The following is a 144179-nucleotide window of genomic DNA, read 5'->3' as shown; positions in this document are numbered from 1 at the left end:
TGTGTGTGTGTGTGTGTGTGTGTGTGTGTGTGTGTGTGTGTGTGTGTGTGTGTGTGTGTGTGTGTGTAAACAATCACTGATTTTTATCTGTACACAAACACAATACTACTGGGCAGATACATAACTCTTGGTTGTGGTATAAAATATAGTTACCAAGAAATTATCTTCCAAAAATAAGGTATAAAATCAATCACAAAGCATTCAAACTTTTGTAGCTTCTAGGGGTCTAGTGCCCCCCTCATACCAGCCTGTTTCTTTTTCCCTTTCTCGCAGACCTCAAAGGTGTGCGAAAAAGGTTACTATAGTTTGTGTAAGGGGAAGGTAGGTGTCTAGGAACAAGTTGAAACACATTACTCTGATCATTATTTTTTTTTTCACATTCCTCACAATTATATATCAATACTGCGGTGGTGGTGCTGCGGTTGCGTTGTCGCCTCCCAGTAAGACATTGTCCTGTTCGATTCTCAGCTAAAGCATCTTCTGTGTGGAGACATGCATGAATGGGCATACCTTCATTGAAGGTTGTGCATCAGGCCTGGCAAATCGGTACGTAAAAATCTACTGCCAATCATTAGTGGACCGGAGTTCCGCTGTGGCGACCCCTAACCAGGAAAAACCAAAAGATACAACAACTCACAATTATATATCAGACTATCTTCTCTGTGAAACAACGAAAGAACACAGAGGAAATGCAGTGCAGGCTCCAGATAATACGTTTATTACAATACAAACTCGCCGTAGTCAAACATTAAAAGTTCCAAGTGTTAAAAACAATGCAACATGTAAAAACTGGTTAAGCGCTTTCACCAACAGTATGTTGGCTTCTTCTGAAGAAGCCAGCATACTGTTGGTGAAGGAGCTTAACCAGTTTTTACATGTTGCAAGTTTTTACATTGTTTTTAACACTTGGAACTTTTAATGTTTGACTACGGCAAATTTGTATTGTAATAAACGTATTATCTGGAGCCTGTACTGCGTTTCCTCTGTGTTCTTTCATTGTTTCACAGAGAAGATAGCGTAGTTGTTGGACTCACCAAATTAATTATTCAATTATATATCAGACACATATATGTCTGCCTTTGGGATGGAGGAGTGAAGCACGTGGAGGCATGCTATGCATATGTATGACAGTAAAGACTGCAAAAACAAATCAGTCCGACTATCACTATCCAGGACATAAACTTTAATAGAACTAAAAGAAAGTTTATGTCCTGGAGCATGGTAGTCAGACTGATTTGTTTTTTTGTCTTCTACATTATACTCAATTTCAATTTTTGGTAGCTGTGGGTGCTATTCTTCTCATATGTATGACAGTAGTCACTTGAAATACATGAGTGTGGTCATTTGAATCTATGCTTTCACCCAATTCAACATGAGATGGATGTACAGACAATGACTGTCTTATTTTTTGTGGTGGAAATAGGGAGACATTATTCCCAGATAGAATTTATGTATCCTTTCAAGCATTCGCCTTGTTAGTATATTGTGAGGTACAATTTTGTCAGCTTTGAACATTACACCTTGAGCACAACTTATGCCTTCCTAGAAAGGAAACAAAATAAGACTAAAATTATTTTCTTATGATTTTTGATCAGACCACCACTGGATGAAAATGTTTGGAAAATGCTGTAAAATGCACCTCAGTGGATCTCTAACCTTATGGCTTTTGGGGGCCCTGGTGATCCCCAGACCCCTCCACCTCAATTAATTTATTTTACACAATTATTACTGTTATCTTGTCCAGGAAAGGTCTATTGAAAGGAGATAAGGAAAAGCAAAGCTGAACAGCACCACTGAATTTCTTTCCTTAATCATCATTCTTGTTCAAGCTATCATTGGATGAAAAGGCTGTAAAATACTTTAAAAGTACTTTAGAATATATATAAAGCTATAGCTTTTTGAAGAAGCTGAAGAGTAAGGCAAGATGTGAGAAAAGGAAGAAAGCTGTAATGTTCATGGTGTGGGGAGCCTCATATGGGAAGAAAACTGGGGAGAACACTGGAAAATACATGCAGGAGGATGTGAAACAGTAGGCTAGGTGTTCTGGGGGAATTATGGAGCCCATTTCACCTAAGGTCAGCTCTGTTCATAAGGATGCTGTAATGTATTATCATTGCAACTAAATGCTAGTCACTGTCAATGCCTTCTGTGAAATAAGTCAACATAGTATAGTACAGACCTGTCGAAATGTAAGAGAATTGTAGATGTTCTTCATGTTTCACTGGTGCAGTCATCACATTTGGGTTATCCGTGCTGGGCTAGCCCTCAGCCGGCCTGAATACCAGAGACTTAGTATTTCTGCATCGGTTGCTGTCACTTGAAGACTGACATCAGGTCATCAGGGGTATAAAGGAAGGCAGTCGATGCCATTACACCAGTCTTTCTTGCTGCGGAGCCTAAAGCTGAAGCAGTTCGCATATGTGCCGAATGGCCACTACCTAAGGTTCATTTCCGAATTGAAGTTGAAGTCTTCAAAAGCTAAGTACCCCGTTGGGGATCCTTTTTTCTTGCACTAACCAATATCAGAAAAAGTTAATAATTGTCTCACCTGTAGAAAGCAGATACCACACTAGGACTTCCATTCCTACTGCGTCACTTGTCTATGCCCAGACCACGACATCCCTTGTTGTCATTTCTGTGCTTTGTTTAATGCCAGAACTATTCATCGTCGGGCCCTTATTGTAGCCAGATATTTCTGTTTACAGTCCTCAAATTCTGATATGGCTTCCGTAAGCCATCCGACAGCAGATCTTCCAAAAAAGTGAAGATAAAGACAGAGACAGACTGCACAGGACTAAACCTTCCGACTACACTACCGCCAAGCTGGTCATCAGTTCTCCAGAATTCAGTGATGTGCTTTTGCAGCCCACTTCAGTTAATTCAAAGGCCTCTACTGAGACCATTTCAGAGTCCAGTATGCCGCAGAACTCTTCTTCATTTAAGGATCCTGTGGTCATCTTTATCTTGAATGGGTCCAGAGCTGCTGTGCAGGCACTGGCTTCTGAGGAAGTCCTTCTCAACACCGAATCCAGACATAAACTGACGTCTTCTTTCACGGCTACTGTTTTTTCTAAACCAACCGAGTTCCTTAGGCCCAGGGGTAGAACCACCCTCAAGAAACCACCTTACAGCCATTCTTTGGCACCTGCTCCCTTGCCTCAGTCACAAATGCTTAGAATGACAGAGAACCTCATGCTGATTAAGGGAAGCCAAGCCACTCCCTCAAAAAGAAAAAGAGATCTGTCTCCAGAAGTTTTGTCTGAACAAGAGTCAGATGAATCTAATGCATCTGACTATGAAGACATGGAGCCCCTCTCTACATATGAGGATTCTGATGCAGAGGAATCTATTCCTTCAGCTTCTCCCCCAGAGAATTTTTCCTTCGGGGAAACCCAGCATACTCTAAGGGAGCATTTCAAATGGGAGCATCAAGACTACCCACAGTCTAAAAAGAGACTCAGAGAGTTCCTGGACCTTCCACAGCACAGGCCCTTAGCCATCCCCTCAGTCCTAGATGTGGCAGATGATGTCGTCCTTAAATCCAGCTTGACCCCAGACGCCCTCCCTCCTACTCCCAGAAAGCCAGACTCTCACAAATATCTCTTTAAAAACCCAACAGCAAACCCTGAGGTCATTACTCAAGGCCAAAAAGGGGTTAAAGCTACTTCAGCTAAGAATCCCCCCCCCCCTCCAGACAGAGATTCCAGAGCATTGGACAGATGTGGTAAAAAAGCATACACCTCGGCTACTCTTGGTATCAGGGCACTCAGTTGTCAGTTCCATATGCTTAAATATCAGCAACATACCCTGGGACTCTTTAAACAAAAAATTACCTCCTTTCCTGCATGGGCAGAATCTAAAGATTTACAGGACTTAATGCACTCTGCTGGTCAAGTAACTAAACACACTTTGCACTGCGGTTTTGATACCCTAGAAGCTTCTTGCAGGGCAGCAGTCACTGGATCTGTCATTAGAAGACATGCATGGCTTAAGGAACAACCCCTGCCAGACCATGTCAAATCAGAATTGTTGGATGCACCCTTGCACAAGGATAACTTATTTGGTACTAAAGCAGAAGAGGTGTTAAAAAAGATGGAAGAAAAGGCAAAATCTATGCAGACTGTTAAAGATTTCTTGTAGGTACAACCCCCTAGGTTCAGCAGGCATTTTCCTTCCAAGCACATGTCCTTTCCTGCACCTAGTAAACAGGACCAGCCTAGACCCTGTGGAAACAGACCTCCAAGACAGCAGTCCCATGGGTTGCAGAGATCTAAGCCTCCACATCAAAACCAGGGAGTTCTAAGCCACCACCTTATGGCAAAAACTCACAATGACTCCCTACCTCGCCTCTGTCCACCATCACATACCCCTAGGAGCAAGACTCTCCTTTCACTCAAGCACCTGGGCCACCATTACCAAGGACCAATAGGTTCTGAACATTGTATCTCATTGGTAAGAATTCTCCTTCCACACCCTTCCAACCCCCAAAGGGTTCCCAGATCTACCACCAAATCAGTGGGCAGAGGCTCAAAAGCAAATCCATACCCTGCTCTCCTTGGGAGCAGCAGAACACATTCCTGCAGAGCAGATAGGCCAAGGCTTCTACGCCAGACTTTTTCTGGTACCCAGAAAAGAAGGCACCCCATCCTTGATCTGTCCATTCTAAATACCTTCCTGGTGATCCCAAAATTCAAACTACTCATCCTCCAGCAACTGCTACCCATGCTGTTCAGGGACACTTGACTAGTCACCCTAGATCTAAAAGAGGCCTACCTTCACATTCCCATCAGGGAGTCCTGCAGAAAATATCTTCACTTCAGGGCAGGATCTCAGCACTTTCAGTTCTCTGCACTTCTGTTTGGCTTATCTACTGCTCCCAGAGTTTTCACAAAATGCCTGGCTCCAGCCATTGCTTTTTGCAGACAAAGAAATATTCAAATTTATCCCTACTTAGACAACTGCCTCATTCAGGCAGACAGCCAGGAAAAGCTGCTCAAAGACCTGGCCTTTGTAAAGGACCTATTAACCTCCTTAGGGTACACAATCAGTGAAATGAAACCCAAACAGGTACCCACCAAGAGGATAATCTTCCTGGGAGCAAGTCTGGACACAGCATCCCAGATGGCATTCCTAACACCAGAGAAAGAAAGTTTCCTACCAGCTTACTTCTTTCAACTGGCCACCAAGCCCCAGCTTTCTGCAAGAGAACTCCTGCAAGCCCTGGGGTTCATGGCATCTTGCATACTCCTTATTCATATGCCAGACTGCATATAAGGAAACTTCAATGGCACCTAAAGAGCCTTTGGTGTCAACACTCTCAAGATCTGGAAACTCTTTTACCTATTATTCCTTGCCTGAGGGAGGAATTTCTTTGGTGGGCAACAGCCTGCTCCCACAACAAGGGACTGCCCTTCTCTCCACACCCCACCACCCAGACCCACACCACAGATGCATCAGACTATGCTTAGGGTGCACACCTAGATGTCAGGTATATACAGGGCCAATGGAACCCCCAGCAATTCCCCCTGCACATCAATCTAAAAGAGATGATGGCTGTGCAGCAGGCCTTGATATCTTTCAAACCCCTTCTCTCTCCAGGGGTTCTCCTAATTAAAACAGACATCACCACAGTGATGTGGTACATCAACAAGCAGGGAAGGACTCACTCCTACCCACTGTGCAGGCTGGCCATGACCCTTTGGTTCACAGCCTCTTCCATGCATCTACACCTGTTAGCACAATACCTGTCAGGCTCTCTCAACTCCCTGGCAGACCAATTAAGCAGACAACTGTTGGACTCCCATGAGTGGCAGCTCAACAGAAACACCTTCTTACTAATAACTCAGAAATAGGGAATCCCAGAGGTCGACCTCTTTGCCTCCCACACCAGCCATCAGCTCAACAAATTCTGCACCAGGGAGCATGACTGCATGGCATGGAAAGTAGATGCGCTGTGCTTCCCCTGGGTAAACCTCTTGGTCTATGCCTTTCCTCCCCTACCTCTCATTCCCAAGGTACTGATCAAAATAAGGGAGAAAAAAACAAGGACCATTCTCATAGCTCCAGACTGGCCCAGACAACATTGGTACCCATTGCTGCACAGCCTGTCCCCAGTGCCCCCATGGAATCTTCTATAGGTTCTCAACCTCCTAACCCAAAGGGCAAGGGAATTCATGCACCCCCAATTGCAGGCACTCAGTTTGGCATTTTGGCCTATAATCTGACCCCTGATCAATCTGCCCTCCTCAGTAAGCAGGTTCTGGATGTTATCTGAGAGGCCAGACTCCCCAGCACCAGAAAATCTTATGCAGATAAATGGAAAAGGTTCTGCACCTGGATCCACGCTAAGGGAGCCAATACGGCACAGCCCTCCATCCCTCTCATCCTGGACTACTTAGTTGACCTACTACACAGTGGTGTCTCTTTCTTCTTTATAAAAATTCACGCCTCTGCTATTCCCACTCATCTTCCCACTGAGCAGCCTCTTTTTCACATCGTCTGATCAAGTAGTTCCTCAGAGGGCCTAACAACTTGAGGACCCCCCAGAAGGGCACCAACACTGGATTGGGACCTTAACTTTGTCTTTGAAAAGCTCACCCTGCCTCCATTCAAACCAGCTTCTTCTGCACAGCTAAAATTTCTCTACTGGAAGACAGCCTTCCTCCTTGCCATCACTTCAGTCAGAAGAGTATCTGAGCTGCAAGCACTCATGGCAGTAAAACCCTTCATCATCTTCCATGCAGACAGGGTATCCCTCAGAACTAATCCATCCTTCATGCCCAAGGTGGTATCCAGTGTGGCTCTCAACCAATCCATCCATTTGCCCACCTTCTTTCCTAACCCTCTAAACAAGGGGGAAAGGATTCTGCACTCTCTAGATGTGCACAGACAGCTCAGATACTATCTGGACAGGACTAAACCCTTCAGAAAATCTGATCAACTGCTGGTTAGCTTTGCTTCAGGGGCAGAGGGCAAAGCCATCTCCAAGCAAACCATTTCCAAATGAATAGCACACTGCATCCATTTCTGCTACAAGCAGCATGGCAAGCCTCCCCCAAAGGGGGGTTAGGATCCACTCTACCAGAGCAGCCTCCACCTCTGCAGCATTCCTCAGAGGGGTCCCCACAAGGGACATCCTGGAGGCTACCACCTGGACATCTGTTCACACCTTTACTAAACTCTCTTCTCTAAATCCAGGGCAGGGTTTGCCTCTGCAGACTTGCCTCCACCCATTTCCTCAGCTTTGGGAATCTACCCAAATGTGATGACTGCAACAGTATAACACGGAGAACATATTACAGTTGTGTACACTTACTATAAAGGTAGATGTTCGAATGTCTTCACTGTTTCAGTCCTGGTTTCCCTCCCTCCTTCCCCATTTTTCTTTTTACCATTCTTCCTTGTTGTTCTCCTTTCCTTAGAAGATACATATTGCTATTTTTTTCCACTGGTGGGGTCCTGCCACCAGAGCCTGGCCTCCTACTTTGGGGGCTCCTGACTGGTTAGAGCAAGAAAAACTGATGTAATGGCATCAGCTGCCTTCCTTTATACCACTGACGACCTGACGTCAGTCTTCAAGCGACAGCAACCGATGCAGAAATACTAAGTCTCTGGTATTCAGGCTGGCCAAGGGCTTCCCCAGCAGGAATAACCCAAATGTGATGACTGCTACAGTGAAGACACTCGCACATCTACATTTATGGTAAGTGTACACAACTGTACTTTACAATTTAGTCTGTGCATAATACCCCTAAAACTCTTCAGTGTGAACTAAAATGCTTCTTAGGATGGGTGGCAGTAACAGGGTGATACTTAGACTGAAAGTGTCCAGGGGCCCCTGAGTTAACACTTGCTGGGAGCCCCCAAAATGTTAACACTGGTCCTGCCTGATCTTCCCCATTCTTATACTGAAGAGGTCCATCACCCTGCTGTAGTACTTCTTTCTTGTTAAGTGTATCAGCCTAACACACAGTGTCTATGATTATGTTCTGTGACATTTTCCATGATGCTTTAAAATGAGGAAATCTTTTCTTATAATACATCATAAGCCAAATTAAGGAATTTAGCCACAGTATGTAATAGCTCTCATAAAAGTAAAATAAATGCACTCCGGACTAGGAAGTTATATAATTAATTATTTAATGAGAAAGTGCTTTTGTTCAGAGAAATGTATAAGAACTTCATCAGACTCAATATTCACTTTTTATTTATTTACAGTATTTAATATTTATTGGCATTTAGACTGCTGTGGTGGTGCTGCGGTAGTGTTATTGCCTCACAGTAAGATGTTGTCCTGTTCGACTCTCAATTAGAGCATCTTCTGTGTGGAGACATGCGTGAATGGGTGTACCTTCATTGAAGGTTGTGCGTCAGGGCCGGCAAATCGGCACGTAAAAATCTACTGCCAATCATTAGCGGACCGGAGTTCCACTGTGGCGACCCCTAACCGTGAAAAGCCGAAAGACACAACAACAAAATATTTATTGTCATTTTTTAATTGGGAAATTCTGATTGAACAGTGGCCCTTTTCAGTAGGGGCTCAGGGCGAAAAGCTCTGTCATACAGACATCAGGAGTATCATTTGCATTGTTTCATTTGCAGTCAGCTTCATTCATGAGCAATAGTTTACATTATACAGACATCGTTGACATCAGTTACATCATTTGCAAACAGTTTTGATTAAAAATAACAGTGCCATGGGTTGTATATGAAAATATGTTTTTCTTTAATACAGAGAGATATATGCAGTGCAATAACATCTGTATGCACAGATTGTTAGGTTTTATGTAGGAATATTTTACTATAAAGACTTGCTCAAAATGTAGGACATAAGAAGATAAGCTAAAGAGTTAGAGCAGCCCAAAGAAAGGAAGGAAGGGAGGAAGTGCAAGGAAGATAAAGGAGATGAGGTGATAGAATTGGATATAGGTGTGATAACATTAAATTAAATTTTGTGTAGCAGAGAGTTATAGCACAAATTCATATAGCTATATTAGCATCAGTTTAAGCAAGGGTGGTGCAGGTGCAGAGCCATTTATCTGTCAGGTGTGGCTTCAGCTGGCATTTAAAGTCTTTCAGGTTGCAGACTATTAAGTGGGATGGTATTCCAGCTATAAGCACTGCATTTCTGTTAGGTTTAGTTATGGAGAGTAAAGATTTGACAGTGGACGGTAGAGTTCTTTTAGTAGTGTAAGATTGAATGATTGGGTGAGTAGATGGCAATTTTTTAAAGTTGTTCAGTAGTCTGAAGGTTGTAAGAAACTGTGAGTACTATAGAAAATTATGTAAAAATCATAAATCATGACATTGATTGTCAAGTATATAAGAGACGAAAATTAAACCAAAAACAACACTCAAAAGTATGACTGTCCAATATGGCTTTTAATTAAGTTTTGCGCTTTTATTCATAAACACTGTTTTCTTAAATCACTTCCAGCTAGGAAATAAACAAGAATATGTTTTTAGAAATCAATATTTGATGAAGTTTGGGGATTGCTATGATAAGCTTTTTGTCCTGTTTAATGTATTGTTTGCTATGTTTTCTTACAGGACTATATTATTGATGGCATTTTTGAGACTTAGATTGTAGCTTTGACTTCCAGGCTTTATCTCTAAGTTGTATGAATTGCTTTGTTTTCTTAGTCAACCAAGGGGCTGGTTTGTTTTTAACTCTTTTTGGTTCTTAATGTTGCTTTCTCTGCCAGGATATTTAGAAATATTGTATTAAATGTGTACCTTGGTAGGGCTAACCACCCATCGGTATAAACCTTGCCTCTAGATGATTGTCACTGTTGATGCGACACCCTGACCCCCATGCGCAAAAACAGGAAAAAGGGGTTGTGGATGGATGGATGGATGTATTAAATGTATCTACTGCTTCATCAAAGGGAAGAGTTTTAACTGGAGCCCGGCTGAGCTGGAAAAGATCAGAAGTAAATGTTTCATTACTGAAGTTACTGAGGTTTCTGACAGTGTTATAGTGATGCACTTTTGGGGCTGTTTGAGATGCCTGATTATGCAGATTAGCTGGTGGTTGCTTAGGCTATTGGGTAGGGTACCACTTGTAGCAACACTGATTGGGGTAAATGTTAGAACCCAGTCTAGGATGGATTCTTAGATGTGACTTTGTTAATTCTAGCTGGAGTCTTGATCAATTGAGAGAAGCCATATAGCCGAATTAAGTTTGTTGGGTTTTATAGAGCTATCTTTTGCCAATCTATATTAACATTTCCTGGCAAGATGGTTTCCAGTCTTATGTTGACAGAGATCCAAGGGAGGATCTCTTCCAGGATGGGAGTGTTATTACTAGGTGGTATGTATAGACCTATGATGGCCAGAGATTTGTGAGCATTCAGTATGAAGAGTGAGACAAGAAGTTCAGCATTGTTCAACGTGGGTACTGTATCATGAAAAGTGGAGAGATCTAAAACATTTCAGTTAAGGAACAGCAACTCCACTTTCATTTTTGTTGGTTCTGTCTGTAGTATAGTATATTATAATCTGGTGGGAGTATTTCTATATCTTTGGTAATTGGCTTTAACCAGGTTTCTGTGGCTATTAAGAGATCAAGGGAGTAGTGGGGTATACAGGCACGATCTTCTGTGATTTTGCTATAGAGGCTTCTTAGGTTACTGTGCAGTATTTTAAGTCCTAGGTGGTTGGACAGGTAGACAGCTGCTGTTTCAGGATGTGTGGTGGCTGGTTTGGTAGAGTGTGGAGTTAGAAGAGTGGGTCTGAGATTGTTATGTATATACTCCCTCAGTATTATAGTCCAGTTAGCAATGTGGCTATTGAAGAGCCACTTATATTTGTGCTTGAGTTTATAGATGATTTTGGATAAAGGTGAGTGCTGCTTGCTTGTATTTCACGGTACTAATGTAATTAACTCTTTCACATCTAACCTGAGTGGAATTTCACACCTTCTGACATCTGAAAAGTTCTGCCTGGACAGTCTTCACTTCAACTAAAATTCTGAGAGTGTACTTTTTTTGCCTAGCTGTAAACAAATGTATATATCTCAAAAATAACAAAGATTACAAAAAAAGTTAAAAGTATGGAAGTTATTCTGTATACACTCTTCTTCACAATGGTGCCAGTTAGGCAAAATAATAATTTTATATTAAACAAGAACTTAGATAATATATAGATTTACTTATTATAATTATGCAAACAAGTATTAATATCTCTGTAATCATAGTAGACAGACCACAACCATTAGTGTGACTTTTGTTTACTCAGATGTGATTTCAATTTTTCTGCAAAATTGTTTTGTAGATAGATGCCCATTCACTTTTGAGATATTTGCATAATTATGAAAGGTATGCATACTTGCATATATAATGGACAAATAAATGTAAATATCTGCTACACAGTGAGAGTTAGACACCAACTATCAGTGCAAAGATCTTTCAGCATTGTGTATAATTTCTTATGATACCACGGAGTACTGTGTAAACACCACCTGGTTCAAGTTATTAATATAATTATGAACATATGTCATGCATTCATAATATTTTCAGAAAAACAAATCATAATTTTTGTAGTACCAACTACCCCACTGGTGTAAGGAGCCATTCATGACTTCACTGGTGACTGGGCATATGAAATATTGAATCACAGTCTGTCCACGTGCACAATGCCAGAGATATGTACAAAAATGTGATAACTATGCTGCTATACATCTTTTATTACTGAACGAGTATAAATATCTGTTGACTGGTAGTACATAGGCAGTTAGTATCAGTGACAACTTTTGCAGTATTATGTAAACTATCATTTGATACCATAAAGTCCCACATAATCACCTTATTGTTGGAGTTATTGATATCATTATTAACATGTGCCATACATTCATAATATTTCCAGCAAAAAATTAACTTTTCTTCTGATACTAAACCCCTATTCATCTGAAGAGACATTCTTGACCTCTCAGGTGACTGGTCATGTGAAATACTAAATCACAATCTGCCCAACTGACTGGTAATATGCAGACAGCTGGCATCAGTGATAACTTGTGTAGTATTATGTAAGCTTTCATCTGATAACATGAAGTAGCAAGTAATCACCTTCTGGTTGGAGTTATCAATATAATTATTAACATATGCCACACAGTTATAATATTTCTAATACAAGCATTGATATATAGTATGCTTTAAGCATACCTAAAAGGCCTGTGCCCAACATGTCTAGACAAAGCAAAGAAATAATCAGAATTACAGTGAGCAAAACACATGAGCATTGTGTCAGTATTACTCAAAGTAAGTGAAAAAGATGAAACAGCACATTCAGAACAGCCACGCACTTTGCTAACAGTATGGAAAAGAAGCTCAATAGTCCAACAATACTGACAGTAAGCATAGTTAAGTGACCAGGTCATTTTCAATGCAAACTTTGACATACAGTAAATGTATGCTGCAAGCATACTTAAAAGACCTATGCCCCACACACCTAGATGAAGTAACAAATTAATTGGATGTACAGCTGGCAAAACATCACTGATAAATAATGCTGCTAATTCATCAAAACATTGTTCATTTATAAAGTGATACATGTTCACCATTCTGAGAGTTTGCTAGTTGGAGCTCTAAGTAAGCTGTTAGTATGTCTTACACATGTTGCCCATTTGTTCCACATTATCAGAGGTATTGTTGCACGATTTGGAGATGGAAGATTGAGAGATATGAGGACAACTACTGCTCACAAACATTGTGGTGAAAAATCTATAGAACTAAAACCTTTAGGAATGTTGAAAGCACTTCTGCCTAAGCTAGGCTGGAAATTAATACATTGTTTTCATGCTATACTCTAAGGTGTAAGGCTTAAAGTAGATGCATAGTAGCAAAGGCTAGACAAGAATGGAATATAGTATAAAGTAGATTATTTCTAAATAGTTAGCTTTACTTGGTCTTAAAAATGCAGATATTCTCTGCTGATTTCCATTTCCTTGTCATGAGGTATCTCAGCATAAAGAGGCCATTCAATTCTCTGCCTGACTATTGCTGATATCTGTCTGCATTTGACTATTGTTAATCTCTGCATTTGATTCTGGGTTGAGGTTATTTGTTTAAGGTTTGGTTACTTCCATTTTCTATCTTTATTCTTATATGCATTTTGTTTTGTTTTATTTTTTTCTCCTTTTTGGAATTTTAAGAGGTCTTGGCTAGGGTCAGTTAGAAAATAATTATTTTGCAGACAGTCAATAAAATCAGGTTATTAGTGGGAGGAGCTGAGAAATAGCACTCCTCAGTTAACTATAAGTATTTAGTAGCATATTTATATAGCCGTACTGCTGTGTGGCTTGCTGTTCTCTGCCTGACTATTGCTGATCTCTGTCTGCATTTGATTGGGATAGGAGTTATTTATTTAAGGTGTAGTTACTAGCATTTGTTATCTTTACTCTTATATTGCAGTTTGTTTTGCTTGAGTTTTGTTTCTTTTTGGAGATTAGGTCTTGGCTAGGTTCAGTTAGGAAAACATTGTTTACAGACAGTGAATAAAATCCAGCTAATTAATGAGAGGATCTGAGTGATAGCATTTCTCAATTAAAAAAAAAAAAATGTATCTGCTTTTACTGTATTTGTGTTTTTTCCTACTTTATTTTGCTTTTGCGTCATCTTAAAATTGTATTTATTACTGCTTGGTGTAACTCATTCTAAGCCTTTTAGTTTAAGCACCTGGGCTTCAGACCAGTTTTACATTAGGAAGGTTTGTGGTCTGCACTGTAGTGCCAGAACAGGTAGCTTACATCCTTCTAAGTTGGGAACTGCTGATTGAGGGCTCAGTGTCTGTTATTCTAAAAGTGTATTAATTCTGGTTTAAGCACTTGGGCTTGAGGCCAGTTATTTTACATTAAGAGGGTTCGTGTTCTGCACTCTTGTGGGAGGAGTGGCTGGACTCTGTCCTTCTGAGCTGGGAATTTCTGGTTAAAGCTTATAGTGCCTGCATATTTGAACTGCTTCTTACTAAAATTGGTACACCTCGTTTGCTGTAGCATAGACTAGATCCAGGCCTGCCGAATCTAGCTTTGTTTGTATAACTTGAGCACTAATCCAGGCATTCTTTAAAGTATTCAGTTGTATTTATTACTGCTGGTAGTAACTTGATTAAAGTGTAGCTATCATTTCTAAGTCTTTTGGATTAAGCACTTGGGCTTCAGACCAGTTGTTTTACATTAGGAAGGTTTGTGGCCTGCACTGTGGTGGCAGGACAGGTAGCTTACATCCTTCTAAGTTGGGAACTGCTGATTGAGAGCTCAGTGTCTGTTATTCTAAAAGTGTATTAATTCTGGTTTAAGCACTTGGGCTTCAGGCCAGTTATTTTACGTTAAGAAGGATTGCGGTCTGCACACTTGTGGGAGTAGAGGCTGGACTCTGCCCTTCTGAGCAGGGAATTTCTGGTTAAAGGCTTATAGTGCCTGCATATTCTAACTGTTTCTTACTGAAATTGGTACACCTTGTTTGCTGTAGCATAGACTAGATCCAGGCCTGCTGAATCTAGCTTTATTTGTATGCTTGTTGTTTGTTTATTTCCCTGAAATGCTAATTCCACCTAAAACGCGGCCTTTTAGCACTTCTGTGGATCCCTAGTGATATCTGCATTGCTTACTGTACTTATTTCCTTGTTTCACTTGAAAGAAAGTTACTGTTTGTCGTTTTTGCATTTAAGTTACCTGTAACACATTGCATTTAAGTTACCTGGCACTTGCTCACTAAAGCAATTATATAAGTCAGCTCTAAAAAATTAAAAGCACTACACCCTCACAAACTCCCCTTGAGTACCTTGTTCCCCATTGGCCCTTTTTTCAATTATAAAGGAATTCCCAATACTATTCTAGCATGTCCAAAGGTCAGTTGTCAATCTCCTCTCTGGTCCAGCTGGTGAATCTGGGAATCTTGAGGCAATGTTACAACTGCCTCATGTACACAGACAACCCTCTCCTCCTCCCAACAAATTCCAACACATGTGAGAGATGCAACCATATAGCCAAACTGGAGGCTAAGCTCTCTCAACTCAGTACTGGCGTAACCAGTCAGGAGGAGAAGGAAACCACACTCACTACAATTCCAGTCTCACATAGACCTACCACGACAACAAACCAAACACATAAACACACAAAAACATACTCAGAGACTCTAAATAAAAATCTGCCTAAGCAGCAGAGACCTCCAAAGCAGACACCCAAGCAATCGATACCCCAAAACAAAACACATGCAACACATAGCTCACAAAGCCAGTGTGCCGAACAGTCACAGCCCTTAAGGCTAAACAACACACCTGATACCCTTGTAATAGGTGACTCTATCGTCAGGCACACTGACGTCCCGCTCACCAGGCTGAACAAGGAGAAGGTCACGGTGAGCTGTCTGTCAGGCGCTAGGATCCGCCACATAACACAAGCACTCAGGTCACTCCAAGGCAAGTACAAATATGACTCAGTCATTGTCCATGCTGGTGTGAATGACCTGAGACGTACCTCCCTGGACTACATGAAAAGAGACATAGAGGAGCTCTCTGAGCATGTAGCCCAGGCCGGTATGACCCTGACCTTGAGTAGCATCTTACCCTCACCAAGAATGATGCCACACTATGAAGACAAGATGATCAATTTCAACAATTGGCTTAAGTGTTGGTGTCATTCAAAGGGGATCCAATGCCTGTCAGCCTGGGATGATATGCTCGACAAGCCACGATGCTTCGCTAGGGATGGCTTGCACCTGTCACCCTGGGCTTTCGGATATTGGCAAAGGCTCTTGCTACCCCCATAGTGCCTTTTTTAGGCAAGGCTCAAAAACAAACCCACCTCCATAGGTATCACAAGGGATAAGAAACTAAGAGTAATGCTACTCAACGCCAGAAGTCTAAACCTCAAGATGCATGCACTCGAAACTCTCCTTAGCATGGAGAACATCGATATCTGTGCAGTAACAGAAACCTGGTTCAAGGCTCCCGAGAGCACCCCAGCACTACCAGGTTATACCTCATACCATGCTTTTCGGCCCCAAAACCTGGACCGAACCACAAAAGGAGGGGGAGTATCAATATTCGTCAAAGATACCCACACCTCCAGGTTGGTGGCACAGCACGAAGCATCAGAGACTATCCATGTGCAACTAACTGTGGGTAAAACTGCCTTCCAGTTTATAGCATGCTACAGACCACCCTCCCAAACACAGGAAGCCCACTTGGCCTTCCTGAGAATACTGGAAAATATGAAGGTCTCTCCAAACACCATTATATTGGGTGACTTCAACTACCCAAACATAGACTGGGAGCATTACTCTAGCTCCAACACCCTAGCCCAAAGGTTCCTAGAATTTATAAACTCAAATGCTATGGAACAACTTGTTACCACTCCCACAAGAGGGGAAAACATACTGGACCTGATCATCACCAACATAGGGACACTATGCTCCAGACCAGAAGTGTATCCCTCACTGGTAAGATCAGACCATAAACTAATCTCACTGGATATTCACATCCCGACCCCACCCCCTGCCCAGAAAACCACAGTGAAAAACTTCTCTAAAGCAATTTTCACATGCCTCAAAACCGAGGCGAAATCCTTCAAAGCCACCAGGCCTGTGGAAAATACGGCCCAGACTGCAGAATCCTTTATAAATGCATTCTATGAACACCTTCAGGAATGCATGGATCATGCAATCCCAAATAAAACCAAGACCCAATCCTCCAAAGGCAGACGTCCTGTCTGGTGGACCCCAGCCATAAACAAACTATACAATAGAAGGAGGAAGCTACTACATGATAGAGCAAAATCCCAAAAGGGAAGGCATCTCTGATCAGTATTAGCAAAAAGCTACGGGCACTCATAAAATCGTCTAAGGCCAGCTTCGAGAGAAAAATTGCACAGGACACTAAGGATAATCACAAGGCTTTCTTTAGTTATGTTAGGAACCTGGGTGGGAATTCCCAGATATGCTCAGAATTAGTCCAAAATGACAAAAAATACACCGAGCCCACAGACATTGCCAACATCCTAGCTGACAGGTTCAGTGCAAACTTCTCCCCCCTCTCCCCACCAAAAGGGCAAATATCTATCCCAACAGAGTGCTGCCCTCCTGACAGCTCAGATGCTCAGGTAAGAGCCACCCTCTCCAAAGCAAAAAACACAGCATCAATGGGACCAGATGGTGTCCCAGGCTGCATCCTACATGAACTTCAAGAAGAGCTAAACCCAAACATAAAACTACTGTTCAATCTTAGCCTTACTAAAGGATATGTACCCAAAGAGTGGCGTACAGCAACAGTGGTCCCTCTCCACAAAGGTGGTGCCTCAATGGATCCTGGAAACTATCGCCTCATAAGCCTGACTAGATTGCTCTGCAAAGCTATGGAAAGGATCATCATGGACCTCATAAATAAAGATATTGGGGACCTACAGACACTGGATCCTACCCAGTTTGGCTTTGTTAAGGGCAGATCCTGCCTCTTAATCCTGGTCGATTTCTTTGAAACAATCACCAAGGCCATTGGCGAGGGGAAGGTGGTCTACACAGCCTACCTGGACCTCGCAAAAGCCTTTGATACAATACCCCACTCGGGCATTATAGATAAGCTCACCAGCTTAAATATAAACCCCTATGTCACTAGATGGGTTGCAAACTGGCTCAAGTACAGAACTCACATGGTTAGAATTGCTGGAGCCATGTCAGACTCCAAACCAGTTACAAGTGGCGTCCCACAAGGCTCAGTCCTGGGACCTCTCTTGTTCGCTATATATTTCTCGGTGGTACAGGCCAACATGGAAGGACTGTGGCTGACCAAGTTCGCAGATGACTGCAAACTGGGTGCCATAATCAACTCTCCAGCCGACACAAGCATCCTCCAAAAGGGCCTCATAGAAACAGACAACTGGTGCCAGAGCCATGGCCTCAAGCTAAATGCCAGAAAGTGTATTATGATGCCCTTTGGCAAAAACAAAGTGCCCACAAATTACCACATAGGTGGTAATCCATTAAGTACAGAAGAAGTCATTAGGGACCTGGGGACCCAAGTTGATAGCAATCTCTCATTTGACAACCACGTGGCCAAAGTGGTTAGAAAAACATTTTATATAGCCCACCTAATCATGAAGGGATTCACATCTAGATCAGGGGAGGTCATCGTACCTCTTTACTCATCCCTCATCAGGCCCATAATTGAGTACAATGCCCCTTTTGGGATGTACCTTACCAGACACCTGCAGCAACTGGAAAGACCCCAAAAGTACCTCACCAAGAGGATCAAAGGGCTCAAACAGATGCCATATGCTGCCCGGTTAAAGAAACTCCAGCTCTACTCAGTGGCATACCACCTGCTCAGAGGCAATCTGTGCCTGATGTATAAAGCCATGTCCAACCCAGAATTAATGGACATGCTGCACCTCAGAAAATCCAAATCCCATCGAGCTACGTGCTCGAGAGACTTGAACCTCAGCACTGAAATAAATAGGACATGCGGGAGGGACAGATTCATAACCAAGAGGCTCCCTTCACTCTGGAATAAAATCCCAGTCCAGGTTATGCAGAGTCCCACATTGACTCTCTTCAAGAGGAATCTTGATGAGTGGATGAGAGATTGTAGGTTTACCCCGGCTATCACTTCTGTGTCACTGTTAGACAGAGGCACAGTATACTAACCTCAAAAAAAGGCATAGCAAAATTAATTTAAAATGGGTGGCGAAAGCCAAACACACTCTGGCTCGGCTTATAAATGCCCTAGGGCAGATAGCCTAGTATGAACCTATGAACCTAATTACAAGTATTTAGTGGCATCTTTATTTAGCAGTAGTGCTGTGTGACTTGCTGTTCTCTGCTTGACAATTGCTAGTCTCTGCATTTGATTATTGCTGATCTCTGTCTGCATTTAATTTTGTTATTCATTTAACATTTTACTTCTATTTTTTTATCTTTACTCTTATATTGCATTTTTGTTTAGTTTTAGTTTTTTGTTCTTTTTGGAGTTTTAAGAAGTCTTGGCTAAGGTCGGTTAGAAAAGAATTCCTTTCCAGTAAATAAAATCCACCTAATTAGTGGGAGGAGCTGAGAAATACCATTCCTCATTTAACTACAAGTATTTAGTGGCACTTTTATTTCACCATAGTGTTGTGTGACTTGCAGTTATCTGCCTGACTATTGCTGAGCTCTGTCTGCATTTGATTTGGATTGGAGTTACATATTTAAGGTCTGGTTACTTCGATTTTTTATCTTTACTCTTATATTGTATTGTGTTTTGTTGTAGTTTTTTGTTCTTTTTGGAGTTGTAATAGATCTTTGCTAGGTTCAAGTAGAAAATAATTCATTTGCAGATAGTGAATAAAATCCAGTTAATTAGTGGAAGTAACTGAGAAACAGCATTACTCATTTAAGTACGAGTATATAGTAACATTTTTATTACGGCACAGTGCTGTGTGACTTGCAGTTCTATGCCTGGCTATTGCTGATCTCTGTCTGCATTTGAAAATTGTTGATTCCTGTCTGCATTTGATTTTAGATTGGAGCTATTGATTTATGGTTTGGTTACTTCCATTTTTTATCTTTACACGTATATTGCATTTTGTTTTGATTAGTTTTGTGTTCTTTTTGAAGTTTTAAGAGGTCTTGTCTAGTGTCAGTTAGAAAAGATTATTTTGCAGAAAGTGAGTAAAATTGAGATAGGTAGAGGGAGGAGCTGAGAAATTGCATTCCTCATTTAACTACAGCTATTTAGTAGCATCTTTATTGAGCCATAATTAAAACCCGTGGTGGTGGTGCTGCGGTAGCATTGTCGCCTCATAGCAAGACGTTGTCCCGTTCAATTCTCAGCTAGAGTGTCTTCTGCATGGAGACATGCATGAATGGGCATACCTTCGTTGAAGGTTGTGCATCAGGGCTGGTAACTCGGCATGTAAAAATCAACCACCAATCATTAGCGGACCGGAGTTCCGCTGTGGCGACCCCTAACCGGGAAAAGCCGAAAGACACAACAACTTTATTGAGCCATAATACTGAGTGAGTTGCTGTTCTCTGATTATTGCTGATCTCTGTCTGCATTTGATTTTGGATTGGAGTTATTAATTTAAGGTTTGGTTACCTCCATTTTTATCTTTACTCTTACATTGCATTTTGTTTTGTCTTTGGGGGGTTTTGTTCATTTTGTTGATTTAAGAGGTCTTGGCTAGTTGGAAAATAATTATTTTGCACAAAGTGAATAAAATCCAGCTAATTAGTAGGAAGAGCTAAGAAATGGCATTCCTCATTGAACTACAAGTATTTAGTGGTATCTTTATGGTGCTTTGAGACTTGGTATTGTATACCTGACAATTGTTAGTCTCTGTCTGCATTTGATTATTGCTGATCTTTGTGATTTTTAAGCTGCCCACCCCTACTACAAATCTGGATTTGGACACTCCTGTCTTATCTCATCGGCTTGTTCTACTGAGCACTAACAAATCAACTAGGAAGCCCCCCCCCCCAAATCTCTTAAACTTGAATTATCTTCTGTTTCCTATCTTCCCACTTACTACAAAACTGCACTGTATTTGCACTTATTACTACTTTATGTAGCTTTTTGATGCATGTTCTTAATGTGTTCAGTTGTATTTAATCTGCTGCGTTTATTACTGCTTATTAGTAGACTGGTTACATTGTAACTGTTATTCTAAGCATCTTAGTTCTGATTTAAGCACTTGGGCTCCAAACTAGTTATCTTACATTAGGAAGGATTGTGGTCTACACTCTTGTGGCTGGGGGGGGGGTGTACACCCTACTCAATTTGGAATTGCTGGCTGAAGGCTTATTGTGTCTGTTACTGTAAAAGTGTCTTTGCTCTGGTTTATACACTTGGGCTGCAAACCACTTATTTTACACTAGAAAGGTTTGTGGTCTACACCTTTGTGGCAGAAGAGGATAGCCTATACCTTTTTGAGCTTGAAACTGCTGGTCAAGTCCTACTGTGCCTTTATTTGATTAGCTAGAGGGCTAGTTTGTTTAAAATTTGAATCTCTGTTCTGGAAGGATTTGGAGACATTTGGCGATCATGTTACTTTAGAAGAATAGTGTTGCTGGTCTCTGCTAAACTCCACAAAAAATAAGACTTACATTGTACTACCATACCCACCATGTCAGCACTTGTTTTTTCTGCATAAATTGAGTATGCCTGTGTTGAATTTATGTACTTTTAACCTTGTTTTTACAGTCTTTAGTTAGAACTGCATTGGTTCTGCTTTGGTAAGAGTAGAGGGGATCCACACCATTTTCTGGCTCAGGATTGAGTAAAGGAAAGAAGAGTGTGCTGTTTTTGATTGGCCATAAGGCCTTGTTTGTATTTTTGTAATCAAATCTCCACTGCTATTTAAGTGCCACAGTTGCACAATGCTTGGCTTACAACCTATGAGCTCTGAGGCATTTGGTGACATTTGTCTATGATGCTACTTGAGAAGAAGAGTGTGCTTCTGGTTTCTGCTAAACACTACAAAAGCTAAGACTTACATCACCAGCTCCACTGTTTTGGCACTTATTTTTCACATTGTTTTTTTCACAACTGCATTAATTGTTTGTCTGTACTTTCTGACCTTTTTTACAGTCATTAATTAGAACTACCTTAGTTCCACTGTAGTAAGAGTAGAGCAGACCCGCATCATTTTCTGGCCAGGGATTGTGTAAAGGAAAGAAAAGTGTTTTGTTTTTGATTGGCCTTTTTATCGAATCTCTTCTGCTGTTTAAGCGTTGCAGCTGCACAAAGCATGGCTCATAACCCATGAGCAAGCTAAGACTTACATTATCATATCCACTGTTTTGGCAGTTGTTTTCACATTGTTTTAGTCACAGCTGCATGAATTGGGTATTTCTGTGTTGAATATCTCCACCTTTTGACCTTTTTTACAGTCTTTAGTTAGAACTGCTGTTCTCCACACAGCAGCATCTAGTGAGCTGTATAAACACTGATATTTTGCAGCATAATTTCCCCCTTATAATCTGTATCTTCTACAATCTCTTGCAGTGTAAGTTTCCCTTCAAATATCCTTACTGTCTAGACAGATTTTTTTTTACTACTACAGAATCTAGTTTATGCATAGCTGAGTGTTGGTCATCAAGTTCCTTGTATTATTGACTTATTCAATATTTAAATGTCCCTCACTCCTCCCTAGTAGATTAGTAGCCATGGATATGAACGTCTCAAACCTCTCTCTGGCCAGTCTGGTTGAGATGGGTATTGTGAAGCATTGTAGCAATTGCCTAATGAACACTGACAACCCACTTATTCTTAATAAAACAAAGTATGTGAGAGGTGTAAATACGCTTTACTGTTGGGGGTAGAACTCTCATACAGCCAAAGCTAATCCTATAGAATTTGTCAGTGACACTTGCACCATGCCTACTGCACAGGGTAAAGACCCTAAACATAAAACTACTTATACTGAGGTGCTGAGGTGTTTACAGGTAACCATCTTAAAACACTAAGACCTCCTGCACAGCACAATTAAAAAAAACAGTATTTTAAGAGGAGGAGGAGAACCAACATCCTGGAAGAAAGCAGTGATAGCTGTGATACCTAAAATGGGTAAAGATTCATCAGGTCCAGCTTCATACATGTCCATTTCAATACTAAACCATGATTACTGAGTGTTTATGTATATAATGGCTAAAAGAATGGCAAAAGTGTTGCCAAAACTGATAGATATGGATCAGTGTGGTTTTGTGGAGGGGGAGGCAAGCATTTGACAATATTAACAGAACACTGATCATCCAGAAGGAAGTAGAAAATAAGAAAATATGACTGTTGGTGGGTATGGAGGCAGAGAAGGCATTTGACAGAGTAAGCTGGGACTTTATGAGCAGAGCAATGGAAGAATTTGCATTCCCTGATAAAATTATAAGGTTGATTAGGAGGATATATGAGGGATCTGAGGCAGTGGTGTGGTGGGTGCAGGTGCAAGCATTGCCGCCCTCTTGCCCTCAGAGCTAGAGTGCCTTCTGTCGTGCTGCTGAGTTGTCATGTCCTCCCTGTGGTGTCTGGGTTTGGTGGCTCCTCCGGTTTCCTCCCTCCCACATCCCCCCAGCACATGTGGATTGTGCAGGTGGATTGTGTGTGCCTATTAGCGTGTGGTGTGTGTGTGTGTGGTGTGGTTGCTGCGGGCTGGCAACCACACTGTAAAAAAACTCAACTGCCATTGCCAGCGGACAAGGTTATTATCTACAGCGCTGCCCCCTCCCCTACCGAAAAAAGAAAAGAAGAAGAAGAAGATGAGGGATCTGAGGTAAAAATGAAAGTGAGTGGGGTCTTCTCTGATAATCTCTGCTTGTGCAGAGGAACCAGGAAGGGGTGTCCTCTCGCCCCTTTGTTATTTGCATTATAGTTAGAACTACTGGCTAAGAAAATAAGGGACTTAGAAATTCAATGATATAATTGGTATGGTAGTCAAGAAAAGCTGGCTCTATTTGCAGATGAAATTATTTTATATCTGACAAAATCAGAAAGGGACATTACAGTGCTATGGAATATATTGAGATCTTTTCGGGGTATAAAATTAATGAATCTAAAACAAAGGCAATAGCGGTAAATTATGTACCCACATACAAATTGGTTCAGCAATGTTGATACTTATGGGGACATGATAAAATTAAATATTTAAGAGTATGGATTAAAACTGATTCTGGTGTGACAACTAAGGATACGTGGGAAGAGACTAAACAAAAGATAATAAAAAAACTGAGAAAATGGAATATCTCTTATATGGATACAGGTAGTAACATACAAGTAGTTAAAATTTTTTAGTCCCTTTAATCTTATACACAGGTCAGGCATATTGTTATCTATCAGAGGAGAAGTTGTGGATAACAAGAGTGGAAGGATTTTATCTGAGAGGGGAAGAATGAAATTTACTGGAAAAAATGGCAAAGAAACCAAGGTACTAGGAACAAATAATTAGAGAGGGAAAGGGAACAGAATGGGAAGAGGCCAATAACTTATTTGGACGTCAGGCTAGAAATTGCCTTCTCTATCAAGGACTGATATCAGAGTATAGGCAAAGAGAAAGAAACAAAGGATCCTAAGCAAAAGACCAGTGCTGGTAGAGTTTTCAATAGAATCTAGAACAGAAGCTGCCATTAAAAAAGGAATAATTAGCAGAGCATACACAATATTGCACAATAACTGTAAGAATCAATCAGAGGAGGTTATAAAGGATTGGGAAGTGAGATTGGATAAGCATTTCACAAAGAAACAATGAGGGAGATATTCATGTATGTATCCCAAATATACAACAAAGATGAAAGAAGATTTCAGATTTTTGTTTGGAAGTGTTTACATAGGTATTTTTATACCCAAAGTGGACTTCAAATAATTTTTTTCTCAGGAGATAGCAAATGTTGGAGGTGTGATGGGGAAGAAAGACATAATTGAGAACATATTTTTTGGGAGTATAATGAGTTGGCAGACTTTAAAAAATCCCTTAAGACTACTCTATCAGAAATACTGGGTGAGCAAGTTGGTATAATTAAGGAAATGATTTTTGAGCTATGATACAGAATTGGAATTACCTAGACATAGTAAGGCCTTGCTGAGTCTAATTATGGTGGCTGCCAAAAAGAAGTTACTATAAAATAGAAATCAGCCTAGAACAACTGTTATAGAAGTAGTGAATATAGCAACAGAGATAAAACAACTGGAAATGGGATCTTCAGAAAAAGGCTAGGAGCAAATTACATAGAAAAAATGAGAATTGTGGGAACAATACATTTTGGAAGATAAATGAGATTTAAAAGAAGGCAGGATTTAAATGAGTTATGGAATAATTGACTCACAATGTCTGGATAGATTATAACTGATGTATAATGTTTGCAACTAAAAATATATTAGTATGGTTTGTTTTCATTTATATAAATGCCTGATTGCCTATGTCAAAACTGATAATTTAATAAAGATCTTTCTTAAAAAAAAAATATATATATATATATATATATATATATATATATCAATACACACACACACACACACACATATGCATTCTCCAATATCTCAGTAATCAGAAACTATGCAAAGGCTACTCTACTAAAACTGATTCAAAAGCCAGTTTCGCCTTGATGGTCCCACTACCAGTGTGAAATCCTTAATTGCTAGATTGTATGAACACACACACACACACACACACACACACACACACACACACACACACACACACACACACACACACACACACACACACACATATATATATATATATATATATATATATATATATATATATATATATATTAGTTCCATGGATGCATTTGTCCTTATCAAAAACAAATACAAGTCTAATTCAAAAATAAACTCCTATGGTGGAACCCTATTATAAACAGGATTTATAATAAAAGAAAAAAAATCATTGCATACAAAAATAAATGTAACTCAGAAGAAGCAAAAAATGATCTTTCTAAATTAAACAAAGAACTCTCCATTTTGATCAAATCAACCAAATCCAGATCTGAGATAAAAATAGCCTCCCATATTAAAGATAATCACAATGCCTTCTTTAACTATCTTAGAAATCTCAGAAACAACATGCAGCACTGAACAGGGATATTAAATGCTATTGCATACTGGGACCCTAAGGGCATAGCAAATCTACTTGCAGACAAATGCAGCTCTTACTTCAATCCCACTCCCCCACAATATTCTCAGAGCAAATATCCACATCTACCCCCCCCAAAATTTCTAAAACCAAGTTCTCAAGAGAATATCAAAGGGCAAGAACGCTATGGCTATGGGGATGGATAACATACCAGGCTACCTAATGGTTAACCTGAAGCATAATTTGTCAGACCTCCTACAGAGGCTATTCAGTATTAACCTCAAAGCAGGCTTTGTGTCAGAAGAATGGAAGACAATAACAGTCATTCCTCTGCACAAAAGTGGGAAAAAAAACAGGTAATTATAGGTCTATAAGCCTGACTAGTCTGATATGTAAGGCTATGTAAAGGATCATCATGGAGCTAATAAATAGAGACATAGGTAGTATACAGATTCTCAACCTAAACCAGTACAGATTCATCAAGGGATAGTACTGCCTACCTAATCTGGTCAACATCTACAAAAAAATTGATTGAGGCAATAGATGAGGGCAATTAGTGCACACTGCATATCTAGACCTCAAAAAGGTGTTTGACACCAATACACACGCAAATATCATAGATAAACTGTCCCAGCTAAATGTTCCTGTGTAACTCATTGGATAGCAAATTGACTGACAAATAGAACTCAAGAAGTAAGTGTGGGTGGTTTTACCTCCTCTAAAAGACTTGTCACTAATGGAGTGGTCCAGGGGTCAATCCTTGGGCCACTCCGCTTTGCCATTTACTTCTCAAAGGTCAAAGCTAATGTTACAGGATTGTGGCTGACCAAGTTTATACATGCCATATTAAACTCCCAGAAGACACCAGGATCCTACAAAAGGTTGTGTGCCAAACAAACAGTTAGTGTCAAAGCCATGGACTAAAACTAAATGCCAAGATATATATAGTTCTATCTTTCAGCTAGCATGACTCCCATTGTAACTATCACATTGACAACACACCCTGAAAATTGATCCTGTAGTTATAGATGTGGGAAACTATGTTGACAATGAACTGCCCTTTAATCACCACATATACACTATCGTAATGAAATCCTTTTTCATCGCTCAGCTTAAATTTAAGGATATGGAGTCCAGATCTAGGGATGTTATTATTCCACTGTACTCAGCACTGAGATTGATCATTCAGTATAATTATCCTTTCAGTAATTACTGTCCAATAATTTGTCACGACAGGAATTACCACAATGCTTTCCCACTAAAGCAGTCAAGGGCCTAAATCATTAAAACTAGGCCGACTGCTTCAAAGCTTTGTCTAGCCTCTCAGTATCATACAGACTGTTGAACGCTGACCTCGGCTTTGTGCATAGATCTTCAACAGTTCGTATTCTGTCAGATCTGTTACACATTCACAAGTCCAGTGGTATCATAAACATCCACTGAAGAGATCTCAATCTCTTTTTCAAAATTAAAAGAACATGCTGAAGGGAAAGGTGTGTGTGTGTGTGTGTGTGTGTGTGTGTGTGTGTGTGTGTGTATATATATCTATATATATATATATATATATATATATATATATATATCATAGAGAATACTGCTTCTATGGAAATGTCTTCCACTCAGCATAAAGCAGATTATTTCATTAATTCTATTCAAATATAATTTGGATGAATGGATGGGTAACCAAAATTCTCCTGTGGTTTTGTACCAATGGCCACATGGATAGGGGAAACATATAATTACTCTGTCCATCCCTAGAAAATTCCCAATGCAAACTATAAGGGCTAATAATTATCATGGAAATGTGAGGCTAGGCATCTTAACATCTTCCCAGATCAATAGTCTAGTAAGTAACTTTGAACCTAAGAAGGGAGAGTGCACGGAATTTGCTGTTACTGCAGAGATTGCAAAATACTCGAGGAAGGTACTTTTCCCTTTTCACTGGTATTATACAATCTCAGAGTAAGTAAATTTATGTTAGCAGGGGTGCGGGTAATGCAGTCCCTACGCAGGGGTGGAAGGAGGCTTGTCCGCTACAAAAAAAAGGAGATTCATGCCTTTTGATTTATTTTCTTCTGAAAAGATGGTTTGTTTTAATTGCATTTTGATAGGTTTTCTACAAATCTACACACGCGCGCGCGCACACACACACACACACACACACACACACACACACACACACACACACACACACACACACACACACACATATCTATGGAAGTAATGACATCCATTGAATCATTAGGTAAACATGCTTAGCACATGCTTAACATTGACCTAATGTTGAAATGTGAATGTTGACACCCTTCTGCCCATGTGCGGAGGTTACCCCTTGGAACATGCAAAATTAAAACAAAGTGTTTTGTGCAGGGGACAAGCCCCCCACATCCCCTGCTAATTAAAATTGCATGACCCCCAGGGAAGGGACATTGTCCCCTTCCACGGTGACCATTCTGTATTGCACAATGGGTCCACTATATATATATATATATATATATATATATATATATATATATATATATATATATACATACATATGGGTCTATTTCTAAATTTCGAATTGTCAAAACCTTGAATTTATTATGGTCAAGGCCATAAGATCAAAGTTTTGAAATTTCAAAACTTAAATAAAAAAAAAAATAAATAAGAAAATCTTTTTTTTTTTTTATATTTTTGCAAGTGGGGCACACACCCCTGTATCCTTACACCCCTACACCCCATGCTAATTAAATATACCAACTCCAAGATCACACTACAGAGAGGAAAATGGAAAACATACCGTTCTGCAGTGTACAGTGATTTCCATTTAAAAGGTTTGAAATTTCAAAACTTCAATCTTATGGTCTCAACCATAAGAAATTCAAAGTTTTGAAACTTCAAAATTTAGAAGTAGACCCATATATACATATATATAGTTCTCAATATCTAAACATATAAATATTGACAGCCTAAATAGTGATACAAAAAATATCTAAACTCCTTAGTACCAACAATTAAAAATATCTAAACACTAAATATGAACAAAATTGAAATTATAGGTTCATAGGTTGGTACTAGGCTATCGGCCCTAGGGCCTATACAAGCCTAGTCATAACAATTCCCTGGCTATTTCTTCGCACAATATTTACTTCCCTGGACTGCTGTCTAGCAGAGCGACTGATGTGATCCCCGGGTTGAATTTCCTATCTCCCATCCAATCGTCAAGGTTCGTTTTGAAGAGGGCCAAAGAGACACTCTGCCTGACATGTATGGGCAGTCTATACCAGAGTCTGGGGAGTCTCTGGGTCAGGAACCTATCCCTCCAGCATGTTTTGTTCATTGTGATGACAAGGTTTAGATCCCTGGAGAGTGTGGCTCTGAGGGATTGGGATTTCTATAAGTGTAGCATGTCCAACAACTCTGGGTTTGACATGGCCTTATATGTTAAGCAGAGATCACCTCTGAGTAGTATGCGACAGAGTATAGCTGGAGTTTTTTTAGATGGTCAGCATATGGCGTCTGCTTTATGCCTGTGATTCTAGGGAAGGGTTTATCCTCCACTGTTGCGCAACCTTGGACGTTGGCATACATAAATAGCATGGGGGGTGTGAGTGTAGAGTTGGCTTGTCTCCCTGCAAAAACATTGGTTTTGAAAGTGGTTAGGTACTGTTATTTAAATTGCTACAATACAAAAAGCAAACAGAAATTCCAGTGTATGTTTTTACCTGGCTGCGCTAGCACATATTTTTTAAATATATGTAAAAATGTGGCTAATCATGCAATACACAAATTTTATATAAATATATATATATATATATATATATATATATATATATATATATATATATATATATGGGTCCACAACATCTGTTTAATTGACCACATTTGGTCAACTATACAGAAAGTTGACATGCATGCCAGATCGACAATTCCCAGGTAAGGGTCTATTGCTTTTCCCCAGGAATTATGTGATCTTGGAGTTAGTATATATAATTATCAGGGTTTATGGGGGGGGTGCAGCCCCCACATGGGAGAATGCTGTTTATGTTTTTTTAAGGAATATTTGCATGCACAGAGAAGCAATCTTGGCACATGTGTACTAGGAAGTGGACATTTCTGTTTTTGATGTAGATATTTTTACCTTCATGACGTCAACATTCATGTTAGTCATCCAAATGAAGATAATTTATATATAGGTAGATAGACAGATAGATATATGGATCTATATCATATGATCAACATTTTGGAATGTTTAACCACATAAGACTGAGACCAAATAGATTATGTTCTGAAATTTCGAAATGAAAAAGAAAAAAAAAAAACAATATATTTTTGTTAGGGAGCAAGCTTCCCCTGCAACTTGCAGACCCACTGCTTAAATATAAAAACAAACAACAGTAAGGCTAGTTAAAAATGAAACGCAAAGTTGCACACGATATAAAAATTTAATATCAAACAAATACTCTAGCGTCTGGGCAAACACAGCCTTCTTAGAGTTAATACAAAAAGAAAATAACTGCCATTAAATAGAAAACTCTAAAACCAATCATAAATTAGTCAATTAAAACATTCCAGTTGTAGGCACTTCCATTACAAAAGGGCTTTCCAATCACATTTTTTGTTCAAGCCTTGTGGCAACAATGTGCTACATTTTAATATAAAGACTGTTTCTTTATAAAGCAGCATATTTTTTAACACAACTGTATCCTTCACACAAATTTGTTCTAAAATACAAACATTTAGATCAGTATACACTCCTTCATGTGTCTGATGGAAATGTAGCCACTGGGTTATCCAAATTCTTATTTTTAATGTCTCTTATATGTTCCTGCAGTCTTTTGGTTTCCCCTATATAAAAGAGACCACAGGAACAAGACAAAGCATATATCACTCCCTTCGTAGTACAAGAGTAAACTGCTACAGGATTATATTTTACCCTATTTATCCTATCAAAGGATCTAACTACATATTTACACACTGAACATTTACCACAAGCAAATGTTCCCAAAGTAGCCAAAGACCTTTCAACAGTTTCCACGGGCAGAACAAATAAATTATGAACAACCACATCCCTGACATTTCTGCCTCTTTTATAGGAAATTAGGGGAGATTTACACACGTTTTTAACCTCATTCCAACCTTTAGAAAGAAAAGGCCAGTAATATTGAACAATATTATCTATCTTCTCACTATAAACATTATAGAAAGTAACAAAATATACTTTTTTATCTCCCTCAAATGCTAAATTCTTACGATTACTCCTACCTAAATTTTCACTGCTTAAATATACTCTGAGACTGCACTACGGTGGGGAAAAGGGCAAATTCCCTGATCTCCACTGTACCGCAATCTCATTAAAAGCTGTAATATCCAGTCGTCAATGTTTCAGACCATCCACCATTTGAACTTGATCTTGTGTGGTCCGATGTTTTGAAATGTCAATCAGATGAATTAAACACACACATACATATGTGTATATGATTATATGTTGAGTTATTGAAATACAAATGCATAGACACTTATGCAATCGATAGTGACATTTCAAAAGTCAAGATAATGAAAAAAAAAGATTGCAAAAGGAAACAAACAATTTCTCTTTGTGATCTGATCACCAAACCCACCACACATTCAGGCACAATTTCTTTAAATAGAGGTAGTGTTAAGAAAAAGGGTTTTCTAAGTTAAGATGCAGGTTTAGAGTTAATGGCAGGGGCTTTTTACCCCACTACTCCACCTTGTTAATGCCTTGCTTAATATAACCCTAACCCTGCCCCTGCACTTAATCCTAAGCCTAAACCTTGCTTTAGAAAACCCCTTTCCATAACATTACCAACACACACACACACACACACACACACACACACACACACACACACACACACACACAAACATTCACACAACACTAAATCTATCTCCTTACATAGCCTTTACCCTAAACTTAACCCCCTTACACATGAAAACTTCCACACCCCTAGTGTTGAAACATTCAGAATATCTGAAATTTTCATTTTTAGCTTCCCAAACCATCAATTGCATTGCAAGTCTGCATTTCGTGATCTATTTATCTGAAAATTTCAACTTTCAGTCAACAGAATACTCAGTGGCATTTCATAGTCATTCATTGATGTGTAGCAGATTTGTTGAAGTGATTATGTGTGTGTGTGTGTGTGTGTGTGTGTGTGTGTGTGTGTGTGTGTGTGTGTGTGTGTGTGTCTCAACAAACTGTAAATGCTTATATGTTCATAGGTTCATAGGTAGGTACTAGGCTATCTGCCCGAGGGTATTTATAACCCTAGCCAGAGTGTGTCGGCTTTTGCCGCCCCATTGATTAATTAACTGATCCTCTGTCAAGCAGAGCCAATGAAGTGATCCCAGGGATGTATTTTCTGTTACCCATCCACTCATCAAGGTTTCTCTTGAAGAGTGTTAGTGAGGGGCTCTGCCTAATGTAGTTTGAAATTTTGTTCCAAAGCATGGGGAGTCTCTGTGACAGGAATCTATCCCTCCAGCATGTTCTATTTATTGTTGTGGCAAGGTTTAACTCACTAGAACACGTGGCTCACAGTGACTTGGATTTCTTTAGGTGAAGCATGTTCATCTATTCTGAGTTGGACATGGCTTTGTAAGTCAGGCAGAGATCACCTCTGAGTAAGTGATATGCCACTGAGTACAGCTGGAGTTTTTTCAGTCGGGCTGCATAGGACATATGTTTGAGGCCAGTAATCCTCTTGGTAAGGTACTTTTGTGATCTCTCCAGCTGTTGGAAGTGTTTTGTGATATACATCCCAAATGGGGCATTGTACTCTATGATGGGTCTGATGAGTGATAAGTAGAGGGGCACTATAACCTCTTTATTTCTAGATGTGAACCCTTTAGTAATTAGATGGGTGACATAGAAGGATTTCCTAGCTACTTTGGCAATATGATTGTCAAAGGAGAGATTACTATCTACCTGGGTCCTCAGATCTCTTATTACCTCTTCTGTATTAAGGGGGCTGCCACCTATGTGGTAATTCGTGGGTGTTTTGTTTTTCCCAAACGGGATGACTATGCATTTTTTGGCATTTAGCTTGAGGCCATGACTTTGACACCAGGTGTCCGTCTCAGTAAGGCCCTTTTGGAGGATGTCCATGTCAGCCAGAGAGTCAGTTATGGCTCCCAGTTTGCAGTCATCAGTGAACTTGGTTAGCCATAGTCCTCCTGTGTTTGCCTGTACTTCTGAGAAGTATATGCCAAACAGTAGGGGTCCCAGGACCGAGCCTTGCGGGACACTACTTGTGCCTGGTTTAGAGTCGGACCTGGAGCCCACTATTCTTACTGTGCGAGTTCTGTCTGTAAGCCACTTGGCAACCCATCTCGTGACGTAGGGGTTTATGTTCAGGCTAGTGAGTTTTTCTGTAATACCCGAGTGGGGAATGGTGTCAAAAGCCTTGGTGAGGTCAAGGTAGGCTGTGTGAACAACCTTTCCCCTCGTCTATGGCCTTACTGTCTGCCTTGAAGAGGTCAACCAGGTTTAGTAGGCATGATCTGCTCTTAACAAAGCCGAACTGGGTCGGGTCAAATGTTTTTGTTAATGAGTTCCATAATGATGCGCTCCATAGCCTTGCAGACCAGGCTAGTCAGGCTTATGGGGCGATAGTTACCAGGGTCAGTTGTGGCCCCTCCTTTGTGGAGTGGAATAACCGTTGCTGTGCACCATTCTATGGGCACATAGCCTGTGGAGAGGCTGAGGCTGAACAGCATGTTTAGGTGGGGGGGTTAGTTCATTCTGTAGTTCATGCAAGATGCAGCCTGGGACACTATTGACCCCCATTGACACTGTGTTTTTTGCTTTTGAAAGGGCTATTTTCACCTGTGCATCTGTGATTTCTGGGACACTACACTTTTCTGGTATTGTTGTGGGCCCTTTTGGGGGTGAGAGGGGGGTGAAGTTTGCACTGAATCTATCTGCCAGGATGTTGGCAATATCAGTAGGTTCAGTATATTTTGTGCTATTTTGCACTAGTTCAGTGCATATCTGCAAGTTGCCACTTAGATTCTTAACATAACTAAAGAAGGCTTTGTGGTTATCTTTTGAATCCTTGGCTATTTTTCTATTGAAGTTAGCCTTGGATGATTTTATGAGGGACCTTAGTTTCTTACTGATACTGATCATGGATGTCTTTCCTTTTTGGGATTTGCTTTTTTCTGAACTAGTTTCCTCCTATTGTATAGCCTGTTTATGGCAGGAGTCCACCAGACTGGTTTCCTTCTCTTAGAGGAGTGAGTCTTGGTTTTGCTAAGGATGGCACGATCCATGCATCCTTGTAGGTGCTCATAGTGTGCATTTGTAAAGGTTTCTGCATCTTGGGCAGCATTATCCTTTAGCATGGGGGTTGTGAAACTTACTGCCTCTGTCTTAAGTAAGGTGAAGTTTGCTTTAGAAACGTTTTTTACTGTGATTTCCTTAGTTGGGGGTGGTGGTGGTTTGTGGACATCCAGAATGATTAGTTTATGGTCTGATCTAACCAGTGACGGGTTGACTTCCAGTGTGGAACACCTGTCGCCCATGTTTGTGATGACCAGGTCCAATATGTTTTCACCTCTGGTAGGGACGTTTACCAGCTGATCCAGGGCATTTGAGTTGATGAATTCCAGGAAGCGCTGGTCCTGGGAGTTTGTACTCGAGTAGTTTTCCCAGTTAATGGTAGGGTAATTGAAATCACATAATATCAGGGTGTTCTGTAGGACCTTCATATTTTCCAGTGTCTCCAGAAAGGTGGAGTGGTGGTCCTGGGTCATGGAGGGTGATCTGTAGCAGGCCACAATTTGCACTGCAGATTTACCTGATGTTAGTTGCACATGGATGATCTCAGAGGTATCATGCTGCACCACTAACCTGGAGGTGTAGGTATCCTTGATGAATATGGATACACCCCCTCCTTTTGTGTTTTGATCTGTGTTACAAGAGTGAACACAGAGAAAGTGATCATTTTACATTAAACAGTAAACTGATTAAACTCAAAAAAATGAAAACCATTTTTTTGTAGGGGAGCAAGCCCTTGATTACACTCCCTGTAACTGATATATACCAACTCCGAGACTGCACAGCAATGATGTGAGGGCAAATTCCTTTACCCAGCTACATCACAATCTCACAGAAAAGGCTGCCATCAGAAACTCCACAAAGAAAAATGTATGCTCAGAAAACCCTTCACTCATGATCATATATATATATATATATATATATATATATAGGTTCACTACATAATCTCAAAATTTTGAAATATCGAATTTCAAAATCTCAAAACTAGGCAACTGAAACCCCTAAATACTGAAAGACCAGAAGTGCGAAATTCAAAATACCGAACGTACAACACATATACAGCACACACATACACACACAACTTCCCCCCACAATCAAACATATCATCCTACACTACAGATAAGCAGGGGGCAAGCACCCCTGTGCCCCCCCACTTAAATATACTAACTCCGAGATCGCACAAACAGACACACAAGGAAAACTCACACCCATACATTATACAGTCCCTCACACACACATCACAGTCACAACACACACTGACACACACTAAAGCCCCTAACCAACACACTTACACATAGATACTTACCTGAACTTCCACCTATCCAGCAACAAACCGCAACACCAGAAGCACTACTTCAATATCTCTGAACATCGGGATGTTGAATTTCACGCTTCTAGTCTGGTATTTAAGGGTTTCGGCTACATAGTCTCGAGATTTTGAAATCCGATATTTCCAAATTTCGATATTATGATATATATATATATATATATATATATATATATATATATATGTGTGTGTGTGTGTGTGTGTGTGTGTGTGTAGCACCAGATTAGGTTTTACAGTTGGAAATTGCAAATCCATGGTTCCAAGTGCTTACTAATATGGATTAAAGGGGCAGTAGCGGGTTTGGAGTTGATTACTCAATGTGCTGGATGTCTGTTATGGAGATAGTGCTGATAGTGCTGGTATCAAAACAACTGCATAGAGCTAGGAATCAGTGATGCTTTGCTCTTCCTTCACCAGAACCAAAGAGTAGTACTAGTGCCAAGCTGCTTCTTTAGTAGTAGTAGTATTAACCCAGATGTAAATGGTTTCAGTACACTTACTATATTCTTCGTTTGGTGGACAGAGCCTAAAGTTGCTGGATGCAACAGAAAGTCAAGATGCACAAAGGCCCTGAATATATACTCACCAAAACTGTAACAGATCACCCAGTGAATTCAGTGCACATCTGCTAAATGCACACCCAGCAGATACCTTCAGAAACTCAATAGCTTCAGTACTAAACCAAAGTACTTTTGGGTTGGCCACCTACAATTTTTTAATGATCTGTTAAGAGCTGTGGCTTTTCCACATTTCCAGCCCCCAAGCTGCTAAATTCTTCTCACTTGGGCTGCTCAGCAAGATCCATCCAGCACTCTGTCAATTAGCATATCTGAAATGTATTAGCAAAGGTAAAAATTATAATAACATTTCTGTTTCTCACCTGGGAAGACACTCTGTTTTCTGAAGAGTGTACATTATGAAATCTGAAACCCAGAGTGATATTTGGCAATACATAAAGCTTTTCATTTTATTACTCATCACCGTCCCTTACTCTAATTATCAGGCATATTTTTTGCACGTGGGCACCAGGAGTGAACGGGATGCTAAAGGTGTAAACCACCCAGAGACAGATGCAGCATTGCCTCTCAGCTTCTAAACCAATCTTCAAAGCATCACTTTGGGACTCCTCAGCAGTAATGTTCTTCAGCTGTGTTATTATGTTATCCAGGTACTTTAGCTCCACAATACTTCTTATTGTGTGCTCAGTTCTGTAGTTCCTAAATCATGATACCATCAACCCCCCCAACTTTATCTTGTAGTATGAGACAGCAGGCACTATCTACAGTCTTAATGTTTTTTGCACTTTTTCTGGAGAATTCTTACAGCCCTTTTTGCCTTCTGTTACTGAGTGTCACACAACAATACCTCCATTTTGGTGCCATCTTCATGTTTGTCCAATCTCATTGACTGTAGCTACAGTACCATTCACCAATTTACCTTGTTTATCATTGCTCACAGGGCTGAAAGTTTTAATCCCATTACCACCATTTAAAAAAAAAAGTATTTGTTTCCTACCTGGGGGAACTGGAAAACACCAAGCATTCTTGCTAGGGGAAGGGAAGTAGATGATCCAATCTCTCCAATAATTGCAGGAAGTAAGACATTGAACTGGCAGCAGTAATTTGGAATGGCCTTCTGTCCCCCTGACAGCAGTGATATGGCACTTTCAATTGCTCTGTTTTCTGAAGAGCATGGGTCATGAAGTCTGATACCCAGAGTGAAATTTGGCAATATATAAAGATTCTCACTAATCTCCTTTATAGCAAAAACTATCCCCAACAAATTCCTGTAATATCGAATGCTGAATCTGGATAATAAATAGTAATAAAATGTTTCAGGAAACTGTTAACATCATTTTATAAAATACATATTACAACTGATGTACAGGTACAGTAGTATATCACCAAAATGTGTTTAGAATCATTAATGTGCAACATTACAATTGTGGCTTCTAACTAACATAAACGTTTAACCAAAAATTATAATTTTGCTGATAATAACTTCCATTAAGCTGCAGTTTTTATATCCTATACTAAAACAGTGCACTGAAAATGAACCCCCCAATGGCATACCTAGAGCCAATGACAGGGTCATTCCCTGTAGTATGATATCTGATATCATTGTATCTTTCCTACACAGAATGCCTGCTGCTGTTCATGTTTTTAATGGCCCTGCTTTGACTATGCCACCTCTTTTATTTTTGCAGCTATCACACTCATATATATGGCATAAGTAGGTCATCATACAACCATAATGGCATACTTGTGAAGAAATCTAGGAACTTTTCATTACATCCAGTGCAGACCAATTTTGCCCTATATAATGACTCTTGGAAAATTTTAAAAAAGTATCCGAGAAGGACTCATATATTTGTGTATTCAGTCATGAAGCTTATTGTGATCTACTAGCCTTTAAGAAGTTTGATTGGTGTAACCCTAAGTTAATGTTTTATACACATACGCACACACACACACACACATGCGTGTGTGTGTGTGTGTGTGTGTGTGTGTGTGTGTGTGTGTGTGTGTATATATATATATATATATATATATATATATATATATATATATATATATATATATATATATATATATATATATATATATATATATACACATTTTTATATACATTTGTATCTGTGTGTGTGTGGGTGTGCATACACACACACACACACACACATGTGCATATGTGTATGCATATGTGTATATACATGTGAGTATATCAGTACAGGGCAACTTGTCAGAAGCCCAGTTTTCTCAATTCAAACTGAACAACAATGTCATTATGGAATGAAATAAAAGAAAAAAAACAGAAAACGAGATTTTTGCAGGGGGAGTTAAGTCCCTCTGCACCCTGCACACTCCTGCGTTTGCATTATATGAATCCAAGGTCGCACAGTAACAGCTAAGGCAAAACGTCCTCACTCCAGCATTCCATGATCTTGCTGTCTCCAGTGCTCTCTCAGTTGATTAATGTGTCAGTTGATGAATTCAATTGACTAACGTGTGTACAATGAAAAGGAGTTGATGACTCTCTCTTTGTGTGTGTGTGTGTGTGTGTGTGTGTGTGTGTGTGTGTGTGTGTGTGTGTGTTAATATATAGATAGAGAGAGATGGGGGTCCCTATTATTACATTGAATGATCACATCATCGAACAACATGTTGAAAGACATTGCATTGAAAATGCCATTCGTCAAGCCATTTTGACTGAGATCGCATTACAGCAGGGATCACAAAATTTGCCCTTTCCCTACTGTAGTGCGATCTTGGAGTTGGCATATATAATTAGCAGGGGGAGTGAAGGGGGTTTGATGAATGACATTTTCAATAAAATGCCGTCCAATGATGTGATCATTCAATGATATAGTATAGACCTGAGAGATAGATACACACATACACACACATGTATAGCTTTCAGAGTTAATGACAGACTGATTCTATTTCTAAAAGGACACTTATTCCATAATCTTGAAGGCATTCTGTAATGTATCTTGTCACTTTTTATCATTGATATATACTTTTAATATTGGGTTCACTGTTCTGATGCTAGTTCTCTTAGAGGTATGTCCAAGGCATAGACTTTCTTATATAACTGCAACAAACATTTCTTTACAGATCAGGTAGCATAATGTAAGTAACCTGTTTGTTCTTCTTTTGGCTTTTCCCGGTTAGGGGTTGCCACAGCAGAACTTCAGTCAGCTAATGATTGGCAGTAGATTTTTTATGGGTGCCGAGGTGCCAACTTGACGCCTAATCTTCAGCGAAGGCACACCCATTCTACGCATGTTTTTCGAATGCTACTCGACCACGGGGAGGACATGCACACTCCACACAGAAGGCACTCCAGCCGAGAATCGAATGGGAGAACCTCTTGCTGTGAGGCAACAATGCTACCGCTGCACCACCGTGGCTTCATCAGCATAATGTAAGTAAGAAACAGAATGTAATGACAATTCCAAAAGCTTCCATCCCTATGATTTTTCTAGTCAATCATCATTGTAATTTTTTCACGTTCTTTCAGAAAGCTTCTCAGGAGGCTACAGAATGCAACAGTGTATACAGTGGTTCACATTAGTGAGTTATAAAGTAGTACACCCATCTGACAACATATCAGAAGAATACAATGTTCTTGGAATATTTAGACATGCCTTTTAAAATTAGATGGACTACATGCTATTCTTTCTTGACTTCAGTAGCTACATCTTTTGCTCAAGTTTAAACTGCTATCTACCATACCCGCTAGAGGTATAATGAATGTGGTATTTGTATGATCGTTCCATCTATTTCATAATCATGATGCAGGCCTTTTCACTGAGTCCTGAAATGCTATGTGTATTCACATTAAAGGTGAGGTCATTAATAGTGGACCAACTACATATTTTCTGTAGACTAACTTGCAGAACTTCAGCATCCTTTAAGGAAGTAATTAGGTTACCCAGTTTGTAATAATTTCCACATGCATACCTGGTTATCCACAGTCCATTTGCCACTTCTTTATCTGAGGAGACTGGTTAAAAACGTGGCCTCGGTACAGAGCCCTATGGGACACAACTGGCAAGCTCCTTTGAAACAGAAAGGTAAATGATAGCCAGCTTGGCTTGTGCCCTGTTGCTGAACTAGTATTTTACTCATTGAAATGTGCACGGATTGACAATTATTACTTTTAATTTATTAATTATTGCCTTATGTGATATAGTATCAAATATCTCCTCCCTGGTTAGATCCGACCACAAACTAATCACCTTGGAAATCCACCCCCCCCCCCCAAAGGTAACCACCATGAAAAACTTCTCCAAAGCTAACTTTGGGATCCAAAAGACAGAGGTGGATAACTTCATGGCACCCATGCAAATGGAGAATAGTTGCATGACTGCTAAATCATACACCAATGCACTGTACGAACACGTACACAAATGCGTGGATCTCGCCATACCCAATAGAACCAAGATGCTCTCTTCCAAAAAATGGAAGCCAATCTGGTGGTCCCCTACCATAAACAAACTCTACAACAGAAGGAGGAAACTGATGTGGAATAAGGTAAAGTCTCAAGACTGGCAAAACTCCCTTATCAGCCTCAACAAAAAGTTGAGATCCCTCATCAAATTCTCTAAAGCTAGCTATGAGAACAGAATTGCAGCAGATAGTAAAGACAACCACAAGGCCTTCTATAGTTATGTAAAGAATCTCCATGGCAATACCCAGATTTGCTCTGAGCTATTGCACAATGGTACCTCCTATACCAAGCCAACAGATATTGCCAATATACTGGCCGACAGATTCAGTGCCAACTTTACCCCTCTCTCCCCCACCAAAGGACCAATCACAATGCCAGTAGATTGTCAGGCACCCAGTATTACTGCTACACAGGTTAAAACAGCACTGTTCAGGGCCAAGAATACAGCTTCTATGGGACCTAACAATATCCCTGGCTGTGTTTTACATGAACTGCAGAGTGAACTGGCACCTCACTTGTGTGCCTTGTTCAATCACAGCCTCACCTCAGACTTTGTCCCTACCGAATGGCGCACTGCTATAGTCATCCCTCTCCACAAAGGGGGAGTGATTACAGACCCTGGGAACTATTGCCCCATTAGCATGATGAGTCTGATATGCAAAGCTATGGAACGCATCATCATGGACCTAATAAACAAGGATACAGGGAATCTACAAACTCTGGATCCCACACAGTTTGATTTTCTGAAGGGTAGATCATGCCTGCTCAACCTGGTCGACTTCTTTGAGTCAGTCACCAGATCTGTGGATGAAGGCAAGGTGGTTCATACAACCTACCTTGATCTGGCCAAGGCCTTTGATATCATTCCCCACTCAGGAATCATAGAAAAACTCACTAAGCTAGGCATCAACCCCTAGATCACTAGGTGGGTTGCAAACTGGCTAACTGATAGAACCCACAGTGTGAAAGTAGCTGACTCCGTCAGACTGCTGACCTGTCACGAGTGGAGTCCCACAGGGTTCGGTTCTGGGTCCTCTCCTGTTTGGTATCTACTTCTCTGAAGTCCAGGCCAACACGAAGGGACTCTGGGTGACAAAGCTCACAGACAATTGCAAGTTGGGAGCTATTATTAACTCCCCAAGTGATGTTGACATCCTACAGAAAGGCCTCACTGAGACCAATGACTGGTGTCAGAACCATGACCTTAAGCTCAATGTCAAAAAATGTGTCATCATCCCCTTTGGGAAAAACTGGTTACCATGAATTACCACATCAATGGCAGTCCACTGACCACAGAAGGAGTTATAAGAGATCTGGAACACAGGTTGACAGCAACCTCTCTTTTGACCACCACATTGCCACTGTGGTCAGAAAGTCCTTCTATGTGGCAAATCTCATTACTAAGGGTTTTGCATCCAGGAAGAAAGAGGTCATTGTCTCCCTCTACTCTTCCCTCATTAAGCCAATCATCAAATACAATGCCCCATTTGGCATGTACCTCACTAGACACCTGCAACAACTGGAGAGGCCGCAAAAGTGCCTCACAAAGAGGATCCTAGGCCTTAAACACTTGTCCTATATGGACAGACTCAAAACACTCCAACTATTCTGTGTCTCATATTGCCTACTTAGAGGTGATCACTGCTTGACTTACAAATCCATGTCTAACCCAGCTCTGTTAGAAATGCTACATCTAATGAGATCCCAATCCCTCCGCACCACACGCTCCAGAGACCTCAACCTCATTACCACAATCAACAGAACAAGCTGGAGGGACAGGTTCATAACCCAGAGACTGCCCGTGCAATGGAACAGACTTCCCATACATGTCAAAAAGAACACCTCACTGGCCCTCTTCAAGAGAAATCTTGATGTGTGGATGGGAAATAGAAAATTCACCCCGGGGATCACTCCAGTGGCTCTACTCGACAGAGGCACTGGGAACTAAGGTCGGGTGGCACAATGCCAGGGTAATCCTATGGGCTAGGCTTGTAAAGGCTCCAGGGCCATTAGCCTAGCACACACATATGAACCTATGAATGTAAATATGTTAACAAGGTCAAAAGAAACAGCATGCACTGCTAGTTCTTCTTCAAATTGTGCTGTTAGATCTTCAGAAAATGTACCAAGGATCAAAATGCAAGATCTCCTCTTAACAAACTCCTACATATCTAATGGGAGGCAGCTCCTTGTGGCATTCTGGGTAAGTTCCACTATGATTCTCTTCATGATTTCACGTAGAATACTGGTCATGGGTCTAAAACTGTTTTGGTCTGATGTGAGAACCTCACCCCTTGTGAACTGTTATCACTGTAGCTTGTCACCACTACTAAACCAAGCATTAATGTGGTTCTGTCAGTAATAAGAATGGACAGGAACTCACTGAAAAGAATACAAATGTTGCCAAATATGTTAAAGAAAAGCAGAAAGCAGATTATTTCATGTTTATGAGGTAGAAACATAGCAAATATGCAGATGCCGGATGCTTACAGTGTGGATCTTGATCAATAATAAAGATGAAGAATGAATCAGAAAAATAAATCATAACCTGGTGAAATTTTAAATTAGATTTGTTTACTGCTGAATGTCCAGGTATTCCAGGAAACATACTTGCGCAGCAATATAGTACAAGGAAGACCTAATGAAGTAGCTTTCCTTGCACACATAAGGCAAGTCCACAATCATGGTGGTTTTCATTATGAATTTTAATGTGTTGTTCTTATGGTCATGAGTCATAATATCAAAAACAAAATGTTTGACTCAGAGAAAAAAAAAAACATTTTTGTCTTGATTTGGCAAATGACTGTTGTTATATTCACAAGGTGGTATAGAGAAATGGCCAAGTTGCATGTCTATAGGGAAAACAAAAAAACCTGCCAAAAGCATAAATGTCTGTTCATGGAAGAGATGTATGACTGAACATTTTCAACATTCTAACAAAATATATATTTAAGCTTCTGATACAGTGAGGGTTGCTTTCTGCTGTTTAGGAAAAACATTTTATGGAAGGCCGCAGTGGTTAGCGTTGTTGGTTTGATTCTCAGCTGGAGCACCTTCTGTGTGGAGTCTGCATGACCACCCCGCGGTCGAGTGACGTTTAAAGACATGCAGGTAGGTGTGCCTTCTTTGAAAGTTGGGCATCAGGCTGGCACCTCAGTACCGTAAAAATCTACTGCCAATCATTAGCCGACCGGAGTTCCGCTGTGGCAACCCCTAACCAGGAAAAGCCGAAAGACATTAGTTTAGGAAAAACATTTTCTATCATTGTAATTATAACTCAATGACATATAAATAAAGTAATAAATGTACAAATCTTGTAAATTATCTTTATTTGGCAGCTTGAGAGTACAAAATTCACAACTAACAGATATACATGCAGTAATTTGATCCTCTCTTCCCTCATCTTAATTCTCTAATTTCAAATAATTGTATTATGGAGGAAGAGGAAACCCATAGTTGGGCACATTTTTTTAAATGCCATTTTACTTAGGACAGTAGGTGGCATTGTTGCCTGAAAATTGACTATGATTTATTACAAGTCTAATTTTTGTTAATATGTGATTTTAAATAAATAGAAATAAAGATGAAATTAATAAGAAATAGTTCTTAATATGGTTGTATTAAATTATTACCTTAAATACACCAGTACAATCCATTAAAAGGATACAGGTGGCATGGCCTTAGAGCTGCCTGATTCTATGTTAGACATTTCAATGCAATATATTAAATTAGTTAAGAAATGTCTTGAGATGGAGCCCTCTATGCCTCCTACATGTCTGCCCCTAAATCCATGGATGCTGAAGCATGATGCCACAGATGTGTTTGTTTTTTCAATTGAATTGTACAGGTTATAGGTCACATTAAAGGTGGGAAAAGTTTTGAAATTATTTATTATGGTCTCATTTTTATATCACAAAAACCTGGCATTTTAACAGGGGTGTGTATACTTTTTATATCCACTGTACATTTTTATTTATGTTGTATGCTTTGAGGAGAAGCATTAAACAAGAAAGACAGTTGATACAGCATTTAGGCAGTGTAGTATATTAGACATTCAGTCACTGACAGAATGTTTATTTATTTATTTACTTACTTATATTTGTTAACCAGGGTAGAGCACTCATCCAAAAGGACCTATTTCAAGCTCAATCTGTAATATGTTTGTAGATCTGGGATTAGGTCAAGTAATTCTCATTTCCAAGATGAGCTTACTATAGTCATATTTGCCTCAAGACTAGTAAATGTGGAAATTTAAGCATTCACAACCTAATTCTCATTATTTTACATTTTAATAAGTATATAATCTGTAATATATATACATATATATATATATATATATATATATATATATATATATATATATTTATATATGTGTGTGTGTGTGTGTGTGTGTGTGTGTGTGTGTGTGTTCATAGGTTGATACTAGGCTATTGGCCCTAGGGCCTATACAAGCCTAGCCATAACAATTCCCTGGCTATTTCTTCCCAGAATATTTACTTCCCTGGTCCCTTGTCTAGCAGAGCGACTGTCGTGATCCCTGGGGTGAATTTCCTATTTCCCATCCAATTATCAAGGTTCCTTTTGAAGAGGGCCAGAGAGGTGCTCAGCTTGATATGTATGGGCAGTCTATTCCAGAGTATGGGGAGTCCCTGGGTCAGGAACCTATCCCTCCAGCATGTTTTCTTCATTGTGATGACCAGGTTTAGATCCCTGTAGCATGTAGTTCTGAGGGATTGGGATTTCTTTAAATGTAGCATGTCCAATAGCACTGGGTTTGATATGGCCTTCTATGTTAAGCAGAGATAGCTTCTGAGTAGGCGATATGCGACAGAGTATAGCTGGAGGTTTTTCAGACGGTCAGCATAAGGCATCTGCTTTAGGCCTGTGATTCTTTTAGTGAAGTATTTCTGTGGCCTTTCCAGTTGTTGCAGATGTCTTGTGAGGTACATACCAAATGGGGCATTGTACTCTATAATGGTTCTAATGAGGGATGAGTACAGTGGGACAATGACCTCCTTTTTTCTGGATGAAAAGCCCTTAGTGATGAGGTGTGCCACATAGGATTCCTGACTGTTGTGGCTATGTGGTTATCGAAGGTGAGACCACTGTCCACCTGTGTCCCTAAGTCTCTTATCACACTTTCGGTGTTTAGTGCACTGCCGCTTATGTGATAATTCATGGGTACATGTTTTTTCCCAGAGGGGATAACTATACATTTCTTGGCAGTGAGCTTGAGCCCATGGCTCTGGCACCAAGCATCTGTTTCTGTAAAGCCCTTTTGTAGAATATCCACATCATTTGGGGATTCAATAATGGCTCCCAGTTTGTAGTCATCTGTAAACTTTGTTAGCCAGACTCCCTTAGTGCTAACCTGTACTTCGGAGAAGTAGATGCCAAACAAGAGTGGTCCCAGGACTGAACCCTGAGATACTCCGCTTGTCACTTGTCTGTAGCTGGATTTGGAGTCGGCTACTTTTACAGTGTGGGTTCTGTCAGTAAGCCAGTTGGCAACCCATCGAGTGACGTAGGGATTAATGCCCAGTTTAGTAAGTTCATTTATGATTCCAGAGTGGGGGATGGTGTCAAAGGCCTTGGCAAGGTCCAGATGGGCTGTGTGGACTACCTTACCCTCATTTACAGCTCTGGAGACTGATTTGAAGAAGTCAGTTGAGTTGAGGAGACAAGATCGGCCCTTTACAAAACCTAACTGGTTGGGCTCCAGTGTTTGAAGGTTGCCAATGTCTTTGTTTATAAATGCCATGATAATGCGTTCCATGGCTTTGCAGATCAGGCTCGTCAGACTGATGGGACGATAGTTCCCGATATATATATATATATATATATATATATATATATATATGTGTGTGTGTGTGTGTGTGTGTGTGTGTGTGTGTGTGTGTATATATATATATATATATATATATATATATATATATATATATAGCTTATTGATATAAATATGGGGAATTGTAATAAGAGGGCTTGGGTTAATTCATGCTAAAGAAATCCATTCCATGGGATTCACTAAAATCCTCACTGCTCCTATTAATTGGCCAACAGAATTGGTCAATTAGCATGGCAGCAAGAAAATGTGATTCAAAGACAGATATAGCCTCATTAAGAAAGACCTCATTATCAACTCATGACTGTGCTTCCAGATCTGACCACATCAGTGTTCTTCCTAGCAGCTCATGTATCACATTAGCAAAGGTAGTCCCCAAACACACAACCCTCCTACTCATTCTTACCCAAACACACCCACATCCTACAAGCACCCCAACACTCAGTCCCTCTCATTCATTCACTGGCATGCATGCTCCAACACACGCACACACACACACACATGCATGCATGCATACATACAAAACCAGACTTGAGCTTCCCTACCTAACCTCCTTACTGTAATAACCCAGGCAGATGCAATCTCAAACACAACACATTCATGCAGCCTCATTTATACACATTCAGACATGCACACATATGTCCTTGCGTACAAATACACACTAATACCGTCCACCCAAATATTGTGGCTGAACTTACCTCCATTGTGAGTACTCTCACAGGTATGATTGGGTGACTAATATGTTTTGATGGTGGTCTCTTTTTTCCTCCTAGAACAAAGCTTTACTCTGCAAAGTGATTCTCTGGATTACTTGGCCAAGCAATTTATTAGCTGTGGACATTTCTGGGGAAGAGCATGTGGCTAATTAGCATTGACCACTTTTCCATTCACCTGTGAGACCAATCTCTATGCTGAATCCCCCTAAGGAGTAAATTTCAGTGACAGAGTGGTTGATAGTCAAAAGACTTAATGTAATGTGGAAACCTTTTTAATTAAGGCTTCAGCATCACTCTAAGCCTTTCTGAATCCCAGGGATTGTGATTTGTGACTTTATATGAGCAGAGCTGTAATAAACAGGTTCAGAATAAAACTGTTTATAATTTTATTGTCCACATTGTTGTTTATGTTATTTTATGCTTTACTGAGAAGGTTAATTATCATATTTTAAGTATTCTTTCACTGAGCCTTCAATATACTTATAACATTCAAATATTTTATGATGTTTGGTGCTTAGGAAGACTGTGTATGATTAAATTGACAGATTTTCTAAAGATGCAGCAAGTATAATTAATGTTGAGACTGGTTTGTTTCTAAGAAGGTGGTGGTGCAGTGCAGGTTGTGGAGAAACTATACGGAGTTGGGCTGGTGAGAAATGGTAGATTAGCAAACTTTTAGGGGCTGGTTAGTCTAATGCAGGGGCTTTAAACTCAAACCACAAATGGTACAAATACAGCCATAATCCTCTGCCTGCACTTATGAGCCCCATCTCCCTTTTACCCGTTCACAGTAGGGGAATGTAAATTTGCTTCCATGAGAGGAGGAGCAACGGCTAAATTTACACTGTCGGAGAAACAGCAGTATAAGAATGTTAGACATGGTAATATCCCTCTTATATTGTCATTAGGTATACCTTGTATGTTTAAAGTTTGTTTGCATTGGTCAAATAAAATACTGTCTACTGCTGATGCATGTGCCATTCTTTCTGTATAGCAATGCCTTGAACTTATAGCCATTCAATTACAATATTAAATTGGTGCTCTTGTTTTGTTTCATTTTGCTTATATTACATAGACTGGCAATTTAGCTCAGATGATTAAGGCTATGAGCTGGCAGTGAGGTTTATTTTCTAGTTTTGAGTCTGATTCCTCCAATTTTCACTTGAAAACTTTGTGACTCCAAGCACATCACCTAACCACACAGTCTGTCTGTGTTGCCCCTGAAAAAGGACTCTCATTTCCAGACAGGTTGGACAGTTTATTGAAAGTACTAATACAACAAAGATCGCAGTACATTTGCTACTTTGCATGAGTGAATTCAGCTTTTGTTTTCTTACTCCTGGTATGCTGTATCAGCTTTCTTCATTTTTGGCTATTTAGCCTTTTCCACTTTAATTTAAAATACTTTTGTATGAGGTTCTACCACCTGGCCATGAAGTTCTACCTCTGGTACATGCTTAAAGGACCCTCCTCAAAGTAACGTTATGTAACATTAAGATTTCATTTACTACTTGTAATATTTAGTTTTATGTGTTATCTTTTCAATATTTGTCTTGTAAATTTAAAACACTGATCCTTTTTTCAAGGAAATCATAGTTAAACTTATTATTTTCATACTAGTTTTGATCAAGATGAATGTGTCAGACCACTCTAACTGCAACATGGCCATGAAGCCATTGGGCATATTCTTAGATGCAATTTTCCTCCTAAATTAGTATTACAACTGTGTCATCATGCTGCAAATACAATGAGTAACCCTAACACATAAAAACTGTGCAAAAGTCATATGAAATGTTCAATGTCAGCTAGTCACTCATGAGGTGGAGAAGAGTGCAGCAGATATTGAAAGAGAAGTAGGAGAAAATATAATGACTGAAGGAGAATGAGAAGAAACAGTAGTTACACAGCAGGAAACTGGAGGCTGGGAGACACTATTATGGGTAGGCCTTGAAGGATGATAGAGCAATATAGTAGACTGATTATTACAGGACGAAGCAGTGGAGGAGTTGGAGACAGAAGTAGTAGCTGACAAAAGAAAAGATCAGAGATATTCCCAGCAGGTGGAGTAATTGGTTTTAAAGATTTACCTGTCCAACACATTTTTTGTCAAAAGAAAAAAGGACATATAGATACAGGAGTGTAAGGAAGAATAGAAGAGGAGAGATGACAGAAGTTCGAAGGATTTCAGCAACCATAAAAAACTGCCCGTTATAAAAATAAAAAGTAAAAATAATGATAGCAAATAGTTGGCATGACATTATTGACAATGTTATACCACCATTTGAATGTGACATTAGAGACATAAGGGCAATAGGGCATTCATACATTTGGGATCTGAAAATTTCTGTGATGTAATTTTTGAAAGCTTTAATTTGTTGGAAAAGTTCATGACTAAAACTGAAAATAAAAGTTGCGCCACAGAAGGACTCTATTTCATTGTTTTGCACTACAATTAAAGAAAAAAATATTCAGTTTAGGAATTCATACATAGAAGACTTTTTTTCTTTCTACATGTAGCAAATTACATAACATTAGAAGAATATATGATGAAAGAAATATGTGAACTTGGAGATCGGAAGAGTGGATACCAATGGATGTTAATTAATGGAAATGTCAACATATTTCAAATACAATAATTATGAATGGTAAGACAGGATTTGTGTTTTTTATTGGGGTTAATAGAATCATGTTATTTTTGTGGTGAGGAAAATCATTAAGAACAGGGTCATAATAAAAGAAGGTATGCACAGTGTACAAAAAATTGTATCCATTTGACAGAAAATGTAAACAACTGAGCACTTCTGGTTTGATTGTCCTTCACTGGAAAAGGAAAGAGCAGATGAAGAGGAAAGTTCACAAGAAAGGTAAAAAAAAGAAGCATTAAAGTAGAAGATGCTGGAAGAGAAAATGTCATGGGAGAAGACAATAATGAAAAATGTTTGAAAATTAAGAGGTAATTAGAGAAGAAATAACAGTTCAGGGCAGTGAGTTTAATATACAATATGAAAACAGATGTACGCTACTAGAGACTGAAGAGGAGGAAGAGTGGGATGTGAAAACAGAGGAAGAACAAGGAAAAAACTCAGTGAGACTTAGGAGAAGTAAAATAACATTTGGAAGTAAGAAAATTACAAAAAGGAAAAGGATGACATATTAGTCTTAGAATTAAATGTTAATAGTGTTAGAAATGATGTAAGAGGTTTGTTTGTGGTGGAATACTATAAAATAAAGATAGATGTGTTCTGTTTACTGGATACCAGATGCAAGAAAAAAGAAAAAAAAGAAGGAGAATTGTGGCAATAAGGGGGGGGGGGTAAATTTATTTAGTCAGTAGGAAATGAGACATGTTTGGGAATAGGATTTTTTATAAAAAAATGAGGAAGTAAGGATAGTAGATATAGCAATAGTAATACCAGAAGGGTAAAGGTATGTGATATGAGAATGAGACAAAAATGTTGTTGTGTCTTTCGGCTTTTCCCGGTTAGGGGTCGCCACAGCAGAACTCCGGTCCGCTAATGATTGGTAGCTGATTTTTATATGCTGAGTTACCAGCTCTGATGCACAATCTTCAACGAAGGTACGCCCATTCACGCATGTCTCCACGGAGAAGACGCTCTAGCTGAGAATCAAACTGGACAGCGTCTTACTGTGAGGCGACAACGCTACCGCAGCACCACCACTGCGGGTGTGTGTGTGTGTGTGTGTGTGTGTGTGTGTGTGTGTGTTGGAGCATGCATGCCGGTGAATGAATGAGTGGGACTGAGTGTTGGGGTGCTTGTAGGATGTGGGTGTGTTTGGGTAAGAATGAGTAGGAGGTTGTGTGTTTGGGGACTACCTTTGCTAATGTGATACATGAGCTGCTAGTAAGATCACTGATGTGGTCAGATCGGAAAGCACTGTCATGAGTTGATAATGAGGTCTTTCTTAATGAGGCTATATCTGTCTTTGAATCACATTTTCTTGCTGTCATGCTAATTGACCAATTCTGTTGGCCAATTAATATGAGCACTGAGGATTTTAGTGAATCCCATGGAATGGATTTCTTTAGCATGAATTAATAACTGCATCACATCAACCCAAGCCCTCATATTACAATTCCCCAAGTTCAGCCACAACATTTGGGTGGACGGTATTAGTGTTCATTTGTATGTGAAGACATGTGTGTGCATGTCTGTATGTGTATAAATGAGGCTGCATGAATGTGTTGTGTTTGAGATTGCATCTGCCTTGGTTATTACACTAAGGAGGTTAGGTAGGGAAGCTCAAGTCTGTTTTTGTATGTATGCATGTGTGTGTGTGTGTGTGTGTGTGTGTGTGTGTGTGTGTGTGTGTGTGTGTGTTAGAGCATGCATGCCGGTGAATGAATGAGTGGGACTGAGTGTTGCGGTGCTTGTAGGATGTGGGTGTGTTTGGGTAAGAATGAGTGGGAGGTTGTGTGTTTGGGGACTACCTTTGCTAATGTGATACATGAGCTGCTAGGAAGAACACTGATGTGGTCAGATCAGAAAGCATGGTCATGAGTTGATAATGAGGTCTTTCTTAATGAGGCTATATCTGTCTTTGAATCACATTTTCTTGCTGTCATGCTAATTGACCAATTCTGTTGGCCAATTAATATGAGCAGTGAGGATTTTAGTGAATCCCATGGAATGGATTTCTTTAGCATGAATTAATAACTGCATCACATCAACCCAAGCCCTCATATTACAATTCCCCATATTTATATTGATAAGCTATATATATATATATATATATATATATATATATATATATATATATATATATATATATATATATATATATATCCCAGGAACTATCATCCCATCAGTCTGACGAGCCTGATCTGCAAAGCCGTGGAACGCACTATCATGGCACTTATAAACAAAGACATTGGCAACCTTCAAACACTAGACCCCAACCAGTTAGGTTTTGTAAAGGGCCAATCTTGTCTCCTCAACCCGATTGACTTCTTCAAATCAGTCTCCAGAGCTGTAGATGAGGGTAAGGTGGTCCACACAGCCCATCTGGACCTTGCCAAGGCCTTCGACACCATCCCCCACTCTGGGATCATAGATAAACTTACTAAACTGGGCATTAATCCCTACGTCACTCGATGGGTTGACAACTGGCTTACTGACAGAACCCACACTGTAAAAGTAGCCGACTCCAAATCCAGCTACAGACAAGTGACAAGTGGAGTATCTCAGGGTTCAGTCCTGGGACCGCTCTTGTTTGGCATCTACATCTCTGAAGTACAGGCTAGCACTAAGGATCTCTGGCTAACAAAGTTTGCAGATGACTACAAACTGGGAGCCATTATTGAATCCCCAAATGATGTGGATATTCTACAAAAGGGCCTTAGATGCTTGGTGCCAGAGCCATGGGCTCAAGCTCACTGCCAAGAAATGTATAGTTATCCCCTTTGGGAAAAAACATGTACCCATGAATTACCACATAGGTGGCAGTACACTAAACACCGAAAGTGTGATAAGAGACTTAGGGACACAGGTGGACAGTTGTCTCACCTTCGATAACCACATAGCCACAACAGTCAGGAATCCTTCTATGTGGCACACCTCATCACTAAGGGCTTTTCATCCAGAAAAAAGAAGGTCATTGTCCCACTGTACTCATCCCTCAATAGACCCATTATAGAGTACAATGCCCCATTTGGTATGTACCTCACAAGGCATTTGCAACAACTGGAAAGGCCACAGAAATACTTCACTAAAAGAATCACAGACCTAAAGCAGATGCCTTATGCTGACCATCTGAAAAAACTCCAGCTATACTCTGTCGCATATCACCTACTCAGAGGCTATCTCTGCTTAACATAGAAGGCCATATCAAACCCAGTGCTGTTGGACATGCTACATTTAAAGAAATCCCAATCCCTCAGAAGTACATGCTCTAGGGATCTAAACCTGGTCATCACAATGAAGAAAACATGCTGGAGGGATAGGTTCCTGACCCAGAGACTCCCCATACTCTGGAATAGACTGCCCATACATGTCAAGCTGAGCACCTCTCTGGCCCTCTTCAAAAGGAACCTTGATAATTGGATGGGAAATAGGAAATTCGCCCCGGGGCCAATAGCCTAGTATCAACCAATGAACACATATGTATGTATGTATATATATATATATATATATATATATATATATATATATATATATTACAGATTATATACTTATTAAAATGTAAAATAATGAGAATTAGGTTGTGAATGCTTAAATTTCCACATTTACTAGTCTTGAGGCAAATATGACTATAGTAAGCTCATCTTGGAAATGAGAATTACTTGACCTAATCCCAGATCTACAAACATATTACATACAGATTGAGCTTGAAATAGGTCCTTTTGGATGAGTACTCTACCCTGGTTAACAAATATAAGTAAGTAAATAAATAAATAAACATTCTGTCAGTGAATGAATGTCTAATATACTACACTGCCTAAATGCTCTATCGACTGTCTTTCTTGTTTAATGCTTCTCCTCAAAGCATACAACATAAATAAAAATGTACAGTGGATATAAAAAATGTACACACCCGTTAAAATGCCAGGTTTTTGTGATATAAAAAATGAGACCATAATAAATAATTTCAAAACTTTTCCCACCTTTAATGTGACCTATAACCTGTACAATTCAATTGAAAAAACAAACAAATCTGTGGCATCATGCTTCAGCATCCATGGATTTAGGGGCAGACATGTAGGAGGCATAGAGGGCTCCATCTCAAGACATTTCTTAACTAATTTAATATATTGCATTGAAATGTCTAACATAGAATCAGGCAGCTCTAAGGCCATACCGCCTGTATCCTTTTAATGGACTGCACTGTTGTATTTAAGGTAATAATTTAATACAACCATATTAAGAACTATGTCTTATTAATTTCATCTTTATTTCTATTTATTTAAAATCACATATTAACAAAAATTAGACTTGTAATAAATCATAGTCAATTTTCAGGCAACAATGCCACCTACTGTCCTAAGTAAAATGGCATTTAAAAAAATGTGCCCAACTATGGGTTTCTTCTTCCTCCATAATACAATTATTTGAAATTAAAGAATTCAATTATGATAAGATGAGGGAAGAGAGGATCAAATTACTGCATGTATATCTGTTAGTTGTGAATTTTGTACTCTCAAACTCCCAAATAAAGATAATTTACAAGATTTGTACATTTATTACTTTATTTATATGTCATTGAGTTGTAATTGCAATGATATAAAATGTTTTTCCTAAACTAATGTCTTTTGGCTTTTCCTGGTTAGGGGTTGCCACCCTTACTTCCTCATTTTTTATAAAAAATCCTATTCCCAAACATGTCTCATTTTCTACTGACTAAATAATTTTACCCCCCCCCCCCCGTATTGCCACAATTCTCCTTTTTTTTTTTTTCTTGCATCTGGTATCCAGTAAACAGAACACATCTATCTTTATTTTATACTATTCCACCACAAACAAACTTCTTACATCATTCCTAACACTATTAACATTTAATTCTAAGACTAATATGTCATCCTTTTCCTTTTTGTAATTTTCTTACTTCCAAATGATATTTTACTTCTCCTAAGTCTCACTTTGAGTTTTTTCCTTGTTCTTCCTCTGTTTTCACATCCCACTCTTCCTCCTCTTCAGTCTCTAGTAGCGTACATCTGTTTTCATATTGTATATTAAACTCACTGTCCTGAAATGTTATTTCTTCTCTAATTACCTCTTAATTTTCAAACATTTTTCATTATTGTCTTCTCCCATGCCATTTTCTCTTCCAGCATCTTCTACTTTAATGCTTCTTTTGTTTACCTTTCTTGTGAACTTTCCTCTTCATCTGCTCTTTCCTTTTCCAGTGAAGGACAATCAAACCAGAAGTGCCCAGTTGTTTACATTTTCTGTCAAATGGATACAATTTTTTATACACTGGGCATACTTTCTTTTATTATGACCCTGTTCTTAATGATTTTCCTCACCACAAAAATAACATGATTCTATTTAGCCCCAATAAAAAACACAAATCCTGTCTTACCATTCATAATTATTGTATTTGAAATATGTCGACTTTTCCATTCATTAACATCCATTGTTATCCACTCTTCTGATCTCCAAGTTCACGCATTTCTTTCATCATATATTCTTCTAATGTTATGTAATTTGCTACATGTAGAAAGAAAAAAGTCTTCTATGTATGAATTCTTAAACTGAATATTTTTTCTTTAATTGTAGTGCAAAACAATGAAATAAATAGTCCTTCTGTGGTGCAACTTTTATTTTAAGTTTTAGTCATGACCTTTTCCAACAAATTAAAGCTTTCAAAAATTACATCACAGAAATTTTCAGATCCCAAATGTATGAATGTCCTATTGCCCTTACGTCTCTAATGTCACATTCAAATGGTGGTATAACATTGTCAATAATGTCATGCCAACTATTTGCTATCATTATTTTTACTTTTTATTTTTATAATGGGCAGTTTTTTATGGTTGCTGAAATCCTTCGAACTTCTGTCATCTCTCCTCTTCTATTCTTCCTTACACTCCTGTATCTATATGTCCTTTTTTCTTATGACAAAAAATGTGTTGGACAGGTAAATCTTTAAAACCAATTACTCCACCTGCTGGGAATATCTCTGATCTTTTCTTTTGTCAGCTACTACTTCTGTCTCCAACTCCTCCACTGCTTCATCCTGTAATAATCAGTCTACTATATTGCTCTATCATCCTTCAAGGCCTACCCATAATAGTGTCTCCCAGCCTCCAGTTTCCTGCTGTGTAACTACTGTTTCTTCTCATTCTCCTTCAGTCATTATATTTTCTCCTACTTATCTTTCAATATCTGCTGCACTCTTCTCCATCTCATGAGTGACTAGCTGACATTCAACATTTCATATGACTTTTGCACAGTTTTTATGTGTTAGGGTTACTCATTGTATTTGCAGCATGATGACACAGTTGTAATACTAATTTAGGAGGAAAATTGCATCTAAGAATATGCCCAATGGCTTCATGGCCATGTTGCAGTTGAGTGGTCTGACACATTCATCTTGATCAAAACTAATATGAAAATAATAAGTTTAACTATGATTTCCTTGAAAAAAAGGATCAGTGTTTTAAATTTACAAGACAAATATTGAAAAGATAACACATAAAACTAAATATTACAAGTAGTAAATGAAATCTTAATGTTACATAAAGTTACTTTGAGGAGGGTCCTTTAAGCATGTACCAGAGGTAGAACTTCATGGCCAGGTGGTAGGACCTCATGCAAAAGTATTTTAAATTAAAGTGGAAAAGGCTAAATAGCCAAAAATGAAGAAAGCTGATACAGCATACCAGGAGTAAGAAAACAAAAGCTGAATTCACCCATGCAAAGTAGCAAGTGTACTGCGATCTTTATTGTATTAGTACTTTCAATAAACTGTCCAACCTGTCTGGAAATGAGAGTCCTTTTTCAAGGGCAACACATACAGACTGTGTGGTTAGGTGATGTCCTTGGAGTCACAAAGTTTTCAAGTGAAAATTGGAGGAATCAGACTCAAAACTAGAAAATAAACCTCACTGCCAGCTCATAGCCTTAATCATCTGAGCTAAATTGCTAGCCTATGTAATATAAGCAAAATGAAACAAAACAAGAGCACCAATTTAATATTGTAATTGAATGGCTATAAGCTCAAGGCATTGCTATACAAAAAGAATGGCACATGCATCAACAGTAAACAGTATTTTATTTGACCAATGCAAACAAACTTTAAACATACAAGGTATACCTAATGACAATATAAGAGGGATATTACCATGTCTAACATTCTTATACTGTTGTTTCTCTGACGGTGTAAATTTAGCTCTGCTCATATAAAGTCACAAATCACAATCCCTGGGATTCAGAAAGGCTTTAGAGCTGTAATAAACAGGTTCAGAATAAAACTGTTTATAATTTTTATTGTCCACATTGTTGTTTATGTTATTTTATGCTTTACTGAGAAGGTTAATTATCATATTTTAAGTAGTCTTTCACTGAGCCTTCAGTATATGTATAACATTCAAATGTTTTATGATGTTTGGTGCTTAGGAAGACTGTGTATGATTAAATTGACAGATTTTCTAAAGATGCAGCAAGTATAATTAATGTTGAGACTGGTTTGTTTCTAAGAAGGTGGTGGTGCAGTGCAGGTTGTGGAGAAACTATACGGAGTTGGGCTGGTGAGAAATGGTAGATTAACAAACTTTTAGGGGCTGGTTAGTCTAATGCAGGGGCTTTAAACTCAAACCACAAATGGTACAAACACAGCCATAATCCTCTGCCTGCAGTTATGAGCCCCATTTCCCTTTTACCCGTTCACAGTAGGGGAATGTAAATTTGCTTCCATGAGAGGAGGAGCAACAGCTAAATTTACACTGTCGGAGAAACAGCAGTAGAAGAATGTTAGACATGGTAATATCCCTCTTATATTGTCATTAGGTATACCTTGTATGTTTAAAGTTTGTTTGCATTGGTCATACTAGTTTTGATCAAGATGAATGTGTCAGACCACTCTAACTGCAACATGGCCATGAAGCCATTGGGCATATTCTTAGATGCAATTTTCCTCCTAAATTAGTATTACAACTGTGTCATCATGCTGCAAATACAATGAGTAACCCTAACACATAAAAACTGTGCAAAAGTCATATGAAATGTTGAATGTCAGCTAGTCACTCATGAGATGGAGAAGAGTGCAGCAGATATTGAAAGAGAAGTAGGAGAAAATATAATGACTGAAGGAGAATGAGAAGAAACAGTAGTTACACAGCAGGAAACTGGAGGCTGGGAGACACTATTATGGGTAGGCCTTGAAGGATGATGGAGCAATATAGTAGACTGATTATTACAGGATGAAGCAGTGGAGGAGTTGGAGACAGAAGTAGTAGCTGACAAAAGAAAAGATCAGAGATATTCCCAGCAGGTGGAGTAATTGGTTTTAAAGATTTACCTGTCCAACACATTTTTGTCAAAAGAAAAAAGGACATATAGATACAGGAGTGTAAGGAAGAATAGAAGAGGAGAGATGACAGAAGTTCGAAGGATTTCAACAACCATAAAAACCTGCCCATTATAAAAATAAAAAGTAAAAATAATGATAGCAAATAGTTGGCATGACATTATTGACAATGTTATACCACCATTTGAATGTGACATTAGAGACGTAAGGGTAATAGGGCATTCATACATTTGGGATCTGAAAATTTCTGTGATGTAATTTTTGAAAGCTTTAATTTGTTGGAAAAGGTCATGACTAATACTGGAAAAAAAAGTTGCGCCACAGAAGGACTATTTATTTCATTGTTTTGCACTACAATTAAAGAAAAAAATATTCAGTTTAGGAATTCATACATAGAAGACTTTTTTCTTTCTACATGTAGCAAATTACATAACATTAGAAGAATATATGATGAAAGAAATATGTGAACATGGAGATCGGAAGAGTGGGTAACAATGGATGTTAATGAATGAAAAAGTCAACATATTTCAAATACAATAATTATGAATTGGGACTAAATAGAATCATGTTATTTTTGTGGTGAGGAAAATCATTCAGAACAGGGTCATAATAAAAGAAGGTATGCACAGTGTACAAAAAATTGTATCCATTTGACAGAAAATGTAAACAACTGGGCACTTCTGGTTTGATGGTCCTTCACTGGAAAAGGAAAGAGCAGATGAAGAGGAAAGTTCACAAGAAAGGTAAACAAAAGAAGCATTAAAGTAGAAGATGCTGGAAGAGAAAATGGCATGGGAGAAGACAATAATGAAAAATGTTTGAAAATTAAGAGGTAATTAGAGAAGAAATAACAGTTCAGGGCAGTGAGTTTAATATACAATATGAAAACAGATGTATGCTACTAGAGACTGAAGAGGAGGAAGAGTGGGATGTGAAAACAGAGGAAGAACAAGGAAAAAACTCAAAGTGAGACTTAGGAGAAGTAAAATAACATTTGGAAGTAAGAAAATTACAAAAAGGAAAAGGATGACATATTAGTCTTAGAATTAAATGTTAATAGTGTTAGAAATGATGTAAGAGGTTTGTTTGTGGTGGAATACTATAAAATAAAGATAGATGTGTTCTGTTTACTGGATACTAGATGCAAGAAAAAAAAATGAAGGAGAATTGTGGCAATGGGGGGGGGGTAAATTTATTTAGTCAGTAGGAAATGAGACATGTTTGGGAATAGGATTTTTTATAACAAATGAGGAAGTAAGGATAGTAGATATAGCAATAGTAATACCAGAAGGGTAAAGATATGTGATATGAGAATGAGACAAAAATGTACAAGGATAATAGTGATTTATGCATATACTAATATGGCAGTGACAAAAACAATTATTTGAAGAAATTTTAAAAAAAATGTACTAGTGAATATGTCATTAGTTATGGCAGTTGGCTGTAATTTAAGAAAGGAAAAAGGAAAAATAACACTGGATATTATAAGATTAAGAGTCATTAAGGTATAGACATCTGAAAGTAGGAAAGAATAGAGAATGGACATATTAAGGGGGATTTTTTAGGACTAAAATTCATTATAGGGTGCATTTTTTAGGGTATGATGGAAATAACAGGATGTGTAGAGATGACCAAGTTTTTAAATCATAGATGGAGTGGACAAGGTTAGAAAAAGATAAAGAAATAAAGGAGGGAAATGGATAAAAAGATTAACCTGAGATTTTAGAAAATAAGAAGAAACAGAGAAAGAAACATTATGGAAAGATAATTTATTTGACAATAAGACTGTATTATTAAAATTAGAAATATTGGTGGGCAGCATATAAGCAGAATTATAAAAAATATATTAGGAAATAGAGAGAAAAGTAAAAAAAACAGAATATAAAACTATAAAGATACACAAGAAAGAAATAGAACAAGAAAGTGGAAAATAAAGGAGATAGATGTATGAAAAAAACAGGGAACAAGTGAAAGTGAAGTTACATAGCTAAATAGTTTTTGAAAGCAAAAAGAGGTTGTTTCACTTTTGTAGTAAAAGAGGTAAAATAAGAGAAGGAAGGATGGAAGCAATATTAAATGGCAAAGCTGAGATAGAATATAAACAAGAAGAGATTATAGAAGTGGCAGAAAGGATTGTAGAAACATATGAAAATGAAAAAAATGGAAAGGGAAGAAAGCAAATGAAGACAACATAGAAATAAATGAAGTAGAGATAAGATAAGGAAAGGTGAATCAACATAACATTATGGTTTAAGTACATATTATTGAGGAAATGAATGGAAATGAAAAGAAATATTAAAAAAAAATATTAAATGAGTGGATGAAGGATGGTATATTACAAGAAGAGATACATAGTGGAGTAATACAATTTATATGAAAAAAAAAGAAAACGTAAAAATTGGATTCTTGTAACAGTACAGAATTCTGATTATAAGATATTTATGAAAATAATACAAAAAATGTAGAAAAGTATTTGATGAGGTAGAAGGAGATGGGTTATATGAAATAAAAGGAAGAGGATGGAAGAAAGGTTAATATCAATGAGGTAAATAGTGGGGAGATGGCATTATTCTGAAATAAAATAAGAAAGTAAGACTGTTAGCATGTGATGTAGCTAATGGTTTTGCTAGAGTGAGACATGAAGCAATGTGTAAGATTTTAGAGGATTATCATACAGGAAAAAATGTTAAAATACTAAAAATATGTCATGAAACATCATGGGAGCATGATGGATGGATGGGTAAACAAAATAAATATTAAGAGAGAAAAAACAAGCCTTCCAAGATGGCTGCACATTGAGTAACAGTTTAATTCTAGCTCTCCCAGTGTAAAAACAGAAACTTAGCAGAGAAAGCAAGTGGACCTAAACGTCTAGGTAAATTTCAGTAACTGGCTAGTAAGTACACTGCCTGATGCCAGGAAAAAGAAATACAGAGGACCTGAAGGAAAATCAGCTACAAAAGGTAACAAGGAAACACTGACTGGGAAAAGTAGTGCAACTGTTCATGAAAAAGCAGTGCAAACTCCAAACATGACTTCCAGTAACCTGGAGAAAACTATAAGGCAACTGCACACAGACCTGATTAAAAAAATGAAACACTGATAAAGTATATCAACACAAACAATAAAAGTCTGAAAAAATGAAAGAAGCTTTAAACAGATATTTGGATAAGATGAGAACTGCAAAACTCAGAGGTCAAAATGAAGAAAAGGCTGGCCGAATATGAGACTGCACTAAGAGATGTTTCAAAACAAATAATAGAATTAGAGGACAGAGCACATAGGGAAAACCTAAGGTTATCTGCTGTATCAGAGAAGCTGAAAATAATAGATTGTATTAATTTTATGAAAGCATAAATAAGCAACTGGACTGGTATTCCAAAACCTGAAAAGTTAATTGAAAGGGTACATCATGTGTATGCTCCAAACCTGGCTATGAGAAAGCAACCTAGACCTTTAATAGTAAAGATGCAATCCTACCAGCAGAAGGAGTTGATTATGACAAAACTGTGGCAGAAGGATAAAGTAATCAAAGTGGAAGACAGCAGAGTGTTTCTAGAGAATGTCTACTCATTGTACACCAGGCAGATGAGGAGTAAATTTTTTCCATTATTTAGGGAATGTCGAGAAGCAGGCATGATATTAAAACTGCTGTACCGAGCTATCTTTTAAAATATTTTCTCCTGGAGGGACAAAATCATTTTTTGATGAAGTACATGCTAAGAAAATAATAGAAAAGTCTGTCCAACAAAAACTGAGCTGTGAAACAGAAGGAGATTCTGGTTCTTATTCTTCCTGTAATAAAGACCAAGATAGACTGTGTCAGTGAAACCTTTTCTAATGTTTCAACAGAAAATGCTTGTGAGGAGGAAAAAAAAACAAGAGTTAACTAGAAGAATCAAGAGTACATTACAAATGAAGCAGAGACTGGATTTGGGAGATGGAGAGGAACAGGAATGAAGCCAATAACTTGAAAATTGACAAATGTGAGATTACAAAGCAATAATTATATTTGTGAAACTATCTTGCTGTTTTAAAAATAGTGACTCTCCACTGAAACTTAACTTTTTAGACAGGTAAAACTTAAGTTACCTACTTTCACATCTAACTTCTCTAGTGCACACTGCAGTGTTTAGGATAAACCATTTTTTTCATCTTGCCTTTAAGCATCCCTGTGACTAGCACTTGCTTTAAAACCTGCTGAAAAGCACTAGGAAGTCTTAAACTGATACAAGCACTCAACTCTCCTTGTTAATAAGGAGAAATTAATCATAGGCATTAAATAGCCTATAATTGCAAAGTACTTTGCTAAGGTAAGGGAAAACAGCTCTTGTACTTTACAAAAAAAAAAAAAAAAACACCAAACCAGGCATGTCCAAGGGTCAGCTTCCGGTGATTTCTCCTGTCCACCTGGTGAATCTGGGCATACTGGGGCAATGCAGCAATTGCCTCATGTACACAGACACTCTCTCCTCCTACCACCCAACATTACAACCTGCAAGAGATGCAATTACATAACCAAACTGGAAGCAAAGCACTCTCCACCCAAGATTGTGCTAGACAGTCAAAAGGAGAAGGTTAACCCCCACACTACACCTCAAGCAACGCATAGCCCTTCTAAACACACATCACCAACACCCACACATAGCAACACTAAACCCACATATGTAGAGGCCCTTAACATTAACCTGCCCAAACAACAAGAACCTCTGAAGCTGAAACGCAAACAAAGACCAATCACAACCAAAGTGTCACATAGCTCACAACACCACTGTGCCACCCAACAGTCCCTAAGGCAAGACAACGTACCCAACACTTTAGTCATAGGGGACTCTATAGTCGAGCACACTGATGTCCCACTCACCAGGCTGAACAAGGGGAAAATTACAGTCAGCTGACTGTCGGGTGCCAGGATCTGCCACGTAATGCATGCACTCAAGTCACTCCACAACAAGTACAAATATGACTCTGTCATTGTCCATGTTTGAGTGAATGACTTGAGATGTACCTCCCTGGACTACATGGAAAGAAACATGGAAGAGCTCTCGGATCATGTGGCCCAAGCAGGTATGACCCAAGCCCTGAGTAGCATCCTGCCTTCACCCAGAATGATACCACAGTATAAGGACAAAATGATTGACTTCAACAATTGGCTAAGCTTCTGATGTCATTCAAAGGGGATCCATTATCTGTCAGCCTGGGACGACATGATCGACAGACCATGATGCTTTGACAGAGATGGTCTGCACCTGTCACCCCTGGGATTCAGGTTACTGGCTAAGGCTCTTGCCACCCCTATAGTGCCTTTTTTAGGCAATGTTCAAAGGACAAAACCACCACCGTAACAGGTGCAAGCATGCAAAATCTGAAGGTAATGCTACTTAATGCTAGAAGTCTAAACCTCAAAATGCACTCTCTCGAGGCACTCCTAAAAATGGAGAACATCGATATCTGTGCAGTAACTGAGACCTGGTTCAAGGCTCCAGAGAGCACCCCTGCAATACCAGGCTACAACTCTTATCACACTTTTCGGCCACCAAACCAGGACCGAAACACTAAAGGTGGAGGAGTGTCCATATTCACCAAGGATATGCACAACACCAGGCTAGTTGCCCAACACAATGCATCTGAAATTCTCCATGTGCAACTAACACTAGGTAAGACTACAATCCAAATTGTAGCTTGCTACAGATCCCCCACCATGCCCCAAGATTCTCACTACACCTTTCTAAACATACTGGAAAATATTAAGATACAACCAAACACCCTAATACTGGGTGATTTCAACTACCCTGTCATTAACTGGGAAAACTGCTCATGTACCAACATAATCCCAATGCCCTGGACACTTATTTATTTATTTATTTATTTATTTATTTCAGTTTGATTACCGGGGAAGTCCACTGGGCTTGGGGGCCCGTTTTCAGTGGAGGCCCAGGGAGAAAAGCTCCACATAAACAACAATTTTTTAATTAAGAAAGAGTTAAGACACAGAAGAACATTACAAGTTAACAGGTGGCTAGAAAGTAGTCTACAAAAACAATATCAGATTGCTAAATTAGCAAAGTTAGCAAAAATTATTGACAATTTCAATTTGGCAAAATTGGCTTATTAAATAAAGAGACAGAGAAAAGGCAAAAAGAAGGAAGGACATTCAGAACTTTAATGTTAGAAGCTTATGCAATTAGTATTTTAGAAGAGGTGAAGGAGGGTAGGAGGTATGCCTAGGTAGCTTAAGCATAAAGAGTAAAAATGCTTTAGTTGGTAATAGTTTGGTATTTTAGGAAAGGTTAGAGAAGGATCAGAGAGATTATAGAGGTTAGCCTGGAGAGAAGGGGAAGGATAGTTGGACTGGTGTAGGTTGGAGAGTACAGTTGCAAATCCTATTTAGATAAAGGTGAGAATGGAGTTGGGTTTTGAAGTTGTCTAGGTTGTTACAGGTTCTTAGGGAGGAGGGTAGCGCATTCCATTTCATAGCAAGGGTAAAGGATAAGAGAAGTTGACCTGCAGGGCATTTAGGTTTTTGTACTGAGATCAGGTTTTGATGAGAAGATCTAAGTGATCTGAGGGGGGTATAGGGTTGCAGAATATTGGAAAGTGCAGGACAGTTAGTAGGATGGAATAGTAATTTGTGGGCTGTGGTGAGTTGCAGAAAATTGAGATGATTTGGGAGTTCAAGCCAGTTTAGAGAGTGGAGAGAGGTGCAGTGATGAGAGGAGGATTTGGATTTGGTGGCAAATTTAGAGATTTTATTGTAGCATTGTTCCAATTTGGAGGTAAGGGTAGAAGATAGGTTAGTGAGCAGTGGAGTGCCATAAAGTAGAGATGGAAGGAGGTAAGTAGAGGCAAGGGTTTGCCTAGTGGAAGGGGACAGAAAGTGGATGTTTCTATATAATAGGCCAAGTTTTATATGTGTTTTTTTGATGTTTAGCTGAATATGAGTATTGAATTTGAACTGGTCATCAATTGTAACACCCAGAAGTTTAGTGGAGTTTACTATTTCAGTCACAGAGTTGTTGAGGCTGGTTATTTGGAAAGAGTTTTTATCAAGAGATGAGGATTTGGAGGGGGAGAAGAGCAGGATTTTGGTTTTGTTTGCATTAAGGGAGAGGTGATTTTGGAACATCCAGTTTTCAGTAGTAGAAAATGCTGTTTGGGTTAGTGCTTGGAGCTGTGTTTGGTTAGGGGTGTTGCAGATCAGAGTGGAATCATCGGCGTATTGCACAATTGTCATGTTGGGGATGGCTTTATGAATGTTGTTAATAAAGATATTGAATAGTAAAGGGCCAAGAATAGAGCCTTGAGGTACACCGGTGGGGGTAGGAAGGAAGGAAGTTGAAGCTTGGCCCCATTTCACAGCTTGGGACCTATTTGAAAGGTAGCTAGAGAACCAGCGGACAGCTTTTTGGCTCAGGTTGAGGTCAGAGAGGTGGTTTAGAAGGAGGGAGTGGGAGATGGTGTCAAAAGCTTTAGATAGGTCTAGTAGAATGGATGATACTAAGTTACCAGAATCACGTGCAGAGTTCACAGAAAGAAGAAAGGAGAGTAGGGCGGTGTTAGTGCTGTGTCCAGGCTGGAAGCCATGCTGGGTAGGGGAGAGTAGTTGGTGTTCCGTAAGCAAAAGGCAGGAGCTGTAGGTGGATACATTTTTCTAGGATTTTGGATATAGGGGAGAGGATAGCAATGGGACAGAAATTGGAGACATTACAGTTTTTGCCTCCTTTGTGGAGTTGAAGAATGAAAGCAGATCGCCAGATTTTGGGTGCATAGGATTCGAATAGAGATCTATTTATTAGGATGCTGATGGGAAAAGCTATGGAGTCAGAAGCTATCTTAAGGAAGGTGGATGGAATGTTATCAGGGGCATTGGAGCAAGGCTTTAGTTTATAGAGTAGTTTCTTTATTAGGTTGGTGGGTACTGGTTTGAGATTGAAAGAGGGTAGTGGTGAAGAAGGAGAGGAAGATTGATTTGGGGGGAGGGTTGTTATCAGTGAAAGTCTTGATTAGTTCGGCGATAGAGGAGGTGAAGAAGGAATTGAATAGTGAGGCAATTTCTGGATCAGATTTGCAGGTATCAGGACAGGGATTGATTTTTGTACCAGGTCTGAGGAGATAGTTAATGGAGCTCCAGTACTGTTTTGGATTATTTGTGTGATTTTCTTGTAGTTTGATGTAGTAGGACTTTTTATCTGTAATGACTAGTTTTTTGGCTAGATTTCTTAGTTGTTTAAACTTAAGGAACATATCAGGTATTAGAGAATACTAAACAGAAGATAAGGGATTACCTCAATAATTTCTATGAGTTTAGGAAGATTATAGGTTCATAGGTTGGTACTAGGCTATCGGCCCTAGGGCCTATACAAGCCTAGCCATAACAATTCACTGGCTATTTCTTCCCACAGTATTTACGTCCCTGGACCCCTGTCTAGCAGGGCAACTGATATGATCCCCGGGTTGAATTTTCTATCTCCCATCCAATTGTCAAGGTTCCTTTTGAAGAGGGCCAAAGAGGCGCTCTGCTTGACATGTATGGGCAGTCTGTTCCAGAGTCTGGGGAGTCTCTAGGTCAGGAACCTATCCCTCCAGCATGTTTTGTTCATTGTGATGGCAAGGTTTAGATCCCTGGAGCGTGTGTCTCTGAGGGATCGGGATTTCTTTGAGTGTAGCATGTCCAACAGGTCTGGGTTTGCCATGGCCTTGCATGTTAAGCAGAGATTTCCTCTGAGTAGACGATATGCGACAGAGTATAGGTGGAATTTTTTTAGATGGTCAGCATAGAGCATCTGCTTTAGGCCTGTGATTCTTTTAGTGAGGTATTTTTGTGGCCTTTCCAGTTGTTGCAGATGTCTTGAGAGGTACATACCAAATGGGGCATTGTATTCTATAATGGGTCTAATGCGGGATGAGTACAGTGGGACAATGACCTCTTTTTTTCTGGATGAAAAGCCCTTAGTGATGGGGTGTGCCAAATAGAAGGATTTCCTGACTGTTGTGGCAATGTGGTTATCAAAGGTGAGACCACTGTCCACCTGTGTCCCTAAGTCTCTTATCACACTTTCGGTGTTTAGTGTACTGCCACCTATGTGGTAATTCACGGGTACATGTTTTTTCCCAAACGGGATAACTATACATTTCTTGCCATTGAGCTTGAGCCCATGGCTCTGGCACCAAGCATCTGTTTCTGTAAGGCCCTTTTGTAGAATATCCACATCATTTGGGGATTCTGTAATGGCTCCCAGTTTGCAGTCATCTGCAAACTTTGTTAGCCAGAGTCCCTTAGTGTTAGCCTGTACTTCAGAGACATAGATGCCAAACAAGAGCGGTCCCAGGACTGAACCCTTTGGTACTCCACTTGTCACTTGTCTGGAGCTGGATTTGGAGTCGGCTACTTTTACAGTGTGGGTTCTGTCAGTAAGCCAGTTGGCAACCCATCGAGTGATGTAGGGATTAATGCCCGGCTTAGTAGGTTTATCTATGATTCCAGAGTGGGGGATGGTGTTGAAGGCCTTGGTGAGGTCCAGATAGGCTGTGTGGACCACCTTACCCTTATCCACGGCTCTGGAGACTGATTCGAAGAAGTCAGTCAGGTTCAGCAGACAAGATCGGTCCTTCACGAACCCAACCTGTATGAGGTCCAGTGTTTGAAGGTTGCCAATGTCTTGGTCTATAAGTTCCAGGATAATACAGTCCATGGCCTTGCAGATCAGGCTCATCAGACTGATGGGGCGGTAGTTGCCAGGATCCAAGGTGGATCCCCCCTTGTGGAGTGGGATAACTGTAGCTGTGCATCACTCAGTGGGCATGAAACCTGAGGTGAGGCTATGATTAAACATGACACTTAGGTGAGGTGCCAGTTCATTTTGTAGTTCATGTAGTACACAGCCTGGGATGTCGTCTGGACCCATGGATGCTGTATTCTTTGCTTTGGAGAGTGTGTCTTTTACCTGTGTGGCCGTTATTGCTGGAATTTGGCAATCTTTCAGTATTGAGATGGGCCCTTTAGGGGGTGAGAGGGGGGTGACGTTTGCACTGAATCAATATGCCAGGATATTGGCAATATCCTTGGGATCAGTATATTTAATGCCATTCTGTTGTAGCTCAGAGCAGATCTGAGCATTGCCATTTAGATTCTTGACATAGCTATAAAATGCCTTGTGGTTGTCTTTGGAATCTTTGTCAATTTTATTTTCATAACTTATGAGGAATCTCAGCTTCTTTACTGAGGCTGGTAAGGGAGTTTTTTGCATCCTGGGATTTTCCTCTTTTCTGCAACAGTTTCTTTCTTTTCTTGTAAAGTTTGTTTATGGCAAGATTGGCTTCCTTTTTTTGGAGGAGAGCATCTTGGTTCTATTGGGGATGGCACACTTCATGCATGAGTGGACATGCTCATATAGTGCCTTAGTGTAGGATTCAGCAGTCGAACTTTCAGTTCCCATCTGCATGGGTGTCATGAAGTTTGTCACTTCTGACCTGAGTAGCATGAAGTTGGCTTTGGAGAAGTTTTTTATGGAGGTTTCCTTACTGGGAGGTGGGGGTGAGATGTGGCTGTCAAGGGTAGTTAGCTTATGGTCAGACCTTACCAACAAGGGGTGACCATAGGTGTGGAGCATCGATTTCCCATGTTGGTAATGACCAGGTTTAGGTTATTGGATCCCCTGGTGGCACTAAGGATTAGTTGATCCAGTGCATTGGAATTTATGAATTCCAAAAAACGTTGGGCAAAGTTGTTGGTACACGAGTAGTTTCCCAGTTAATGGCAGGGTAGTTGAAATCACCCAGTATTAGGGTGTTTGGTTGTATCTTAATATTTACTGTTAAGCAACTGTTTTTGATAATAATGCTAGAGTACAAAAACTTTTATCACAACTTAGACAACAGAAAGTAGAAAGGGCTGTCACCAAGCTTAGGGAGCCTATAAGAAGGAAGATAACCAAAGATTCTGTAGAAGTATTAGAAATATTTTGCTAATTGTATGAAAGTCTGTATAAAGCAGAGAAATGTGGAAATCAAGAAAAGGTACAAATGGAAAATTTTATGGAAGAATTAAATATGCCATGGTTAGAAGTAGATTAGGCTCAATTACTAACAGAATAGGAGGAGATGAGATAAAAATGGTGATGTATAACCAATCTACAGGAAAATCACCAGGAATAGATGATATTCCTCTAGAAGTTTGGAAGCTAAGAGGGAAAGAACTGATAAAGATCTGGAAGGTTTTGTTTTACAGTATTTTAAGAGTAGAAGTACCAACATCCTGGAAGAAAGCAGTGGTAGCTGTAATACCTAAAGAGGGTAAAGATCCATCAGATCCAGCTTCATACAGGCCCATTTTAATAATAAACCATGATTATAAAGTGTTTATGTTTATAATGGCTAAAAGAATGGCAAAAGTGATACCAGAACTGAAAGTTATGGATCAATGTGGTTTTGTGGCTGGCAGGCAAACATTCGACAACATTAACAGAACATTTACGATCTAGAGGGAAGCAGAATGTAAGAAAATACAGATGTTGTTGGTGGGTCTTGATGCAGAGAAAGCATTTGACAAAGTAAGCTGGGACCTTACCAAAAGGGCAATGGAAGCATTTGCATTCCCTGATAAAATTATAAGGCTGATTAGGGGGATATACGAGGGAATGGAGATGAAAATTAAAGTGAGTGGGGTCCTCTGATAATTTCTGCTTGAGCAGAGGAACCAGACAGGGGTGTCCCCTCTCCCATTTGTTATTTGCAATTAATAAAGAGCTGAAGGATTTTATCTGGGAGGAGAAAATGACAAGAGTCAAGTGGGATAAGCTGATTCTTCCAATGGAACAGGGCAGATTGGGATTACCCAACTTGGAGGGGTATTTTAGAGTAACACAGTTAAGGCTCTTTACATAGCACAAACAGAAAATTATAAGTCAAAGTGGAAAGGGATGATGATGAAACAGGGGGAAGCTCAAGAAACAAGAAGAGACTTGGATTTTGGATGCAGACCTTTGAGGCAAATAACAATAATCATACAGAATATTGCATTCATAAAGAAGCAGAAAGTATTCTAAGAACTAAGCCAACACAGGAATGTAGAAAGAAGATTCTGTTCATAGGGATGACTGCAATTAGGGATCCAGAAAATAGGCAAGAGGGGACTGGAATTTATTGGAGAAACTAGCAAAGGAATCAATGTATTGGGAGCAAATAACCACAGAGAGAAAGGTAATAAAATGGGAAGACGCCAATAATTTATTTGGATGTCAGGTTAGAGATTGCCTTCCATAGCCAGGAATGATATCAGAGTATAGGAAAAGAGAAAGAAATAGGGGGGGTTCTAAATGAAAGGGTCTATATTAGAAGACTGAAGATGCATTCTTTCGAATGTGTCTTGGTCAAACTTAAAAGGCAGAAAACGGAAAATATCGAAGTGGCTGTTAAACAAATTATTTCCCTGGGAAAGGATTCACTTGTCCGCTTCACTACTTTGCCATGTTTGGCACTGTAGTGTGGTCTCGGAGTTGGTATATTTAAGTAGGGGGGTGTGGGGGTGAAGCCCCCCCACTTAATGTAATGTTTGAAGTTCATTTTTATTTTTATTTTTTTTGTTGGAACAGCAACTTTTTTCTCTTGGAAAAAAATCGCTGTTCTGACACTTCGACATTGTAAACTTTCGCTTACATAGGGTCGATCAATCACTGTTCGCTTTTTTAAGTGTTTGGTGATTTAATATAGACCCTAAATGAAATACCAGCACTGGTAAAGTTTTTAAAAGAAACTAAAACAGAAGCTGCCATTAAAAAGGAATAAGAGTAGAGCATATAAAATATTGCATGATAACTATAAGAAACAATCAGAGAAGATTAGAAAGGATTGGGAAGAGAGATTTGATAAGCAGTTCACAAAGAAATAATGGGAGGATATATGTATATCTCCCAAATATGCAACAAACTCTAGAAAATTTAGGATCTTTGCTTGGAAGTGTTTATATAGGTATTTTTAAACCCCAAGTAGACTCCAATGAATTTTTCCACAGGTAGTCAGCAAATGTTGCAGATATGATAGGGAAGAAAGAGGTAACTGGGAACACATTTTCTGGTAATATGAGTTGGTAGACTTTAAAGATTCCCTCCAGACTGCTTTCTCAGAGATACTGAGTGAGAAAATTGGTATAACTAAGAAAATTATATTTGAGCTATGATACTGAATCAGAATTGCCTAGACATAGTAAGACCTTGCTGAGTCTAATTATGGTGGCTGCCAAAAAAAAGCAGTTACTAGAAAATGGAAATCAAGGTCTAAACCTGTACTAGAAGTAATGAATATAGTAACAGAGATAAAACAGCTGGAGCTGGGAACTTAAGAAAAGGGTAGGTGCAAATCATATAAGAGAAAATGTGAATTGTGGGAAGAATACATGCAGAGGAGGAACGAGGTTTAAAAGAAAGAAGGATTTGAATGAGCTATGTCATCTTTGACCGACTATTACTGGATAGATTATAAGTAATATATAATTTTTGCAACTGCAGTTGTGTCAGTGTGGCTTGTAATGTATAATGTTTTCAACTGAAATTATACCAGGATGGTTTGTTTTCATTTATATAAATGTCTGTCAGAAATGTCACAGGATACCTTCTCCTTGAAATGAACCAGACACCAGGCAGAGTAAGGTTATAAGCGCTTTTGTTCCCTTTATTCACACTCAAGAAAAACGGAACTTCATCAGATACAAAATCCTTACCCACTTCCCCATTTTTATATACAATTCAATTAATTAATTTACACCAATCATCATGTATTAATAATCAATTAATTAAATAAATTAAATTAAATATGCCCCCCTGCACCCCCCATGTGGGGGGCTGCATCCCCCCACCCCCTGCTACTTAAATATATCAACTCCAAGACTGCGCTTCACTACATTATCATGAGTTATGTTGTAGTATAACAAGTTAAAAGGGAATGTTACTAAGGTTACAACAGGCAGTCATGAACACATGTCATGGTATGTTTGCCATTTTTTTCTGTGGTGCGCAATCTTGGAGTTTATATATTTAATTAGCAGGGGGTGTGGGGAAGTGCAGCCCTCCACATAGGGGGTGCAGGGGGGCTTGCCCATACTTGGTGAAAAGTGCTAGCCTTTATCTTGTATGTGTTTCTCTGTGTCCTTGTACTGGAATATTGCCATTCTTTGTGTCCTGTATATTTTCAGTATTTTGTGATTCAGGATTTTGAGTTTTCAGGATTATGAAGTTAAGGATTGTGATATTTCAGGATTCTGAAATGAAACTCTCTCTCTCTCTCTCTCTCTCTCTATATATATATATATATATATATATATATATATGGGTCTACCTGACAAAACCGACACGCTAAAACACCGACAACAAAATCACCGACACCACAAAACCGAAAGTTCAGAAACACGAAACGTCACATACCCGAAAAACCACAATCCCGACACTCAACAAACAAAACAAATCCCTTGTCCAAAAAGCACACACAGAACACAAGCACAACCTTACATACACAACTGTCTATGCACTAACCTTAACGCAAACCCTAACCCTAAGGTCCATCACTATCGCACACTCACCTAACCTGCGCCCTAACCCTAACTCACTTAACCTGCCCCTATCCCTAATGTCTGTCACTATCGCACACTCACCTGACCCGCACCCTAACCCTAACTCACTTAACCAGCCCCTAACCCTACAGACCATCACTATTGCACACTTACCTTACCCACATCCTGACCCTAACGTCCATCCCTATCGCACACTTACCTTTACATGTCGATGTTCTCAGCGTCGAGATTCTCAACTGTCGGTCTTCTCCGTTGTCGATCTTCCGGTGTCGGTGTTCTCGTCATCGACGTTTTGAGATTTCGGCATTTTCAGGTAGACCTATATATATATATATATATATATATATATATATATATATATATATATATTTATATTTTTTTTTCTTATTCAAATGGAAGAAGATTTATTAGAGATGTTTTTGTTTAATTTTGAAATCAGGGTTGAATCCAATGAAAACAGGGATAATAGTAAGGTAGATTGAATAAAAACAGTGGTTCATTTAGCATCTATTAATTTATTTTGGATGATTAATAATGCAAAGGAAAGAGAAACAACAATGATATGTTAGATGTTAGATGAATGTTTAAAGACATATGGAAATGAGAAAAACTGAAAAGAAAAAAACAGAACTGAAGAGAAAAATATGAAATTAACATCAAATTCTGAAAGTTAAAAAGTGAATTTGTTGGGAAAAGAAAACAATTATATAAGATGATTTTGGAGAACTTTTAGTTGGTGTACTAATGGGATGAGTTAAGAGAAGATGAAAAAAGGCAGTAAAATATTAAAAAAAAGGGTTTTAAAATCTTATAAGTTAACAGTGAAATGGAGTACAAAATATAAGGCTATAGAGGAAAGAAAGTGTGTTGACTGAAATGAAGAAGAAACAACAAATCATCGTTTTTCAAACTGTAAAAAGAATAAAATGTTTGGATAAATTTTTGAAATGAAAATAAATTGGATTTATTTAGATGTGTGTGTGTGTGTGTGTGTATATATATATATATATATATATATATATATATATATATATATATATAGATATGATATTATATGGGAAGTACAGCAAAGGAATGTGATAGTAAAAACTAGGATAAAGTACTATTTGTGGCAATATTGGTAATGTGGAAAAGAAGGTGTGATTACTTGTTATATAACAAAAGAATATGTAGACGTTTTAGCAGAAATAAGATGGTTGTAGAAAAAATATGGGGGATAGAGGAAAAATGTTAAAGGTGAAAAAATGAAAAAGTAAATTGTTTGTTAATACTGTTAAATTTAAATAGTTTAACATGGATGTAGAAAAAAATGAAAGGTAAGATATTTGAGTTAAATGTTTAATAAGTTGTGGTGTGAGATAAATGGACATGAAGAAACCTCTACTTTTTTCTTACTTTTTTTTAAAAAGTGCCATGAGATTTTTTTACTTTTCACTTGAGCTATCACAACCCAGGTAGAGGCTCTTGGTTTAACATCTCATCAGAAGGACTGCACATTCAGAAGTGCAGCACCCCCTTATGCTACACTGCAGTGTCAGTATTAGGAAATTAATCTAAGTACCTGCTGAGGAAATAGAACCCACACTTTAGGTCTTCCAGCACCAAAGGCAAGTGTGCTTCCTGCTGAGCCACTGACACTGCACTACATTGTTACAGTATAAACCCCAGAATAATTACAGTAAAAATTACTTTCATACTTTAGCATTTCTGGCATTAACAGCAGTTATTGACAAAAATCACCTACCTCACATTTAAAGTACCTCTGTATAGAGAGTAGCATACAGTTCACTTCAATACATTTATACTACGCATATTACTAAGCAGAAACTAACATTTAAAAAAAGTAAAAAAAGAAAATAGCATTTTATTTATAGTTACATCTTCATTTCTTCCATCATCCTTCTAAAAATTAATGACAAATTGAGAATTATACTTTACAGTTCTCTCACTAGTTTAACAGTCCACAGTCATCCAATCTTCTTGTTTTTGTCCACTGCTTGCAGAAGCATAGTTCTCATGGCCAAACTGTATCTTTTAGAAATGAAACTTTTCAGTTCATCCATTTGTTTCCTTCTTTCATATTCTTGCTGCTTCTTCATCATTCCCTTGAACATTCAACACACTGATCTGGTTCCATTCCAAGGTATTCCTTTTTTCTAGTCCTGAGCTTTTTTCTTTGACTCAGTCATTATCCTTTGGAACACTGGAAAAGGTTTTACTGGCAAGTTGTGTCTATGGGCTATACTATTGACAGAGGAGTGAAAAGCAAAATATCTTTTAGCTTGCTGGTTCACTTTTTGGTGGATATTTTTTATTTCATCTTCTGCATCCAGAAATGCCTTTACAACATCAGAAAAAATATTCTGAAGATAGCTAGATATACCAACTTGAATCTCATGCCTACCTCTTGATATCCTCCTGTTGCTGGCATAAACTTGCTTCTCTTCTGCCTCATGTACAGTGAATAATTCTTTTCCCTGAACAGTCAGGAATCCTCAGTTAATAATATATTGCCCTTCTGTTACAGTTTTGTTAGAAGCATCTCCTTCTGCTGATATGACTACATCTTTAATGCTATAGGTCTTGGCTTCTTTCCCGTGGCAAAAATTGGGGCATAAACATGATGTGCCTTAATAAACTAACAAGTCCTGTTGTAGAGTACCAGTCCAGTAGTTTATTTGTAGTTTCATGAAATGACAGCAATCTTTTCCTTACAGATTCTTTGGCGTAATGAAAATCTTATGTTTCTCTGCTTGCTCTGTTTTCTAGTGCTGCTATTTTCATAAACAGTTCTTCTTGAAAAGTAGCATATTTAGCCAGTCTTTCTTTCATTTCAACCTCTGATTTCTGCAGTTTTATCAGCTCATCTTATCATTTACTTAACGTTTCTTCTATTCCTTCCAGCCTTTTGTCATTTGACTGCATGTATTTCTCTAGTGTCTCACTTATTTTAAATAATACTGAATGCACTTGATTTGTTTCTTTTTCCTCTAAGGTACTGGAAGTCATTTCCTGTACTGAGGCTGAAACCTGAACTACTCTTTGCTGAACAGCTGCAAGGCTGTTCTCCCATCAGTGTTTTTCTTCTCCTTTTCTAATTGATTTTCTCTTACTTTCTCCAGATTTCTTCTTCTTTGCTGACATCCAGAAAGAGCAGTGACTATCAAGTAACTGAATTTTAAACAAATAAATGGATTTTGGTGGCTGCTGTCTAAAGTTTTTATTTTTACACTGGGTGAGCTCTAATCAATTTATTGATCAGTTTACAGCCATCTTGGAAGGTCCCCATGTGGAACAACATTTTGAGTTAGCTGCAATCTGTCAAGTATACAGTCTGGAATTGCCAGATACAGGGAGTTGGAGCAGTTAAGGCTGAAGGAAACTAGGGGCTTCACAGTCACTTCCATGCCTCTGAGTGGGAGAAGATGTATGTTCTAATTTATATTCCTTATATGAAAGTATATAATGATTTGGCATTGCTAAGAGGAAAAGGTTGAAGTGAACTTTCATGCGTGTGTATTAAAATATGGTGATCCTCCCTAGTATTATACAGATTGGTAGAAGTGTTCACTAAAAATCATGTGAGATGACAGTTTTCCAGCACCTGAGATGAGGTATGTCATGAAACTGCAAGACCATTCACTGCTCATTTTTTATCTATCAGCAGAGCTTTGCAGTTACAGTTTGTCTGTAGGCACAGGGAATTAATCAGGAAATGATTGAACCATGAACTCTGAGGCATCTGTATGGGGAAACATTAAAACTAATACTTATAGAGGAAGTGGCAAGCAGCTCAGTGAAAAGAAACCAAGTCTGATACAGTGAAAGGGATGCAAGCAAATGAATGCCTAGTAACATCAATATCTTCAGTATAAATCACAACAATGCAGAAACTATTCATTTATTGACAGCAATGGCACTTTTTATAAAGGCTATAAATCAGTTAACTGATAATATGCAAGTTGTTTTTCACATCTGGGAAGGAATCTGAGATGGGACAAGAATGGATGGTGTGGGCGCAGGATAAAACATAGGCTGTAACATGCATTCTTTGAATGATTAAACCTAACTTTAGTATAGGTAAAGCTTGTGGATGCTGCTTTTGATCTGGGACATCTGCCCATATATGAAGAGGTAATCTTCCCTTCTGGGAATTGTATATTACTGTGTGTACTTGATATGAGTTAAAATGGATTAATGGGTTAAAAATAAAAAGGTTCATAGTTTTTATTGTTTATTTTGTGTTTTTGAATGTATTTATTGAAACAAAAAGTCTGGAAATGTGACTTGGGTCCAAACAGACAAGAAGCAGCAAAAGCATATAAGATCATCCTGCCAAACATTAATGTGTGCATGTAAGTTGCAAGTAAGAAACATATATTAAAAATGTTATGCAGAATATGTGAAAGCAATAACACCAGAATGGCTGCCTTATCAATATTTTCATGGAATGTGAGTGGAATGCAGGTATAGAGATGAGGCAAAGATTATTTAATTATATTAAGAAATGTAGAGTAGAAATAGCAATGTTACACAAGACATAATTAAATAGAAATGGGCATGTACATTTGGCAAAGAAAGGATTTCAGAATGGTTATTCAGCAGAGTATCACAGACATAGGAAAAGGAGTGGTAATATTATTGATTGTGAGAAAGTCTCCAATAATGATAGAGGAAGAGAAGAAAGACAACAATGGTAGAGTTGGGATAATAAGAGTTATTGGGAGGGAAGGACATGTATTTATAGTCCACATTAAGGAACTCAAGAGAATTATGGGAAAGGTAATTACCTTCCAGCGGGGAATATTATTCATGAGTGGGCTCTGGAACTTCATATACAATAGTAAAGATGTATCAGGAGACATGGAAGGGGAAATATACAAAATGAGAGTAGATTTCTAAAGAAATATATGAAAATAGTTGGGATGGAAGAAGTGAAATTATTAACCAGAACTCAGATAAAATGTATATATTTTCCCCAAGGTACAATGACTGAGTTAGACCACACAGAAATCATATTTCACAGGCACATGGGTATTTGATTGAAAATTCTGAAATACACACAATAACTATTTCAGATCATGTGTCAGTGAAGACTAAAATAAAGATTCAGGGTAGTTAAGTAAAAATGAGATACTGATGCTTTCCTACTTACCTGTTAAAAAGAGTAGAATTTAAGTAATGGGTAGTGAAAACAAGTCAAGAGTTGTTATGGAAAATGCACATTTCTTCAGAAGGGATTGTTGAGCTGCAAGGAAAAAATTAAATTTAAAAAAGGTAGAGATGTGGAGAAGAAAGTGATATGGGAAGAAGTAATATGAATTATGTGGGGGATTATCAAAGGAATAAGTATCGGAGATGAAGGGGAATTTTACATAACCAAACAGCAGCAATTGCTGAGTGTTAAAGGGAAAATAAGGGAGTATTTGAATAATATGCATAACTTCTGAAAGGTTGCTGTCAAGCAATTATTTTCTGATAACAGCCCCAAAGCACAAAAACATAGGAAACTAAAAATAGAAAGGGGTGTTGCCAAACTTAGGGAGCCAATGACTAGAAAAATAATCAGAGATGCTGTGGAGGTATTAGAAATGTTTTGGAAATTCTGTGAAGATCTGTATAAAGCAGTGGACTTGGGTAACCAAGAAAAGACACAGCTAGGGGAATGGCTAAGGTGTTGCCAATTTTGTGAAGGGGAGGCTAACATTTGATGATATTAACAGAATAATGATGATTCAAAGGGAGTACAAGAGCACATTGTTATTGGCAGTTCTAGATGCAGAGAAAGCAATTAACAGAGGTATCTGAGATTTTATGAGGGCAATGGCAGCATCTGCATTTCCTGATAGAATAACAGGGGTTAAATAGGAGGATATATGAAGGGTCAGATGCAAGAATCAAGGTAGGAGAGTTCCTTCCTGATAAACTGTGTTTGAACAGAGGAAGCAGGCAGGGGTGATGTCTTTCTCTTTTGTTATTCATAGGTTCATAGGAGATTACTAGGCTAACGCCTCAAGAGCCCTTACAAGCCTAGCCAATATAACCTAATTTTACCCAAGATATGACCCCTAGGGGCAAGAGGATGGCATGTGTCTGTGCCTATGCCTTGAATATCTTATGGATTGCCCCTGTCCATAAGGGTTCCACTTCATATGATCGAAAGCTCATGACATCTAAATTCAAAACAACGAGACCAAATGATCGAAAATCCAAAACAACTAAAACTCATAACATCGAATCTCAAAACAACGAAAACTACAAAGCAACTATAAATAATTTCCCACAGTAGTGTGACCTCGGAGTTGGTATATTTAATTTACGGAGGGTGCGGGGGCAGAGCCCCCCACTTGTGGGTTGTCCCCCTGCATAAACATAGAAAAACCTCTGTGGGATGTTATTTATAGTTGCTTTGTAGTTTTCAATGTTTTGAGATTCGATGTTATGAATTTTAGATGTTTTGGGTTTTAGATGTTGTGGTTTAGATGTTATGAATTTAGATATTATGGGTTTTCGATGTTTTCAAGTGGAACCCCATAAGAGATATAGGTGCTTTCCCAGGTGTGTGTTTGAAGAGGGCCAGGGAAGGGCTGTGCTTAATGTGAAGAGGAAGCCTGTTCCAAAGAAGGGACAATCTCTGAAACACATATCTGTCTTTCCAGCATGTTTTATTTGAGTTGCTGACTAAGTTTATATCCGTAGAACAGGTGACCCTTGTGCTGTTTGACTTGTGGATGTGTGGAAGCTCCATCAGGACTAGATTTGTGAGTGCCTTGTAGGTCAGGCATAGGTCACCCATTAATAGTGGTGGGAGATAGAGTAAAGGGATAGGTCTTTTAGTTCATCTGCATAGAACATGTTGTTTACACCCTGTATTTTCTTTGTAAGGAACCTCTGTGGTTGCTTCAGCTGCTGTAAGTGCTTAGTCAAGTACAAGCCAAATGCCACATTGTACTCAATTATTGGTCTAATGAGGGCCGAGTACAGTTGGACTATAATTTCTTTGGATCTGGATGCCATACCTTTACTTATAAGTTGTATCACATAAACGGACTTCCTCACCACTGCCTTATACTTAGAGTTATTGGCAAAAAAAAAAAAAAAAGGATTCTCAAATTCAATAGTATAACTGGTATGATACTTGAGAAAAATTAGCCTAATCTGCAGCTGATATTATTTTGGATTTGATAAATCCAGACAAGGATATTTCTACGTTGTTGTACATTTTGAGACAGTTGCACATTTTTTTGGGAGGGGGGTATAAAATGAATAAGGATAAAACAAAGGCTATAGCAGAAAAGTATGTTCTCAGACATGTATTGGTTCAGCAACACCCATATTTATGAGGACATCATAAGAGGAATTATTTAGGTGTTTGGATTAAAAAGGCTTCTATTATGGCAGCTAAGGCTATGTGGGAAGAGACTAAACAAAACATAATACAAAAACTGAGAAGTCGGAAGCTCTTGCCTATGAATATAAATATTAAGGTACAAGCAATGAAAATGTTTCTAATCCTTTTAATATTGCATATAGATCAGATATAAATGTATTAATCAAAGGGGAAGCTATGGATAATAAGTAATAAAGAATTGGGAGGGAACGAGGGGAAGAATTAAGTGGAATACATTATTTCTCCCCATAGAACAAGGTAGTTTAGGATTACCTGATTTGAATGGATACTGTAGGGCTACACAGTCAAGGCTTATAAAAACAACATCAGTGGAAGACTACAAATCAAAGTGAAAAAATGATGCTATAATTGGGGTGGGGATTCACAAGATAAGGAAAAAATAGAATTTTGGATGTATGTACTTAAGAAGAATAGCAGCAATAATATAGAATATTATATTTACAAAGTAGCAAACAATATTTTGAGAACTAAGGCAACATGGAAATGGAGAAGGAGACTTTACCAACATGGATGATTGCAAGTAGGGGCACAGAAAACAGGCAAGAGGGAGTTGCAATTTAGTGAAAGAACCAAGGTACTGGGAACAAATAACCAGGGAAATGTCACAGAGTGGGGCAAGGCCAAGCAGAAGTTTGGACTACAGGTTGGAGACTGCCTTTCTTACTAGGGATTGATAACAGGGTATAGGCAAATAGAGAAAGTATAGCGGGATGTTAAATGAAATAACAGCTCTGTTTGAGTTTGTTTGAGTCTAGAACAGAAGCCGAGGTATAAAGGTGACATTTAGTAGGGCATGTAAAATAATGTATGATAATTATAAGAATCTATCAGAAGAATCTAGATTAGACTGGAAAGTGAGAAACAAAAGATAATATACAAAGAACAATGAGATGATATTTGCATGGCTCCCAGATATGCAACAAAATCTAGAAGGTCTATGATTTTTACAGAGGTATTTTTATACCCCAGAAGATTTTAGAGAATTTTCCCACAGGTACATAGCAATTGTTGGAGGTGTAATGGGAAAGAGAGGGAAAACAATTTTTTGGGGGAATGCAACAAGCTGATAGATTTTAGAAATTCCAAACAGGGTACTTTGTCAGAAATGTTGGGGGAGAAAATTATTTTAACTAAGGAAATTATTTTGAGCCTGATACAGAAACTGAATTGCCTAGATACAGTAAGGTCCTGCTAAGTTTACTGCTGTATTACCTTGGTACTAGTTGGCTTCAAAACTCATCTAATTTGCCATTCGGCACATTTTGATGAGAAAAAATAATCTTGGTACGAGTCGTTTGTTTGGCACTCATCTGGCTTGCTAGAACAGGTTCGCTGTCACTGTCTTGTGTTTTTTTTAATTGTTGCACTATCCTTTGTGCAAAGAAGTACAGTACTGTATAATCATGGGTCCTAAAAAAGGTTAGTGATAACAGCCAACAGAAAAGAAAATTAGTTAGAACCACATTAGAGCAGAAAAAAGAGATAACAGAGCAATATGAGAATGGCATCCGTGTGTCTTATCTTGCTATAAGAGTACCTAATGCCAAGAACAACCATCTCCACCATTGTGATAAATAGAGTCCATCAAGGAAGTTGATGTTGCTAAAGGAGTGAAAACTGAGACAAAACAAAGATCACAGACACTAGAGGAAGTGGAAAAGTTGTTGTTGGCTTGGGTAAATGAAAAACAGAGAGCTGGTGATAGTATTTCAGAAGCCATCATTTGTGAAAAAGCAAAACTGTTGCATGGTGATCTGTTGAAAAACAAGCCTGGAATAAGTGCTGATATTAGTGAAGTGTTCAAAGCTAGTCATGGGTGGTTTAAAAACTTTAAAAAGAGAAGTGGCATACATAGTGTGGTGCGACATGGAGAGCCTGCCAGTGCCAACAAAAAAGCAGACTATGAATTTGTTCAGGAGTTTAAGAAGTATGTAGAGGCTCAGGGTTTTATTCCCCAACAAGTGTTCAATTGTGATGAGACAGACATGCTTGTTCTGGGAAGAAAATGCCCACAGGACCTACATCACTCAAAAGGAGAAGGCATTACCAGAGCACAAGCCAATGAAGGACAGGCTAACTCTGTTGTGCGGGAATGGAAGTGGGAATTTAAAACTTAAGTATCTGCTAGTCTACAACACTGAAAACCCATGAGTTTTCAAGAAAAATAATGTGATCAAATGCAAGTTACATGTGATGTGAAGAGCTAATAGTAAAGTTTGGGTCTCCAGGCATTTCTTCACAGACTGGATGAACAAAGTATTTTGTCTGTCTATTAAAAAATATTTACTGAAGAAAGATTTGCCTCTGAAGGCTATGCTTGTTTTGGACAGTAATCCTGCTCACCCTCCAGGCTTGGAGGACAGCTTGTTGCAGGAGTTTAACTTCATCACTGTGACGTTCTTGCCCCCTAACACAACTCCTCTGATTCAGCCCATGGTCCAGCAGGTCATCTCTAATTTAAAAAAATGTACACAAAGGCACTTTTCCAGAGGTGCTTTGAAGTGACTTCCAGATACAGAGTTGGACCTTGACAGAATTCTGTGCTTAAATCTTATTGTTGAGGCCTGGGGGAAGTCTCTCACAGGACCACAATCTCTGCCTGGAAGAAATTGCGGCCAGAAGCTGCAACTCAGAGGGACTTTGAAGGCTTTGAGACAGAGCCTAGGCCTACAGATATTGTGAAGGATCTTGTGACTCTGGTGCAGTCCATGGGCTGGAGGTTAATGCTAATGATGTAGAGAAGTTAGCTGAGGAACATAAAGAACAGCTCAGCAGGAGGAGCTGCAGGAGCTTCAGAGGAAGCAACAACAAATAATGGCTGAGGAACTGTCTTCAGGTGAGGAACAGGTAAGGGAGAATGTCCCCAGTTAATTAATCAAGAAAATGTGCATAAAATGGGTGGAATTGCAAAAGTTTGTTGAGAAATATCACCCTGACAAAGCTCTAACAAGCCACAATGTTAATTTGTTTAATAACCAAACAATTTCCCACTTTAGAGGCATCATGAAACACAGGCAAAAACAAGCATCATTGAACAGGTTTTTAATGAAAATTAAACCTGGTGAGTCGCAAACAGGGTTCAGTGATGATAAGAGACAGAAAAGAGAAAGAGAAGTAACCCCTGAAGGGCAGCTGCCCAAGGTTTTTATGGAAGGGAACTCTCCATCCAAACAATAACATCTCTCCTCTTTACCATCTTCCTCACCACCATCCCATTAGGCCATGTATCGTGTATTAGTGAACTTATACTGTAACAGTACACTTTAGTAGTGAACGTATACTGTTTATTAGCAAAATACAACAGCTAAAGTGAAGTTATATTGTTTATTAGTAAAACAGAACAGCTAAAGTAAAGTGATACTGTTTATTTGTGAACTTATACTGTTTATTTGTAAAATACAACAGCTAAAGTGAAGTTATACTGTTTATTAGTAAAATACAACTCCATTAATGCATATAATGCCTTATAAAATGTGTATTTTCTGGAAGTCTGGAATAGATTAATTCAATTTACATTATTCCTTATGGGAAAACTTTGTTTGGTACTCATCATTTTTGCCACTCATCCTACCTTCTGGAACGAATTAATGATGAGTACCAAGGCACCACTGTATTAGGAAATGGAAATCAAAAAGAAAACCAACTGTAACAGAATGGAATTGGTGGAACAACACATACAGAATAATGCTCAGGAGAAGGAGTGATATTTCACAGAAGACAGGACTTAAGCAAACTATGTAATATTAAAATGGCTAATAATTGTTAAGACAGAAATATTTGTACAAGGCATGAAAAGTCATTGTAAATGTTTGTTTTCTCTTTTATAATTGAATCTGTGCACGTGTCACTGTGTAATGTATGATGTTAAAGATGATGTTTAAAAAGTTTCTGCTGCCCATTTACTACTTTAACTAATTGGTACCTCACATTAACAATATATCACACTTGTTTTTTGTAGTCTTCACCTGTTACCTGTTATGTATTATCTGTAAGGTTCTTGCTATGGCTTTCCTTGCCCTACATAACATGTTTCTCCTAATGTAAAGCAGCTGCTGTTACTCTACTGTCCTATATATGCCTTCTGTTCTGGTACACAGATTGCTGAAAGGTCAAGGGTGAAGCTCAAATACTCTGGCATTTGTTCCGTTGCTTGTCAAACCTTTTACCTTTGGAATCTACTATTTAATGGTTTTGGGAAGTCCCCACAGACAATGGATTTAATAAGCCCCACTCCCATCCCAGTGAGAGAAGTGGCTACTACTGCTGCTGTGCTACTGTTGCTGCTGTAGATGAGCTAGACTGTATTCATCAGTGAGCTGGTTTAAGCTCAGTACAATTAAAACAAGTGCTGTGGCAATGCATATCACTGTCAGAGACTCAAATCTCTAACCCTTGAATCTCTGTGCAATCTGCTGAGAGAAGAGGTTATTGCTGCTGTTATTTCTGGTTTGTATTACTGGTTACAGAGTAGTGTAAATGTGTTTATTGGCCTGTGTCCTTCAGTTGTGCTTTAAACTTCTGTTTGCAGATGACACTGCTCTACTGTCCTGGTATGCAACACTACAAACCTGTTTTGAACTGTTCTACTAGATCTAACTGCATAAGATGTCCTACAATATCTAAGAACTGCTGTACTTAGTGCAGTGGGTTTGCAGTACATATAGTACAGAACTGGAACTGGACTGCATAAGACAGTAGCAAGCACTCATCTCGGTAACTATCCCATTCTTCCCAGCTCCTGCTCCCTGAACTAATACCCCCTACTAATTGCCTTTATCTGGCTTTGCCTGAAGCATGCAGCAGCACTTTGCAGTACCTTCTGTCAGCTAGTGATGATGGATTTAGCTTTGCCGATTTCTGCTCCCTGCTATGAATTTCTCAGTTGTGGTACACACCTTGCTCCATTTCTTTTCTTTCCTTTCATTACTTCTATTTTCTCATCTGCATTTATTACTGTGGTACCTACACCAGCTGTAGACACCTTGTGTACTGTGCTGGAGCACCCATACCTATTGGATCTAACATCTCTTTTAACATTTTGCCTATTGCATTATCCACTTTATAGAATCTTGTGACATTTTGGATTTTGCGTTAAGCACCACATGACCCCTAGGATTCAGAAAGGCTTAGCACAATGAGGACACCTTATCTTGTAAGGTTACTACATCAAGTCTAAACTTTTGAATTCATACACTGCTCTAAAGTTGAGCTTTTATCCTTGATAGGATTTCAGTACAGAGAGTAGTCTCACCGCAGTTTGAGGAAGTCAGTAATGCTAATTAGCAGTGTGTTCTCCCCTGGAAATATCCTTGGCTCCCAATTTGCTTAGCTGAGAGGTTCATAGAATCTCTCAGCCAAGGAGGAAAAAGTGGCTGCCATTAAGACACATCTGTCATTCACTCACTCCTATGGGAGTAGTCATGGGGCAGGTAAGTGACTGTATCAGTTTGTATGTGGGTGGACATTCACGTGTGTCTGTGTGTGTGTAAGACTGGTTGGATGCACTGGGGGGGGTTAGGTAAGGAATTCCAAGTTTCATGAATGTGTTAAAGTGTGCATGCAGATGAATGGGTGAGTGTTTCTGTGAGTGTGAGCAAGCATCAAGGGGCATTCTGTGGATGTGTGCATGTGGATATTTGTGTGTAGAAGTGTATGTTTGTGTGTGTAAGGTAGTGTTTTTGCTAAAGCAATGCATGGACTAATATGAGAACACTAGCATGATCAAGTCTGACAGCACTAGAGTTAAGAGACATGTTAATGAGCAAATAATGGAAGTCTTTCTTATTGCAACTATACTTGTCTGCAGTATCCATGTATGCTGTTCAGCTGATCCTTACAATACTGTATTGCATTGTGCCATACTATACTGAAATGTATTGCATTTTATGGTATCATATTGTAATGTACTGAGTTACACTGTAAAGAAGTTTCAGCATTTTGCACTGTCCTGTAACTGTTTCCATTCCCCTTTTTATTATACAGCTAACCTATTGTGCTTTATTGTACTGTTTTGCACTGTTTTTGCACTATTTGAACTAGTTCACTGTCCCTTCATATGTCATACAGCTCCCCTACCTTCTGCATTAAATTTCAGAACATTGTATAAAGTATTTCACCTAGTATCTCAAAATCAACCATCTTTATTGTGCCTTTTCTCCATCTGTTAACAAACCAAAATATGCGGAAAACAAACAACTAAACTGAAAAACAAATACAAAAGAAGTGGTAGTACCGCAACAACATTTAACAGCCACAGATAAGTGCTTTCATCAGTGTAAAATTCTATTCTTCACATCTGAAGAAGTCCATTTGAATTTTACATGGACAAAAGCGCTTATCTGTGGAAATTAAATGTTGTTGTGGTACTACTGCTTCTTCTGTATTTGTTTTTCTCCAACTGTTGTCAGTCTCCTAGCACTAGCCTTCCTAAGGCAGTGTATAAACTGCCATGTGTTCAGTGACACCACTTACTATTACCACAGAATGATTCCACATGTGAGAGTTGTAAATACTTCCTGCAACTTGAGGCAAATCTCTCACACAAACTGATTATCAGTAATCAGACTAACATCATATATGCAAATTACAAGACAACCAAAAGGTTCTCAGGTACTGCAAAAAAGACTGAAGAGGTCTCCTTGGTATATCAAAGCAGAAATGGGCATTACAGCCAAACCTCAGTAATGCCCTGACATGTATTCTGTACCACATATAGCTTCATCAACCTCCACAGAGTCACCAAAAGGCTCTAGCTAAGCCCTTCAGGCTACAAGATCAGCCAACTTGTCATACTAATGTGTACTTGTTATACATGACTCCATAGTTTGGCACATCAATGCACTGCTGCCTCTCAGATGTTAGAATCTGCCATTTCACCAAGGTACTCATGTCTTATCACCCCAGATATGAATATGATATTGTCATTGTGCACGTGTGTGTAAATGACCTGAGAACATGAGCCTTGGACCATTTCAAAAAGGATATGATGGAGCTCTGAGTATGTCTCTAAGGTTTGAAAGAAACTACTCTATCAGTACACTACCTGCACCAAGAATAATGCTACAGCATAAGCAAATGATAAGTGACTTTAATAATTTGCTTGATTATTGTTGTCATTCTGAGAAGGGCCAGTGTATACCAGCCCTGCCCATATATCTCAATCTCTTAGAAATCTGGACAAAGTAAAAAATGGTGGCAGACAAAAGCCCAAAAATCAGGGATAGATTTTTAATTATTGCTCTTATAAATGAAGGTTGCTAGAATAACAGGTTTTTGCATTGACAAGTACTTGCTGATGGGTATGAAGCCTGAAACTCAAATGTCTCTCATTATCTACTGACTTCAATCCTCAAATGATTTGCCAGAAAAAACACAAATTTTATGAGGAGCAGCCCAAAAATATAAAGTGAAAATCTGGAGAGTTAAGAGGTATGGCCACCTGCCTGTTTTTCAAGTGATGGCCTGCACATACCTCATCAAGGCTTTCTCATACTGGCTGAGACTTTCTCTACCCCCAAAGTGCCCTTTAGGTAATATCAGAATACTCAGGCTATCAACCTAGTAAATATAAATTCCAGTCCATTGTCAATGTACCACTGCTCAATGCTAAGAGCCTAAATAAGAAAATGTATTGTGTCAAGGGCTTCCTAACTCTGAAAAGCATGGGTATTTACTTATACCTAGATCCAGAATAGTGACAACACTCCTTCCATACCAGACATTTCTGCCTATCCTCATTTAGGCCCATAAACGTAGATAGCAGTAATGTTGATGGTGGTACATCTGCCTTAAATCATCTATATTAAATGACCTGGAACATGACCCTGAACTCCTAATATCAGTAAGCAAGACCTTTCACCTCATCATGATTTTATACTTACATAATTTATTCTTTTATGTGTTGCTGTTTGGAAATTAACAATTAAATAAACCTGAATTTTAACTTTTTTTCTGTATGCTTTTTGCCATCATGCCTGCTGACCATCGAGATGTTCTTCGTTCCACATTGCTGCAGTCCTTACTATTGGGTAGTCCGCTGTCCAGTCGGCCCGAATACCAGAGTATATGGCTGACGTCGGTCAGGGCGCATTAGACTGACGTCCATGCGTCAGGGTACTAATGCGCATGACCGACGTCATATCCTCAGTCTTTTTTGCCGCATGGTCCGATGCAGAAGCAGTTTTGCGAGTGCAGGTTGGCGTTCTGAAATATTTCCGGCGGAGTTTCAGACCGAATCAGAGTTGGCTAAGTACCCGTTGGGAACATTTTGGTTTTTCTTGCCTCAGTATTTAACCGGATGTCAGAAAAGTGAATAACTGTATTTCTTGTGGGAAACATACCTCATAGGGATTACCATACCTTGTGTATACCTTGTTTAGGGCCTGAAACGACGTTGTTGGATGCCGCTCTTGTGCTAGGTTTAACAAACGCACTATTAAGAGATGGTTAGACTGTGCCAGGTTAGTGTTTGGGAAGCGTTGCAATTATAAAATGCCAGCCGGATGCTCCGGCGCCGCTTCGAAGAAGCGCAAGGACAAAACAGCGAAGCCTAGGGTTGATGAACCGCAGTCGGACGCCGGTTCTTTAGAAGGCTCAGTGGAGCCAGAGGTTTTGCCAGGAGTTTCTTTGGAGTCTCAGGCAGAGACTTTACTGTTACAGGATGTGCCTTCTCAGGAGGTAGGCCAGGCTGAGGGGGCTTCTCAGGTTACTGTTCTTCCCTCTCTTCCCAAGGTGGTTAGAGCCTCTCCTTCTGTTGCTAAAACTTCTTTGAGAGGTAGGCCAAGTTCAGCTTCAGTGGGGGCTTCTCCTAGCATTTCAGGTTCTGTGCCTAAGAAACATATGCTTAAAATGGCAGAAGATTTGATTACTATGATTAGAGGTTCTATGCCCCTCCTGATAAGAGGCCTAGGGTGGAACCGAGGTTTGATAGTTTTGAACAGTGTTCAGAGGCTTCTGAGTCTTCTGGAAGATTTGCAGGAGTATCCTCCTTATTCTGATTCTGATGTGGATGATTCCACTCCTACAGCTTCTCCTCCTGAGGATTTCTCATTTTCGAGACTCTGCATTCCATGAGGGAGCACTTTAAATGGGAAGGCCAGGTTACTCTGATTCAGGAAAAGGCTTAGGAATTCTTGTTTTGCCCCAGCATAGGCCCTTAGCTATACCTCCTGTGTTGAATGTGGTGGAAGATGTTTTGCAGAGGCTTCCCTGAACCCTGATTCTTTGCCCCTGCTCCTGTTAAACCTGATAGGTACTATAGGGTGCCTGAAGCTCATAAGTATCTTTTAAGAGTCCTAGGGCAGACCCGAAACTGTTTCTCAGGGACCTAAAGGTGTTAAGGCCTCTGTGGTTAAAAACCCTGTTCCCACTGATAAAGAGGCAAGGGCTTTGGATAGATGGGGAAAGAAAGTGTATACTTCTTCCACTTTAGCCATGAGGGCGTTGAATTGTCAGTTTCACATGCTTAAATATCAAAATTATCTCCTTTCACAACTGAAATCTAAGGTGGATGCTTTGGCGGAAGGTATTGAGTGTAAAGAGTTGCTGGATTTAGTTCATGTGTCTGAACAAGTGGGTAAGCATTCTTTGCAATGTGGTTTTGATGCTGTACAGGCCTCCTCGAGGGTGGCTGCCACTAGTTCTGTTCTTCGCAGGCATGCCTGGTTGAGGGATCAGAATTTAGCTGAGCATGTTAAGACAAGGATTTTGGATGCTCCTTTACAGTCTGATGTGTTGTTTGGTTCGCCTGTGGAAGCAGTTTTAAAGAAAATGGAGGACAAAGCTAAGTCTATGCAAACTGTTAAAGATTTTTGCAGGTGCAGCCACCGAAGTTTAGTAGAAATTGGCCTACTAAGGGATGGACATATCCTGCTTATGATTCCCAGTCTAGGGTAGGTCTAGACGTGGTAGGGCAGAGCTCAAGGTTCTTTTAGGCCTAGAACAGGAGTTCACCTGCTCAGACTTCTGGTGAGGGCAGGGGTCAGTCCTTTCGTAAACAGACCCAATGACCTGCTTTTTCAGCTGCCAGTAGATTCTCGTCTGGCAGCTCCTTTGGGAGGAAGACTGTCTCTTTCAAAGAAATTGGGATTTAATTACTCAGGACAGATGGGTGTTGGATATCATTCACCACGGTTACAGGTTTTATTTCCATACATTGCCCCTTTCAAAGGCACGCCAGACGTTCCTCCTCCACAAAGGAAAGAGGCTCACAAGCAAATTCTCTGTTACTCCAAATAGGGGCCATTCAGCCAGTCCCTGTATCAGAAAGGGGCCTAGGATTTTATTCTCGCCTGTTCCTAGTACCAAAGAATGTAAATGTTTGTTTTCTCTTTTATAATTGAATCTGTGCACGTGTCACTGTGTAATGTATGATGTTAAAGATGATGTTTAAAAAGTTTCTGCTGCCCATTTACTACTTTAACTAATTGGTACCTCACATTAACAATATATCACACTTGTTTTTTGTAGTCTTCACCTGTTACCTGTTATGTATTATCTGTAAGGTTCTTGCTATGGCTTTCCTTGCCCTACATAACATGTTTCTCCTAATGTAAAGCAGCTGCTGTTACTCTACTGTCCTATATATGCCTTCTGTTCTGGTACACAGATTGCTGAAAGGTCAAGGGTGAAGCTCAAATACTCTGGCATTTGTTCCGTTGCTTGTCAAACCTTTTACCTTTGGAATCTACTATTTAATGGTTTTGGGAAGTCCCCACAGACAATGGATTTAATAAGCCCCCCCTCCCATCCCAGTGAGAGAAGGGGCTACTACTGCTGCTGTGCTACTGTTGCTGCTGTAGATGAGCTAGACTGTATTCATCAGTGAGCTGGTTTAAGCTCAGTACAATTAAAACAAGTGCTGTGGCAATGCATATCACTGTCAGAGACTCAAATCTCTAACCCTTGAATCTCTGTGCAATCTGCTGAGAGAAGAGGTTATTGCTGCTGTTATTTCTGGTTTGTATTACTGGTTACAGAGTAGTGTAAATGTGTTTATTGGCCTGTGTCCTTCAGTTGTGCTTTAAACTTCTGTTTGCAGATGACACTGCTCTACTGTCCCGGTATGCAACACTACAAACCTGTTTTGAACTGTTCTACTAGATCTAACTGCATAAGATGTCCTACAATATCTGAGAACTGCTGTACTTAGTGCAGTGGGTTTGCAGTACATATAGTACAGAACTGGAACTGGACTGCATAAGACAGTAGCAAGCACTCATCTCGGTAACTATCCCATTCTTCCCAGCTCCTGCTCCCTGAACTAATACCCCCTACTAATTGCCTTTATCTGGCTTTGCCTGAAGCATGCAGCAGCACTTTGCAGTACCTTCTGTCAGCTAGTGATGATGGATTTAGCTTTACGATTTCTGCTCCCTGCTATGAATTTCTCAGTTGTGGTACACGCCTTGCTCCATTTCTTTTCTTTCCTTTCATTACTTCCATTTTCTCATCTGCATTTATTACTGTGGTACCTACACCAGCTGTAGACACCTTGTGTACTGTGCTGGAGCACCCATACCTATTGGATCTAACATCTCTTTTAACATTTTGCCTATTGCATTATCCACTTTATAGAATCTTGTGACATTTTGGATTTTGCGTTAAGCACCACATGACCCCTAGGGTTCAGAAAGGCTTAGCACAATGAGGACACCTTATCTTGTAAGGTTACTACATCAAGTCTAAACTTTTGAATTCATAGACTGCTCTAAAGTTGAGCTTTTATCCTTGATAGGATTTCAGTACAGAGAGTAGTCTCACCGCAGTTTGAGGAAGTCAGTAATGCTAATTAGCAGTGTGCTCTCCCCTGGAAATATCCTTGGCTCCCAATTTGCTTAGCTGAGAGGTTCATAGAATCTCTCAGCCAAGGAGGAAAAAGTGGCTGCCATTAAGACACATCTGTCATTCACTCACTCCTATGGGAGTAGTCATGGGGCAGGTAAGTGACTGTATCAGTTTGCATGTGGGTGGACATTCACGTGTGTCTGTGTGTGTGTAAGACTGGTTGGATGCACTGGGGGTTTAGGTAAGGAATTCCAAGTTTCATGAATGTGTTAAAGTGTGCATGCAGATGAATGGGTGAGTGTTTCTGTGAGTGTGAGCAAGCATCAAGGGGCATTCTGTGGATGTGTGCATGTGGATATTTGTGTGTAGAAGTGTATGTTTGTGTGTGTAAGGTAGTGTTTTTGCTAAAGCAATGCATGGACTAATATGAGAACACTAGCGTGATCAAGTCTGACAGCACTAGAGTTAAGAGACATGTTAATGAGCAAATAATGGAAGTCTTTCTTATTGCAACTATACTTGTCTGCAGTATCCATGTATGCTGTTCAGCTGATCCTTACAATACTGTATTGCATTGTGCCATACTATACTGAAATGTATTGCATTTTATGGTATCATATTGTAATGTACTGAGTTACACTGTAAAGAAGTTTCAGCATTTTGCACTGTCCTGTAACTGTTTCCATTCCCCCTTTTTATTATACAGCTAACCTATTGTGCTTTATTGTACTGTTTTGCACTGTTTTTGCACTATTTGAACTAGTTCACTGTCCCTTCATATGTCATACAGCTCCCCTACCTTCTGCACTAAATTTCAGAACATTGTATAAAGTATTTCACCTAGTATCTCAAAATCAACCATCTTTATTGTGCCTTTTCTCCATCTGTTAACAAACCAAAATATGCGGAAAACAAACAACTAAACTGAAAAACAAATACAAAAGAAGTGGTAGTACCGCAACAACATTTAATAGCCACAGATAAGTGCTTTCATCAGTGTAAAATTCTATTCTTCACATCTGAAGAAGTCCATTTGAATTTTACATGGACAAAAGCGCTTATCTGTGGAAATTAAATGTTGTTGTGGTACTACTGCTTCTTCTGTATTTGTTTTTCTCCAACTGTTGTCAGTCTCCTAGCACTAGCCTTCCTAAGGCAGTGTATAAACTGCCATGTGTTCAGTGACACCACTTACTATTACCACAGAATGATTCCACATGTGAGAGTTGTAAATACTTCCTGCAACTTGAGGCAAATCTCTCACACAAACTGATTATCAGTAATCAGACTAACATCATATATGCACATTACAAGACAACCGAAAGGTTCTCAGGTACTGCAAAAAAGACTGAAGAGGTCTCCTTGGTATATCAAAGCAGAAATGGGCATTACAGCCAAACCTCAGTAATGCCCTGACATGTATTCTGTACCACATATAGCTTCATCAACCTCCACAGAGTCACCAAAAGGCTCTAGCTAAGCCCTTCAGGCTACAAGATCAGCCAACTTGTCATACTAATGTGTACTTGTTATACATGACTCCATAGTTTGACACATCAATGCACTGCTGCCTCTCAGATGTTAGAATCTGCTATTTCACCAAGGTACTCATGTCTTATCACCCCAGATATGAATATGATATTGTCATTGTGCACGTGTGTGTAAATGACCTGAGATCATGAGCCTTGGACCATTTCAAAAAGGATATGATGGAGCTCTGAGTATGTCTCTAAGGTTAGAAAGAAACTACTCTATCAGTACACTACCTGCACCAAGAATAATGCTACAGTATAAGCAAATGATAAGTGACTTTAATAATTTGCTTGATTACTGTTGTCATTCTGAGAAGGGCCAGTGTATATCAGCCCTGCCCATATATCTCAATCTCTTAGAAATCTGGACAAAGTAAAAAATGGTGGCAGACAAAAGCCCAAAAATCAGGGATAGATTTTTAATTATTGCTCTTATAAATGAAGGTTGCTAGAATAACAGGTTTTTGCATTGACAAGTACTTGCTGATGGGTATGAAGCCTGAAACTCAAATGTCTCTCATTATCTACTGACTTCAATCCTCAAATGATTTGCCAGAAAAAACACAAATTTTATGAGGAGCAGCCCAAAAATATAAAGTGAAAATCTGGAGAGTTAAGAGGTATGGCCACCTGCCTGTTTTTCAAGTGATGGCCTGCACATATCTCATCAAGGCTTTCTCATACTGGCTGAGACTTTCTCTACCCCCAAAGTGCCCTTTAGGTAATGTCAGAATACTCAGGCTATCAACCTAGTAAATATAAATTCCAGTCCATTGTCAATGTACCACTGCTCAATGCTAAGAGCCTAAATAAGAAAATGTATTCTGTCAAGGGCTTCCTAACTCTGGAAAGCATGGGTATTTACTTATACCTGCATCCAGAATAGTGACAACACTCCTTCCATACCAGACATTTCTGCCTACCCTCATTTAGGCCCATAAATGTAGATAGCAGTAATATTGATGGTGGTACGTCTGCCTTAAATCATCTATATTAAATGACCTGGAGCATGACCCTGAACTCCTAATATCAGTAAGCAAGACCTTACACCTCATCATCATGATTTTATACTTACATTATTTATTCTTTTATGTGTTGCTGTTTGGAAATTAACAATTAAATAAACCTGAATTTTAACTTTTTTTCTGTATGCTTTTTGCCATCATGCCTGCTGACCATCAAGTTTCTCCCTCTGGTCTTGTGGCATTTATTCCCCCATACTTTGAATCTCCAGGAAGGAGGTGAGAGCTGACTAGATGGTCCATCATTCAGGCAGTCATGGTAGTTGTGTGTGGCCTCACCAATATCCCAACAATGAGAGTATTGTAATTGTGGCCCTGATCACTCCTGGGTTGGGCAGATGTGTGACCTGCATCACCACTGGGCAAGTACACCTTCCCCATGTCAATGCACACTTTTGTGGATCCATGAATGTGGGCTAACACGAAGTGGTGTCCTGATGAGAGGAACACTTGCCCCCCCGATGTATCTGCATTTGCCATCTGTACTCTAAGGTATTATGGCACCCCATAGCCTGCACTACCCCATCCACACCAGGATGGGCACATCCATCCTTCCCATGCCAGCTTCAACAGCTGTCTAAGCTACTGATTAAACCTAAACTGCCTGGACCATAGTCAGAGCTTTGTTCCTCTATACCACCAGAGCTGGCTAAAACCTGAACTTGAGCTGCTTGCAAAAATAAAATAAGATTAAAGAAAGTTTGCACAACACAACTTTGAATGTTTGCATAACACAAATAATAAGACTACTGTCCTTGGATATCTTACTAAAAACAGAAATATAGAAGGTCATCTACTAGTCTTGATCATTCCTCTCAACTGTACAGATGTTTGCAGAATGTCCAAATTTTTGCCTCATATTTTTGGTCTGTTCCTCATAAAATTTGTAGTTTTCTGGCAAATCATGGAAGATTGAAGTCACTAAATAATGACAGACATTTGAGTTTCAGACTTTATATGCTTCAGAAAATGCACAATAATGCAAAACCTGTTATTCTAGCAACTTTCTAAGTTTATAGGAGCAATATTTACATTCTATCCCTATTCTTGAGTCTATTTTTGAGCCTTCTTTCTGACTTTGTCCAGATTTCTTGAACTGAGAGGTTTGGTCTTGATGCTGTCCTCTCTGTCATACAAATAGATAAAGCTCTAACAGTGACCCTGATATCCTAGGATCAATCAGTGACCAAGGCACAGGGAAAGCTGCGAGTGTGTGGCTGACACTACTCACTCATCCTTTGAGAGGTAAAGCAGCCCAGACTGCTGCACTTCTGACTTCTAGTAGAGTGTCAGCAACATAGAAGACAACATTAAGCACCACTGATATGTGCCCCCCTCCCAACAGGCAGCATTATGCCTTAGTTGGAATCACATAGAGATAGTATAGTGGGCAGAGCATTCACCTTACGAGCAGGCATTCCTGGTTCAAAACCACTGCAGCACATTCCATTTTAAGGCTGCAGAAATACCTCACTAAAAGAATCACGGCCCTAAAGCAGATGCCCTACGCTGACCACCTTAAAAAACTCCAGCTATACTCTGTCGCATATCGTCTTCTCAGAGGCGATCTCTGCTTAACATACAAGGCCATGTCAAACCCAGAGCTGTTGGACATGCTACACTTAAAGAAATCCCAATCCCTCAGAGCCACACGCTCCAGGGATCTAAACCTTGTCATTACAATAAACAAAACATGCTAGAGGGATAGGTTCCTGACCCAGAGACTCCTCAGACTCTGGAATAGACTGCCCATACATGTCAAGCAGAGTGCCTCTTTGGCCCTCTTCAAAAGGAACCTTGACGACTGGATGGGAGAAAGGAAACACCTGGGGATCATTTTAGTTGCCCTGCTAGACAGGGGTCCAGGGAAGTAAATAGTGTGGAAAGAAATAGCCAGAGAATTGTTATGGCTAGGTTTGTATAGGCCCCAACGGCGATAGCCTAGTACCAACCTATGAACATATGTGTGAGAACATGCATTTTAGGAAATTAACTTTTTTCTACTGTAGTGTGATCTTGGAGTTGGTATATTTAATTTACGGGGGCTGTGGGGGACAGAGCCCTCCCAAATGGAGGGGGGCTTGGCCCCCTGCAGAAATGTAGTAGAAAGTGTTTGTTATTTAGGTGGTGATGTAGGTGGACAGGATGTTATTTACATATGCATTGTAGTTTTCAATGTTATGAAGCACACTTTCAATGTTCTGAGTTTTCAGTGTTTTGGGATTTAGATGTTTTGGTCTCAGTGTTATGAAATTCAACATTATGAAATTTCAATGTTATGAAGAGGACCCATATATATATATATATATATATATATATATATATATATATATATATATATATATGGGTGTTGGTCTAACATACAAATAATTATCCTTGAAATGAAGGTGCACAGGTAGACATATTTAAATAATCTACTTGTCTGTTGGAAAGGGTTGTGCTGTGTAGGGCTGATTGTCCTTTTCTGGCAGCTTTGCAACCTTGAACTTGGTATATAAATAAGGAGATGTGGAGGTGAATCTCCCACACTGGGGATTTCAGGAGAAACACCCCATGTAAAAGCCCTTTTTGTATATGTGTGGCTTTGTGTGTGTGTGTGTGTGTGTGTGTGTGTGTGTGTGTGTGTGTGTGTGTGTGTGTGTGTGTGTGTGTTTATGCAAATGTTTTGAGAAATGGAAATGCAGCATTAGTTTATGTGTATGTTCGGGTGTGTTTGTATATTGACAGTGTTCAACCATTCCATTGCTGATGTTTTGTGGCTATTTGATGATTGAGGTTGTGAATGCTTAATCATTCTGAATATAATTTCATATATATATATATATATATATATATATATATATATATATATATATATATATATGGGTCTACTTTGTTGCGTTGAATCTCATCTCCCTGCATTTCATTTCACCCCGACCACATCGCAGAAAACTCAAATTACTGAAAACTCATTTTACTGAATCTCATTTCACTGAACTAAATTTAGTATATACGACACTGTGCAGAGTACTTTAAGGCAAGTAAAAAGTAAATGCCCTTTTCCCCACTGTAGTACGATCCTGGAGTTAGTATACATAGTTATGGGCAGTGTGGGGGGCACACTGCCCATAACTAAACTTCAAAGCCATCTTTAAAACAAAAACTTAAAAACAATACATTTTAAACAATAGACATGCATAGTTACAACACTAATGACTAACTCTCTCCAGAAGACAATATGTACTCAAACTAAATGGGGGGGGCACTCCCCCACATCCCCTAACTATATATACTAACTCTAGGATCGCAATACAATGGGGAAAAGGACATACACCTTCTACTTGCCTTACAGTACTCCACAAAGTGCCATATATACTAACTGCAGTTCAATGAAATGAGTTTTCAGTTATTTATGTTTTCAGTGATGTGGTCGGGGTGAAATGAAATTCAGTGAAATGAGATTCAACGAAACAAAGTAGACCCATATATATCTATATATATATATATATATATATATATATATATATATATATATATATATATATATATAAAAATCTTTGTATGTTTTTTTTCCTCTCAAATGTTGTTTATTTTCTGTATTTGATCTTAGTTTATCCCCACTAAATTACTCTGTACACATTTATTTCTCTCAAAAATTGTTATTATCTGTATTTGATCACAGCTTAATCCCACTAAATGACACCGTACACATTTATCTTAAGTACAATCTATATTTTATATCAATATTGTATAATAAGTTACTGCCTATGCTTGGAGCTTTTCTCCCCGGGCCTCTACTGAAAATGGACATGTATCCAGTTAGACTAGCCTGGTCAACAAATGTAAAATAAATAAATATATATATATATATATATATATATATATATATATATATATCGGTGACAGTCAAAATATCGAATGTGTGCAATGTTGACAGCTGTCTAGTCGACTGCATATGGTCAACTAGGCAGCTCATCGACAGGTGTTCGAGGTCGACAATCCCTGGGAAGGGGAATATTCCCTTTTCTAGGGATTGTGTGATCTCAGATTTAGTATATATAATTAGTGGGGGTGTGGGGAGTGTAAAGGGGCTTGTTTCCCTGCAAAAAAACAATGTTTAGTTTTGTTTTTTAAACATTAGAAATTGCCAGCACCAAGGCTGTTTCTCGGCTCATTAGTAGTGCGGTATTGACCTCCATGTTTTGAAGTATACGTGGTTGATATTTAGGCAGTTGATTTTGGGTGTTTTCACTAATATGCATGTATATGTATGTGTGTATATATATATATATATATATATATATATATATATATATATATATATATATATATATATATATATATATATATATATATATATGGGTCAACTACCTGAGATCGAAATTACACTATTTTGAAATCCAGTAGTAGATGCCCACTAACGCAAAAGTACACTACCGCGAACACCACTTGAGTGAATGGTTACGGACCTTAGGGTCAGGGCTTGGGTTAAGGATAGTGGATATCTAGTAGGGCTATTCACTATCCTTAACCCAAGCCCTAACCCTAAGGTCCGTGACTACCGCACCACAGTGGAGGACATTGCCCGTTCGTTCTAGTTGTGTTTGCGAAAGTGCACTTTCGGTGAAGTGCACTTTCGCGTTAGTGGGCATCTACTACTGGATTTCGAAATAGTGTAATTTCAATCTCCGATAGTAGACCCATATATATATATATATATATATATATATATATATATATATATATATATATATACACACACACACATGTTCACACAGAAGAAGAAAAATTTGAGCTGATTTTAGACTTCTTAAGATCATGTGGAAAGCTTTCATTTAAGAAATGCAGAGAAGTTTACTGGTGACATAAGTAAAATAAAATTTTATTAAGGGGAGTGGTTTGTCTAAAACACCAGGCAATATTAGACAAAAGCACTCACATTTTTTTATTTTCCTAATAAAGTTTTATTTCTCATACCATCAGTGCATTCCTTCTTTTATTAGACTTGGTGTTGATTCAAAGAGAGCAAAAAGATGCATGGCCTGGAAACATGCTGTTTTAAGGCAGTTAGTATGGAATATTACTGAAAACTAACATTTTGCAAATACTTTACCATATTCTAAGACACGTGATTCCTTTTGGGCAGTCTTAACACAGAAGAAGAAAATGTGAACAAAACAGATAAACTGGTACCGGCGAATTATAACTTGCCGATTTTTAGACTTGACAATTTATTGTTTTGCCTGGAGTTCCCTTCAGACTTATTTTTTTTATTTTGTTATTTGCTTGAATGCTTGGCTCAGGCTGTTGTTATTGTATCATTCCATTGCTCACTAGTTATTCTAGTAGGGTATTTGGTCTTAAAATATTAATGCTAGTTCTCTTCCGAGATTAACAAGTAATGGACAGACATCATTCTTTATATTACATAAGAATCATCACTTTTTTCATAGCTGGAACAACCTCAGATTGAGAGTATGTATGTAAGGGGGCGTCCCCAAAGCAAAAATGCTTATTTTGAACTTTTACATATTTGTGCAAATTGCTGTTCTCCTCAAGTACAGATCTTTAGAACTTATATGTACCCGCAGTAACATGTTTCATGTAGAAGTATGACCTTTTGTGTTTGCACCTCATGCAGGTCAATGTAACACAGTAGACCCCTACTTATTTTGTTTTATGAATACAATACATTTATTTAGTGATCCCAAAAGGATACATACATGTGAATTGCTTTCTTGAGAAGCAGGTACACTATTAAATCGGGGATTATATTACTTATTATTTTACTTGTTTACGACACCTAACAATAATGTACACTCTGGCTGTGCATGACAGTTAAGTTGCCAATATAGGATTATGCTTCTATAACCCAAAACAGTATGGCTGAGCGGCATTTCAATGTACACGATTTGTCTGAATGGCATCACCAAAAACAGCCACACCCCTAAGAAAAAGACCCACAGTACAACCCTCTCTAGTGTAATATGATATTGCTGCTTCATGGAGGAAGGGATATTACAATGCTGTGCAAATTCAGAGACAGGTATTTTCTCGAAGTCAGATTTAATGAAGTATGCTGCAGCTTTGCTCAAGACTGACTCAACAAAGATAAATACTTCCTCTTAAGTAGAATAAAAGAGGACATCAGAAAAAGTTGAGGAACATAAGCCATGATTTCCTGAAGGCCAGACAAAGCTCTTGTTTTAATATAAATGTTTAAGGGCTACCCAAAACAAACTCCAATGACAAAGCATTAAGAAACTATATTTCTTACCCAGAACATGATATTTGGAGAGGTGCTTCTCTAAAGTTGGATTCAGGGTAACTATATTTAAGATGAAGAGACATCACTCCGCCAATGATGACATCTCCTTTGTTGAAAAATGTTTCTGTTTCCCGTAGCTTTAGCCTACATCCGGTCTGTGCAGTCTTTCTGAGAGTAGATAGTGTAAGCAGCAGTATTTGAACTATATTAAAATGCATACTCGTTCAGATATACTGATATATTCTGCAAGAATGGGAATGAATTACACTAAGATTTCTTAAGTAGTTTCTCTTGCACTGGTCTACAAAGAAATGCACTTCAGTAAACAAGCTTACATAAAAATATCAAAATAATGTTTCATTTAGAGACTCTGAATGATATAACTGATGTAACAAGGTTTTATATCTTCTATTTAAAAAAAAAACAGAACTATATCAACTCCAGAAAGAAGAAAATTATGATTATGATTTCATTAAATTAAACTCAGGTTTTTCTATCATGGTACACTCAATAGCTATAATTCCTTGATTACTGGGTTCACAGTGACAGTAAATTACATGTTTTTTCATTGACAAACAATTATTCAAATGCTTTATGAAAGTGTTATTCTGAACCAGCTAAGGCTAAAATAACATTTACTGTTCACATACAGTTATTCATTTACTTCAGCAATACAGAAAAATAGTTAGAACTCGTTTTGATATTTTTTGTGACATGAGTAATAAATGCTGCATTGGTTCTCACATTTGTGCTAACAGACCTCTTACAGGAGGTGGCAATATCACACAATGTAAATAATGGCAAATACTAAAAAGATACAGTTAAACATTACACTTATTTTTGAAAAGGCTAAATGTTCATTTGATCATGGAATTGTAACATTCTACAAACTGTAATGATTCCATTCTTCCCTGATTCATAGCTCAGAATGTAAACAAAGCAAATTCTCCTCTGTCTACAGAGGTACATCTTCCGTTGCCCTCATTTATTTTTGTGATTTTTTTTTAACTTGTAATCTTGATCCTCCTCACCTACAACTTCATCTGTTATGAATATCTTGTATTCTGTACTGCTCGTAACATGATTATCTGTTATGAATGCCTTGTGTTCTCTGTTGTTCATAAGATGAGCAAATTGGGTGCTTATGTGCAGCCACAAAAAAGCAGGTATGCAGTTTGAAGTGCAATGATTTGTTTACACAGAGCCCATCTAGTCTGTTTTTCAGTCACGTAGACTGGAGTTGGAATAATAATTAATAGGGATCAAGGGCTTTACCTCCCCAGCCTTAATGTTAAGTTCCGGCCTTACAATTTTTTATTAATATGTGTTAATATGGTGACTTCGGTACTGTGCTTCTAACACATGTGTTTCAGTTTCTTGTGCATTTTATTCAGATATGTTTGACCAATTTAGCTTTCAGGGAGATTGGTTTTGGTAAAATAAGCTGTTCCTGATCCTGAACCTAGTATGAATGTATGATAATTACAATACCATTACTAGATGAGGATTACTGTTCAGTGGCAATCATTACAGTTTTAATGGATATTACTAATAAAGCTCTTCTTTCTGACAATGTCTATTCCATACTTTCTTCCCACACCCCAGATAGTGGATTATGACCCAGGACTTACACCAGTACATCAAGTAGATGCAGCAATCATGAAAAGCCACAAACCATGATTTTCATGATTAGATCACTGTTGGCAGTAGCCTAAGCTATATGAGACTTCTTGGCAAGGATTAGATCAGCCAGACAGCTCTCAACGCTTTATGGCACCTTTCACATGTACGAGCCACTGCATGGTTTGAGGACAGCAGTACAAGAGCAGTGAATATGGTGCTAAAACTGCAGAACATTCTTGCTGTTAAAATGTGCTCTTCACTGTGGGCTCTGAATTGGCTAGTGCTCCGCCAAGGCTGGATACACAAGTACCCCAGTGGGGAATATCTACCACATCATCATTTTTTGTGAAGAAAAGTTGTCCTTTTCTATCAGAAATATTTATTAAAGGCTAGTACTAGTATTTTTAGTAGTTGTCACTAAAAATGTTACCTCATATCTGATTTTTTGGGCATGATTTCATGTGGGAAATGTCTTTCAGATAAATAAATAAATAAAACTTTTTCTTCCAAAAAGCATTTATCAACTGCGTGGTTAAGGGCTAGGACTTGTGGGTTTTTGGGGATGTTAGTAAACATATCTATCTCAAAACTTATTTTTTGTCAGGTTGTTCCACTGACTGTCCTAAGCTCTGCTACCTGCTTGCTAGACACCCTTTTTCAGTAGACAGATGGTCCTGAGTCATTGAGGGGATTCCCTTATTATTTATTTTATTTTGTTAGGAAATGTGTAACTTTTATGTCAAAAAGTGTTGCATGCCTCTAAACCTCATAGCATAAAAATTCAGGACAAAGCCAAAAATAATACAGTTCCAAAGCCCCAAATCAGGGACACATTTTAAATATTGCTCTTGCAAACTTAGAAAGTTGTTAGAAAGCCAGGTTTTGCAGTAAAATACATTTTCTGAAGGACATGAAGTCTGAAACTCAGATGCCTGTCATTATTTAGTGACCTTAATCCTTAACAATTTGTCAGAATACCACAACTTTTTATGAGGAACAGATTCAAAATATGAGGCAAAAATCTGGACATTCTGCAAAAATCTGGACAGTTGAGAGGTATGAAGTGTTGTTAGGTACTGGGCCTAGTGTGTTTGGTGGTTGTCACCAAAATATTTTTCCTAATGAACTCAACTTTTCTGTCAAGAGGTAATACTGACTCTATGTATTGACAGACAGATGGTCCAGGGTCCCTGTGTGGATTTACTTATAATTTATGAATTTTTGTGAAGGAAAGTATTACTTTTCCATCAAAATGTACTGTTAGACACAGAAGTTAGTGTGTTTGATTGTTTTCACTAAAACAATTGTCTCAGAACTTTTCTGTCAAGCGATAATACCGACTCTTCAAAGCTCCATTAATTGCCTGTCAAACACCTATTGTGACAAGAACATGGACTTGGGTCCAGTAACTTGAATGTTCCAGCCTTGAGCTGCAAGAACAGAATAGTTATCTAGGGAGATGCAGTTGACTCTGGCTTCCGCTCACATCAGCCACTGATAGGTGACTTTACTGCAGTTAGATCACTCATCACTTTCTCTTGGTCCCTCTGGTGCTGCTCTTCATGAAGCCACTAAGGACAGGGAGGCAGACACGCACTTTGCAGCTATCAGTTGCTCATTGGGTAAGGAAGATCCATACTTGTGGACATCAGGGAAGAAACAGAGTAAGCCACTCTGAGGAACTTCATTCCTGTGAAAGGGACCATTCTTCAAAACATTCTTTTTCTCACGGGGAGGGGGTGTATCCAGGAAAAAGGAAACATAAGGTTAGACATTTATTGTCTCCTACAGCAGATGAGGATTGGCTGGGCTTTGCTGAAAGTTTATTTAAAGCCTTTCAGTATTTATATACTGAATCTTACCCTCATTTAAAAAGGAGAACATTTTCATCTCTCTCTCAGATTCCGATGCCAATCTGACAGACATGATTTAGACTTAGACTGTGTTTCTCAAATTCCCACTCCATTTTTTTTAATTTCTCCAAGTCTTTTGGGTTTCTAATACCATGATGGGAATGGACCCCATTCCTAAGTCAAAGTATGATTAAAGTTCATGAAATAAGTATTGTTTCAATCTTTGATGTTAGCCAAAAGTACTCTTCACAGCCCCCCGCAATGTGCTCAATAATGACTCCTTCTGAATACGATTGTAAATTCTTTTTTATAGGACCCATGCTCCTACTACTACTACTGGAACTGTCTGGGTATCTTTCCCTCACATTGCCCTCTCTTTCTCCTCTGCCTGCAAATCCTGATATTTTATGACTTTGTGTCATTTTGTATGCAAGATACCGTAGTCACTGGATGTAGCAATTTCAATGATCAATGCTACTTTTGTCTTCTTTTCATGGACCACTATATCCGGTTTTCTCGCATCTATCTTTTGAACTGTTGGTAATGGGTGATCCCATGTGATATAGACTTCATCATTTTCATTGATGCTTGGTGGCTCATTTTTCCAGTGTTTTACAGCTACTTCATTATATAATGTTTGCACAATCCCCAGTACAATAGTCTTAACACATTATTATGCCTTTTAGTATACAGTCCTTCTGCTATTAGTATATCACAACCAGAAACAAGGTGTGCAACTATTTCCATTTCTGCTTTATAAAACCTACACTTGTCTGTTTCTCCCAAATGTTCAATGGACTTAGTAAACCGTGTACATAGTCCACTATCTTGGGCCGCCAATATTAACCTTTCTTCTTTTGGTTTGAATTCACTTCTACTTAACCATTCCTGCATTCAATCCTGATCAACATGAGGTTGTTTCAGGAGTTTTCTATACTTGCAACTATATTTATGCATTTTCCACATTTCTTGCCTTCTCATCTGACCCTTCACCTTATATTATTTTTTTTGTTTTTTGGCACATTCAGTTGCTGCCTGATTTTTATCTGCTTCTGGTTTGATTTCCATTCCTGCTTGACTCCGACATGCTTCTGCTAGACTAAGCAGGGAAGTCATCTTAGATTTATTCTTCTCATGTTTCAAAACTTTGACTATGTTCTGGTCTTGTGAGGTCAGCAGATATGTATGCAGTCCCATGATTGTGAATCTATACATGTAATCCATTTCAAGGAGGCCCATCCCTCCTTCGGAACGGGGGGATATATAATCTTGGTATGCACTGATTTTTGTAAATCATTTGATGAGCATGAAGCATCCTTTTTCTTTTCCTGTTTAATCTGTCCAACACCTTTCAATCACTTCAAAACTGTAAGTTAGGACATGAAGAGCAAATTAGTTTATAGCTTGAACTTTGTTCCTAGATGTCAGCTCTGTTTTCGGGATTAAATTAAGTCTTCTAAAATATTCCTTACTAAGTTTTATTTGCATTTGTTCATGTTTTATTGTTGATCATTCACCAGTTCCCAAATATTTATACACTCCTTCTTGCTCAAGTTCTTTTAGATCATATTCTTGTCCAAACTGATGTTTTCTTGGTGCTGCAGCTTTCCTGCTTTAAAGGTTGTTTTTGCACATTTACCAAGACCAAATGACATTCTTATATCACCTGAAAAAGTTTTGACTACTTTGCAGTTGTGCTTTCCTCATCTGATGAACTATATAGTTTTAAATTATCTACAAAGAGAAGTTGAGAAGTCTTTGCATTGTGTTGCTTTCTGGGACACATATTATAGCCATGACCTAATCTGTTAAGCAGACAGCTTAATGGGTTAAGGGCAAGACAAAAGAGCAGCGGTGACAGAGAGTCACCCTGGAATATCCCCCTTTAAATTTTTAAGTGGTTTGCTACTGTTTCATGGTTGCTGTGATGTAGTTTATTAGTGTAGGGTGTATCTTATACGTTTGTAAGCACTCCTTTATCCATGAATGTGGGATACTGTCAAATGCTTTTTTGTAGTCTATCCATGCCATACTTCGATTCTTCCCCGTTTACAGTTCTCCACTATGACTTTATTTAACAATAAGTGATCCTTTGTTCCATATGACTTTCTTTTATTACCATTTTGTTCTGTTGCCATAATTGAGTTTTCTTCTAAATGCCGATAAACTTTGTCAGCATCAATTCCAGTGTATAGTTTATACGTCACTGGAAGGCAAGTTATTTGTCTGTAGTTTTTAGGGCAGCTTGCAGGTTCATGCTTAAGTAGGAGCATTGTTTTCCTTGTTCTTAACCAGGCTTGTGTCTGTACATGGTGCACATATAAAGAGTTCTTACTCATGGCTAAATCTTTGTGCAAAGATGTTAATATTTTTAACCAAAAGTTAGGTACTGCATCTAGGCCTGGGTTTTCCAATTAGAGGCTTTTCTTAACTTCGTTTCAATCTCTCTGACTGTTACTTCATCCCACTTCATATCCTGTACATTTGAACTTCTTATTGTTTCTTTTACTTCGTCTATCCATTTAGCATCTTTGTTATGTTCCACAGGATCTTCATAGATATTTCTCCAAAATTTATCTATTTCTTCCTTTTTTGGTGTTTTTTCAACTCCTTTTACCTTGTTTCCTAATTCTCTATAAAGCTTTTTTGGGTCATCAATAAATTGCCTATTTTGTACTTTTCCCTTATATTTATCTATGTATCTTCTAAGTTTTTTCTGCCTGTGCTGAAATTTTTAGTTTATTATTCGCGAAAGTGCACGATAAATCCTCATCTGTTATAATACTGCACATTGCTTTTATCACGTCTACCTTTCTGACTATTAATGTTGATCTGTTCCCTCTTCTATACTCTTCTAACAGTGATGCTTCTTGCCTTAATTGCTTTATAGTTTTCTCTATTCGATACTTCCATGATGGCATTTGATTTCTCCCCGTCCATTCCCTTTCTACCATGTGTTCTTGTGGTAGGACTTTATCTGTTATTAATTTGGCTGCACAGTAATGTATCCTATTTATTCTGTTATATTGTCTGAACCTCTATGGACAGTCCTAATTACTGTGTTCATTTGTTTTATCAAACTTCTAACTTTTTGGGGTTTTATTGACCTTCTGCCGTCTATTTCTTTCATTCATCTTAATATGTCTATCCATCTCTATTAAATCAAGCAACTCTTCTCTTAGATCATTTTCTTTTAAAATGAGGGCACATTTTTTGTTCTCCATTTCCTGCAGGTATTCTGTAGAAGGTTCCAGAGTATCTTGTTGTGCCACATTCTCTTCAGTTTCATCCTGTTTCATCCATTACTCTTTCATATGGGAATTCACTGGCCTATTATTCCATGACATTGACTGTGTCAGAGTTGCAACAGTTTCCTGTTCTTTCCCTTACTATATAGCTCCAACTGAATGTTTGTACTGGTTTCATATGGGAGGCTTTAAAGGATCTTCATATGGCAAATGATTAGATGCTTCCCACTCCACTGGTTTCTTCTTAATTTGGGTGTCCATTGCTATATCCTGTTGTGTTGTTATCTGAGTTAAATTTTCTACACTGACTCCTTCACTTTGCAGATAATCCACAACCTCAGTTTCTGTTTCTTAACTTCTCCATTACTAATCCTGTTTTCTACTTTTCCTCCTTCTTTTCTTATTTTTTGTATTGTAAGATTTTCCATATCCAGATGTCTTTGCCTGTATTTCTCTTCAAATATCTTTGGTGCTGCTCTTTTTGCATTTATTAGTTTTGCTTTCTCTTTTGTATAAATATTGCACCATATTAAATCTCTCTTTCTTTCCCATGTCCATATTTCTTCAGATTTATCATGCTCTTCTTTCTCCTTTCTTTGTGGATTCATTGTTCATCATGCTGTGATATAACCTGTGTTAGACTTTCTACACTGAATCCTTCACTTTGCAAATATTCCATAACTTCAGCCTCTATTTTTTTAACTTCTACTTGACAAATTTTCTGTTCTATATTCCCTCTTTACAATCTTATTTTTTTATTGGGAAATTTTCCATATCTGGACGTCTTTGAATATTTTGGGGGCTGCCTTTTTTGTGTTGATTAATTTGGCTTTCTCCTTTGCATAAACATTGCACCATATCAGATCTCTTTTATTTCCTATGTCCATATTTCTTTTTTATACCCTTCAAACATCTCTAAATTTTGTTCTTTAAATGTTCACACTTCCTCAGTTGCTTCCTTTTCCAAACAGCACGTTTCTTGGTCTATACAGTGTTTTCCATGAATCTGTTGTATTAATGAACACAAATTTTTATTTGAAGCTTCTGACAGTTTTTCTTGTGGAAGTATTTTTCTTTTCTCTAATTTCTCTCTTAATCTTTTCATATATCTTTTGTCTGGAAATTCTGGGCTTCTTGCATAATAGTAACAATACATAATTTCTTTCTTATTCTCAATAGTCCATTCTATTGTCTGTATGGCTCTTTTTTGGCCTATCAGTTTTTGTGATTTTTGTGGGCTGCTACTTCCTTCTACAACAAAGGGAGGCATCCTCCCCCTGGGCCTGGCCTAACCCCATTGTAGGAATGTTTCCATGCCTTGAGGATTCCATACTGTCATTTTTTTCCAGTCCTGGTACTAGTGTGCCTACCAGGATTGGGCACTTTTTTTATTTTGGGTCTTGTGCATCCAGCTAGCTTCTTTTTTTTAACCTATTTCTGTCCATGATATATGATATATGATATATAAAATACAGTCTAAATATCAGTGTTGTCTTGTCAAAATCAACTTCTGACAAACTCCTTATGGCAGCTGGCTTTATTCCTTCTGACAAGCTGAGAAAAGCATTGATAAGTTTGGGAAGAAAGTTTATACTTCTTCCACTGTACTCTTCAAAATAGTGAATTGTCGCACTCACATATTTAAGTTTCTGCTGATTTCTTTTGACAATATGAGAAAGTTAATTGCTGAACCCCCTTCTCCAAAGACTAAGACATTTATGAATTCCTTACTTACCTGTGTCTTAGTTAACCAAACATTCTCTACAATATGCATAGATCAGTGACAAGATTTCTCTGTCCACTTTCCCAGAACTTACCAGAGGATGTCTAAACTGAGATCCCGAATGGTCCTTCCTCTACTGAGATCCTTAAAATGCTGGATAAAAGGGGGAAAGTTATGTCAAGGAGTTACTCAGATTTTTCAACCCTCCTTGGCAAAATGTAATCAGTTTTTTTTTCAAGGACAGGTTCCTTTTTCATGAAACAGAATAAGCATTCCCAGCAAGACACAGGCAAACAAAACTTCAAAATAAAAAAAAAGCAATAGCAGGGAGGTTCAAAGAAGAAAGTAGGGTCCTCCCAAAACTAAGGACAATTTAAAGAAATAGACAGACTATATGACTCTTCATTTGCTTTCCCCTCCCCAACCTGGATATTCTTTAAAATTTTCCCAAGCCTATGTCTTCACTTTCCTCTGTGGCACCAGATAACTTTAGACACTTGGGTTTTAAGAATCATTCAAAACAGTTAAAACTGGTGGGAGGATTCCCATCCTCTTTTTCAAGGGATTCCTCATCTTCCATTCAATCAAACTTCCTTGGTCGCCGCTACTCTTGTTCAAATGCTGTATACAGGGATTATAAAACTTGTTCTCCCCTGAGCTTACAGAGAAATTATTTTATTCAAGGATTGTTCTCGTACCAAAGAAAGAAAGAACCATGAGACTTGTCCTAGAAATTTCTTTCTAAATATTTGTATCACATTTTTAGTTTTCTGTTTCACCCTTTGTTTTGTCAACAAGTCTAAGAGTGTTTGCAAAGTGTTTGGCTCCTGTAATAGCTCATTGCAGGTAAGAGGGCATTGACATTTCCCTATATTTAGATGACTGCCTTATTTTTGTAGATTCTTTCACAAGATGTCAAGAATCTCTGACGAGTAAAAAAAAAAATTCTTAAACTCGGTTTTCAGGTGAACAGAGAGATCTCTCATTCCATCTCACAGGATAGTGTTTCTGGGATGCCTACTGGACACATCCCACACAGTGGCTTTTCTTCCTCAGAGCAAAGTGGAATGTTGCTAGGAACACTTTCTGGTATTTTCCAACCAGACTTTGGCATCTGTAAGGGAATATCTCAGAATTCTAGGTTTTATAGCCTCTACTACTCTCATGATTCCTTTGGCTAGACTTCACATGAGGAATATTCAATGGTTTGTCAAATCAGTTTGGACCCAACAATACCAACACCCACTTTTACTTTGCTATAGTTCCTGTGGTACAGGATTTGATTCCCTCAGCTCTCATTTGCCTACTGTGTAACCTTGAGCAAGTTACTTAACCAGATATTTCTCCTGAGTAACCCCTGAAAAGGGACTGCGTGCGCACTGGTCCTTCCTGGTAAAAAAACACGATTTCGAATTCCAATTAAGGGGTTTGTGAAAAAGGAGTTACTCTGGATGAATCAGTTGTTTCTCAACCCAGTTCTCCCTTTTCCCATTCAGCTCCTTCTCAGTCTTTAATCACAGATGCATTAGACTTTGCTTGTAGAGCTGTGTCCAAAGGGGTATATGTCAAGGGCTTCTGGAACAAGCCGGTAAAGTGCTGAGTGCCTGTTCCTTAGATGTATTCAGCTATGCCTTCAACATCAGTAGCCTTGATGCCGACCCCCCCCCCCCCCAGTGTTGAATGTTTGGCCACAGGCATCAGCATTCATCCACTGGCTAGGATACTGGATCCTCAATGTTCAGGCTCTCAACCACAAGGTCTATCGTGTCAGACTCAGGCTTGAGGCTAGTGTTGGTGTTTGTGTCTGTCTCCTTGATGCTGAGTGTGTATATTCTTTTGATGTCAGCACTGACTGTTGCTGGCATTAGGCCTTCAGTGCTGGCTTCTTCAGCCTGGCCCTGCTTTGCAGTAGACATGGCATCATCACTGCAGGTATCCCGACAGTAGCCCCTTCGATGTTGCAAATGCTTTGGTCTTGACTCAAGACCTACATTCATCTTGTCCATCAGATTCTCACTTTTCTTGTAAATGGGACAGGGGATCACAGAGCCACTGGCAAGATAACCAGCCATTGTCTGGTGATGAACTGTCTTCCTCTTCTATGAATTCATCCCCTTCAAGGATGTCTGGGAAGCAAAAGTGTGAGAGAAACACATTGACTCTACACTGGAGTTTCCTACACTGAACACAGGTTACAAAAATGGAGATAGTTTTCCAGCCTCCTCAGATGGCCCAAACCTAAGGAAATCTTTGAAATAATTGGAGAAAGAGGCTGATGGCCTACTGATTCCATGACATCTCTTTCAGGAGATATTCTGGTCTCCCCATCAGCCTCCTGCTGATTAAATGGTAGCGGTTGTTATAAAGGAGGTGTTTAAAGATTTTTGTGCTGAAACATCCTGTCCCAGGAAGTCCAAGATCCTGCAGCCACCCATGGACTAGAATTGTTAGTGTCAGGTTCCTGTCATTGATTTTACTGTGGCAGCTGCAGCACTGAGAAAGGTTCCTACACCTGGAAGCCCTTTGGTCCATCTCCTGTACACAGAGTCCCAGTCTGAGTTTCAACTTTGGGAAGCAATTATATGTATCCATAACCTTTTCAATTCAAGTGCTTAGTTTCTTTTTTTTTTACATGTGCTCAGGTTCCAGACAGAGTTTGCTGATGAGCTGGCCCAGTTACTGGCCAGGTTGCTGAACATGGACCTGAAATCTAAACTTGTTCTCAAGGATAATGACTATATCTTTAATTTCCAATCTCACCATGTGGCATAACACATAACTCCACCTATGATGCAGTGATGGTGGCAGACACCACAGGCACCAGTGTAACTGTTCACTATCATACTTAGCTGCAACTTACATAGAGCCTTCATTATAAGTGTAAACAAATCCTGTTTTATTGCTCCATTTGATAGCTAAATTTCATCAGGGCCAAGGTCAAGGATAACTGAGAAGACAGTGGGAAAGATGGTATTGGCATTATGTTTACCACTCCACAATGACCCTTTTTCTATGAAAAAAACAGAGTCTGCATTGGCTTTGATACCACATGGCCAGTAGCCAACTGAATTCCAGTGTTATGAAAGGCACCAAAATGGTCATGGACAATTTCATAGCATATGCTGCCAGAAAGTTGCAGGCAATCAGCAAATTCAGGGATTCCATAATCCTCCTCTTGAGGCAACAGCAGCATAATTCCTGAGTGCTTTTACCAGCTTTCCCACTTTTGAGACATTTGGAGTCTCTTGTCCTCCCAACTCCTATTTGGATGGCCACCATGCAGGATTAGTGGATAAAGACCACCATTTACAGAGGTTAAACCATTCCTTTTCATACTACACCTTAGCTGCACTTTTTACTATTATCAGGCATTCCATTATAGCAGGAGAGTGCAGCAAAGCTAGAGATTTTAAACTTATTAGAGATCTCACTAGACCAGATATAACCTAGTTAAAACTCATAGTTATATTTGGTCTCTAAAAGGGTAATTTCTATAAAGATAAATGACCACAGGTAAATGTTGAATCTCAGTGCACTCAACCAGTTGGTACCAAAAAATTCTAGATGGTCACTGTGCAGGTCATCCTTTTGTGTCTATCAGGAGGAGACTATATATATGCTCTTTGAACCTGTGGAATACATATCTTCACATATATATATCACAAAGGAGTCCAGGAGATTTCCTCACTTACATGTAGAAGCCAGTCACCTTCAGCTTTAAGCACTCCCATTTGTCTCACCTCAGTCTCTCAGATCTTTACCAAATGTATGTTCTCACTTTGGTGAACCAGTGACTGCAAGACTAAAAGGTTTTCCCACATCTAAATAACTGGCTCATTGCCGCCCTCATCCTGAAAGCACTGATCCTGGCACAGGAATCTCTTCTTCAATTGTTGCAGTCCAAGGGAATTATAGTAAACAATACAATTTCCCAGACAAAGATGTCAGAGACTCACATTCATCGGATACATAGCCGACCTTAGGCATAGGACAACTAGGCTGCTGCCTAGGGCACCACTGTTGCAGGGGCGCATTTCCAGTATTTATTTGGTGTAGGTAGACCAGGATGGGGGCACCTGGGTTGTGTGGGGGGCACCGTGAAGCCCTTTTGCCTAGGGCACTAGCTGACCTAAGGCTGCTGCTGATCGGATACCAGCTGAACACTCTATCATGCAAAACCAGTCTCCCATTAGAGAGAATTTCTCCTATTCACAGTTCAGTTTGTCAGTATTTTATTAACAGAAAATGCTGGTATCTTTATTTCTCAGAGATTAATTGCAGCAACCATCTATCTAGTACCTTATGTCAGATTCTTTCTGAGAATCCTGCAATTGACTTTCAAGGTTCAATGGTCTCAATGCGTAGATCTTTTTGTAGACTTGCAGAATTGCAGACTTGTAGAATTACTTGCTCATAACTAATCCCCCTCCTCTCTGTTTTTATAGCCCTAGGATTTTTTCCTGCGATTACCTCGTGGCCACAGTACAGGCAACACAGGTTTTTGGACCTTAACAGATACCCTGCAACTCTAACCATTGGTCCAGAAGCCACCATTTTAAGCTTAAATAATACCACTGAAATATGTGTCCCAGTGAATAACTACTAGATGATAAGCTAATCTTTTAATTAATGCTCGAATTTATAAGCACAACAGGAATTTACAATGTTTTTTTTTTTTTTTGCTAGTCGCCACGAAAAGCAGACGCCAGCAGCTCCTATCTTTTCTCTTTGGTTACCCACTATCCTCATACTGTTTCTGTTTATATTCTCCTGTTCTGTACTTTACCCTTCCCTGACTTCATTTCTAGCCTCACTCATAACTGCCTTTGTTAGTGCACCTGCCCTATTTTACTGTCTTCAGACTCTTACATATTATTTTTTTTATTTTTTGCCCTGCTTTTAGCTGCTAGTAAGACCTCTCCCCCCATCTAAAGTCCCTCGCTATTGTAGTTTATTTTAACCATACACCACTGGGTTTGCTTCAAGTAAATCTACTTGTGTAGCTTGAGGCCAGTGTCCTTTTGTAAGCATACTTCTGCTCATATTTTATTTCTTTTTTATTTATTTCTGGTGACTATACCTTTAGAAACTTAATATCCTTGTCTCTCAAACTAGTTTTTCACTATCTTTTTCTGATTATTTCTCTGAGTTCATCTTGACCAGGGTGCTAGCCCCGCTCCGTTCTCTCCCCTACCCTACCCCATTCTCACCCACCCCATTACAATTACCTTTATACCTAACTATCCCTCCCCTTCCTGCCCACTAGCCACTACAGTTCCACTTCCTACCTATTGCCACAACCACCTTACTAATCTGTCAATCTTGTCAACACCACTTCCTCTATACCACTGTCACTATCTACTCTACCTGACCATATTTTATTCCAACATGTATTATTTTTTAATATCTTCTACACTACACCTTATTCTCTCTATCTCCACCTCTTACCACTCCAATCTCTCTGATCCACTCCTATGTTCACCAACTTCTCACTCATACAATATATATCCAACTACTTCATCTTTTACTATCTCCCCTAATCTCTTTACTACCTCTACTAATACAGGTTTTTAAACCTTTCCACAGAGCTAAGTCAAAACTATACAAACTCCATCTAGCATCTACCACACACTCTCTCCTCACTAAAAACCTACTTTGTTCTGGAGCTATCCATCCCAGCCCTGGCCCCTCTTCTTCTCTCCCCACCCTCACTCTCCCCAAAACTACCTCTACACTGCCCCCATCTTACTCCTCTAACAGTCACCAACCTCAGTCACAACAATCATCTCCATCCAAATACTTAACTAGTTACTCATTGAATATTCAGAGTCTAGCAAATAAAGTTACTGAGCTGCACTCATGGATAGCTCTCAATACCCCTCACATCCTCTCCCTATCTGAAACCTGGCTCAAGCCACAAATCTCAAATAGTGAAATACTCCCACCTGGTTATAATATCTTCTAATCTGATAGACCTGTAAAAAAAGGGGGTGGCATGGCCATCCTCTACTCAAACAACCTTAACCTCTCACCTTACCCTTCCCCAATTCCTGACTTCCTCCCCACTGAATTCATCATCCTTAACTACCATCTGAATCCCCACAAAAAACTTACAATTGCCTCTATCTACCTTCCTCCTGGTAACAATCTGCCCATTCTTGAAAACATTATATCCTGGTTCTCTTACAACATACTATATAAGACACTTATCCTTGGTGGTGTCAACATTGATTGGTCCAAACTCACAACTGACTCCCCCCAACTCAGTATCCACCTACATAGCTTCCACCAACTTATAACATCTCCCACTTGCTTCCATAAAAATTCCACATCCAGCTTCATCATAGACTGGATCCTTACCAATTCCCCCCACCAATACCACAATCCCACCACCTTACCTGACTCCCTCAGTGATCATCTCCCTACCACCATCTTAAGACACTACTCCCATATTCCTAAACCCCACCTTATCAAAGACTGTCAAACTATTGACTTTCAATTCATCCCAATTTAACTCTATTCTCCACAACATAGATTGGTTGATCCTAAAACATCTCCCTCTAAATGATGCTGTAAGCACTTTCAATAGCATCTTCATGAGTACTCTAAACTCCTTAGCTCCCTCTAGGAAGATCAGAGTAAAATCAAATCATGCTCCCTGGCTCTCCAAGGAGACTAGGTCCTTTATGAAACAAAGAGATGGTGCTTGGGAAACCTGGACTAAAACTAAACCACCTCTTCTTCAAAAATACAGGCAACTGAGGAACCTTGCAAAAAAACATACACCTAATGACAAAAAGTTATACTGCTTAGCTTAACAACAAATCCAATCCTCGAAAATTTTGGTCAATTCTCAACAACATCCTCTATCCTGGAAAGCCCTCTAGTCCCTCCCCCATACCCCAACTCTTCCTCTCAGGAAACAGCTACCCTCCTGAATAAACACTTTATCTCTTCCATCCAAAATCTGGTAACCTCTAAGCCAAACTCTACTTCGACACCCACCCCTTCAAGTCCCAGTAACACAACTTTGTTTTCATTTGAGCCAGTTCCCATTACTTACATCAAATCTCTACTACTCAAGCTAAAACCTTGATCTCCTTCCACTGACAATCTATTTCCTATATTCCTCAAACTTGCTGCTGACTCAATTGCCTATACTATATCTATACTAATTAATATATCTATTCTGGAATCAACTGTCCCCACCCTTTGGAAATCTTTCTTTACTATCCCTCTTCATAAAGGTGGAAACTCCACTGACCCCTCAAACTACCCACCCATTGCCATTTTGTCCCCCCCTGTCCAAGATATTAAAAAAATGTATTCATTCAAAGCTTCTCAATCACCTCCTCAGGCACCACTTACTTAACCTTATCAAACATGGATTCCACCCTCACCACAGCACCACCACTGCCCTCCTCTCTTTCACTCATATCATTGCAGAGGCCCTAGACAACAATAAACTCATTTCCTGTCTCTTCCCAGACCTCTCCAAAGCCTTCAATACTGTCTCTCATCCTCTACTACTATCCAAACTCGCAAATCTCCACCTATCCCTCTCCACACTTGCCTGGTTTAATAGTTACCTATCTGGCAGGGAACAATCTGTCAGATGGCTCTCATCCTCCTCATCTTTCCTGCCATCTCCACTGGTGTTCCCCAAGGCTCCGTCTTGGGGCCCCTTTTGTTTAACATCTTCACCAATGATCTTTACACCTCATGCAAAAAACCCTCCCTTATTCAGTATGCCGATGACTCTACACTTATATTCATCTCAAATAACATTCCTGAACTACACTCCCTGACCCAACAAGCCCTACTATCCACTGAACAATGTCTCTCTCACAACCTACTGATCCTAAATCCCAAAAAGACCAAACTCCTACTTTTCCTTCCCCGTTCTCTTTCTCACCACAAAACCTCATTGTTTATTACATCTTCTAACAATACAACTATCCAACCTGACACCCACACAAAACTCCTAGAGGTCATTATCGATGACGAACTAAAGTTCAACCTACACATACTCCAGTATATAAAAAAAAAAAAAAAAAACAGAAACTAGGTCCGGTTAACAAATGTCAATAAATAAATAAATAATAGACCAGGCCAGGATCTCAGAAAGATGCAACAAACAGCTGCAATGGTAGCTTCATTATTCCAATATTATTATGTGCAGTCATTTTCACCTCCCCTCTCTAGTAGTTATAGTTACCATGGCTGTATCTGCTCTGTGGAGTGGGTGGCATTTTTGATGACAGACATTCTAAGGTATATGGTCAATAATAGAGGCCCTTTTGCAAATTAGTATTCTACAGATGACAGCAGTCCTTCTCATGTTGCAGACTATCCAGGGTGCCTTCCATCATAGTATGATTTCCATCCACTTTAAAATATGCCTGCAGTATTATACAGCATCAAGCAGGGATAATGCATTCCTGCTCACTGTCAAAAAGCCATGTGGTCTTCAGAATGAGCGTTGTTGACCCAACGCTTTCTGACAGCTTTCTATAATCCTAGAGGTCAGTTCATTAGTAGATAGGTTCAACTATTGTATGTTGAAGTCACATGTGGTCCCTCAGTTCAACATTGTCCTAGCAATTCTGGAAGCCATGCTGTGTATCAATATCAACCTTGGGAGAGACCCAGTGATGCTGTACTCCAGGTTTGGCCCCTAAGACTCATTCATGCTTCCCTATTTCTTCATATTTCATAGTTCATGTATAAAAGCTAAGATGCACACGGCTAGGGTTATAATTACAGCCTCATTTTGAAATGAAAGTTTAATTTGCATCTGCTTTGGTCTCATATTCTCTAATAGCCTAATTGTCTGAGGCCTTTCCATATTATTTTGACTCATTCAACCAGCAAAACTCATCCAGACCTTCTCTATGTCTAACAGCATGGTTATTTGGTTATTCTACTTCTGCTGATGGTAGAATGCTGCTTATCTTCCTACAGTTATCCAAATCCTTATGTCTGCCTAGAGATTCAATAACAAAAAGACATACAAAAGTAAGTAGACTAGGTTAGTTCCATGGGCCACTGTTAAAAGTGTCTGGCTCCTGGCTCCTGCATCAACAGAATGTCTTCTTCATCAAGGTTCATCTAGCAGCTATTTCAAATTTTTGTCAGGGATTCTCTAATTCTTCCATAGCTTCCTTAAAGGTTTGTGAGACCTTTATCAGGGGCACCTTCAAAATATGTCTTTTTCAGAGAAAGTATCCATCCTTAGGATTTGAATATTTATGCTAGAAAAGCTAACTTTACCCCTTCTGAACCTTCTACAGCAGACTTAGTTTCTCTCTGGGAAAATTACCTTTTGAATGGCAGTCACCTCAGCTAGAATGTTATCAGAATTGCACATATTGTGCATCAATCATCATTGTTTAAGATCTTCACCAATAATCTTTACACCTCATGCAAAAAACCCTCACTTATTCAGTATGCCGATGATTCTACACTTATATCCATCTCAAATAACATTCCTGAACTACACTCCCTGACCCAACAAGCCCTACTATCCACTGAACAATGTCTCTCTCACAACCTACTAATCCTAAATCCCAAAAAGACCAAACTCCTACTTTTCCTTCCCTGTTCTCTTTCTCAACACAAAATCTCATTCTTTATTACATCTTCTAACAATACAACTATCCAACCTGACACCCACACAAAACTCCTAGAGGTCATTATCGATGACAAACTAAAGTTCAACCAACACATACTCCAGTGTATAAAAAAAACAAACTAGAAACTAGGTCTGCTATATCGGAACAAAATATTCCTAACCCCTGAATCTAGACTTACCCTGGGCCAGGCAATCCTTCTCCCCCTCCCTCTTATACGCTGCCCCAGTTCTTACCAATATCCAGGCCTCCACTCTAAACAAACTCCAACAGACTTACCATAAAATAACCAGATTCATTACTAACTCCCCATACAACTCACACCACTGCATTTCTTTAAACTCTCTTCAATGGTATGAATCTTCCCCAATTTCTGCTATCTTGTCAATTTCATATGCTACACTCTATTCTTTATAAAACCTCCTTCTGTACATCTCTATCTTCCTTAGTCTCCTTCTACATCCCATCCCAGACCCTCCATACGTCTAACCAACAATTACTTGATGTCTACCACCCAAAAAAGGTCAGTAGGCAAACTACTCTACAAACACTCTCTTGCCCATGCTTGGAACAAACTTCCCCTTGACTTATGTTCAATCTCCCACACCTCACACTAAAAATGAACTAAAAGCTTATTTTCTCAATTCCAGGACCTGCCCTTGCCATGACCCCACCTAGTCTTCCTTCCCTTTATGTACCCTCAAAAGGTCCATACTTAGTACCTCATTACACCTCTCTCTCCAATGTGTCTACTATGCATTTGCATAAATTTATACAAAAAAAATTATTGTTGATCTATTGAACTATATCAGTTTAAAATTATGTTACTAAGCTTCTTTTTAATGCAACTTTAAATTTATGCATGTAACCCAACATATGTGAATATTTTTGCTATAACTGCTATTATATCAATATTGTTTAAAATTGTACTTGTTTAAAAATGTACTACTGGAGCTTTTCACCTTGGGTCTCCACTGAAAATGGGTCACAAGCCCAGTTGGGCAAACCCGGTTAACAAATGTCAATAAATAAATGAATAAATAAATGAATAATAGACCAGGCCAGGATCTCAGAAAGATGCAACAAACAGCTGCAATGGTAGCTTCATTATTCCAATATTATTATGTGCAGTCATTTTCACCTCCCCTCTCTAGTAGTTATAGTTACCATGGCTGCATCTGCTCTGTGGAGTGGGTGGCATTTTTGATGACAGACATTCTAAGGTATATGGTCAATAATAGAGGCCCTTTTGCAAATTAGTATTCTACAGATGACAGCAGTCATTCTCATGTTGCAGACTATCCGGGGTGCTTTCCATCATAGTATGATTTCCATCCACTTTAAAAATATGCCTGCAGTATTATACAGCATCAAGCAGGAATAATGCATTCCTGCTCAGTGTCAAAAAGCCATGTGGTCTACGGAATGAGCGTTGTTGACCCAACGCTTTCTGACAGCTTTCTATAATCCTAGAGGTCAGTTCTTTAGTAGATTGGTTCAGCTATTGTATGTTGAAGTCACATGTGGTCCCTCAGTTCAACATTGACCTGAACATTGTCCTAGCAATTCTGGAAGCCATGCTGTGTATCAATATCAACCTTGTGAGAGACCCAGTGATGCTCTACTCCAGGTTTGGCCTCTAAGACTCATTCATGCTTCCCTATTTCTTCATATTTCATAGTTCATGTATAAAAGCTAAGATGCGCAAGGCTAGGGTTATAATTACAACCTCATTTTGATATGAAAGTTTGATTTGCATCTGCTTTGGCCTCATATTCTCTAATAGCCTAATTGTCGGAGGCCTTTCCATATTATTTTGACTCATTCAACCAGCAAGACTTATCCAGACCTTCTCTATGTCTAACAGCATGGTTATTTGGTTATTCTATTTCTACTGATGGTAGAATGCTGCTTACCTTCCTACAGTTATCCAAATCCTTATGTCTGCCTAGAGATTCAATAACAAAAAGACATACAAAAGTAAGTAGACTAGGTTAGTTCCATTTACCACTGTTAAAAGTGTCTGGCTCCTAGCTCCTGCATCAACAATTGTATATTACTTCTCCCAGATTTTTGATGTAAGTTTAATGTCTTCTTCATCAAGGTTCATCTAGCAGCTATTTCAAATGTTTGTCAGGGATTCTCTAATTCTTCCATAGCTTCCTTAAAAGTTTGTGAGACCTTTATCAGGGGCACCTTCAAAATATGTCTTTTTCAGAGAAAGTATCCTTCCTTAGGATTTGATATTTATGCTAGAAAAGCTAACTTTACCCCTTCTGAACCTTCTACAGCAGATTTAGTTTCTCTCTGGGAAAATTACCTTTTGAATGGCAGTCACCTCAGCTAGAATGTTATCAGAATTGCACATATTGTGCATCAATCATCCTTATCTGGCCTTTCATAAGAATAGAATATCCTTGTGTACTAAATGAAAGTTATTACATACCATAACTTTAGATCTGTGGTGTCATCTTCCTGCCATCTCAACCTGTGGGTTATTTGATACAATTGGATCCAAGGCTGACATTTTAGAATCTGCAGCTCTGAAGCTCCACCTCCTCTTCCAAAAGGATCTCCTCAGATTGAATTTGTCCTACCATACATGATCTGCACATACAGAGTCCCTGTAATAAAAAACTGAGGATTAGACCAAATGGTCTCAAAATCAGACTTTATACTGGCCCACAGGGTCCATCAAGATCCACATACACCAATGACAAATTGAAAGAGGGGCAAAGGGATGGAAGGCTGTTGGAGATGGATGGAAGAAGACAACATAGATTTTGTGTTAAAGTAAGTACCTAACTTTTATATCCAATTTTTGCTTTTCCATTTGCCTCATCCTGTGGGACAGAGACCCCACCAGACATATTGAGTGGTCTCCAAAGAGAATATTTCACAAAATAGTGAAGTCAAATGAGGTCTAAGATCTGGTCTGTATGTCCAGTTTATAACAGGACACAAAGGTATGAATGTTAGGCAAAGTAGCCACAGCACAAATAACATCTAAAGAAGCATGACCAAAAAATAAAAAGCAGGCAGTTGAAATAGATAATGCCATAGTACAGTGGGCTATTGCCTGACAGGTAGAGATACACCTTGTGACAAAGGGAGATACTGCCAGCAGAGCTATCTGGAATTTTGTAAATAATTGTATGTCATTTGTGAATATCAACATGATCTATACAAGATGTTTGTGTTACAACTGTGTTAGAATTGTATGTCATGTGTATATCAAACTAGCTTGTGTGGACATGTGTGTTAAAAAGGTATTTTATAAATTGCTTGTGCATGAAATGTAACCACAGTGTGCCCTACTGGTATAGAACAGAAATGTACATGCATTATTGTAAATGTTTAAGTGTATATATTTTAACAGTGGAAAATGGACTACAGGAGGTTAACTTCAGAAAAATAGCTCAAATTATATTACTTTCTGGCTGCACAATAAAATATGGCATCTTTCAGTTTTCAATGCGCTAGAGACACAGTCTGTGCTAAAAAAGTCTTCCGTATTGTACTTAGGGTAAAATAATTACTGGTCTTGAAATGTGGAAGATTGTAATTATTTTATGACTTCCAGCATCTGCCAAAGATCTGAAGTCTAAGTATTTTCACAGGTAGATGCTAAACACTGCCAGATTCCAGCAGTTGGGATTTCACCTGGGATAGAGTCAGATGACAAGAAATTATGTCATTCTGCAAACTATCCCAGCAGTAATATTTGAGATATTAATTTGAGAAATCTCTGATTGAGACAAGGCACTCTGTATTCTGTCTTGGACCTGACAAGAACCATTCACCACAACATCTACCTTGCTCTATAAGTAAGTTTTAGGTTATAGTAATTCTCTTTGATATAGTCAGGAATATAGTAAAGCTTAGTGTAGGTATTTTTCTTTATTTATTTGAGACTGTCCAGCAATGTTGTTTTAAATATTTCCTGTGATTTTGAACTCTGAGGTCACTGTGAAAATATATATTTAGTATTGTTTTGTTCTCTTATTATTAAATATATTTAACCCTTTCATTGTGGCTGATCTGTGTAGAGATATTTAAGTTTTGGAAGTACTTGAATATTTATTTGGTGCCACTGTGTGGGCCACTCCTATTAGCCTTACCTTTGGTTAAACTACCATTTGTATTAATATTAATATTATACAGTAAAATTGGACACCCTTTATTAATGGTCTTAACGTAGCTGATAAGGGGTACTGGTGGCAGTGATAACTACCTTATAGTCTTGGCAGAAGGGGGCATAGCTAGTAAACCTGTGCCAGCCTTTCCCAGGTGTGTGTGTGTGTGTGTGTGTGTGTGTGTGTGTGTGTGTGTGTGTGTGTGTGTGTGTGTGTGTGTAAAACAAATCTCCAAGAAGGTGTGTGTCAGCTACTTGGGCAGGGACATGAAGCACTAGTTGGACAGAGAGAGTGTTGGAATACTTGTGTTGGAACCCTGGCTAAGGACTCAACTCTATAGCTGTGCCATTGGTGAGTCTTACTGGGGATCTGAAGAAAGAGGGAGAAACCAACCCAAGACTTGACTGTGGTCTCTGTGTGCTCTTACGGGAAATTGCACTTAATGCAAAGAGCTCTATCTGGAAATACTGTATATGTACTTGTTATCCTCTCTGTATATGTCCTCCACTGGTGCCAGTGGTGATGATTGAGGCTCCTTGATTACTGGTCCAGTGTCAGGTCATCACATACCTATCATGGTATAAAAGGACGTGCAATCAGAAAACCATCTGGACAATATTATCTTGGAAATTGGCTTACCAAGTTTAGCTCTAAAGAAGGACAGAAAAAGTTGATCTCATTTCCTTATGTATTTGGTTCTGTCCAAATATAATCTAATCTGATGATGGCAGTCTAGGCAATGTAGCATGTATTTGCCCTTATTACTGAAGCTTGGGAAGAAAACTAGCGATTTAATCAATTGGTTCAGGCTAAACTCAGAGGCCACCTTAGGCAAAATGGAAAGATTAATCCACAACAAAAGCCTGTCTTTGTGATAAATAAGGTATAGAGGGATACAGGACAAAGACTGTAGTTCCATACCTTGTCTGGATGAAGTTACTGCAAAAAAGAAAACTTTTCCATGACAGAAATTTTAAATCCACAGCAGCAGATGGCTCAAAAGGGACCCTAGTTAAGGCTTGAAGAAGAGCAAATCTCAAGGAAGAATCAGAATGCTTACTGGAAGCCTGGGCAGGATGGTACCCTTCAAAAAGGCTTTGGACAGTCTTACAGAAGCAATTGGCAGATGGTCTTGAGCACAAGGAAATTTAAAATAGCCATGAGCTCTAACTTAATGGGAGAGTAGCTAGCCCTGTACTGAAAAGGACCAGCTAGGAAATCTAAGATTGCATCTAATGGGGCAGTAAAAGGATCCTAGCCCTTTGAAATTGCCCAAATGGTGAATATTCTCCATTCACTACCATAAACCTTTCTGGTGGAAGGTTTCAGAGATGAGGATATGCACAACTCTTTCAGAAAGAATGGGATCTATGGCCATTATTAGAAGCAGAAGAACCAAATGGTCAACCTGAGTGATTTCAGATTTGGACAAAACTGGGCCAAAGTGTGGGTTATCAAATCTGGAATAGGATCCAGAACCCAAGGAAAGTGCAACAAAGGAAACCACAGTATAGGGAACCAGACATATCTGGGTCAGAAGGGAGTGATGAGGATTAATGTCACTCTGTAATGGGCTACTTTCTTCACAAACTTATTTATCAAGGGCATTGGTGAGTAAGTTTAAAACAGAGCCAGGGGCCAAACATGCAGTAGATCATTCCTTGGTAACTGTCCCTTGGGAGGGATTAAGGCAAAAAAAAAAAAAAAAAAACTTCTACATCTGGTGTTGAAGGGGGGTGCAAACAGATCACAGCATTGCTGGGCCCATTGGCTGAAAATCTGCAAAGTCACTGACAGAATGAAAGACCACTCATAAGGCATTGTAATGCTCCTGCACAACTTATCTGCTAAAACATTTGATATCTCTAGAATGTGCATTGTCATTAGAAAGCATTGCAAGGGCATCGCCAATTGCCACACTATCATGATGAGGGCAGATCTGTGCACGCAGCATACCTCAACGTGGCAAAGGCTTTCGACACAATCCCACATTCAGGCATCACTAATGAACTTAGCAAATGGAATGCAAACCCCTTTGTTGTAAGATGGGCTGGTAAATGGCTCACAAACTGGGCACACACTATCAAAGTGGATGACTCCAAATCAACCAGCAGACCTGTTACCAGCAGGGTGCCACAAGGGTCAGTGCTGGGCCCTGTACTGTTTGTTATATACTTCTCAGACATTCAGGTCAAAACTAAAGGGTTGTGGCTGACCAAGTTTGCAGATGACAGCAAACTAGGTGCAATCATTGAATCCCCAAATGAAGTAAGTGTACTCCAGGAGAGTCTCACACAGACCAACAACTGGTGTATTAGTCACGGTCTCAAACTGAATGCAAAGAAATGCATCATCATTTCCTTCGGCACAAACATTGTCCTTTCATACTATCAAATAAACAACAATACCAAAAGTACCCATGAAGTGGTAAGGGACTTGGGATCACAGGTTGACCGCAACCTTAACTTCGACCACCATGTGTCTTCTGTTGTAATGAAAGCTTTCCCCGTAGCTCATATGATTAGTAAAGGCACCGCTTTGAGAGCAAAAGAAGTTATACCCCCCTATACTTGGCACTTATCCAACCCATAATTGAGTATAATGCCCCATTTGGTATGTACCATACTAAGCACCTGCAGCAAATAGAGAGACCTCAGAGGTTTCTAACAAAGAAGATCAAGGACCTCCAGGATGTGCCTTACACAGACCGACTAAAGTCCCTGTGACTATACTCCGTATCATATAGACTTCTTAGAGGAGTCTTATGCCTTATGCCTGGCCTACACAGCAACCCAAGACCCAAACCTAATAAACTTACTGCATATACATAAATCAAATGGGTCTAGGGCTACCCGTTACAGGGACTTAAATATAGTTTGCAACTTAAATAGGACATGCTGGAGGGACAGATTTATCTCCCAGTGAATGCCACATCTTTGGAACAAGCTACCAATTCCTGTGAAATAGAGCATCTCTATGACACTGTTCAAGAGGAACCTGGATGAGTGGATAGGGCACCATAAATTCTTATGGGGGATAGTGCCCACAGTCCTCCTGGAAATGGGCAGTCATCACAAAATCAATCTTGGTTATTGACTAGTACTTCTACAGTTGAAACAGCAAGGCTTAAAATGACCTCTGGTCAATAGCCTACTAATACCTTATGATCCTATGATCATGACCTCTCTACACAGGGGATAGGATGAGGTTCCACCTTGTTTATGTACCAAACCACCACCATGTTGTCAATCTAGATAGAGATCACACCTTTGGGGAGGCAGTTCTGAAAAGCCTGTAACTCATCTTGAAAACATTGATATGGAGATGTGCCCCTGACTGGGCCAGGTACCTTGGGCTGTTTTCCCTTCATAATGCCCCCCACTCTAAGAGGAAATCATCTATGGTCACCATTACCATAGGCTAGGAATGAACAAAAAGGTGTTTTACAGAGACATGATCTGATGTCAGCCACTATGAGATGTGATGATGGCAAAAATTAGTGAGATGAACTGGAAAATTCATCGGGTGAGTTGTAATAAACCACTGGACTGAAAGAGTCCACTGAACAACTGTCACAAAGAATCTGGCAAGGGGAACAAGAGAAACTATAGTAGACATCAGGTTGAAAAGTAGAAGAGCCAAGCAAACTTGTGGTTCCTCCCCAAAGCAGGAGAATTTAATTGGCCTGAAGTCACAGGGTTAACATTTTCTAGAGAAAATCTGGCAATCTGGGAGGTGGTGTCCAGAAGGCAACCAAGTAAATCTAGAGACTGAATAAGTTCCAGATTGGATTTGTCAAAACTGGCTGTAATGCTGAATGACAAACACAGATGGCACAAACTAATCTCTTGCCTGGACTAACAGTGCCCTTGAAGTCACTGTAAGGATCCAGTCATCCAGCTATGGATAGACTAGAAATCCCTGCAGCCTGAGCCAAGCTGCTAAAACCACCATGCACTTGATGAACATTCAGTGAGCTGTTGTGAGACCCAAGGGCATTGTTTGAAACTGATAGTGGCTGGCTCCCAGCCTGAACCACAGGATCCTCCAGGAATGCCTTGCTATCTTCTTGTGATAGTGATCATCTTTAAGGTCCACAGTGCACATCCAATCATCCTTCAGTAGAGATAAAATGGACTGCACTATCACCATCCAGAACTTGTTTGCTTGACAAAGATATTTAATTTGCTTAGGTCAAAAATGGGCCTGAGGACTTTGGTTTTATTTGGCACCAAAAGAATCTTGAATAGACCTCGGATCCTCTCTGGTCTGGTGGGGGTCATTTTTTGAGCAGCTTTCAGATCTTTGCTGCTTCCCTTCATTAGTGGGGTGGTATATCTGGAAGGGACTTTTGTTTCACACTGGAAGTAAACCAAAAGGGAATGATGTAACCTCTGGAAATGACTCTCAATATGCAGGCATCAGATGTAATGGTCGGTTTACTATCAAAATCCTGCACTTCATCGACTTGTATTACACTGAATTACAGTTTCAAAGTGTCTGAAAATCAAACATAAACTTATCGAACCTGAATCAACAAACAGTTCCGACAATATGGTTCAGCGGCATGTATAAATGCACAAGTGCACTTCAGGATTTTCATAGTAAAACATAATGGCCTCCCAAGTTTGGGGGTGGAGAGCCAAGTGCACATGACTGCCTTCAGAGCACAGCAGTTCAACAAGGTTTCAGGAGCACTGGAAGGGCATGCCAAAGAGAGGATCTCTAAAGCACTGATTGTGGATCACCCCTGACTCTGGGGATGCATTGGTTAAAGATTAAAGATGCCCCCTCTCCCCTGGGTGGGACATCTTCAACTGCAGCATCCTGAGAAGACTGTTGTGATTTACAGAACATCTATCCAGCTACCCCCCCCCTCCCGATTTCTTAAGAAAGTCCTCTGTGGGGTGAAAAGTAAACTCCTATACCATACAACGTTTTGCCATTCTGTTTGCTCTTGGACAGTGTGTTCTTAATGTTTGATCCACATAAAGTCAATCCACCAAAGGGGGGTGTTAAGGAAGGATGCCTTGAAGCACTCAAATTACACAGGCACATACAGGCACAGCAGCAAAGATTCAAAAGTTGCTCAAAAAAATGAGTCATCCAAGAGGACTCACCAGACCAGACAGGATGTAAGGTCTATTCAATATTCTTTTGGTGGTAAATAAACTGCAATGCCAGTGTCTGTTGTATGTGCCATGCCATCCATTGCACTGGAGATGAGTCACATGGAAACATTCAATATGGATACGATGGTGGCCAACTGAGTCTCCAAAGCTTTATGAGACTCACATGACTCAAATGAAGGTGTAGATGGCACAGATGTAGTAACTTCAGTGATTAAGTCTCTCTGAAGTCTAGTCAAGCACACAAGACAAAACTGGCTAAAGCATATGTGCGCTTCTCAAATTGTCCAAATCCTGTGACTCTGTTCATGGAATTAAGCAATATACTGTCTTCAGAGTGATTTATTTCTTCATGGCTGTAGAGACCATAACAGCAATAACTGGTGGACTCTTGCTCCAGAAGGACCCATCCATGGGTGGGACCAAAACTTTATCAGGGCAAAAACTTTGGGTCTATATTATATGAGCAAAGTTTTATAACTTTGAATACCAAATGATGGACACCATATGGTCAAAGTTATAAAACTTTGAATAGTTAAAAAAAATAAAATAAAAGAATAAACCCTAAACTAAGGGTTGTAGGCAGGGGGCAAGCTAGTTAAAGAAAATAAAATAAAAGAATAAACCCTAAACTAAGGGTTGTAGGCAGGGGGGCAAGCTAGTTAAAGAAAATAAAATAAAAGAATAAACCCTAAATTAAGGGTTGTAGGCAGGGGGGCAAGCCCCCCTACACCCCCCACAACCCCCCCGCTCTTTAAATATACCAACTCCGAGACTGCAATATAATGCGGTAAAGGGAAGACTTCCCCTTACTGCACTGTAGTGTGATCTCGAAGTTGGTATATTTAAAGAGCGGGGGTGGGAGTGCAGGGGGATTTGCCCCCCTGATTTAACTCATTGGATTACTTTTTTTTTTTTTTTTTTTTTTAACTATTCAAAGGTTCATAGGTTCATAGGCTGGTACTAGGCTATCAGCCCTAGGGCCTATACAAGCCTAGCCATAACAATTCCCTGGCTATTTCTTCCCACATTATTTATTTTCCTGGATCCCTGTTTAGCAGATGACTGACGTGATCCCTGGGGTGAATTTCCTTTCCCCCATCCAATCGTCAAGGTTCCTGTTGAAGAGGTCCAAAGAGGCACTCTGCTTGACATGTATGGGCAATCTATTCCAGAGTCTGGGGAGTCTCTGGGTCAGGAACCTATCCCTCCAGCATGTTTTGTTTATTGTGATGACAAGGTTTAGATCCCTGGAGCGTGTAGCTCTGAGGGATTGGGATTTCTTTAAGTGTAGCATGTCCAACAGATCTGGGTTTGACATGGCCTTGTATGTTAAGCAGAGATCGCCTCTGAGTAGACGATATGCGACAGAGTATAGCTGGAGTTTTTAAGGTGGTCAGTGTAGGGCTTCTGCTTTAGGCCTGTGATTCTTTTAGTGAGGTATTTCTGTGGCCTTTCCAGTTGTTGCAGATGTCTTGAGAGGTACATACCAAATGGGGTGTTGTATTCTATAATGGGTCTAATGAGGGATGAGTACAGTGGGACAATGACCTCCTTTTTCTGGATGAAAAGTCCTTCGTGATGAGGTGTGCCACATAGAAGGATTTCCTGACTGTTGTGGCGATGTGGTTATCGAAGGTGAGACCACTGTCCACCTGTGTCCCTAAGTCTCTTATCATAGTTTCTGTGTTTAGTGTACTGCCACCTATATGGTAATTCATGGATACATGTTTTTCCCAAAGGGGATAACAATACATTTCTTGGCATTGAGCTTGAGCCCATGGCTCTGGCACCAAGCATCTGTTTCTGTAAGGCCCTTTTGTAGAGTATCCACATCATTTGGGGATTCAATAATGGCTCCCAGTTTGCAGTCATCTGCAAACTTTGTTAGCCAGAGTCCCTTAGTGTTGACCTGTACTTCAGAGAAGTAGATGCCAAACAAGAGCGGCCCCAGGACTGAACCCTGAGGTACTCCACTTGTCACTTGTCTGGAGCTGGATTTGGAGTTGGCTACTTTTACAGTGTGGGTTCTATCAGTAAGCCATTTAGCAACCCATTGGGTGACATAGGGATTAATGCCCAACTTAGTAAGTTTATCTATGATTCCAGAGTGGGAGATGGTGTCAAAGGCCTTGGCAAGGTCTAGATAGGCTATGTGGACCACCTTACCCTTGTCCATGGCTCTGGAGACTGATTCAAAGAAGTCACTCAGGTTCAGGAGACAAGATCGGCCCTTCACAAACCCAAACTGGGTGGGGTCCAGTGTTTGTAGGTTGCCAATGTCTTTGTTTATAAGTTCCATGATAATACGCTCCATGGCCTTGCAGATAAGGCTTGTCAGACTGATGGGATGGTAGTTTCCGGGATCCAAGGTAGATCCCCCCTTGTGGATTGGGATAACTGTAGCTCTGCGCCACTCAGTGGGCACGAAACCTGAGGTGAGGCTATGATTAAACATGACACTTAGGTGAGGTGCCAGTTCATATTGTAGTTCATGTAGTACACAGCTCGGGATGTCATCTGGTCCCATGGATGCTGTATTCTTGGCTTTAGAGAGTGCGTTTTGTACCTGTGTGGCCATTATTACTGGAATTTGGCAATCTTCCGGTATTGAGATGGGCCATTTACGGGTGAGAGGGGGGTAAAGTTGGCACTGAATCAATTTGCCAGGATATTGGCAATATCCTTGGGATCAGTATATTTAATGCCATTCTGTTTTAGCTCAGAGCAGATCTGAGCATTGCCATTTAGATTCTTGACATAGTTATAGAATGCTTTGTGGTTGTCTTTGGAATCTTTGGCAATTTTATTTTCATAACTAGCTTTGGAGGATTTTATGAGGCATCTCAGTTTCTTACTGAGGCTAGTAAGGGAGTTTTTTGCATCCTGGGATTTTCCTCTTTTCTGCAAAGGTTTCTTCCTTTTGTTGTAAAGTTTGTTTATGGCAGGGGACCACCAGATTGGCTTCCTTTTTTTGGATGAGAGCATTTTGGTTCTATTTGGGATTGCACGATTCATGCTTGAGTGGATGTGCTCGTATAGTGCCCTAGTGTAGGATTCAGCAGTTGGACTTTCAGTTCCCGTCTGCATGGGTGTCATGAAGTTTGTCACTTCTGACTTGAGTAGCATGAAGTTGGCTTTGGAGAAGTTTTTTATGGTGGTTTCTTTACTGGGGGTGGGGTGGGATGTGGATGTTAAGGGTGATTAGCTTATGGTCAGACCTGACTAACGAGGGGGTGACCATAGGTATGGAGCATTGATTTCCCATGTTGGTGATGACCAGGTCTAGGATATTGGAGCCCCTGGTGGGACTATGGATTAGTTGATCCAGGGCACTGGAATTTATGAATTCCAAGAACCATTGCGCAAAGGTGTTGGGACATGAGTAGTTTTCCCAGTTAATGGCAGGGTAGTTAAAATCACCCAGTATTAGGGTGTTTGGTTCTATCTTAATATTTTCCAGTATGTTTAGAAAGGTGTAGTGAGAATCTTGGGGTATGGTGGGGGATCTGTAGCAAGCTACAATTTGGATTGCAGTCTTACCTAGTGTTAGTTGCACTTGGAGAATTTCAGACACATTGTGTTGGCCAACTAGCCTGGTGGTGTGAATATCCTTGGTGAATATTGACACTCCTCCACCTTTAGTGTTTCAGTCCTGGTTTAGTGGCCGAAAAGTGTGGTAAGAGTTGTAGCCTGGTATTGCAGGGGTACTCTCTGGAGCCTTGAACCAGGTCTCAGTTACTGCACAGATATCGATGTTCTCCATTTTTAGGAGTGCCTCGAGAGAGTGCATTTTGAAGTTTAGACTTCTAGCATTGAGTAGCATTACCTTCAGATTTTGCATGCTTGTACCTGTTATGGTGGTGGTTTTGTCCTTTGAAGTTTGCCTAAAAAAGGCACTATAGGGGTGGCAAGAGCCTTAGCCAGTAACCTGAATCCCAGGGGAGACATGTGCAGACCATCTCTGGCAAAGCATCATGGTCTGTCAATCATGTCATCCCAGGCAGACAGATACTGGATCCCCTTTGAATGACACCATAAGCTTAGCCAATTGTTGAAGTCAATCATTTTATCCTTATATTGTGGTATCATTCTGGGTGAAGGCAGGATGCTACTCAGGGCTAGGGTCATACCTGCCTGGGCCACATGATCCGAGAGCTCTTCCATGCCTCTTTTCATGTAGTCCAGGGAGGTACGTCTCAAGTCATTCACTCCAACATGGACAATGACAGAGTCATATTTGTACTTGTTGTGGAGTGACTTGAGTGCATGCGTTATGTGGCGGATCCTGGCACCCGACAGGCAGCTGACTGTAATTTTCTCCTTATTCAACCTGGTGAGAGGGACATCAGTGTTCCGGACTATAGAGTCACCTATGACTAAAGTGTTAGGTACATTGTCTTGCCTTAGGGGCTGTTGCTGGGTGGCACACTGGTGTTGTGAACTATGTGACACATTGGTTGTGATTGGTGTTTGTTTCGCTTTCAGCTTCAGAGGTCTTTGTTGCTTGGGCAGGTTACAGTTAAGGGCCTCTGCATATGTGGATTTAGTGTTGCTATATGTGGGTGTTGGTGGTGCGGGTTTAGAAGGGCTTTGTGTTGCTTGAGGTGTAGTGTGGGTGTTAACCTTCTCCTCTTGACTGTTTAGCACAATCTTGGGTGGAGAGAGCTTTGCTTCCATTTTGGCTATGCAAGTGCATCTCTCACAGGTTGTAGTGTTGGGTGGTAGGAGGAGAGGGTTGTCTGTGTACATGAGGCAATTGCTGCATTGCCCCAGTATGCCCAGATTCACCAGGTGGGCAGGTGAAATCACCGGAAGCTGACCCTTGGACATGCCTGGTTTGGGGCTTTTTTTTCTTTGTAAAGTATAGGAGCTGTTTCCTTAGCAAGGTACTTTGCAATTATAGGCTGTTTAGTGCCTACTATTAATTTCTCCTTGTTAACAAGGAGAGTTCAGTGTTTGTATGAGTTTAAGGCTTCCTAGTGCTTTCCAGCAGATATTTGAGAAAGTGCTAGTCACAGGGATGCTTAAAGGTAAGATTGAAAAGAATGCACTCTGCAGTGTGCACTAGAGAAGTTAGATGTGAAAGTAGGTAACTTGAGTTTTACCTGTTTAAAAAGTTAAGGTTTAGTGGAGAGTTACTATTTTTAAAACAGCAAGATGGATTGAAAGGGGTGGTCACTTTTGTATTTTGGTACTATGAAATACTGTAGGATGGCCAATAAATTTAAATAATTGAAGGGGTGGGATTTCAAAAATGATGATTTTGTGATTACTCACATAAGCTTAGGCAAACATAGGCAAAGTTTTATAACTTCTATCATATGGTGTCGATCATATGGTATTCGAAGTTATAAAACTTTGTTCATATAATATAGACACAAAACTTTTACAGTATACCAAAGAAATGTAACAATATAACAATTTAGCAACTTGCATAAGACCAGTAAAGCAGCAGTCCTGGAAAAAAATAAACTTTATCTACTAAAGGTAACTCGGAAAAGCAGTTAGCCGGCAGGTGGGGGCACAGCTGACATGATCAAGCAACCACAAAAAGCAGAACTAAAATATATTTAGGAGATGCTTCTTTTTTGGAAGAGTAGGAAATATTCAGGAAGACTATAAAGAAAACGTGATCATAAATGTAGCAAAGCTGCTCGCACTTATCTGCACAGGAGTTTCAGAAGAATGTATTGACACTAAAGAGGAGTAAATAACACACGAGGAGTTTTAGGCTTGTGGAACATTAAGATAGAGGAACTGGCACTTCAGAGTTGAAGATTTTTAAGTGCTGGCCTCAGATCTGATTAGATCTGATAACTCACAGGCTGAAGAGGATGAAAAGGATCCTATACTTTATGCCTAAGATAGCCATAGAGGTCAATTCAAACCAGTTTATAAATGTTCCTATACTATTTCTGAACATTGTAAAAGAAGGGTGTATCTCTTACACACCATGAATGTGGATAAACAAATTATATTTTATCTGGTGAGGACTAAGTCAATACGAGTAGGCAGCTTTTTGTTTCCTATGTACCACCAAATGGGTTCTGTAGTTTCGTAGGTCACTCTGTCTAGATGGTTTTCACTGTGTATTCAGTTTTGCTATTCAAAGTATACTAGAAGATTACACTACAGACCATTCAAAGAGGGCACTGGCTTCACCTCAGGATTCCGTAAAAAATGTTTCCACAAATGTGATTTGTGCAGTGATGAAGTAGATATCTCTGAAGACTTTTGCAAGAAATTATAAGCTGGATCTGATGTCAAGGATAAGGTCTTCTTCTGGACCATAGTCAAAAAAGGTATAGCAACATGATACCACCCAGAAGGTTCAGCTGAAGTACTCTGTGCTGAAGGTTGAAGAAAATGGATAGGGTCACAGCAGATATGTAAGTTATACTCTTAGCATAGCAATAGTGCTGTATAATCTTTGTCCATATTCTTAAAAATACCCACTCTCCTTAACCTGTCAGTCTTGAGTGCATGTATGTATGATATATATATATATATATATATATATATATATATATATATATATATATATATATATATATATGCAGGTGATTCACTTTTAGTCTAAGCACTATGGGTAAATGGGAGAAGATAGAAGCTGGGAAAATTATTCTGCTGAACTGACTAGAGCTTGCAGCATCTAATATTCAAGTGTGAAGAATATGGATGCAGGCTGGGCAGAAATACCATTATGTTAAGTACAGAACTTTCATATCTCCCAACTTCTATTTCCATCAATAACTGGCAAAACATTCCTCTAACCTTGTTCTTTCTTTCTTTTAGCTTTATGCATTTTTGAGAAATGGTTCGAGAAACTATATTTTCTTTATGAATGATTTATTCCTAGACAAAGTTTGCCCTCATGACTGTAACCACACCTTGAGCAACATGGCATTTCTTATTTTTATACTACTCTCTTTTGGCACTTAGAAGCAAGTTTTATTACATAAAGACAACCAACCATAAAACATTGAACTAGTGCCTCGGCTTATGCCTTCTAGGTTTAAACATTTTGTAAGACACTCAAACAAATATATACCAAAACCAATTAATTAATCCATTATTCGGTTACCATTCTAAAGTTCTTAAAGAGTCAAAGACACCAGTAACTACAAAATATACAGACACTACATAATATATATGTGCTATTATTCCCACTTCAAAAGATTTCAAAACACATACTAATCATAATCATCTAATATGTTCAACTTTACAATAGATTAAATTACATAAAATCCGATCAAATTAACTATTTCATAAGAAGTTCATTATTAAGTCCCCCTGGTTGTAATGTATCATATGTAAAAATAAACCATGCTTCTTTTTGTAATAAAATATCAGAAGGATTTAAATACAACTCCACATTTTTTAATACATACATAATAACAAATTTCAACAAATCAGAATCACTCTGATGCTTTTCCACAAAAAGTAATGCAATTGGACTAGTGGATGCGTTACTTTTAATATTCCTTATATGCTTCTGTATTCTCACCCATACCTGTTGCATTATTTTTCATATATAAAACTTAAAAAACAGAGAAACTAGTGGTCTTAAAACTTCGTTGATGAACTCAGTCACAATAATTAACAAATGTCATGAAACCCAGGTAGTCTTCAAAGCAACAAGCCTTTATTCATCACAGACAAGCAATCCTCAGTAACAAAAAAATCAGAACTATTTTAACAATGTTAAGCATATCAGCTTGTATATACTTAGAAGTAGGTGTGGAAAATATATGTATATTATATATTTAATATACTTTTGACTTAATATAAGTCAAAAGTAGGCAATCACAGTACTGATGTAAGTTGATGAGAGAGAACCACAGCAAATGATCCTCTCCTCATAAGGCTTTCTCAGTGTCCCTCTAAAATGATATCAGGAAAGTGAAAGCATTTACTATAAAACAAAATCATGCCACCCATAGCAGCTCCCTTTCAGGACATTTTGTGGTATAACAAATTAGAAGAAAATAATACCCACTTTGATACAGAGTTGTAAGTAATGCAGAAAAGGTCAACATATACTGAAAACATACTTTTCAGTTTTTGGGTGTGATTCTCCTTTCATAGAAAGTAAAATATTGTCTTTATGATAAAATGTGAACAATTCTGATGCCATTATAGCTTTGGATTCAGACACCCTTCTGTTGTAAGGGATACAGTTGTAGCTCAATGACAAACCTTTACTGGAAATTAAGCCACATCTTCGTTAAAAGCTATGTTAAAAGCTATGTTAAACATTCCAAAATCAGTGACAGTTTAATCTGTAAAAAAGAAACACCCCTAAAACTTCTGTGATGTCCCCACTCTAGGTCAGTAATCAAGGAGCCTGAATCCTCAACACTGACACTGGAGAGGGACATTCAGTTGGAACACAAATGTATACATCCAGTATTTCCAGATGCAGCTCTCTGCATCAAGCACAATTTCCCTTAAAACCACACAGGGAACACACTCAGTCCAGGGGCTGGTTTTCTCCTCACTCTCCCCAGAGCCCCAATAAGACTCCCCATTGGCACAGCTATAGATCTGAGTCCTCAGCCGAGTGTCCAAACCAATGCTTCATTTTCCTGCTCCAAGCAGCTGCCACATGCACACTCTTTTAGATTTGATTTTCGGACACACACATACACACGTACACACACACACACACACACACACACACACACACACACACACACACACACACACACACACACACACACACACACACACACACACCTGGGAAAGGCTGGCACATATTTACTAGCTATGCCCCCTTCTTCCCAGACTATAAGGTAGTTACACTGACACCAGACACTCTTAAGCCAGCTACTCTAAGGCTCTTACAAGGGCACCCAATTATACTGAGTGAAATTAATATTAATACAAATTATAGTGTTTGGCCAATGCAGTAAGGCTTTCAGAAGTGGCCACCATACCTCCCAACCGTCTCGAATTACTCATTTTTTTACCAAGTTTTGGGGTACAAATACTGGGGTGCCATGATTCCCGAGTGGCACCCCTTCATTTCCGATTTTTGTCTTTATTTTTTTAATTTTTTTCACACAGTTTTTTTTATTTTTCGCGCTTCCGCTGATGTCATCACATGTCTGATGATGTCAGCTCATCAGGGCACCCAGCCTGTCAGAATTAAGTTCGCAGCATATGTATTTCTGGGTTTCTGACTGGTTCAAATGCTTTGCGAGCGAGAATGAACCAGCCGAAAAGGAAGGCTTGCTCAGCAAGGATTTTATTTTATTTAGAAGGGCTCGGCTGTTGCTTGAATGGACTTTATTTAGAGGGTATGCTCAGCAAGGATTTATTTAGAAGGGCTCAGCTGTTAGAAGACTCAAACTGACTTTATTTAGAGGGTAATGAAGACTCGAACGGATTTGCTTGCTCTGACAGCTGAAATGTTACTATGTTCAGAAAGGGCAACAGCAGGTACGTTTTCTGGTGCGTTACCACACCAACTGTATTTGTATAGGATTGTTCAGACACTTAATGGGTTTTACTCCCACCTCTGCCGGTCACTGCCATTTCTCAGACATTGTTCCCTATCTGGAGGAAGGGTAGCATGGTTCAAGAAAAGACAGTAGGTCATTAGCAGGTCTGTTCTCCTCCTCTTGTCACATATCAGAGTCCTCCAGGACATGCATGCATCCAACTTTGGTAGGTACTTGAGAAGTTGAGACAGATTAGTTCTGGATAAGCACTGTTGAATTTTGACAGCTCTGCACTTTAGCTGGTCTCTCGAATTCCCTTCAAGCAGCAGCTGATTTCCCATCTCTTACTTGCAACTACTGTTGCTGCTGCTTACCCGGGATCCCTGTAATGTTGAGCGGTGACATCAACCAACACACCAACACACACACACACACACACACACACACACACACACACACACACACACACACACACACACACACACACACACACACACACACTTTGAACTTCCAGTAGTGGCTCACATATTTTCCTGGTCTCAACTAACTCGTTAAAAAAATGTCTTCCTTGGAAGTTTGTATGTCACCAAGAGAGAAAGAGGGATAAATACATAAAGGCAAGGCTAGTGACACCATTGGCCTGTGCTTCAGTTTGCAATGCATCCATTCTTAATACTTTCTATTTGTTGGTTTCATTTGTAAGTAGTCTAGTCTACCCAAAGACTCCCTTCAGCCGCTACGAGCTAGTTATATGGGCAGAGACAGAGGCAAATTTCCACAAATGACTCTCGCACAGACAGATTTCATTTCATCTCTTCAGATGCTGATATATTTATTTAAAAGGACAAGTGACAGAAAAAAAATACAAATGCTTAGGTCACAGGTGTATGCTAAGCAAAATAGTCTAACACATTATTTACAAGAAGCACATTTGGAATAACCACAACAAAATGTACCTTGCAAAAATATGCTGTTTGTAGAATGAGTTACAGTTAGCAATACAAATAGTCTAATTGTCTAACACCTAAAGCTGAAGAACTTGTATTCAATCTGTAGTTAACTAAGGACCCCCCAAAAGCACATAATTGTTCAGAAATGACACACCTTGGTGCATAGGTACTATGTATCCAGCATTTTAGTAAAAGAACTAGCCCACAACTCATACTCCAGACCTCCAGCAAAATAAAGTGAAGTAAACACATAAAGATGGAGCATAGACTTTTATGATTAGATTTTCTGAGGATTGGTGAATGGGGAACAAATGTTTTAAGATGGTGCAAATAATGATTAAGTTATATTATATTATAACTATTACTATATCTTATAATTTGGGTCATACCTCTCAACAGTCTAGAATTTTTCTTAATTTCCCCAGTTTTCCCTTTTGGCCCTGTACCTCATAATAGTTTTGAATTTCTGGTAAATCACTGACTATCGCAGTCAGTCAATAATGTCAGACATTACATTACATCGTTTTTCTTATTCAGAAAGTGCAAGCTGGTGACAAACATATTGTTCTATTAACTTTTAAAATTAATTAGAGTAATATTCAAAAATTGCTCCTGATTTTGGCCCCCGACCCTCCATATTATTTTTGATTTGTCCTGAATTTCTAGGCAATGAAGTTGAGAAATATGGTTTGAGTCTAGGTTACAGAAATGTATTTATTTTGTACTGTAAATTATTTAATGTTTGTACAGAATTAGATGCAATATACTGATATTGATAGAAATCTATAAGTGTAGTATTGAAGTGATGGAGTTAGATGGCCATATTAAAGTTTAGTTTACACTGAAAATTAAGGAGAAACCGATCAAAACTGAGGTTGGGTGAGATGTTTCATTTTGGTGCTTGCTTGTGCATACTTGGAAGATGCTGAAGGGATAGATCGCTGGAGAAAATGTTTAATTTTGGTGCATGTGCATGCCTGGAAGCTGCTGAATGGATGGATCTCTGGGGGAAATTTTTCATTTGGGTGCATGTGCATACCTGGAAGCTGCTGAAGGGATGGATTGCTGGGGGCCATGTTTCATTTTGCCACTTGTGCATACTTGAAACTGCTGAGGGGATGGATCACTGGGGGAAATGTTTAATTTTGGTGCTTGTGCATACTTGCAAACACACTACTGAAGGGATTAGTGGGGTTCTGGGGGAAATGTTTCATATTTGAAACTACACAAAGAAATTAAGCTTTTGACTTTTTGCTATGAATCAATTTCTCATAAAATTGTAGTTTTCTGGCAAATCACTGGCAGCAGTGGCAGACCTCTGAGGACTGAACTCTGAAGTCAGAAAACAATGGCAGTTAGCTGACATTGTATCTGATTTTCAGACTTCATCTTTCAGAAAATTCATGCTATGCTATGAAAAATTTGTTCTGTCCACAGCACAGTCTGTTTGGAAGAGCAGTATTTAAAAGTGTCACTGTATTCTGTGCCTTTGTTTGGTCCACCATGTCATTTGTGGCTTTGTCTAGACTTCTTGCTCTAACAGATTGAAGAGACAAAAAAGCCATAATATCAGCAGTCAATAAATAAATTCATTCTGTGAAGCTGTATCAGCTGCAGTTAAATACAATTTAGTTTTTCACAAGTTCAGATATTAATATAAATAAAAGACTATTGTTCTTCTGCTTATTTTGTGTTTCATTATCATATTTTGGTTGCTTGTTCAGTTTGTGTTTAAAAGTTGGTATCCCACAATTCCAGTGGAGTGGACGGGGTTACATAATTGTGTATGTAAATTTTATGTTAATCAGCGTACAGATTTGTACCTATTTTTCATGGGCCTTGTCCAGATTTTTGATGTTTCTAGGTTGTGAGGTATGGTGGCCACAGTGTCACCAAATAGATATAAGTTTTCTCAAAGTTTAAAATATTCTCTAAAGGACCAGCCACAGTGAAAAGTTTAAATATATTTAGTAATAAATAATGAAAGAACATGAATATACTAAATATCTATTTACAATAAACATGGTGGTACAGAGGTTAGCATTGTTGCCTCACAGCAAGAGGTTCTCCAGTTTGATCCTCGGCTGGATTACCTTCTGGGCGGAGTCTGAATGTCCTCCCTGTTTTTGAGTGAGCTGTAAAGACATGCAGGTAGATGTGTGCATGTGTGTGTCTTCTGTGAAGGTTGGGTGCTGCCCTGGCAACTCGACACTGTAAAAACTCCACTGCCAATCAATCTGTGGACCGGTGATCTGCTGTGGTGACCCCTAACTAGGAAAAGCCTAAAGATATTACCAGTGTTTCAGTCACAAGAAATATTTAAATAACACAGATGAATAGATTCACACAGATACAGAAAACAGTACTTAACTAATCTCGCTATATTTTCCTGACCGATCTAAAGAATTTCTATTCCCTGGTTCATTTACTGAGCAAGGCAAGATGAAGTGTGTGAGGGGTCCTTCTTTGTCAGGTTCCAAAAATAGACTGCTGAGTGACTGACAGACTTCTTTGTCTAATAGCTAAATATTATCTCCATGCTGGCTTACAGAATGACATCACATCTGGTCATCTGACTCTGTTTTCCACACTACTCCCATCACTAGAAGCTGCCAGGACTTCACACATATGTGTTACAATACATATCTCAAGCTTTGCTAAAGTTTATTGCAGCATCTGGAATCTGTAAAACAATTTCAACACTTCTGCTCTTTCTACAGAGATTAACAATACTTCTTACAGACACTGAGTCTCTGGCTTCATTCAAAACTGTGAGATTACATCTTCATGGCCTAGGCCTAGTAATTTAATTTCAGAATATTTTTCAAAGTAAACTGGATTGAGATTAACCACTTCTACTCCAGTATCCTCTGTTACAACATATACATTGTTTTCAACAGTTACAATGCATACATTTAATCAGTTTCTACATGCATGTATATTTCTTTTCTGTCCAGCAGGACCTACTGTTGACACATTTTATTTATTTGTTTATTATTTATTTTATGTTTGTTTACCAGGATAGTCTGACTGGGTGGGGAACCCATTTTCAGCAGAGGCCAGGGGGGCAAAGTGCCACAAGATACAAAGAATAATCACAGTTGAAATTATTACAAGCATATGTTAGGACAGGCTAAGAAAAAGATATTTAGAGATAATATTAGCTACAACTGTCAAAAAAAAAGAAAAACATTTATAGCTATAATAATAGTTACAATTTGCAACAAAAAAAATCATAATATTTAGAGGAAACATATCCACAATCGAGAAAAAAATGTCATTTAGCTAAATATAGCTTGGGTTTTATATATGAATAGATAAGAGTATGTGTTAGTGATTAAGTGTTTAAGTAGGAGATGAAAGGTTTACCTAGTCAGTTTGAGTATGTTGACAGGTATGCATTCTGGAGAGTAGGGTGGAGACAGGGGTCAGACGGGATTTAGGGAAGAGCAAAGCCAGTTCTTAGATAGGTGGGACTTAAGCAGTGATTTAAATTGTTGAGGGTTAGTTGTAGTTAGTATGTGTTGTGCAGTCAGATTCCATGTCCTGGAAATACAATTGGAGTAGAGAGAATCATCACAGAAGTTGTTAGCTCTTGTGAGTTGTAGCAGAAACGTGTCAGAGGATCTACGTTGCCCTGTATTGGATTGAGGTCGAAGTAAGATTTGGAGAGATGGACACTTTTTGGATTGATATACTATTCTGTGGGCTGTTGTAAGGGGTCTATATTATTTTAATGAATGCTTAAAATAGTGAACGCTGTTTAACTGATGCAATAAAGTCAAAATCCCTAAATCCTGAACACACAGAACAGTGATCTTTTTCCCAGGGGGAAAATCACTGGGCTATGTTTGGAATGTTGCCATTTCCTCCACTGTAGTGTGATCCCGGAGTTGGTATATTTAAGTAGGGGGTGTGGGGGGGGGGCAGCACCACAGTTTATTTTGGGTTTGAATTTTTTTTTTTTTATAACGGATCAGCAATTTTTTTCCCCTGGGAAAAAATTGCTGTTCTGTGTGTTCGAGATTTAGGGATTTTTGACTTTATTGGGTCGATTAAACAGTGTTCGCTATTTTAAGCATTCAGTGAAATAATATAGACCCATTGTAAGGTGGGTGAGGGTAAGGACGTTAGGTAGTACCAGCCAATTTAGATGTTGTAAGGCATTACAATGATGTTTTCTATATGGGGAGTTGCTAGCAAATCTAGCAATCTTGTTATAGCAAGCTTCTAGCCTTGCTAGATCAGTTTTCTTTAAGTTAGTGAAGATGACAGAGCCAAAGAGGAGGGGAGATAGTAAACAAGTTCTACCAATAGATTGTCTAGTGAAGTCAGTGAGATATGATTTTGATCTGTAGAGTGAGTAGTTTTGTGTGGACTTTCTTTATAGTAGGTGCCAGATGTTTATCAAATGTCATGTTATTGTCAGTTGTGACACCAAGAAACTTGCAGTTTGACACTGGTTTAATTTTTATGTTGTTAAAAGAGTATATAAAGAAGGGAGAGAGGTGGTCAGTGGACTTATTTGACAAGATCATTAATTTTGTCTTATTGGGATTCAGTATTAGTTGGAAGGTAGTAAGCCAAACATTCTACTGCCGATAATGAGAGCTGTATTGTTTCTTGCAGTTTAGTAAGTGAGGGGGCTGCACAGACGAGTATGGAGTCATCAGCATATTTTATGATTGTGGCCAGGTCCGTAGCTGTGTGGAGCTTGTTAGTGAAGATACTAAATAGGAGTGGACCTAGAATTGAACCTTGTGGTACGCCTAAGGTAACAGGCTATGTAGGGAGAGAATTTTTACAGCTTGATGTTGGTCTGAAAGGTAGTTGTAAAAACATTGTAGAGCAAAATGGCTTAGTTGTAAGGACTGGAATTCATGTAAAGGTTTCTGGTGGGAGACAGAGTCAAAGGCTTTTGACATGTCTAAGTATACTGAGGAGACTAATTGCATTTTATTTCCGAGTTGGTTAATGGTATCTGTAAAGCTTAGAAGAGCTGTGGTGGTGCTATGATTTGGTTGGAAGCCATGTTGTGCAATAGTTAGAAGATTATTGGAAAAAAGAAGTTATGTCTTACCATACCATTTCATCTGTGTTATTGATCTTCACTTATCCTTGACAGTGGACTCTGTTCCAAATCTCGGAACTGACTCGGCCATTATTCCAGCTTGCACCCTTCAAAAACTCTCAAGCTTCACCTTACCCAGAATGCTCCTCTCAAAGTTACCTCAGACTGAGTTTGCACAATATAGTGACAGACAGAAAATAACAAATCGGGGACTATATCTGTAACCATAAAGGTATAATAAATTTCCTTCTAGGATAGGTCCATTCCACCAAAAAACCTGAAAAGGGCAGGGGGAAGGTGGGTGGGAATGTCAAGGATAAATGAAGATTGACAACGCAGATAGAACATTATGGTAAGACATAACTTCTTTATCTGATGTTGTCAATCTTCACATAATCCTTGACAGTGGGACAGAGTCCCCAGCTATGAAAAACCTGGGAGGTCTCATGGAAGAATATTCCTGAGAACCACTGAACCAAATGGTGTTTGTCCCCTAGAGACCATATCCAGTTTGTAATGAGTAATAAAGGTATGAGAAGATCCCCAAGTAGCCACTGCACACATATTATCTAGAGAAGCACTGATGTGGAAGACTGCAGAAGTGGCTATTGCTCTTGTAGAATGTGCTTTTACAGGTCCTGGCAGTTGCACTTTCCATTTGTTATAAATGAAGGTTATACAATATTTGAGCCATTTAGCCAAAGTAACCTTAGAAACTGGTTTCTCCAGAGCACTGGAAGAAAAAGAAACATGCAAATGATCAGATTTTCTGAATTCTCTTGTTCCATGAAGGTAAAAATGTAATTTCCTGTGAACATCTAGCATATGGAGACAATATTCACCTTTATTTGAAAACCTGGGAAGAATATGGGAAGTTGCATAGTCTGATTGATATGTGCTTCAGAAACCACCTTTGGTGAAAAGGAAGGATTTGTTCTCAAAGCCACTCTATCTTTATGGAAGGTCAGGGGGTTTGCAGGATAAAGAGTATAATTCTGAAATTCTCCTAGTAGAGGTAACAGCAATCAAAAATAAGGTCTTCTAAGATAAGTATTTCAGTTCACAACTTGCTGATGATTCAAAAGGAGAAACAATTAAAGATTGTAACACTAGGTTGAGGTCCCAATGTGCATTGGGATCCTTGAATGGAGGCCTGAGCAGTAATGTCCC

The sequence above is a fragment of the Protopterus annectens genome, chromosome 9.part0 (genome assembly GCF_019279795.1).
Source record: "Protopterus annectens isolate FY-2018-M chromosome 9.part0, PAN1.0, whole genome shotgun sequence".
NCBI classification, from domain to species: Eukaryota; Metazoa; Chordata; order Ceratodontiformes; family Protopteridae; genus Protopterus; species Protopterus annectens.
Note: the sequence above shows the minus strand (reverse complement) of the source record.